Source organism: Anabas testudineus, chromosome 22 (assembly GCF_900324465.2).
Source record: "Anabas testudineus chromosome 22, fAnaTes1.2, whole genome shotgun sequence".
NCBI lineage: Eukaryota > Metazoa > Chordata > Actinopteri > Anabantiformes > Anabantidae > Anabas > Anabas testudineus.
The window spans coordinates 14,495,576-14,639,754 of record NC_046630.1 but is presented as its reverse complement, the minus strand read 5'-3'; the positions used below and the strand labels follow the sequence as shown (position 1 = coordinate 14,639,754).

At 40.0% G+C, this 144,179-nt stretch overlaps 6 protein-coding genes across 7 annotated transcripts; 4 read left to right on the top strand and 2 right to left on the bottom strand.

Moving 5' to 3' along the window:
* Positions 1-33,391: 33,391 nt before the first annotated feature.
* Positions 33,392-49,335, bottom strand: smad2 (SMAD family member 2). Of its 2 annotated transcripts, none has more exons than XM_026339890.2 (11): positions 49,160-49,335; positions 46,633-47,111; positions 43,248-43,337; positions 42,269-42,462; positions 41,288-41,422; positions 40,968-41,042; positions 40,807-40,860; positions 40,346-40,558; positions 39,817-39,954; positions 38,998-39,142; positions 33,392-37,503 (listed from the first exon to the last, which is right to left on the bottom strand). In XM_026339890.2, exons 2-11 carry the CDS (start codon positions 46,887-46,889, stop codon positions 37,380-37,382), a joined length of 1,425 nt encoding a protein of 474 aa, XP_026195675.1. In that variant the 5' UTR covers positions 46,890-47,111; positions 49,160-49,335; the 3' UTR covers positions 33,392-37,379. The 2 variants fall into 2 exon arrangements, with proteins under 2 accessions (XP_026195675.1, XP_026195676.1); XM_026339891.2 differs by having other exon boundaries at positions 40,980-41,042.
* Positions 49,336-50,868: 1,533 nt separating this feature from the next.
* LOC113148434 (N-acetyllactosaminide beta-1,3-N-acetylglucosaminyltransferase 2) lies at positions 50,869-52,212 on the top strand. The gene has a single exon (XM_026340145.1). It carries the CDS (start codon positions 50,869-50,871, stop codon positions 52,210-52,212), a length of 1,344 nt encoding a protein of 447 aa, XP_026195930.1.
* Positions 52,213-54,230: 2,018 nt separating this feature from the next.
* LOC113148486 (heat shock protein 30-like) lies at positions 54,231-54,956 on the top strand. Its single transcript, XM_026340189.1, has one exon. The coding sequence runs from the start codon at positions 54,303-54,305 to the stop codon at positions 54,954-54,956; it is 654 nt and encodes a 217-aa protein (XP_026195974.1). The 5' UTR covers positions 54,231-54,302.
* A 1,613-nt stretch (positions 54,957-56,569) lies between these two features.
* LOC113148417 (heat shock protein 30-like) lies at positions 56,570-57,398 on the top strand. Its single transcript, XM_026340118.1, has one exon. The coding sequence runs from the start codon at positions 56,642-56,644 to the stop codon at positions 57,293-57,295; it is 654 nt and encodes a 217-aa protein (XP_026195903.1). The 5' UTR covers positions 56,570-56,641; the 3' UTR covers positions 57,296-57,398.
* A 1,557-nt stretch (positions 57,399-58,955) lies between these two features.
* On the top strand, positions 58,956-59,655 carry LOC113148484 (heat shock protein 30-like). The gene has a single exon (XM_026340186.1). The coding sequence runs from the start codon at positions 59,008-59,010 to the stop codon at positions 59,653-59,655; it is 648 nt and encodes a 215-aa protein (XP_026195971.1). The 5' UTR covers positions 58,956-59,007.
* A 16,939-nt stretch (positions 59,656-76,594) lies between these two features.
* On the bottom strand, positions 76,595-122,587 carry LOC113148657 (ephrin type-A receptor 5). The gene is given in 21 exon segments (XM_033325851.1): positions 76,595-77,853; positions 78,339-78,503; positions 79,530-79,723; positions 82,148-82,297; positions 83,389-83,530; positions 83,625-83,692; positions 85,527-85,588; positions 86,012-86,197; positions 86,960-87,085; positions 87,744-87,811; positions 90,183-90,285; positions 90,476-90,545; positions 90,750-90,839; positions 91,607-91,731; positions 97,441-97,779; positions 97,954-98,109; positions 110,025-110,214; positions 110,216-110,460; positions 110,515-110,746; positions 118,109-118,173; positions 122,520-122,587. Coding segments are annotated over 19 exon segments (2,757 nt in total). The 5' UTR covers positions 110,681-110,746; positions 118,109-118,173; positions 122,520-122,587; the 3' UTR covers positions 76,595-77,741.
* Between the last annotated feature and the right edge of the window lie 21,592 nt (positions 122,588-144,179).

Here is a 144,179-nt window from a genome sequence, read left to right as displayed (position 1 = left end):
GTGTTGCTCCCTGTTCATCTAAATGGGGATTCATTGAAGAGCCATTTCAAAATTAAATGCTTTTGGTCAGGCAGATTGCTTTACGTCTCTGTCATGTTGCTGTGAATGGGATGGAGTCTTTGATGGATATGAGGACAGACAGGTGAGCTCCCCTACACACACACACACACACACACACACACACACACACACACACACACACACACACACACACACACACACACACACACACAAACACTTTATGCATTCTCACCCCTATTCCCTCCATCACTCTGTTCTCAAGCTCCACTTTACCTTGTGTGTTTTGTGCTGCCGTACTGTGTATGACCATATGACCATTTTTATGTTATATTATAGATTATATTAAGGTGCCTCCCATTCTATCCCATTGAAAGACTAAAGTGAAAGGCAGCAGATGGACACAGACTTTAGCAAAGCTTGCTGACACATGAAGAAACTTTGTTGCTTTCTTGTGTTTGACTTGTACACGAACTTATACAAAAACCAAATGCATCATGGGCTGTTCCTGAGTATTCCCATAACATAAATCTTATTACTTCTCCAACTACAGTACCACTTTGTTAATGATCCTACATAAGAAAAAGTGTGATGTCGAGGCAAACAAGCTATCAGTAACATTATCTACAATAGAATTTAATCAGTTTATTAGAGAAGAGTTAGAGATAAACTCATACTTTACACTCGTAAGTGATTTAAAAGTTTCATTTTTATGTGTTTCCTTAGTTTTTAATTGATATTTATGATCACTTTTAACCTCTTCTACTGTTTTTTAATTACTTTTTTTTATTATTATTCAAGTTTCCATTAAACTAAAGCTTTGCTGCTTCTTTAAGACAAAAGCTCAACACATGCACACACACACACACACACACACACACACATCATCACACAGCAGTCAGGAACTAACAGTGCTAATAAGAGTCCTACAGTACAGATGGTCCTCTCAAATATCCGGCACACATTTCCTTTTCCAAAACCAATTTGAGAGAGTTGGTTTAAGAACAATATGCAAAACCTGCTTGTGTCAGACATATATAAACACAATCAGTCCAGTCAGTCTGTGAATTTCCTGCTCAGTGACAGTCTGCATCTGCTTTCCTAGTTCACGTCATCAAAAAATCGTTCATTTCCTTCATGAAATATCGTTCTTAACTGTGGGGAAAATGTTTTCAAAGTTACTTTTAGGACTGATCTCTGGTGATGCATTAAGCATCAATAGTTTATCTAAACTACGGCACTTTTTTAGTAGAGTCCTCGTAAGATGTTCATACCTGTGTTATGTCCATGCTGTATGTTAGCCACACCTACAAAACTTTATTAAGCAGATATCTGTTTATTCTTTTTTTTTTTTAAATCATCTCAGTTCAATTTTTGTGCCAAAAATATGGATGATAAATGGTGAAGTCTGTTCAATGTTTCATAAGATTTGATTGATGAAGATCTCTCCACCACAGCTTCTCCTTCAGTTCAGAGTTGATCAAAGAAAGAAATGCTTTTTTTTTAAGTGAACTTTTATGGTAGATGAATTGCCAGAGCTATAGAGTTTGTGATAGGGTGATGCATCTGTGGGTGAGGGGAACCAACCAAAGTCGACAACATTGGAAGTTATATCAACAAGGCCAAGATCAAGGTTTGTAACCCTGACAGGGAAATATCCACTTTGAGAGTACACTCAGCAGCAAAACAAGCTCACTGCGATTCCAGCCACCCTCTCCCTTTGGCTTGACGTCCATATCCTGTATTTTTGTGTGTCTCTGTGTCTATGCATATTGTGTCCCCTTCACCACAGATGCGAAGACCTCTCACTCGATGAGCAGATGAAAGCCACTGAGAGGTAATAGAACCTCCGTTGAGACGAGCCAGCCAATCTGCAGCTCACCAAAATACATTTCACACAAGCTCGTACAAGCACACATACACACACACACACACCCAAAACATTTCCATCTCAAGTGCTGCAGTAGCTAGCTAGTGAGACAATTCGAATGACATTCAAATGAAGGCAGTGTTTGTCTGAGCCCCAGAGAGAGAAAAAAGCACTGAAAGGTTTTTTTTTTTTTTTTTTAGGAATATGCAAATAGTGCTCTGCATGGGAAATCTATCTTGAAATGAGCTTTCTATTTGGGGAGCTTAAATCAAGAATCACTTTGCTACACTGATGTGAATTAGGTTTTGCTCCTGTGGATGTTTACATGTATAACATGGCTGGATGGGTTTGGCGTATGGAATGCAAAGATGTATAAACAAAAAATAAAGAAAATAATACAAAAAAAGGAAACAAACAAACAAATCCAAAACAATTAAATGTCAAAAGAATAACGAAAATTACATCTTAAACAGAATTTAACTACTCACATCCAAGTTGTCCTGTCCTCATTTTGGAAAGTGACACTTTTTACTGCATTTGTACATTTATACACTCAAATAATGTAAACAATCACTCGGCAACAATTTGTTTAATGACAATTTTAAATCAAATTCCCATTATTAATCCAGTACAATAGGTATTTCATAACAATTCCTGACCCCTCACAAACTTACAGACCTGTCTCCCTTCTTCCATTTCTGGCCAAGACCCTTGAAAGAGCAGTCTTCAATGAACTGACTGACTTCCTATTAGGAACATTCTCCTTGATGTCAGCCAGTCTGGTTTCAAGAGTGGTCACTGCACACTCCACTCCACACACTCCTGAAGGTTATGGAATCTCTGCAGGCTGCAAAAGCTGGGGCTCAATCTTCTGTCTGAGTTCTACTTGATCTGTCTGCAGCCTTTGAAAGGCTCTGCCCCTGCTAAGGTACCTTCAAGGTAAGGTACCTTCAAGGTACCTTAGCAGGGCCAGGTTTAAATCTCACTGCTTCTCCACTGGCATGCTGCAGGGCTCTGTTCTGGGTCCTCTGTTCCATCTATACTACATCCCTAGGTTCCATCATCCAGGCGCATGGTTTTTCCTATCACTGCTATGCTGACGACACAAAGCTCTTCCTGTCATTTCCACAAGATGACTCCACTATCTCACTATGCACTATTTGATTTCTTGCACAAAGTCAAATAACTACTCTTATATATGTTGATTAACACGCAGCTAGAGCCAGGTAGACAAATATGCTAACCAAAGCATACACACTAGAAGCAGGGGAAACACCTAGATTAGCTAGAACAGGCAGACCTTTCAATGTACAGCACATATTGTCATTTGCAGTACATTTACTTGTACAGTACATAACCAAGAACTGGGAGTTACATGACTTTCTTCACATTGTGTTAAACTTCCCCATGTCCCTTGTGCAGATACCAACATCAGTTTCCTCATGCTTAAAACTAGCAATAAACCTTTTTCAAAACAAACTTATATCAGTTAGTCAACTAAAAACATCCAACTTCAAAATAAATCAAGAAAGAAATAAGCAGCAGCTACTTTAAATTCTCATAAAACTGCTGGTAAAAAAATTTGGGGCAACACTTAAAGCCCAGACTGTGTGCCAGAAGAACAACAAGACACATGGGGGAGATGTGAAGTCTTGCTCTAAACAAATCTGTGCAAACATCAAACTGAATTTAAAACATAGTTAAAATGTCATCTACTATATGGGATATTTTAAAAATCTTTGCTGCAAAGCTCATTCTGAATCAACATGATACTTAGCACAATAATTCTGTCACGCTGCTCTGTTGCCAGAGACAAATTACAATGATTTGTTCATAGTGGAGCCTCGCACAGTTGCCAGCATAGATGTTGCGTGACCATAAATGCCTGCGTGTTTGGGCATGTGCATGGATACAGAGTGGTGTAGCTATGCATTCATGAACTGCGCATGTGTGCATTTAAGTTTGGGTGTGCCTCGGTGTGTGTGTGTGTCTGCATTCTGTATGGGTCATAAAGCACACCTAAAAGGATGAGAAGGTCGATGTCAAGGGCCTACAGCCTTCTGTGTAAAACTTACAGCCCTCAGAAAGTAACAGAGAGAAACGAGAGGCAGAGAAAGCACCCGGCAGTAGATCACAAGCATATGCACTCACCTTAACACCGCTCTATCCCCTGAATCCCCCATCATAAAAGTTACATATGGCTGTTTTTAATTTTTCCCTGTATGAAAACACCCTGGCCGACAGTTAACTAACTAATAGGATAAAGGAACAGGGCAGAGATTATCCTGATCCGACATGTCCCGGAGATGAAACAGATGGAAGGAAAAATCCATCACTTTTAGAGTGCATTTGTGCTTGAAGCTTATTACTGTTTTAGGGTCACTGTAGCATACTGTTGGCTTAAGGAAATAAGACCTCAAGTCTTCTTAACAGAAGACATTTTGAGAAGTCACAGTAGGAAATGCACATGTGTAAATAAGAAAATAAATGATCGCTGAACTCTGTTCGCTTCAGTTTCAGGGTCCTAGCTTTTGCATACTGGCCAACTGTCACAGCTTACTGATCTGTATGTAACACCAAGCTTGTACTGCTCTAATGAGTCAAACTGTCTTCTGTGAAACAAAGAAGGTCTACTGCCTCATATGATCTGCATATGCAGACTAACAGCTAGTTATCTCCACCACTTCGCCCAATAGTCGATTATTCACGTGTGTCAGGATTGTGTCTCCCTTTGTGTTCTTTAATAGTACATAAATAGTTAGGACAAACAGGATTAAGAAGAGATTAAATCACAACCACATCTGTGCTTACTCATCTAATTCTCAATAATGTCATTAAAATCAACAGGGGAGGTAAAAAAAAAAAAAAAAGTATAATGTGAATTAAATACAGCAGCCCACAAATAGATATTGTACTTTTGTTGTTTCTCCACCATGCTCCAACATCTGCTATTGCCTGGGCTTATTACAGTCAAATAAGTCTCTCAATACTTAGTTGTGTGTTTTCAACCATAGCAAGAAAAGAAAGCAAGCAGGACTACCAGAGGACAAGGTGCATCACAGGAAAGAGGGCTGCAGAAGTAAGCACAAAGAGAAAGAATGGAAAGAAGACAGAAGAATGGAGATGAAAAACTGGAATACCAGCTTCCTATTTAAATGATGTTTAAAATTCATAGGCTTCCCACCTATAACATCCCTTTGCCCCCTCCATGCATTGCGCTATCCATCCATCCATTCAGCCCCCCCCCTCCCTTTTGATGTTGAAGCAATCTCGCAGCAGTCACAACCTTCTCTCCCTGCAAAATTAATTTGACAGGTTTGCATTAAGGCACCTGATCAATACCCACTTAGAGTTGTGAGGGCTAAAGCCAAGAAAAATAACGCACCAGGCTCCCCTCCTCTCCCTCTGTACCAGATGAGAAAAAATGAATCCTGAACACTTTTTTCATTCCCTCTCTCCATCGCTCGGCTGTCCTAAGCCCTGCTCTCTATCAGGCACACACACACACACATAAACACTCACATAGACACATGAAAGCACACAATTGAACACAGAGGCACATATATAGACACACACATGCCGCTCCAAGCATCTCTATCACCAGGCTGATCGGCAGCCGTTAAGGTGACAGAGGGCCTGGTAGGGGTGTGTGCGTGCACGCTCTGTGACTCTCGCTGGGCACTTAACCAGAGAACGATCAACTATACAACCTACAAATAGAGTCAAAAGTGTGTGTTTGTTTTAGGAGGCTAAAAAATAAAGTATAATTTGTGTCCAGTCAAAAAGAAATACACAGTCGGAGTTTGACACAACATCACATGTCGTGAATCGAAACAGGACGAGAGGCAAGGAGAAAAGAGTCTAAAAGAAATAAATAGAAAGTAGAAAAATATGGGAAGAAGGTTTGACAAACCAGATTCCTCTGAGATATTTAACATCAGTAGCTTCAGCATCAATATACTAAACCCACTGTTAAAGGGTGTACTGTGCATCGTTTCTCATCTTCAACAACACAATGAACACAAGGTTAATTCATTTCCGTGCATTCACATTTGGCAAGCAGTCTGCATAATCCTCCCTTATGACTACTGCGCAGCTCCAGTTCTACTGAGTTATATGTGCACCAGCTTAGTTGCAAAATTGTTACAGTAAGTTAGTTTGTTCCCAACAGCAACAAACCCCGACTCCAAAATCAATATCAATGCTCTCTTATGGCTCATGGTTATGTTGGCAGCACAGAATCATCATAGCTACTTTGATTTTATTTTCTCTTGGTCCCAATTATCATTAGCTGTCTGAAAATAGGCTAAGTTATACCAAGTTGCATGTAGAGGTTGTGATTGTTAATGATTGTGAAACTGAGACAGAAACCGCAACAAACAAGCCAGCTATTTGCAGGACAGGGGACGGGTGACCAGGAGTGTAGGTCACCCGTGTTTTAAAAGTGCTCAGGGCCTTACATGACAATGACATTTTAAAGTTAACAGTGTGAAGAACAACACACCTACTGTATGAGAACGCAAAATTCATGCGTTCTCAAAAAGTGCTAATAAATTAGTTACATTTCCCATTTTTCATAATGGATGGTGGTCTGTGTTGGAATTAGTAGCATTTGGCTTTTTCAGTGTTTTGACTTTTCAAGAAACAAAAGTCACTGTATTTTTTTCCTAAACAGGAACCAATAAGTGGAGGTCAAGGCAAAGTTAACACTTCTATACAACAGAAGAGCTACACTCCTGCACATATCCCTCTGTTCCTCCTGATCCATCCGTCACTGAGTCTTCCAGGGCTATCCCATCTCATCCAGGCAGAAATCAATACCCGGCCCCTGTGAGAGGCCCTCAATAAACACTAGAGTGAGAAACATGGGCAGACCTACAGAGCTAAAGCTCGCCCCTCACATCACAAGGTAAATGAAGTCGCTACTTTTCCTCTAACTTCATCCAACCAACAGCAAAGACCTCCATCCAATGTTTCAGCAGCCAAGGTCACCAGTGATGTCTCAATCCCAGCGATAGTTCACTCAGATGAACCTTCACACTCTGATAAGAGTTTGCAGGCTGACAGGAACAGGTATGGATGTGTGCACGTGCATAGTTACAAGGATTGGATCAATGCACAGATGTACAAATGCACCAAGAAGCAATGCATGCTCTTTGTCCTTGAGGTGTTATTCTTCTTCATCTTTGAAACAGAAGAACTGGTCAACAGAAAGATTTCCACAATTTTAATAATGAGTAAATTTTGCTAATTTATCCAGCAAAAATGCTTTAGATTTATTTATATAACTCGCTCAACAATGGGTTTATTTTCAAGTTTAACCAACTAAAATAAGAATAGTTCCAATGAATAGTGTGACATTCATTCTACACTATTTCAAAAAAGTCATTCCTTATAAGCTTTTTTGCACTATTGAGTTCAATTGTAGAAAACAACTGCAGTATCAGAGTTAAGTGGAGACTGAACAATGCACCACAGTCATTTAAACTATTTAGCCTTTTTCAAAAGGCAACTGCCACACCATCACACCTTTAATCTTGTGTTTTTGTGTATTCTTGTGTACTTGTGTGACAGCATTCATAAAAAAATACACATGAAGTGTTAAGCTCTGCCAACCGTTAAAAGCTGCTTCACTTAACATGCCCCCAACATGTACTTAGGTAGGTATCCATCACATCATGTCCGCTGTGTTTTGAGCCTAAAAAGAAATCATGCTAATTTTACAGAATTTCAATCACTCTATCATTATTTTACTATTGAACCTTTCATCTTTGGGGCACTGGGGGACTTAAATGCCTCCAAATAGCTTTGTCTTAAATCAGACTTTTATATTTCCCCATCCACTAACACAGGAGACACCAGGGGAAGAGAGAAGCAGACTAAGAAACTGCTTTGTTTTGATGCTGAACTTTAAAAAGATTCTGCTTGCCAAGGATATTACCCAATATCTTCTTACTTACTAGGCTCAGTGCTTTACTTGATTGCTCGTGCGAGTGTATGCGTGTTCCCTTCTTCCGTAGTTGATGGCTTGTTCTCGTGTAAATTATTGTATGTGTACCTGTGCATGCTTTCCTCATTTTTCTTCTATAGATGAGAGTGGGAGTTGGAAAAAGAAAAGACAGCGATGGGATTTTACTTGGAAGGGCCGAGGCCCGTGCATGCTGAGCTGCCGCGATGCAATTTCACCACCGTGTTGCCACTTTCAGGCCTATTCATCCCTCCCCGCTGTGCCCCATTAGGGAAGACAGGCAGGTGAACAAGTACACATGGAAAATAAGTTCCTCTAGGCGCTGCAGAAGCACCAGCCATCCCCCTGAATCTTCCTCCTCCACTCACACCCACACACACAGCACAGACCTCCTTAGCCAGATGTAGATTGGAACAGACATCAATAAATAATTTAGAGGTCTTGAGAGTTTTAAGTAGGAATCTATGCAGTGTGAAACCCTGTTTAATCGAGTAACTTCTGATGCCGTATCAATCAAAGTGGGTTAAAAGCTGCTAACGCCAGCAGAAAAGCAGGATTCGTTTTGTTTTACTCCATCACCTTGTCTCTCTCACTGCCTCACTCTTTACCACTTTCTTGTCTTGTTGATGGGACATTATGACATTTGCATTCATCAATTGACCCCGATCCACTGGGGTCAACGAAATAAGAGAGAAGTCAGAATAGGCTTGAAAAAAAAAATCTCTCTGGTGCAATGCATCTCGTGCTAATGCAACGAGAAAACAGGCTGATCAAGAGGCACTGTTTTTTAGGGAAAATGCAGCTGAAGAGGGGTTTCGAATAAGCCACTTGATTTAACCTGCCATACTCGTGAACAGAGCCAATTTCTTGTTAACGGAAGAAAATGTAATGAAATGTCACAAGACGATTTTACTGCTAATTCTCACAGGCGCAAGGATGCACTGATATGATCAAATACAAAAGAGGGGTGGATGCAAAATGAGCAGTATCTGACTTAGGCACAGATGGACTGATTTGACAAATTTCTCCCACAATTTTCAGCACTTCATGTTGCACCTCACATATTTGCTGTTCAATTCACAATTCGCATATTCAAATGTTTTACATTTTGATAGCAATAAATCCCCCGATAGATCAAACCCCACTCCTGAGTGAAAAAAAAGTGCGGCGTATATATTAAGTGCATATATCTTATCAGTTGTTTTACCACTGCTGAGCAATTTACCAGGCTATAGTTGTCAAATTATGATAATATTGGAGTCTCACATATGGAAGCACATGTGAACATGCACACACAGACACAGAATGTGTGTCTGAGATCCAGCGCACACACACACACGCACACACGGCTCAATTCTCTGGTGTCATCAGCAGATGTGTACATACCCTCGTCTCAATACAATACAGATGAGCTAATAGCCTCAGAGGCTCCCAGCCTGCCTCTGATCTCCATAATATCCCTATACACACACACACACACACACACACACACACATACAGAGAGTAGCGTACCTGCACAAATCCCATAATATCTCTATACCTGCCTGCCAGTGGGGAATCAGATAGACCTGGTTTACATTCAGCTACATTCAGAGGACAAATATAATCATTTTGAGACACATTCAGAGACACGCATGGTTGCGAATGGGTGGCACACAAAACACACACGCACGCGTACACACACACACAAACAAATCGTTGTAGTCATTATCAGAGCCCCTCAGATCCTCTCAAAGCCTCAGAATGTACTGGAACTACTTTTACTTTTTATTTACTGTCTAGGAAAAGCCTGGCCTGTGAGTGTGTGTGTGTGTGTGAGTGTGTGTGTGTGTGTGTGTGTGTGTGTTTTACATATATTACAGACATATTTGTAGATATGTTCAGTTACATGCCAGCTCGCATTAGGCACACTAACACACACACACATGCACACACAGGCAGACATTTGCCATAATTAATAGTTGCATAATATCTTGGTTATTTAAAGAGTTATTTTTAATCCAACCATCAACAAAGGCTTCAATTACTGTGCAACAAGGACAATTTATCAAGGTAAAAACACAACTGGGGCGCAGTAATGACACAAACATTAAATAAATCACTGCTGAATATCACTTGTAACCTAAACCTTGATGCTCAGAATACATGATTTAGAATAAATCACAGTTTATCAACATTTATTTCCACCAAAATGTAGCCGCTATCTCACTAGTCTTAAGAGAGCATTTGGAAATATTAGCATTTCTCGCACGTGGACTATTTCCTTCTGTCACCACAGATATTAAAGTAACAGTAAAGAAAATAGTAACAACAGCAACAACAATAGCAACCCTTATGGAGGATGAAAGTAAAAATGAGAAACCAAAGGAAGCAATAAATAAAGGGCACTATGAAAACAAATGTAACAGTAGACAGGTGTCAATCATGCCTTAACCAATCAATACACAGTTGTTTCACTTCCCTCTGGCTGCTGTGTTAGAGCCAACATCTGTCAATTAACACACACACACACACACACCAGCACATAACATATCCATACAAGTTCACGTGCACACATCCTGTGCACACACACTGCATCTAGCAGCCAAAGGGCAATAACGTCCTATGAAGCATTGTGGTTTGGATCAGCAGTATTGACAGCTTTCACATTAGACCTATTGAAATGCATTGTTGCTGCTGCAACATACACACACACACACACACGCATAGGCGCACATATTGCGGGTCCCTGGCATGCACCACCAATCAATCTATCGCCACAGTCACATTCTTTCCACCTGCTTAAACGGAGAAAAAGAGGAGGGCGGGCCTCGCAACTCTTCGGTGTCACCGATCTGACCCCCAGCCTTGACGCCTGACCTTCAGAGGTCGTGGTCAAGGGTTCAAGAGAGGGGAGAAGAGAAAGGATGAGGACGGGGAAGACAAGGGGGATCGATAGATATGTTCTGATGGTCACGCTTGCTTCAGGAGAATAAAAGCCATTATTGATCAATTAGATCTGACATTTTTTTGGTTACATATCTATGTGTATTTTTCCAATTTTGATCCTTTTAAACATTTATGGCGGTGTAGAATGTGACAGGTGCCTTTTTAAAAACACAGGTGACAAGTGTTTTTAAAGTAGCCTTTTGGTGGAATGGGCTCTCTCGTGGTCTTTTGCCGTCCTCAGTCTTTGTCGCCCATTGTTGCTGTTGTTCTTACTGTTTGCGTGACTAATTTTCAAACCATCGTCGGAGGTGTAGCGTGGATAAGCCAGATTCATTTGTCGGTCATGCTGTTCGCTCACTGTCACATAGCTGTACCCCCGTCTCCCCCAGACGCATTATGTTAACCATCCAAAGAATCATTAGCATAACAATGCCCCCGACACACACACCTCAGGACACTCATGAATAAATGAGCCTATGTAGCACTATAGACCAGAATAAACTATTACACGGCTAAATCAAGCTTCTGGGAAATTCATTTGAGTTACTTGAGGAAGGATTGGTTGTAATAATTACACAGGCAAGTACAAGTTTCATTGTTTTGAAGTTCCACATAGTAAGGTAAATTGTTTAGGCCTGGATTTCCAGAGCTTCTGCTCTCTCACACATACACTGATAAACAAGCCTTGCTGATTCCACTTAACAGCGTCCACACATATCAGCCAGATATACACACACACGCACGCACACACCCCGATGAGGGGTGTCGTACGCCTCAATAAAAACCTCTCTCCTCCTCTACTCTGTCTCTGCTTTATTCTATTGTATTACACCCAATTCCCACAGGACCGTGGGGTAGCATCCCTCTCCGTCACGTTCTCCGCCAGCAGCTCAGCATGTCTGTGTGTGTGTGTGTGTGCGTGTCATTGTGTTGTCAAAGTGGTAAACAGGGAGTTAAACAGATATATCCAAGCGTAAAATCCAAAAAGGCTCCCCAGTGGGCGCCGAAGGGGGTTGTTAGGAATCAAGCACATATCAATTGGGGAGCAAAAAGAGAGTGATACTGGTGAGAGAAAGAGGTGAAAGGAAATAGAGACAGTGCTCCTGCTACAGTGAATTCTGCTCTTCTGTCAACTATCAATTACAGCCCTTCTGTACTTTACCCCTCATTTTTTCTTTACCCCAACACCTCTTTTCCTTTCTCTACCTCCTTTTTTCTTTTGGGCTGTTGGCATTTTGTTACTCTTCACCCGACTCTCTTTCTTCCACTCCACAGATATTGTCTTTAAACTGCTTTCCCTAGAGTGATGTAAAGCAGAGTCTGCTGCATAAACTATTTGATGGCGAAACAGAGACGTTTTCTGTACTGGAGCCACAGCGTTTGTATCGTGTGGCCTAATAAGTTCGCATAGCACACACAAACACACAGAAATGGATTGAACTACATGTCGTGTGCATACCGAAGGAACAGGGTATGCAGGTATGAGACACGGACACACACATCTACAATCTCTGTGCAGTGTAATGCTCTACTTGATTATCTCATTGTCGTCTGTAAGTACAAGCCCAGATTGAATCAGCCTGCACTCCATTGTCTCTCTGCAGCTGGTGTGTTTGTGTGTGGGGCTGTTAATGAATGGCCAATCTAGTCTATCTAGAGAAAACCTTCTCATCAAAGCGCTCCCATAATTACTAGCTCTCTGTGAATACTATGCACTGCTTTATTACTCTACAATGCAGTGAGATCAACTAACACAAAGTGTTCTTCACACACACACATTAATTTTACATTTTAGTCATTTTACTGCAGCTCCTCTGAAAGCTGACTGATTTACAATGTGCGGCAATTCTCAATGCTTAGAGCAGGAACTTAACAAACAACAAGTGGTAATGAGGCACACACACCAGCAACGACCAAAACACATATAGTAAATAAAGACTTACTGTATAAACTTATAAAGGCACTGTCTACTGTAAACCATATGGAAATTGGGTTTCCATCTAATCCATCTGGAGCATACATTTGGGGTCTCTAACCAACTATCTTCAGACTGAAGAATCTACTTGGATGAGTAGTGAAACATTTCTACCGAACAAAAAGGAAGTCCAGTTGCCAAGGCTCAACTTCCACGTTTCCATCTAATGTGTGATAAATTGCTTAGCAATGACACCATTAGAAAATGCATATCTTTCTTATAGTTTTGGATGTTAAACAATTAAAGATGGACAGATAATTCTGCTGAATGTAGACTGATCAAACCTGAATAAAACTGCTGTAGATAAATAGCATGTTCTCATTTTAATATATGCAACACTTAAAAAAAAAAAAGAAACAGGAAAATACTGCTGTGAATAGACAGACTTATGAAATAAAACTCTCTATGATCTATGGCTGTTCTTGTAATTGAAACATTTAAAAGGTAAATGATATTATTGAGAGAAGCCATGTGACTACAGCTTCATATTGTTCGGCATTCTGTGTGTTCCCAGCATCCATGAATCCCGCCTCCCGCTGGGAGGTATCAGACCGAGGTACCAGCCTGAGGCATCTGGGAACTAAGAAAAAAAGACATTGGGTGGCAGGAATAAAGAGACAGAGAGTTTCGACACAGAAAAAGTCAAGAGAAAATGGGATGAATAAGATTCAGTAAGTCTATTGAAAGAATGGGATAGACTTAAAATAAGAGTTTAAAAGGAAAGTTCAGCCCCTGAGGTCTCCCCTCCCACAATCATCAAAGCTGCCATAAATCATGTTTGTTGAATTAACTGGCAAAATGTGTGTAGTTTTATGCAGACAGTATTGTGAAAACTAAACATTCATTCATTATTTGTACTGCATTTCAGTCAGTCAAACAGTGTGGGCCTTTTTGTTCTCTCAAAAAAAAAAGCAATCAGGCACTGAGTATATGGCGTAACTGTGACTAGGATTAGGTGAATTAAAAACCCTAGAGATTTTTCAAGCTTCTCTGCTCAACTTCAACTTTGATAGCCTCTAGGGAGATGCAGAGAAAGCTGCAAAAACTCAGTGTATTTATTTTTTTAATCTGACTTGTTTTGCTAGGACATACTGTGAGTGCATACCTGAGAGAAACCTAATCCATACAAAATAAAACTGCGGTGTGGTACTGCAAGAACAAGAGCAACAAAAGCCAAATCAATAGGAGTGAGAATTTGAAACTTGCTTATTTATTTATTGACATAGCATTATTTATGGAGCATTATTAAAAATAGTTACACATGTAAATTTGATTTCTTGGGTGAAAAGCCACATAATTGGGGGGAGTGGGGTGGGAACTCCACTAATAAAAAACAAAAACCTTGAGCATTACTAATATGCTATCCAAGATGAGTCTATTAGAGGCGGCTTAGTTGTACTGATATGGTTGGAACAGTATGGTGATTAGTACAAACCCAGTCGGCCGTAGAGGATGACAAATGGCATCTGTGACAGAGCATGATTACAAGCGTTTATATGGGTAGAGACAGTATCAGCACAGAGTATGATGGATGACGCCCAGAGCGCAGTCAGAGCTGCCTCATAATTAGACCTTGATGGCATTAGTTGCATTTCCTGGTGGGTATGTCACAACAAATGTGCCAGAGTTGTTAAAAAGGTATACCTTGACATTTTGAATTAGTGTTGGCTGTTTTTACTCTGCAGGCAACTGTCACAACGAAGACGAAGCTTTCAGAACCTTTACAGAACTTACACAAAGTCCTCTCAGCCTCACGCACTTGTACTGTATGTGCACTACTACACATGTCCTCAAGTTCTCATTGTGTCTGTGTAAGCTGAGGTAATTACTAAAAAAGGTTACACTGTGTGGAGGTAACGTAACAGACTGGAAGGTAATAGTGTGTACCTGAGGTGGCTCAGGTGATATGTTTGGGGTATGTGTTTCACCTGCCTGGCCACGCTTATAACGTAATGTAACGTAATGTCTTTTGGTTGTAATTCTTAAAGGCGGCACCTAATGTACTTAGTTTCATCATAAATACAAGAAACACACAAAATGGAATTAGATACTGCCTTAACCAACAGTAATAAAATAATTGTTCAACCATCACATGTAGAGATTGAAAACTTTATACAAACTGTATAAAATACATAGTTATCTAATAAGATTTATTCAAAAGTAGCAAAGAGGTAGACCTTAATAAGTTTTAGCCATATGCAATAACTTAACGGGTAAATAGTTACTAGTGAAGTACTAGTAGTAATCATAGCAGTAGTCACTGACAGTAGTAAGTTCTAGAAGTAGTTTGGTGGCAGCACTGCACACATTAATGATAGCAGTATAATTATGAGTGGTGGTTCTGGTTTTCATTCACTCACATAGGAGTACATACAATACAATGCTGGAACAGTTAAGTACCGTGTGCTTATCTAATTTTGTGACTCCTACTATTCAGACACATACACACACACGCACACACATACATACACAGACAGAGGCAGGAGCCTCTCTACCCTTATGAGTCTGGCTGTTGAATTAGTCAGTCATAGCACTCAGCCCTGGTCAGGCTAAGATCATGTTGCCAGTCTAGTCGTAACACAGTCAGGTCAGACAGGTCAAATACCTGTTCAGATAACACACTGTGACCTGTCACTGTTATTTTACCTCAACTTACTGTCAGAGGTAACACTCACCTATCATTACCTGCTGGATTTGAATATCTTATTGTGCTCACAGGAGTGTATCAGACAACACAGAAGGCAGTCAACACGGCCTTGTACCAAAAAGTAAAAGCTTGGTAACAGCTGCAAATGAGTTTTCATTGTTTTGTACAGGTACAATGAACAACTCCAATAGTTAAGATGTCTATAAGTCATGTTCATCATCATGGTGCTGGTGTGTCTAAATATTAAAGTCGAATTTTTGTTCTTATTTCAAATAAAGATAAACTGCACTGAAATCCGTGCAGGCAGATTATAGTTCACCACTACATCTAAATGATTGCACTGCTGTTCGCAATCAGTCTGATCATTTAATAAGTGACATCTGCTGAGGTCCTGACCGCCTGTTTAAAAAGGCTTTTTATCACAGAATGAATCAGACAAAGACACAGATCACTATGAAAATATATGATTTGATTATAAACATGATCTCACAATTTAATATTTAGCATTATAACCAGAGCTCAGAGTTGAAATCAGAGTTTAACTTCTAAAAAGCATTGGCAGATCAACTGGAACAATCTTTGAGTAATTGTTTTTTGAGAAAGAGGCTTAATGTTTCCTATCGTGCCAAAACAGCAAAAGGATGCAACGTGCGTCACTGATTATTTCAGTTCAAGTGAGTCACTCACAGTAATAAAGGTGGGAGCTATTTTATTCCTTTAAGGTCATTTATAGTTACAATTTACTAGTTTACTAATAACTGTACAGATTAATCAGACGTCAGAAAACAGCCTTAGAAACCAAGAACAGGAAGAGGAAATCAGTGAGGAGCGAAGAAAGCTGGCAAAGAGGCCGAATCAGCTGCCCCGGAGTTCCTACTTGCTGTGGTCAAGTGTAAGTCTGGGTGTGTAACCACTCAAACCCAGTGACAAGCGCACACTCACGTGGTAATTAATTTGGTGGCTTCTGATTGCCAGGGTTGCTTACTGGTTGTAGACTCCGGATCAGGGGTGTCACCTGCCAGATCGACTCTACGAGGTTCACATGCAAACACATGCGTAGACGCACACGTACCCACACACACACACACACACACACACACACAAACACACACAAAAAAACAGACTGAAAAACAGCCCCCTGCCAACACAGATCCTCTCTCGCTCTCTCTGTCACACACACATACACACACACACACACACATGCACAGAGGGTGAATGACAGGGCGTTATTGCAGGTATAAATTGAGGCTGTGGGGTGTGTATGTTGTTCATTAAAGCAGAGTGAATCTCTATTGGTTTTCATTAAGGGGTCTGGACCACACCGACTAGATGGTTAATCTAGACAGCTGCCCCCTCCCCGTCCATCCACACACCCTCCATCTCTATTTCTCTCTTACAAAAACACACACAGACCCACCTCGAACCTCTCCTCCCAACACACACACACACACACACACACACACACACACACACAGACAAAACCAGATTCTTATTTATTAAGCAGAGGTGACAGGTACTGAATAAGTTGTTTTCTGGCACTGTGTGTGTGTGTGTGTGTGTGTGTTTGTCTAGAAACATTTGTGTATTTCTGCACGTGCTGAATATGTTTTTTGTGCATGAAGGTCCATATTCTTTCATGTAGCGGTTTTTCTCCACTGTGTATCTTTGTGTGTCAAAGGACAATTGGTGTCTGTGGTTATGAGTTAAGTCTAATTTCCAGGAGGCCTGTCCTGGCTAAACAGAGCTGACACAGTGCTTCTCTGACCAGTTATCTGTCACTGGGAATTAGACATTAACACATACCCTGAGAAATGAGCTTGGGCACACTCACACACAAACTTTTTTTTTTTTTTCTCATGCATACATGCATACTCTGACATCACACTCGCACGTGATTGTTAAACTTCTCATTTCAACCCACTCTACGCTTCTTTGGAAGCTTCCAGCATGATTTCGGGATCCAGGTGCTGGGATTCGTTCCCATTCGCTTTCAAGAGTACAAGTGAACCTCAGTGCATTAACATGCACCTAAAATAAGTAACTTGTTTTTCTGCTTTCTCGAGTAAGCGAATTTCCAAGTGTCATGTAAATGAGAAACTTGATTTCTATAATCAGGGTATGGAATTATAGAAACCTGATTTCCTTAGATTGCTCATAATATAGCCACAGTATGAGCCTAAAATGTTCATCTTGATCACCCTAAACCTACAGTGTGTACAGTACGTTGGTACAGTGGTATGATGGATCCCACCAACAGAGCAAACAGTGCTAAATATTCTACTTCCGAGTGGAATACACAGTCACATAGATATAGTGGATAACTTAACATGGGTGAAGGGGAATGTGTGTAAACTTAAGTGTGTACAAGTGTCTAGTAACCCAGTTGGGTACCAGGAAATACAGCTTGTATTCATTTCTTTCCATCTCATTATTTCCTCTTTCCTTTCCTCTCGCACTCCCACAGGAGACCTTTTTAAAAAGGTATGTAAGAAAGATGGTTTATGGAGTGTTCAGAAGTATCTGGCAGTGCAAATGGGATTGTGGTAATACAGCGTCTGATCTCGCTATCTTATTATTCCGGTTCAGACATTCGGCCTCTTCAAGTGGTCTTGTTGCACTTTTAGCCAAACCTCAATCCAATCATCTCAATCTATTGTGTGCTCTCAGGGGCTATCCTGTCACTCTCTCCGAGGCTTTGAACATGTGCGGCACAATCCACGTAAGGCCCAGACAGTGAGAGAGAATATAAAATTACATCTAGACACATCAGCTGCTTGCTTTGGATCCTGCAGCTGTACCGTGAAACAACAGGAACCTGAAGAGTAGACTTTAAATAAGTATGGATGTTTGCTGCACAGTGATTGAGATTATAGAAATACCAAGTAAAGCTGGTCACTTTTTGTAGGCTACCTCTTGTTTTTTGGTCTTTAGAAAGCAATCCATTAATCAATTATTTTGTTGGAAGGTGTGTCTGAAGCTTTCACTTACAGATTTACATTGAATTAAAGGGGCCTTCTCTATAATTCTTCTCTATCTCTATTAATTTTTGGTGTTTTCATGTTTGGTAACATACTGTATGCATTAATAAGGTTTTATCATGCACCTTCAAATCATATTGATGTTTTGATATATCAAATCAGAGTCATGTTCTCTCACCACCATGTGAATTTAAAATTCTTGGCCGAAATGTACAATGTGATTCATCTCAAGTACGCTGCACTTTGTGAGACCTGCTGGTCTTTGAAATGCACACTCTTGAAAAAGGGCAGAGCAGCCTGTGCATTAATACATTTAACATGCATCTAAAAGATTTTTATGCAGTAGGCTACTCTGCTAGTGCTCAAGAGGTTTAAGGAGCTTCATATCATTAGGAATTCTCAATTCTCAGGATCCCTACATCCTGTACTTGTGGGTCTCATCGTTTTTTTTTTTTTTTCTTTAAGTATGACTGACTATGAAGGATATTCTTATTGCGCTCAGTTATAACATTTGATACAAGTAGCAGACAGGATACCATTCCTGTCAAGCACACGCGCAGTAAAATTTAAAAAATGCTTATAAATTCTAACACAACCTATGGGTTCATACGTGTATTCAGTCTACTCACGCATGATTAGTGTGTTTTACTTTAGAAACATGCAGGAGTTTGTTGAATAAATGGTATAGATAGAAACCCTTTAACTAAGACATGGCCTTAGTTATAGAGATATGTAAAACTATGACAGGGAATGACTTAGCCTAATTATTCATTTAATTATTCAGCCTTTAAGGTCACAATTAACAAGCATTCAAGTTCAAAATAGTCTTTAATGACTGGGGAGACATGGTATTGGGGTTGTGTGTGGCGGGTGGATGATTTTGTGGACATGTTTTAGAGCTCATTTTGGCCAATTATTGCTGAGCTCAAAGAGCTGTTCTAGGACCAAGACTTGGTTTTAGGTGTCAGATGCATTAGGCGTTTAGTGATGATGGTTTAGGTTAGAAAAAAAGGTGTCCTCGCATCTACAGCAAGACCAACGCGTGTGCATGCGTGTGTGTGTTTGTGTGTGTGTGTGTGTGTGTATGCACGTAGTGTATTCCCAGGGCCTGGACAGGCTATCAAGCATCTATCCATCCTTTGTAACGATCAATATTTATAAACCCCCGAGGACATGTGGTATCAAGCATATAAACAAGCAATGGAGTAGAGCAGACAGACCAGCAAGCAAACACACACACACACACACACACACACACACACACACACACACACACACACACACACACACACAAAGCACAGATAAAATAATAAAAAATATAAAAAAAATCGAGAAAAAAAACAGAACAGCTACAGATTCAGCAGCAACTTTATCAGAGAAATTCATAATCACATAAAGAATATTGTAATTAGTTCTTCTGAATCGCTCCCTCTGTGATTTGCTTGAAGCCCTGTGTGAAATCAGGTGAAACAATGACTATTGATTATCATCACAATTTTGCATTTTATTACTGGCTCGATGATGTGATAGTGGTTGTCAGATATAAAATAAACAATTTCGAGAGCAGTTTGCACATGATTACCTATGTTTTTTATGCCTGTGCATTATCTGTTACAACTCCTGTTTGCTTACTAACAATTTAACAGTTGAATAAGTTAAGTTGCCATTCTGGAGTTGCACTTTTTTTGTTTCTGTTTACTTCAGAAAAGTTGCTGTTACGGTCAGATGCAGCAAAGTGTGTGCACACGCATGCCACAACTGTCCTGGCATGTGTGCACGATTATATCACGTGCATGTGCAAATGATAAGACGCGCGCACAAACTCGCAGATGAGTGCGGAGCACCTTTTAATGTGTGTGTTCTGTCATCAGAGCAGGTGGAAACATGCCATGTAATTAACATGTCATAATCAATGTGGGGGAGTTTGACACCTTGTAATCACTGCGTGGAGATTAGCCCCCATAGCCCCGGGACACACGTGAGCGTGTACATACACAGATCCACATTTGGAGAACATCTTTGTCAACATGCTTTTGCGCCGCACACTAACAGCCAAGCAAATATACACACACACGCAGAGGCCAGAACATGACAGCCTGCTGCACCAACACGTATGCATGCACGTGCACCTGGCGGCTCGGGGTTGCATGCGCACCAGAAACACACATGTGCACACACAAAGGGCCTGTTTAATATCATTTACATAATGAGAGCAGCCACAGTAATAGCTTTTCCTTTCTCTTATTATCATAATTTCACCCTGGGCGCCAAATGACAGAAAAAAGGGAGACGGAGAAAGAGAGAGGGAGAGTGATAGAGAGAGAGAGAGAGAGAGAGAGAGAAACACAGCAGCGATGTGTCGTCCTTGTTACCCTGAAACAACTCTTCCTCAAAGTCACGGCCAGCTTCCCCTCTGTCGTCTTCTGTTTCTGCCCATGCCTCTGTACCCATCTGTGTTTGTCTTTCTGACTCTTCTGCCTTTCTTCCTACAGCTTTTGCTCTTGTCACGGACCAGTCGATCACACATATTAAACCTTGGATTGCCAGAAATTCTTTTTTTTTTCCAAATATAACATTCAATTTAGAAGAAAACTGATGTATTATTAAGTACATTTCACAGTGTGGGCTATGATCTCATGCAAAAAATCTATTATTATTTGTGGGTTAATAATAATTTCATCATATTATGCATCATCCACTGTTTGTGTGTTATGTTTGCTAAAACAAAAGTGTCTGTTGTTAGTGATTCCTAGCAATTAGTAGTCAATAGCTAATTTGGGCAACAGCGAAAGAAAAACAACATGATTACATCATTATAATCATATCATCACAGTAGAGAAACTCATTTCACACTGAAGTTATTAAGTCTTGTTGATCTTTGTTAATCTACCCAAGTTAACAATATCTGTGCACTTTACTGTGTGCAGGATAAAAGCTCCATCAATAAAAAGCCTGTAAGAGTCATTTATAAGGAGGGGAACATGGACTGAAGCTTTTCCCTGTGCATTCAGGTTCAGGCTCTTTCTGTCTTATGTAACTGCACACCGCAAAAACCACACATACCGCAATCTCAAAATAAAGGTACATTTTTGAAATCAATGTGTAAATGTCTAAAGCCCAGGAGGGAAGTGGGGTCGTATTCTAGTGAAATCTAAAGAGTAAAAGACATATCGAACTCCCATGTCTTTGTGTGTCTGCAGAATGTCATTGATTTCTGACAAAATAAGGTAAAAAGACCACGTTTCATCTATAAAAGAGGGATCGAGTGTTGAAACGGAGTAGTGGAAGAGAGCAGGAGGCAGAGGATGTATCTTGTGTTTGTTCCTCTTTCTATTTCTCCACTAATCACCATTTACTAAAATCTTCTTTTGCTTGTCCAGTCCCGGTTCTTGTTGTTGCTTTTGACTTTTTTCTTTCCTTTCTTAACTTATGCTTCTCCCATTGTCTTTGAACTCTGATTCTCTCCTTTCGTCCTACTTCTTGTTTCCTTTATTACACATTTTCTTGCCCCTTTTTCTAGTCCCCTGCTTTCAACGTTGCCTCACCTCCCTCTCCATCCTTCCCTTTGCCTTCTCTACTATGCCCAAGTTTTGTTTTTATTTTACTTAAAGAAATCTCTCTCTGCTTCTCTCTTCTCTCCTTCCTCAATCATACCTCTTCACCCCTTCTTTCCTTCCTCCCGTCCATCTCCTCCTCCTCCTCTTTCCCTCCTGTCCTCCTCCGTATCGACAGAGGAGGCATGCATTTTGCTAAAACATTGGCTGATGAATCATTGATGTTGCTGTTGAGGTTTCACTGGCGCAGGGGCAGCCGGATGTAAATAAGTGAGGACTAGGTATGGAGTATAGCTAACTGATATTCAGCCCTCCCTCTGAAACATTGATGAGATATGCTTGTGTGTGTGTGTGTGTGTGTGCAACTGTGAAGGCTATTTAAGAAGGCCAGATATGACAGTTGTTTACAACTCAGGCCAGACACTGAAGACCGAAGGAAGGGAGGGCTACAGAGAGAAAGAGTCAGCAAGAATGGACCAATTTTAGAAAAGAGGGAAGGGAGTTTTTAAAACAGTGGCTGTGACATTTAATAACAGTTTTAGCACATTCAAATTAAAAGTAACTATAGCTTCCACTTGAGTCCTTATTTTGGTAACTTTTTAACACTATGTTGGTCAAAGCATAAACATTTACTGTAGAAATTACTTAATATTAACCAATGCACTGGTGTCAAAACAGGGACTAAACCTCTGGCACATGCTGAATACCTGTGATTTTGATTTGTTGCAATAGAAATGTCCTGTATTGCCTGACCTTTCTAGACATTTGGCCCTCAGAAGTCCAGAAATTCCCAAACCGACAGGATGACGCACGTGTTCACTCTATCACAGCCAATCACTGCTCCACACCTTCACTTAAAGCACTTTTCAGGCCTCTTAGTGGCTCCCTCCCTGCACTGAGCGCCATTAATACAGTCATTTAGTCCACTAATACATCAGTGTGGTCAGCGCTGTTACATTATGCATCAGCCGGGGTCAGTGCACAATGAACTGTGCTGGTCTCAACTCTAACCACATGTTGTAAAGACATTATCTGTTTCCCACAGAAAACAACACCGACACAATGGGGAATGATTTAAGAAGACATATTGTATCCTTAGATGCACCAGTATATACTCTTAGTGTTCTCCCCCTTGATCCCACCTGTGCACTCTTGCTCAGACCATATACTCTACATTGGGATGACACAACAATAACTTCCTTTCTAGGCACTGCGAGAGTACAACAAATATAAAACCTTGATGGATTAAATATTCATAACACAAAGAGTGATGAACTGACCTTATTTATAGTTCGAGCTGCGCTGTCCAGTTGCTTTACACACATCTCTTTTTCCTTGTGGTGGTCTATGGGGAAAATTATTTTGCTGCCACATTTTAATATGATGGATCAGAGGTGTTAGAGGATCCCAGCATGCACTGAGAAATAGGAGGACAAACATCATGGACAGGTCACTATCACATAGACAAACACATTTTTAAAATTCTGCAGTTTGAGTTAAATCACTGCTGGTACTCATAGCATGTAATATACATATACATACTGTACACATAGGCACACACACTGTCATACACACACACACACAACATAAACTACCAAACTCTAACCACACAGTAAAATCCCATTATCTTTTAACCACAGAAAACAAAAGTGCCTTAAGGTTAAAAAAAAAAACTAACCCTCTGAAGCCCATTAGCTATTCACCGCAAAGTAGAGCACTTTAGGCTGGTGTTTTACACTTAACCACTGTTTCCGCAGCACATTACCTACTTACCGCAGTGTGTGTGTGTGTGTGTGTGTTTGTTTGTGTGTGTGTGAGTCTTTCTTGTACAGTATGTGCCTTTGTCTCATACCGGCCACGTGAATACGAAATTCAGTGTTTGGTACAGATCGTCCGTTACTGTTTCCTGGCTGCGTGTCTGTGTGCACACATGTAATGCGACACTTTAATGAAGGAAGAGAAAGACTAGCGGGTGGAAGAACGAGGGGAGAGAGATGACAGGGGAGAGGAATATTGAGTGACGTAAGTGGGGGGAAAAAGAAGTATAGAGAGCATGAAGACACACAGACACAGAAAACACGTGGACATCAATACTGTCAAATCACAAAGTCACATCAGACACATGAGACCATACGCAGACTATGTTACAGTGACTGGCAGAGGGATCACAAACCAGAGTAAGGCAGGGAGAGTGAAACACACACAAAAATAGAGTGTGCAAAGAAAAAATGAAGGGGAAAAATGGCGTTACAGTTTTGGTATTGATCTTTATTATATAGTTTTTAAACATGTACAAAAAACGCTGAATGTGAATACGTTTGGAAATTAAAAAGAAGAAAGAAAGAAAGAATGAAAAGACAAATGAATCGAGATGCTGTGAGGGAAACAAAGAGAGAGAAAAAGGAAAGAGCGAGATGTGACAGAGAGCGAGTTAACAGTGAAATTCAAAGAGAAACTACGACGAGGCGGCAGTAGTACATCTTGATCAACAGATGACTGATCATATCAGTGCTGGCCATCTTTCACCAGCCGCCGTTTGACGACACAACATGACCCCCTGTACACACACACAGCCACAGCCACACACACACACACAGACACACACACACACGCCCCCACACACGCACACATCCATTTCCCTCGACATACCCTGAGGCGGGAGCATCAATAACGTATGGCCTGGCCAAGGGGCCTCCGTTCACACACAAGCACACACGCACAAACACGCTTTCATTCACACAAATGCACACATGTAAGTCCACAAATACACCCCCATATGTGACACTCTCGCATGTTCCTGCATTCATTGAAACACACACAGACACACACACACAGACCCCACAACCCCACAATATGGCTTTGTGCCCTCAGGCCAGGGGTCGTACACCCACCCCCCGGACCCCCATGTCTTCCTGCAGTCTCACTACTCCTGCCGCCGTTTTTTTTTTTTTTTTTTTTGTATAGATTTCTCTCTGTATGACTGTTAAACATTGAACCTAACATTTTAATAACGCAATGTGTTAAGATTCAGCTAAATTTAATTAGATCAGGCATTTCCCAGCTAGACTAAAACTACTTTGAATGAGAGAGAGCAGTCCTGGCTCCTTCCACTGCAGCTACAGGGCCTGTTGAATACTGTACCAATGAATATCAGCTGACTGGATTTTCTTATTTTAAGCTTAAGCTACCAGAAAAAGTTCATCACAGAAAAAGTTCATCCAAATATGTAACACAAAGCAAATGTATTTTAGAAAAGCTGTCACGTGGCAGCTTACCAAACTTACTCAGTGTTGTGGGATACTTGAGGTTGTTGCTGATCTAGCTGCTGTTTCCTGTCAAGTAGCTGCCCATAAATTGCTTTACAGCAGGAAACAGTACTTCAAAATAAAGGTGTGATGTGAAATGTGGTGCTGGAAATTCACTATACTTCAAAATAAAATAATTATTTTGGGAGCCAGTAGACTGATGCTGAATTGTTAATTGATGATGACACTGCTCACAGCAACTGCTGTTGGTAAACCTTTACTTTTAAGAAGTCACATCTAGATCGAGGTTTCCTTTATAATTACTGAAGATCTCTACCTTTCTTTCTACTCTAAACTACCATAAAAGAGTTTCCACAGTTTTTAACCCATATTTAACTTCTCCTGCTCAATCCTTGCAATCATATAATAGAATTAGTTTATATTCTTACGATGATTAGCAAACTAAAAAGAAAAAAAAAAAACAGAAAAACGGAAAAAACAGAAAAATGGATCATAACAGTATAATTTATTTTAATTCCTTATGATGAACAAAGTAATTAGATAGAATAGGTGCAAGTATGAAAATAGATGAAAGTGGATTTGAAAAAATGATACAAGGACAAAGAAATTAAATGTGCAGAGCAGAGGAAAGAATGTCAGAAAGTGGGAGGATGGTGGCTTTTGGTGTCCAGTCTCGAGTCCAACAGCAGTGTAATAGGAGTGTTCTTTAACACCTGAGTCCACCACATTCAATTCAATTGGAAACACATACGATCATTTGTGGTCTTTCACTGTTCATTTGCTTTCTTTCATCTTTTAGTCATATTATAGTTGGGCTTTTGTCTGGTGCTCCTCTTTCTCTGCTTTACTTTGACGTTACCAAACAAACACACCTGGTGTCTAGTTCCTTGAGGCCACACATGTACTCTAACACAAAAAGCAGCACTAGATCCGTTCTTCACAGCACGCGTCCAATCATCTTTACAACTCTCTCTCCTGACCTCGGTGTATGCCTCTTTGTTCAGCGTTTCTCCGTGTCCACTTCAGGTACGTCGTAGTTACTAACTTTGTAGGTGGGTCTAGAGAATAAAACAACCAATCAAAGAGAAGAGGGCCGGTTCTAATTTTGCAAACAGATGGTGATGTAAACGCGTGTACTGCAGTAAATACAAATTACTTAATTAAGATTAAGAAGCTCCACATAAACTAAGGTGGCATTTTGTGGCAGCCGAGGGAAGCGGGAATGAGTGCACGAAAGTTAACCCAACGCCTCTAAACAGAAAGTGCATGTAACTACTCGTACTTGACATTTACTAAATTTATCACTGATACAGAAACTAATTAAACAGATCCGTGGGGTCCAGCCTCCTCTAGAAAACACCGGCATACCAATGACTATTTAATAATACAAACAATTTTGCTGCACACATAGTAGTCTCTGCTCCTTAACTAGACTCTTTAGTTCTTCCTGTTAATGTTAAATACGGGCAGAGAGGGTTTAAAGACTCATTAACACACACCGACTTACACTCACTCAACTTAAGGTTTTATTGCAGGGTGAACCATGCACACAGAAACACACCAAAATGTTGTTGTGGGTCACACACACACACACACACACACATGCAAACACACCCCAGCATAGAGGATAATTATTACCTTCATATGCAAACGCCTGCAGTGCCTGCCTGGCAACGTTTTTAAAGTGTGTACTTTTCTTATTTAATTAATTAAAACAATTGTCAATGAACTTTAAATTAGTCCAGCATAAAATAATCATTTCTGGGGTGTGTACTGTATCTATGTGTGTGTGTGTGTGTGTGTGTGTGTGTGTCTATGTGGGTGGGTGCATGCATGCTTGTGTGTGTTAATAATTAGCAGGCAGTAAAGCGGCTGTGTTAATTGCATTTAGGATCCTGCCTGGGGAGAGAGGGAGGGGAGGAACAGAGCAAGAGCAAAAGGGAGAGACAGTGAGGGCGCGAGAGACGGCGCAAGTGAGCACGAGAAAGAGAGAGAGGTGGAGTCCAATGGAGATCGACAGAGAGAGAGAGAGAGAGACAGAGAGAGAGAGAAGCTGTATCTTTTATCTCTTGTTCCTGAAATAGAGAATTCCCATGTATTCAGAGATATAAAATGGAGCGTGGAGCCCTCAGGAGCAGGAAAACACGCACATACATTCTCCCTCACACACTCTTTCGCTCACTCACACACACATATCTGCACAGCCCCTGGGAGAACGGAGCTAACCTTAATTAGCCTAACACTGTGGTGAAATTGATTGAAATGCAGAACATCAATTATTAAGCCTAACTGTTTTCATAACCCCGCACACACCCCTACATGTAGCACATGTTGGGGGAAGGAGGGGAGAGATAATAGGGGCTGGAGGTGTGTGTGATGATAAGAGAGGAGAAGTGTGAATTTACATTTGTGTCTGTGTGTACGTGTGCACACAACAGTATCTAATTTCTAAGAAAAGTAAGAAGATAAGGAATCTAAACACACACGTAATGTTTGGAAGTGTTTAGGGACAGGTCACACACACACACACAGACACACATACTGTTTCAGAGAGGGAGAAAGAAAAGAAGATTCAGGAGATGAGTGAAAGTGAGAAGATGATAAGACAGAACAAACATTAAACATGACAAAATGATTCATCTTCAACTACATGGAAAAAAAACAAGGAGTGAAAAAAAAATGGAGAAATGTAAAAGTAAGCTAGAAAAGTAAAGGCCAACTGCTGCAGCTGCTCTTTGACGAGGATCACGAGTTAAAAACATCAGCAGATGTGCCGACTTCCAACAGTCCTGATTAGAAACAGGATTTCCTTTATGATCTTCAACATACAGTACACATACTTTAGACTGTCCATACACTGGCTTCACTGGCAGAGTGGACTGATTTCCTCTGTTAGCTTATTGTAATTTTATTAATATTACGGTGCACTGTGCTTTCTGGCTCCCCGTCACGGCTATGACACATAAAAATGTTACCCCGACCCGACCATGTGATCAGACCAGAAGAACTAGTGTATTACTACTACTACTGCCGTTATTTAGTGACCTTTCCGACCCCAACCCAAGTGCAGGTCATGAGTGTGTGAATGTGATGTCATCAAACCACAAACACACTTCCTGCTGGTTCATCTTAACGGCACGTGGTTGGCTGAATTGTTTTTGGAGAGACAGCAGAACTCACAGGTGACCGAACTCCTCTCTCTGAATTGATCGATTGACTGATGTCAAACTAAAAGAGCTTTTTTTTTTTTTTTTAAGGACCAATAATGTGAGGACACTTCTGTCCATTAGCATCCCAGGTTTAAAGAGAGCTGGTTAGTAAAAAGCTTAACTGTGTTTTGATTCATCCATTAGGGACCGAAGCAGCTGAAGTGGACTAGTTGTGGTTTACTTAATGGCTTTAACAGCGACACCTCCAGGCGTAAGCCATTAAGTAGAGTCCATTGGGTAAGCAACTCATTTTACGAGGCGTCCCAGGAGCATGATTTACATGTGGGCCTGTTTTTCAGCTGTGCAGTTTTAAAGTTGTTCACTGAAGTTGAGCTCTAGTCAGCTGAGCTCTAGTACATCCTACTCTACCTGTGTGTCTGAATTATCATCTGTTCTTTTGATGGAAGCACCATAACATTTCAAAAACACTATGATTATGTTGTACAGTGAGTAGCAGAGTGTAGCAGAGTGTAGAGCGCAGTGCCACACGACGAAGATGCTAAAATTGAGTTTTATTCACTCAACATTTTAAAACACGGTAAAGAGGCAACCTTTACTGCGACACCCTCTCTTCATATGAACACAGCATGCCCCATCTCCATGATCTGATGACTCCCTGCCCTCCAGTCTATCTTTGTCCCAGTGCTGCATCGCCACAACCCACTGAGTCAGTGGAAAACTCATTTAGGCCTAATTACATGGGCCAGGCTTCTGCCACTCTCTTACTTTCTTTCACTGAAGAGGCACTTTCTTTCTTTCACCCCTTCTCTTTTCTACTTCGCTCTCTCACTGTCCTTTTCTCTTTGCTCTCTCGTTTCTTCTCTCCTCATGCTCCAGTTACAGGATCAAGGTAGCCCTGCACTAGGTACCAGTCAGCCAGAACACACACACACACATGCAGGACATCCAACACTCTAGTGTGGCCAAGAGGCCACAGATACACAAGTACAATGGCTTGTAGATGGTGCATTGTTATTTGCTCGGGGTCAGTCATAGGTGAGGGCCCAGTCTTAATTAGTTGACATAACTTATACATGATTACTCCTCTTTAGGTCCTCAAGGCTCGCAAACACACACACATACACACACAAAGTGCCTTTCCAAGACCTACAGCCAAGACGTGACGAAGGCCTGTCCACACACACATACATCGTCTTTCCCCCAGGCATGACCCACTTAACCAGCGGGACAGAGTGGACACTCATACACACACCAAGCACATGTCTAAGGTTTAGAATCAAGGGGTGAGGTAGGTGAGATGTAAGGAACACTGGGAGGAACCTTATCCCGGCACATCAGATGGCACAAAAACAACGTCAGAAACAAAAGTCATATTAAAGATAGATGACAGTCTGGGGTCAGTGCTCAGGTCGTATGTCAGGACCCAAGATGCACTGTCACCAGGGATGGAAGATGGCAGATGAGGAAATGTGAATTATTGTTTAAAATCTTCCGGACAGGTCGGATTTTTACCTCAAACATACAGTTGCTTCAAAAAGTGTTTTTGTTTAATATCTAATTTTCTGGCTGTAACATCAAACAACCAATTCATATTAGTCTACACTCAGTAATGCATAATGACAAAGTTACATTTATAAAAATCCAAACTGAAACCTCACATTTTCAAGTATTCAGACCTTTTGCTGTGGCATTTCAAATCGCTTAATTTGTTTCTTGAGATGTGTCCAATTCACACCGCAGGACTCAGGACAAAAGAAATCCACGGACCTCACCGTAGACCTCTGCAAGGAAATGAGGGTGTAGATGAGGGCAAGGCCATGGGAACCCATTTCTAAAAAAAAAGATTCTCCACTGTGCATTACACACGTTTGCCATGTTGCATCCCGTTCCAAATGGCAAAATATGCAGATTTGTTGAATTCCACAGAATAAATTCTTTATCAAGTCTCTGCTTAATTGAACTCTGAGTGACAAAGAAATAAAAGCTGATAACAAGCTAAAACATGATAACTCAGCGGCGCTGTTGTAAGCAAACACAGTAGATAAAGTGAGAAGTTGTGGAGCAAAATGAGTGAGGACAGATTTAATTATTGTCACAGACCAGTGATAAAACACGTGGTGAAAGGCCCACAACACTTGAATAAAGCAGAATGTTCACGCTCCATGATGGTTAATTACTGGAGCTTCTATTAGTGTCAGTGTTATGCTGTGACTGCTAATTGGTCCTTGAATCAACCAATTAAAATGACCGCTTGCATTATTAATGTGATTAGAAGAAGCTGGATTCATAACTGTTAAGTCTGTCTTTAGTCCCCCAAAACAGCTCGACTGTGTTTGAGTGTGCAGGGAGAGCGGCTCTGAGCCAGAAGTTGAAGGAAAGTGGTGACATTAGGCTGAAGGAAGCGCGCTCTAGTGTGCTTGTGACCTTAGAATAGGGGCAGCGGTTCACTTTTCAGCGCAGCAGTGACCCGAAGCACACAACCAAAACAATGCTGGAGTGGCCCACAGCCAGTCTCCGACTGTCCTTGAGTGGCCCAGGCAGGTAAACTCCGTAGAACATCTGGAAAGACGTGTACATGGCAGCTCACAAACACTTCCCACTCTCTCTGACAGAGCTCATTACAACCTGTCAGGGTTGTATAAATAATAAACCAGGTGCGTAAAGTATAGAGCTGTTAATTATTACCAACATTTCAAAAAGCTCTATTTTCACTTTGTCATTTTTTTAGTGTGGAAATTCTGAACAAAAATCACAATTCTATTAATTTTCGAATTAAATCTATAACATAATAGAGTGTGCTGACACTGAAGGGTCTGACCACTGTATGCTTGTCCACTCTAATTTGAAATTTCCCCACTGTGGGACGAATAAAGGTTAAGCTTATCTTAATTTACCAACAAGAATGATTCTCCTAGTTATTAGAAAGCATTTTGCACTTGCGGCCCCTGCATAGGATGGCACGGTTCCAGCACGTCTGAATGATATCCAGCCCAGAGAGCAGACGCCACCGTCACAGGAATGAATGAACTTGTGTCTGTAAACCACTGAGCAACATAAACATAAACTGAAGTCCGTTCTGCAACCACAACAGATAAAAACGACTGCCACCATTACCAGTCTATATTACACTTCCAGAAAGTTTAGGTACACTCAGGATATGGTATTAATTTGTTTGGGAAATGCTTACTGCTCTGTACTGTAATAGGGCTCCGGGGAAGGGATAAGATCCAAGGCCAAACCATAAGAACGGAGGGTGAGCATCAACAACAACTTAATGATGCTCTGGTAATGGAGGCAAGGCCGGTCACTTAGAGTACTCACTCCGGCAGGAAAAAATACACTTTGCACACATATGCACTAACACAGACTTGATCCTCACAACAAAAGGCATATTCACAAAACATGTAAACGGAGGAACATGTGCAGGCAGACAATCCGGTGACTGCAGAGGAAAAACTATTAGTACATTTCACTAAATTTGGCATTTACATGATAATGACATCAATTAATGTGCTTGTTCTTGATAAAGTAAATGAACAACAGCCATGCACACGTAGAGAAAGTTAGTTTCACTCTCAAACATTGTTCGCTCTACGTGCACCAAAGCTTTTAACTGCAAAGGTTTTTAATGCGTTTTAATGTCTATGGGATGTTTAGCTGCAAGCCCGTCATTTGGCTAAGTAGCCTGCTCCACTGCGCACAACAGGGAGGGGTTACAGGTTTCACTCACTGACAGTAAACAAATCTAAATAATTCAGAGACCGAAAAGTAACGTTTTATTTATTTGTTAGAGCCGTTTCAGGGTTGTGATCGAGCGCCCGTGTGCGTGCATGCTTTTTGTGTACATGTATGCATACAGGAAAACGTGAAGCATTAAAGAGGCTGAATTACATCAAGGTTTGTTAAATTGTCTAGTGAGATATAATAATAATAATTAACACTAGACAATTCAACATTGAAGATGAAAAGATTCGAGATTCATGTGCATAGTAGGGAAGACATGTTTCCCTGTACAATGAAATCCTTCCTTTGCTGTCTACAATAAATGCAAAAGATATATACAAATAAACAAGCATTTCAAGAGGGTCAGAAATAAAAAATAAAGATATACGTGCCATGTACTGTATGTGGGTGTTTGTGTATACGTTGTGAGACCACATTTCTAACTCAACGCATTCATAAAATTGTGTAGACTAGCTGAGTTTGGAGTATGAACGCTGCACAAACTATTTTGTTTTCAGCTTGATCGGAGCCACATATTCTCATTTTCATATATTAGTCTCTACCTCCCTCTGCTGGTTATCAACATATATTGCATTTAACATCACTATAGGCACAGCAGACAAGTGAATCTATATATACATATACATATATATATCTATATATTTATATAAATAAATGTGCTGCATGCTTTATATTAAACTATCACGGATCTTCAAATAGAATTACTGTGCATAATAATTCCTAAATTGTACATCTGTTAATGGCGTTCAATTGTTGTACAGAGCATCTCCGTTATCACTAAGTTTTATCATACACAACTGTATCTGAACCTCTAATGAGCTGTCTTCAATCGCCATGAATGAAGACCTAGAACTCTAGGATAAATTTGTAAATTTTAATAATTTTAATGTAGAGGAGCAAATTAGGGCTAGTAATTAAGGACCAGTGGATCAAACTGACAGTAAAGGGTATCAAGCTCATTGATTTTGTAAAAATGTGTTTTCTTCTGTAGCCATGTGAGTCTGTATTATTTATATTACTCTGATTTCATTGTATTGTCAGTTCATCCCGTTTCCATACAGTGTCAGTCTGTGCATAGGTACATTTATTTTATTTTTTTTACCTAAAACCTAGTGTTTATAGTGTTACTGTTTATATAATAGACTACATACCATGTCTAGTCTTAGGATACTCCTCAGAACAGAGACTGGAAACACTGGCTTGTTGTGCTTCAACAAAAATATCTTCCAATACTATGAAACAGTATATTTAGAAAAGCAGCAGACATAACCAGTTGAATTAAAACAGCTTTATTAGTGTACACTGTAAGAAGTCGTCTGTATATGTAGAATAGATGGAAAGCCTATAAAGATGATCATCATCAGTGTTTGAAGAAGACAGAAATGCTAATATGTTGTTGTCTAATGGAATAGCTGCTGTTGAAGGCAAGAAAAAGAAACATGGTAAAATAAGAGTACAACTATACAAGAACATCACTAGTGACGTGTAGAAACTTCACGTTCTCCAATAAACCACCGTCTTTAAAGAAAAAGAAGAAAAAAAACAAAACAAAACATATCAGAGAGAGGCTTGTTTGGGGATACACAGTTGTCATCACAATAAGAAAAAATAAAATACAAACCGTAATCTGTAAGTAGAAATGTAGACCCTCATAATGTGTATATGTAACCTACATTTGGTCTCATCTTTCATCTCCAAAACAGACTGAAGTGAACAAAGGTGGTTGGTTTTAGGGGAACGATGTTAAGTGGCACTCATGTAAAGTAGATATAAAGGCTTTAGCTGGACCCTGGCGGTATGCATTAAACAGGAAATCTAGCCATTAGAAAATAAACTGTATTTCGTTTTGGGAAAACATTTCTGAGCAATGTCACTGCATTGAACAAACAAATGTGTTAGCAATGGTACAACAACCTTAAAAAGGAAATGCTGGCTTTTCATTTTTGCATCACCTTAGCAAATTCCAGTCAACTTTTGAACAAGAGGAAACAAAAAAAAAAAAAACGACCAGCAAAGGACAAATGGACAGTTACATACGAAAATAGAGACAAACACCACTGCATTTGGCTGGTTTCACTGAGTTAGGTATAATTTTCCTAAACATAATGTGCCTGGGTTAAACCAACATAAGAACAGATTGTCCTGCAGGACCTTCATTTTCAACAAAGAAAAAGTGTCAATATATTTCGGTTTGGTTTTGCTAAAGTACATCACCCTGTAATCAAGGAAGTCATCTATCAAGCGTGTGTCTAAACCTTCATCTGGTGTTCTGCAACTGATTTGTCAATGTACAGTCCCATCACATACTGCAATAGTGAGCTGCACAAATCAGAAATGTGAATGTGTTTACATGCACCGATATCACTGTGCACAAAGTTAAGACCTCTGTCAGGTTTTTAAATCACATTTTGGAAAATAAGTCAAACAAGATGTCTGGAATGTCACAGTATTAGAGAAGGTGGTGACAGAACTAGTTTCATGTACATGCTGTATATTTACACACCCATTATTCTGTGGCAACATTCTACTTGTGTATTGAATGCAGTCATAAACGCAACACAGCAAAAAGGCCTTAACTGGGATATAATATCTAAACATTCAGTGTGCATGTAAACGCACCCATTGCAAATGTCCAGTGTACAAGAATACAATTATTAGAATCAAATGGCTGTAAAGATAAAAGAAGCAGCAGCTTTTAACACTGTGTACTGGGACGACCTATGTTGCTAAAGTAAGATAAAATCCAAAGTTAAACCTCTGAAATTTGCTGGATTTCCCAGCCACTCCTAATGTCCCCAGTAGTTATTTAAAACTAATGACCATGTCATACTGAAGGAAACGGTTTTCTTAATGTAATTTGTAGACTTTAAAATGATTAGTTTAAATATTTATTTAATATAAAGGATTAAGCCAATAAAATATTTTTAAGTTGTTACTTGAATATTGGAGCTACTATGTCTTTCATCAGCAATTAGGGTTTTGACACAGTGGAACTGCAGGGTACATATTCTATTCAGATACATGTCTTCAGACTTGGGTCACACCCTTAGAGCTGAAACATTAAGTAAATAAGGCAAGAAACTACCTTTTTTCAAAGGCTATAACATCTGATAGATTGCAAAATTGACCAGACACTAATCATTTTAGCAGCCAAATGAGGTTTTCAAGATATATATGATCATAATGATGACCTTACCTCTCAGTCTTTAACCACACAATTTAAACTGAAGAACTTTTTTCAGTGGTCAATTCAGTCAACATGTTGTACTATATCCTATGCTACATACTTCACAAATCGTCATCAAGCTGTGATAACTTCAGGGGACGAACATATTCTAAAATAAAATACTGAATTCTAATAAAAAGGAAGAAAACTTTGAAGTTTTTAAATATATTTGTGTATATAAAAATACATGGAAATACAAAAACGTAGCTAAAAGTATGTGTAAAGAAAATAACTGTGTTATAATTAGCCTGTCAAATACTTAAAGCTTAAATACTTTTAGTGGAAAAGATTTGGACTAAAATACCAATGTAGGGATCAGGTATCTTTTAAATCAGGGCAAACAACGCCATAAAAATTAAATGAATGCTGCCAACGCTTTGAATAAGCCAAATCAGACAATATAAGAACAAAAATCTTTATAGTGAAAACTCTAAAAAATATGGAAGATTTATTTTGTACTAATCTTGACTTGGGGTTTTTCAACATTCCTATCTGTACAATTTAAAGCATATCTTGCTGTATTTCACATCAAACACAACTTTGTTAATGGTGCATAATTTGGGGCAGTGCAAGTATAGTATAAAAGCAATTTCTTAAGTCCCACACTGCAGGACTTTTCCTATCAATAAAACATCACTAGCATAGCCATGACTTTTTTTTTTTTTTTTTTTTCCTGTTAAAACATTTTGGGTGTTTATGTTTTTGTCTGTTAGACAGCAGAGGGCAACACTGAATTTTAGACTCTTGGGGTTATACTGAGTCCTCCTTCCTGCCCAAGTCCGACACAGGACTACCTTCCATATACAAGATGACATAAATGTAAAAATAAAATTGAGAGAATGTAAGGAAGAGAGAGCAGGAGCATGCAAAGGAGACAGTTAACTGGAGAGAGACAGTGCATCTTCAAAACTCAAAACTAGATGGGGGAAACTGTTCACTGTAGATTCCTTATGCATTTATTACCGTGTAAAAGTGGTCTGTCAAGAGATTTAAGCTGTAGGATAATATGTCATAGCCCGCTGTTTTGTGGATTCCTTAGCTTAATCATTCCAGTTATGAGTGCTTGTTCACCACAGACCATTTTAAATCATAAACACCATAAAAAAAATAAAAGACATACTGCTTTGTTTCACCTCTAACCCACTGCACGCTGGACAGGACAATCAACATGTAGCACAAAAAAAAAATAAAAATCATGTTGTGTTTTCATGTCAAACGTGTTGGGTTAATATTGCCAGTTAGGTGATGTATGAACTGTTAAAGTATGTCTGTGTTACAGTGTGTAAGTGTGTACAGTGTGTGTGTGCGTGTGAGAAAGTGAAGACAGGGTATGTAATATGCGTCATAAGACCCTAAAACCATACATTCCAGCATAGTCAGGTCTGTGATTACGCAGGACTGACAGGTACAGAAGCACAAAAACTGGAGATAAAAATGGAAGTTTGGTCATCAAATCCAAGAGACACAAAGGAATTCACATCCAGGCACGAAACTCACTCTGGTTGGACATGAGCCTGGAGTGGCAGTACTACTGTTGGTCAACTTTCTGTAAACAGAAATCTTGAGGCTGAATCAAAGCTTGTGCTGTGGTACAGTAGGTAGGTAGTGAAGAGGTGAGATGGACCAGAGGTTGAGACACTGTCCTGTAACTGGAAAGTCACACATACAGTCTCAGAAACAGCTGCTGTTGTGTCATTAAGGAGGACAATAAAGTGCTGTCCCGCTTGCTGTTTCAGCAAAATACCAAAAAAAAAAAAGAAAAATGATAATGTCCAATTTGAGATAACTCTCTAGTTATTTTGATATTGCAGGATGATTTCAGTCATTATGGTACATGATTACTGGAATGTCAGCCTGAAGAGTCAAAGGTAACCATGTCCAGTGAAATCACTGTTAATATGCCGCTATTGTCAAAGTCTCATCATCCAGGTTCACTATGTCATCTTCTTGTTTTACAAATGTTGACGGTACATCAGTTTAAGACTGCATGGTTGTCTCCTTTAGCCATGCTGCATCCGCAGCAGCAGGAACCTGTTTAGGACATACTGGAGCAGCGAACTGAAGGTGAACCCATCTGGGTAAGCACCTTATCCAACCACTGGAGGGGGCCATTGAGATGCAGCTCTATCCAGCAGGGGGTGCTGGTTACTGTCTGCCGTCTGTTGGAGTAAAAATACAGCAAAAAGAGTAAAGATAAAAAAGTTCCCACTAGTTTTATTTGATGTGGCTAAAAGAAGTATAGCACGTAGTAAAATATGATAACTTATAATAACCAGCAGCATTTGTAGATGATGATGAGACGATATGCCTTATTTCATACTAGCATTAGTTATTTAATAGAAACAGTAGCTGAAAAAAGGATTTAACTGTATGGTAAATATGTGAGTAGTGGCAGAATACTACTCACTACTGCTACTACAAATAAATGGGAGCTCTCGTTGCCCAGGTCTGACCAGATGATCAAACACAGCTGACTACTCTTTGGTCCTGCCAAGCTTAGCCTGGGATCTACAGACATAGGAGACATTGACTGTTAACCAGACAGGCTACACTGTGGCTTAACCCCGACCAGTGAGGACAAGCCCAAAAAAAACCACAAACACTGCTGTCTAGCTCCTGGGAGGCTATAACAGAAAGCAGCACCAAGAGCAGAACAGATGTTTGTGGGATGGTTGGATGGACGACCACAGAGATGCAGACAAATGCCCTTTAATCTCTGACAATAAAAGGAGGAATACACAGGAGGAGTTTTTTTAAACATGCAGTGCAGATGAGAGCATGCACAAGCTCAAAAGTACCACCATTTAACCTATTGTCACTTGTTTACATACTGCAGTTTGGCGGTCCTTAGATTTTAATGTGAGAATATGAAGCAAGAAAAATAAGCCTATCATATAGTATTTGCTAAAAGAAATGTCAGGTTTCAGCATCTTACTGTATATTTTATCTTTGCACAGGAAGTGATGATTTAAAATCTGAGGATAAAATGGAAACAGTATTTTTAGCATCACAAATCATGTAATCTATACTTGAACCTGATGTCAAAGTATTCAGGTAAATTTGGATCTCGAGTATTTCACCAATTCCTCACAATTGACTGCCATTAAACTACTGACTAGCAAATGACCATAATTAGGTCAAAATGTGTGCACCCATTTCTCAAAGATGCAAGATCTATAGCTGCAGTTTTACTTAAGTCCAGCTCAAAGGCAAAGGCATGTGGCATCAACCTGTGACTCTGTGTCTAAGGCAGATGGCAGTCACTCTGCACCAAGAAGCTTTTGGAGAGCAGACCAGTATTTATAAAAACATTTCAAAACAAAGTCATTCTATTTCAATACAAACACTGCAGTTCGATTTTTTCCACAGAGGCAAACTGAATTTCAATCCTATTCACTGCAAACCAACTTAAGATTGCTAAGATTGAAGGAAGACCAATAATATTAGCTTTTGTCTGAACATCAACTTTTACATACCCCTGCTCTGCTCCCTCTAATCAGAAGCAGTGTCAGCAAAGTTGTGCTCTTAATCTCCCATTTTGCCACAAACAATGTTATCCTCTACCAACACCGTCTCAAGAACTCATTTTGTCAGCAAGCACTGCCTGAATCACGTGGTGCAAATGAAATTCTCAGTTTAAGAGCATAACACACCTGTACTCGGCTCCCCAGCCCTTGACGAAGCTCATTCTGATCGTGCACATCCTGGTTAGTTGGTAGACTGCCTCAAAGCCCTGATTGACTGACTGGGCCAGAAGTGCAGCAAACTCCTGGTTGTTAAAAATCTTCAGATTACAGCCTAAAAAAAGAATGAAAAGAAAATACATGTGAGGCACATACTGACAATCCTTCCTATATATAGTTCACTCAGAAATAGACCACTTTTTTCTCTTTTAGAAAACAATGTTTGAAAGTAAGAGAGAACATGACTTTCACTTAACTATGTCTTTGAACATAACCTAAACACTTCAGGTAGAGATTTTGTGTGGGTGTCTTGTATGTTGATTATTCTCCACATTACAGACAAGCCCAACCCCTGAATGTGGATAAGATCCTTGTGTTGCCTTTCACTGCAACTGTTCACAATGCTCATTTTGCCAGGAATCAAATGTTTAAAGTTACATGGGTACAAATGAGTCAGTGTGTGTGGGTGAGAGTCTGAGAAAAAGAAAAAAAAAAACTGTCACATTGTAGAGACCATTAGTGCTCTTTCTCAAGCTTCATTCCCTCAATATCAGGTTAAAGTGGGTTTCTCAATTCAGATGAGGCTATATTTATCATAAAGGTGAGCTATTATGTACCAACAATTATTTCTGTTTGCCAATACTAGTGCCATGCTGCATGGTAAAAGAGTCAGTAAGGAGCTCAATCCACTTAAAACATAAACAGATGTAATGCAAATCAGGGATTTTCTAAATGGTATAGAATCTGTCTCAGATGGAAAACTAAGAAATATTGAAAATGTGTTTAAACCTGGTGGTATCTTGCAGACTGTGGCAGGATGCCAGCCGTATCGCTGGTTGCAGTTGGGACTCTGGACAAAAATGGCACTATCGCTGAGGCACTCTGCAAACACCTCCCCTCCGATGTAATACAACCTCACACCGCGACCTGCAGATTAAAGACAGGAAAGTATATGAAGATGAGTGACAAAACAAATCAAAGAGGATGTAAAACATGGATATGGCTTTAGAGTAAGGTTTTAATTTGTATGAATGAAAATCATGTAAGAGTGTGCACTTAGCATTTTTATAAAGCTCTTATTGTGAAGATTCTCAGAAGATTGACATCTCAGAGCCCTGATGTACAATTTCCTTAATCTTTCCAAGCTCACTGCTTTGTATAGATACTGGTAATGTTTCTCGAGCACATCATTGTAAAGAGAAAAACTGACATGCTGAAAAACCTGCACTTGAAAATCCTTTAAACTTTTGTACTAAATGCTGACAAATTTTCTCATTTGTAAGTGAGTGTAGAAGTGTGTGTGTGTGTGCGCTTGTACCTATATGTCTCCTTGTCATTTCAACAGTTGCATTCCTGTTAACATTGCTCAGGAGCCCTAGACAAAACCGTTCAGAATTAGAGGGGTCGGTGAAGCCATCAACCGTCAGAGATGGCTGTGAGGCGTGAAACGTCTCTCCAACCCGCTGGTTTAACTCATAGTAGGCTATGGAGCACCAGAAAGCCGGTTCACTGTAAGTGACTGGCTGAAGGTCTGAAAAACAATCAAAAAGGAAACACTGTTATGTGTTGTTCTTTAAAAATTCCTTAACTGTCTTCCTTAACTCCAAATTTCTTAGATTTTCCAGAAGCTGGTTTCTGAGCAGAATTTTAGGATTCTGATGCATTTTTATTCACATACAAATTACCCTGGGTGCAATAAATCTAAATATTCCATCACCCATTTAAACTTTAAACTTTCTAATTAACTCACAATAATAATAGAAATACATGCAATCTTACCCAGGCCATGACTGACAGGTGACAGGGTGCTTGGTGATATTTCTGCTGGTGAACCTAGGAGGATAAAAAGTCTTAACATCTTTTTGTGAACTGTGCCATCTATAAAATCCATCCTGTGAAAGGCACAGCAGTATTCAGATTACGACACTAAACTAGTCTACCTGATTCCATACTTTGATTCATCTGTTGGTCACTAGTTTCTCCATCTTCACTGATGTATCCAGGAGGAGGAGTATCTGTAAACAAAGATGAAATAATACATGTAAACACACTGTTGCACATACATATTTGTTTGCTCTAAGTTAATATAAAGGTTATGTGTGTATGATTACAGGCAGAAGAGAAAATAACTACCTGGCTGGTAACCTCACCTTCAATTAACAACTTTCAAATAAAAAGTAATCTTGGTAGCATATATGGCACCTAATGGAAGAAGTTAATGAAAAAATTAAGACTTCTTCTTCTTGTCCCGCATACAAACCTGGTATATAGTTATTAGGAGGGTCTATGCCAGCAGGGAAGTTGGTGTTTTCCGGTATGGAGTTTGTGAAGTCGTCTAGAGGAGGAAGCTCTGTCAGAATCTCTGTATGGCGTGGTACCAACACTGGAGGCAGAACTGGTAAAAGAAAGCAGTGTCACCAACAGTGGCAAATATGATGAGCTCTAAAAGTTAAAGATGGATAATTAAATTCTGTTTTTTAAATAATTTTCTCAGTAGTTGTGCCTATGCAAATCTATTCTCCTTTTTTACAAACATGGAAACACAAAAATAGACAGTAGGGTTGACTGATATAGTCTAATTTACACTATATCACAATACCTCAAGGAAATTTACAATAATGATATTTATCACAACAGAGTTGATATGGCCGCTGCTTTCTGACTTTTTTCTGTTTTGTTCATGTGATCAAGTGGCAGTGCAGTAGATGAAAAGAAAAAAGAGTGGAGAGAGACACAGCTGATACACAGTACAAACTAAGTAAAAGAAACCCATGATAGAAAGTGGATTATTTAGATTTCTACATGGAACTCTTGTGTTGTCATTTTCAACTGAACTTTAGGTAGACTTTGATTTGAAAACAAGGCCGCAACACTCATATATCACATAATGATCTCTCCCTGACATCCTGTTCCCACTCTCAGTTAGTGGGCTAGTGTTCTGCACGCTAGAGAATGTAAATGTGTTACTGTCTTGCTATATCACTGATATTGCAAAATGACACATGAAAATGTATATCTGTATTATCATGAATGGTGTGATATAGCACACCCGTAACAGACACACAGGTTACCACAGAATAAACTGCCAAAACTGCAAGTGGAAATGACACTTAACAATTTCAGTTGGCATGATAACTATCATTACAAACTTATTAGAGGGCACCTTCAAGATCACAGCTAACAGTACAGTAAAATCAATTTAACAAACACACACACAGACACTATTCTCAAGGACCATCACCTGGTGTTTCCACTCGCTGGTAATGGTAAGGATTGACACACACTTCATCCTTCTTAAGGTTAAAGGCATACTGGCAGGTGTCAATAGCTCTCAGCTCATGGTGACTGTGAAGGTCAGGCCATCTCCATAGGCGGCAATAAATGACGTGGGGCAAACCCTTGCGATGGGATACCTGAAGTCGCCCATCAAGTGACCTGAGAATGTTGAGAGAGTGGATGGTGAACAGTTTAGTAACTGTGGTAAATGTTTAAGTTTTGACAGAAGACTGGTGGAATTCTCAAAAATGTTTTGTCTTGTTTAGTTTCTGATTTAGGAAGAAAGGAAGAAACAAGAAAAAACACTAACTCACCAACCAGGATTCACTTTGTTTAATGAGACTTATCTGCATAGCAAGAAAGACCCAACACACTTTCTCTGAAACTAGAACTTTATTAGTCTATGTTATAAATGACTAATCTATTTTACAAAAAAAATCCTTATCCATGTGCTTTAATGAGTAATTAATACTACCAATTCATCTAAGAGAGCAGGAAGCAAACATTACTGATAATATGATAGTAGTAGTTATGCTTGGTAAAATCTAAGTACTGAATTAATTTATAATAATAATAATAATAATAATAATAATAATAATAATAATACTTTCTAACCACTTACGGCCACCGTACAAACAATTTATTACATACACATTTTCAAATTTGGCCCAATTATTTCCTTATTGCCTGTATCATATTAAGCAATATTACACTGATGCCAGTAATAAGTTCTTATTATGATTGATGATTTCATAACACACTTTTGATTATGTAAATAAAGAGTAATACCAAACCAAGGCAGTGTAAAGTGATAATGTAGAATACAGGAAGATGAATATTAAAGCTACATTATTGCTTTTACAACTTAACTTTTGCAGCAGATAAAAGATCTGTTGCACAACTGTTGACTCATTTTGTATTTGTGTGCATGTGGGTGTAATCACCTGCTGTGGTCAGGGTATCCGTACATGCCTGTAGAGTCCCACTGCTCTATCGTGTGGCCTGAGCCTAGACCCCATAGATCTGAGCAATTGCTACAGACACAAACACGCACACACGAAATACATGCATACACATGTACACACACGAACACAGCCACAAGACAAGTGCAAAAAGGATAAAAATAAAAGCAAATAGATGGTAAATGTGAGATGTTTCATTCCAAATTAGTAGGATGAAATCACAGTTAATTACAGTTGGTCCCTCATTGATATGAAGGCAAAAAACACAGGTGGGTGATGTGATGAGGTGTAACCTGCTGACGCATGGGGGCAAGATGGAAATAAATTGTGGTGGTCTATGAAAACATTTCAATGGAAGGTGACACCATCATCTTTGACTTCCACTTTCCAGCTCACATGATCTTTTTTGAAGATAAGAAAAACAATCTATGTCTAGCTACTTTACTTATTTTGGGGCTTTAAGGCCAATCAGTCTCCAACAATTTCAGATCACACATAACAGAAACATACAGCATGACGTATTTCTGTGTATTTCCATGTGCATGACTACAAGCATGATGTCAAGCAACAACTTACACAGGATATAATAGCAAAACAATGATATGTAAATGAGGAAATAAAGCACTTCAATAGACTGCACAAACAAGACATGACAACACAAAAACCAGATACAACACAAATGTACAAATACAATTTGTGCATATGACATCCCCACTGTTGCCAACTTTTCTGTATAGATCTTATGATTCTTCTCTGTCACACAAACAAGGAAGAGAGGAAAGGGCTGTCTAATCAGAGCGAAGTAATTGCCAGACCTGCCTGTACAAGACCTGCTATCTCAGCACTTATCAGCCTGCTACTCAGTTCTACAACCTACAAGTATCGCCAGACACAACTAATGCCTTGCCTTCTTCCTTTCTCACTTAAAGGTCACCAAGTGTCTTTTTAATTACTAAGTCACAGAAAGATACTTAAAAATCAAGAATTATAAATGAGTTATCAGTTAAACTGGATTATTTGTAAACATTATAGGGCCATTTTCACCCAGAGGTGATGAATATTGTTTTTAAAGCACAAAACCTTTATCTTTCTCTGAAGCCATCCAGCTATCCATGTGGGCTATCTCTAGACACAGTTGAGCTCTTGCACTCTTCCTCTGTCACATTTTCTACCAACACTCAGACATCTACAAAGCCCTGCACCTGCTATCTCTTGACATCCTCCACCACCCGAGAACTACAACAACGAGAGTAATTTATCTTGGACTCGACCCTACATCTGTGTTCAAAGGACAGAAAGCAAAGCCTCAAAAAGGCCTGGAATGCTACCAGCCAAAATATACAGTGTTTTCTCAAATAATACATCCATACCTACAACTTCATGGCAGCATATACTCATTTTAGCCAAGCTACCGGTAGATCTGTGAAGAATAACTATCTAACTCTATTCCTTCATTTTCCAATTATCAGTGTATTTAGTGTTATCATTTCACTGGTTCAGCACAAGTTTAAAAAGTCATGCAAGTCAAGTAGGTGATAGAACTCACTATGGAGCTGAAAGAAAATAAGTTGTATAGTTGTACGGTAATAAAAATTATACATCCTATATTGTGAACAACTGCAATATTTAGGTGAGTGTCTGAAATGAAACCACTATCACCCTGAAGTGAAGAAGCAGAGAGAGGCCTGGCATCTGACATGTGATCCTACCTCTGCACTTTTATGTATTGTACCTTTCCCCTCCATACTCTCACTGGTTCAAAGCTTTACATCTTTATGCTGTATAGCGTGTCAATGTACGGTGCACACAGGGTGCATTAAGACAACAAAGCGATTACATGTGTTTGAACTCAGCTAGTACAGAGTGCACTGGCTTTACACCCATTTACCACGGTGATGATAATGTAGTGGTCAGGAACAGCATACTTCAACAAGGAGAACAATCCAGATTAGCTGGCTTGTGGTTGACACGTGTAAAGTAAGGCATAGAGACAATAGAGACAAAAATCTCCCAGCAGGGACTAATTAAATTATTAATACTTTATAATTAATAGACTAAAAAAAAGAGAAAAAACTGAGATGGGAAGCTCATAAAAACTTCTCAGAGCAACTTGCTTATCGTCCTTTCCTGCTCATCCTCAGTGAACTGATTGACATTAATCACATGCTTCTCATGGAGCTCCTGTGACTTTGCCATCCATCATGATAAGGTTTCACCTGGTCTGGTGACTTGGCTCATGTAGCTCATCATGATACACAGCAGAAATCTATACTGAAAAGCCACATGACCTGTGACCTTACAAACCAACTATACAGTATTAGCAGGTTTGGATGTACCAATATTCTTTGAGAAAGAATAATACTGCAGAAACAAATTTTGACCTGTAAAAAAGATAAAGTCTTCAGGGACTGTATGAACAGTATTCTGGATGAACATTTTCTTCTCACTGGCTTTGCTTATTGCTCAATTATCACCTTTCTGACAAATCTAAATACTAAGAAATGATAAACTAACAAAGCTAGAATTCCTTACAGAGCTACTATATTCGATTGCATTATATCGTACATAAAGTAACCACTACAACTATAATGCTGTGCTATTGTTCTTGGGCAGCAACCATAACAGTAGAAGTAGAATCAGAACTGATTCGGCCACCAAGTACTTAATTAAGCAGAGTGCCCAAAAGTGCGCACCAGTCCAAACACTCAATAAATTAGTCAACCATTCTGTTGTCAAGAGTTTCACAAATGTGTGCCATCAGTTAGACACAACAACATTTGGCAAACTTTCTTCTGCATCTTTCTTGAAGCATTGAAGAACAATTTTTAAAAATATCATGGTATCTTAAACCTAATTTACACTAAGATATAGATAATGATGTTGCAAAGTACTGGTACATCTCTACTTTTTAACTAATAACATACAAAATAGGTTATTTGATTTTAAGTTTTGATCTAATCTAAGTGAACAGAACAGAGAACACAGTGGCACTGCACACAGTGTAAATACATACATTTTATGCATATAGTCAGCCCAACTGAAGTGTGGCTGGCATCATGTTTTGGATTTCTGTTGCCTACAATCAGGTTTCACTTCTGCTGCCTTGCTAACCTATGGTATAACTGAATGGGGAAGTGCACCCATTATTGCTCAACAGAGACCTTTCTTTCTGCAAGCCTGTGGGTCCCTGTCAGCCTCTTTCTTACTTTCATGTGTGTTGACACAACTCACAGTGCTGATCGGTATTGGTATTGTGGTACACCAGTGCATGCGGACTGCGGATGTGTCAACTCAAAGTGTGTTAGTGTTGAAACACTAAGTAAATCTATATGTTTGTGAACTGTGTGTATACTTGTCCTCATCTCACCTGGGTATGGTGACACACTTTGTGTTGCTGTTCTGAGTGCTGATCGCTTTCTCTAGCTCATCAAGTTGTCCTGTCTTCTTCAGTTTCTTCACCAGGCTCTTCACAGCTTTTTCACACCACTTCTCCTCCTGTCCTCCTCCATTCTGCTCCCCTACTCCTCCTATACCACCCCCTGCACCTCCACTACTTGCAGGAGTCTTTTTCCATCCCAGGAGGCGTTTCACTACTGGAGGAGTGAAGGGAAGGATGGAGGACATGGTGGCTTGTTTATGTGCTTTTGTGTGAAACAATGGGTAAGGGGGAAGGAGGACTACAGAGATGACTGTCTGAATTCCTACTAGAGATTTGACAATATAGCTATGTATTTTTGAGTAATATCTAATCAGAGCCAAGACATAGGTCTTGAGGAATCTTGGCAAACATCAGATGGAAAAAAAAACCAAAACATAGGGAGGAGACAGGAGCACATTTGAAGAAATCTAAGCAACAGAAGAGGGGAGGGAGGGAGAGAAATGCTCATTAACAATTGTTAACACAAAAAGTAAGACAGTTAAGAAAATGCAAGGTGTGATAAACAACTCAGTGCATAACATTTCTGAAATGGCGACAATTATGCCCACACACAGAATTATAAACTGTTTTTTTTTTTTTTGCCCAGAGCCATGACTATCACATCTATCTGCTGCTAACTCTCCCACCATGTTCAGTACTGTATGTATCAGCTATACTTACAGTCATAACACTACACACCCCCCAGTGTACTTATTACTTATTACTTAGAACTACACCTAAAAACTGGTGTAGTCAGCATGAACTGAATATATTTTACACCTACATTTGTTTCTTTGTTGAACAACTGCTCATAAGTATAAGTATAATCTATTCTTGGTGTTTTCATAAGTTCTTACACACAGACATATTTGTCATCTTGCAAAATCACTTTAACTTTACATTCTTTATCTAAGAGTTAGGGTCTCGTGATATAATGGTCATCTTACTGGTTATGAACAATAATCATTTTCACAATATCTTAACAAGATTTGCGCAAATGTAAAAACTACTAGGTCACTTTTGATGCACTATATGTCCAGTAGTAGTCAACCTGACAAGACGTTGTTCACACATCTGCTACCCTGCAGAAATTGCCTATACACTTTTACAGTATTTCCTAACTTATAATTTTGCTAAATTGGACTAATCCTATGGCAGACCTACCCTTTTATTGAAACTGGTGCTTGCCTTTATTAGAGAAGCTGAGCAGTGTCATATTCTGAGAAATTATTGATCCCCACTGACCCCTAATACAAATTTTAGACATTTGACATATCTGTACTACAAATTTCAGTTTCTCCACAATAACTAAACATAATTTCTGGGCAATGTAATGAGCTCTGACTTGCAAATGTAACCTTAAGCTCTGTTATAGCTCTCATATTATGGCCAAGATCCATTTTCCCATCTAATGAGGAAACACACATCCTCAGACAAAGCTAACTCATAAGGGACCTACAGAGAATACCCTAACTGAATTATTAAATCAAATTTCAAAACGTATCGGTTTCCTTGGACCCAGTCCTCCCAAAACACAAATGTCTTCGTTGTGTGTGGACTAGTAAGAAGAGATTACTAATCAATGAGACTTAAATACAGATAGAGCAGCTGGGTGATGCAGGTTTCTCAACTCAGCTTTGTCCTGGGAGGAAGGGATAACTGTTGTTAGCATGTTACTCTGAAAGTCCAAGCTCCTTCTAAGAATTAATTTCACAGGCTTAACCCTTGGACTGCTTACTATTAGTGCAAGAGTATGAATGGATTTCAGAGAGAGACAAACCATTCCTGAAAATAATTAACTATAGTCTTAGTGCCTATAGTTAGGACTGTCTAAACATCCGAGCATGGCATCTACCAGACCAATCGCACACTACTCATAGCTTTTAGAGAAAAGGCTTAGAGGCTAGCATACTAGCAGAGAAGAAACTCTCAATGTAACGAACAAAAAGCACAAAACGTGCTGGTACGACCACAATGTATACGTCTACTCGAAATGCTTAGCACAGCTATCAGGGCCTTGCGGGCAAAACAAAGCCACCTTATTTTGTCTGCAACGCGTTGTATTTTTTATTTCTTGAGAAACTGAGTGTTTGGGTTATTTCTGCTCCAGAAGCCGTGCACACATTTATGCTAACAAACACAGCGCTTGAAGAATAAGCTAACGCTCCAACCGCCGGTTTAGACGTAGACTTTAACGAAGCGACTTGGTTCCTCTACTGTACATGCTTTGCTAAAATCTGCATATAACAGTTACAGTGAAAATATTCTGATTTCTTTTGTCTCGAAATGACTGACAGCCTCTCCCCCCCCACCAACACCTCACCTCCTCCCCTCGCCTCCTAAAACAAATAAATAAAAAAGAGTAGCTAGCAAGCTTGCTACTTTGTGTGACAGACAAATAAACAGGTCCGCTGCATGTTTTGTCGCCAGCATATCAAATCAGTTTCATTGTTTAAAAAAAAAAAAACACACTTACCCAACGACGAGATGGAGCGACGCTAATGGGTAACTCAAGTACCTGCCATAAAACGCTGCTTGTACATTTTAAATGCACCCACAGAGACTTTAAAGTGTATTTTCCACCTTCGAGCCGCCGGGATGATGGCCCCTCATTCAAAACTCAACCAAACGTGTATCGCTTCATGCAAAAATATAAACGGCAACGCGACGCCATCATGTCCCGCCTCTTCTGACTTCCTATTGGCTGAACCCTGGAGTTTAGCTGATAAACTGTCACCAGACGAGTGTTCTATTGGCTTGACGTCGTGTCCGTCATCCGTTGTTCTGTTCGCAGGCATGTCGCTGATGTTTATCACTGTGGGTGCCTTGATTGTCCTACAATAGGTGGTCAATGACATTAAATAGAATAGCATAGACTGAAGATAAATATAACCTCATAGATAAAACACTAGGTGAGAACACAGCACTCTGTAAAGATGCAATTTCCAATAAAGCGAGAGAATTAAAAAGTAAACTAAACCCTTGATGACACGCGCATAAGCTCTAATAATATAACGCAGTTTAATTTTCTACAAAGAACTTCTACACAGGATCTCCTAATGGGCTAAACTCTACTGCAGTTAGTCTAAACTCTGTCAGTGAAGCTTAAACTTAAGCTTTATGTTTTCCATCTAAATGAGCAGAATCTCGGTCAACGACCAATTGGCCACATCAAATATGCAAATATGCAGAGTTGCACCTTTTAGCACCCGCATGCAAATGTTTCTCTGGCTGGGGAATAATCATTGACTAATGAAGCTACTTCACATGCTTAAATCAGTATGTGTCAGCAGGAGGTAGTAGTCTACGAGTATTTCCCTATTATACAACGTGGTGCCAACGGAGCCAAAAGAGACGCATGCTCCGTGCGCACTCAGCCTCACCTGGGACCTGTTGCTCAGCTGCAGATGTCAACGCGCTCCGAGGACGCCTGGTGTGGATTTAAAGGATGCTTCTTTCTGTCCTTCATCATTATGAGCATAAATAATATGCTACGATCTGCTATTTTATAACAGCCTATAACCAAGCCGGATGACAAAACGAAAACAAAAGGTGGACACTAGAAGCCATTGTGTCTGTTGTCTCGGTCGGCTCCACTCGAAGTTCACTCACTTGTAAGTAATCGCATGCTTTGTCTTTCAGTCGTTGTGTGCACTAGGGTTTACCAGTTGATGGAAGGAATATAAGTAGACCCTGGAGGAGATTGTTACAACTTTATGCTCTATTGGCTATTGGAGACTTTATTATGCAGCTGAAAATTCATATGTTGCATCCAGTACATCAGGTTCAGTGAGCTAAACAAAAGAAAAACAGATGTAGGAGGTGTGAAGCTCTAATTAAAAAAAATAATAATAGTAATAATAAGTTTACCCAACTGTTAAGAACTAAGGAAAAAGGGGGTTTATCCACTACTCTGTATATTACATGTTCCACACAGTCCGTAGGGGCTGTGTGCCTAGTGGCAGATATGCACAGGATGATGCTGTGTGTGTAGACAGAACAGATAATAACCCTCACTGGACCATCACCAAGGAGAGAAAAACCTCCAGAGGACTGACTGTAGTGTTTGCTGTACTATTCTCTTAGGTGGATCAATGCCATGTTAAATTTCAAAAAAAAAAAAAAACAAACAAACAGTGTGTTTCTATGTTTCTGTGTACAGGTGTGATTTGTACAGCACAGGCAATGGGCAAATTCTGCAAATGCAACGGGAGACTGCTCTGCATGTGCCTGCTGCCCTGCATGATGACTGGCCACCTTCTGATTTATATCATGGTGTCCATATTCGTCACCATTTCATACTCTCCTCCAAAAATAAACCTCCACTATATTGCCCCGGGGATTTCTCCTAACTCTTCGGCTCTGGCCTCTCACCCACTTGGCCCTTTCTGGAACCTTCGTCTGGAGGACAGTGCGCTGTGGAACCAGTTGCAGCATATCTGGGACCGTCAGCACAATCCACTACTGCGTGGAAACGCAACTGGGGCGTTGAGGAAGCCGAAAGCTAAGATTTCAGCAGAAATCGAGGATGAATGCGTTTCTGACTGTATGTCACAAAAGTGTTTGATCCCTCATATGCAGGATTTAAACAGCCTGCCAGAACACATGAAGGCATTTATCATGTCAATGCACTGCAGGGAGTATCCCCTCCTTATCAACCAGCCTGGTATGTGTAGGAGGAACAACAGCAGCTTTGATCTGGAAACTCCCATGCTCATCATGGCCATCAAATCTCAAGTAGGGAACTTCGAAAACCGCCAGGCCATCCGTGAAACGTGGGGACGCAGCGGTCTGGTGAAGGGGGAAACAAATAAGAAAGGTGGATTAGTGCGCACAGTGTTTCTACTTGGGAGACAGGATTCAAGTACAGGTCCTCATCCAGACCTGAAAAACCTCCTGGATCTTGAGAATCAGAAATATCAGGATATGCTGATGTGGGATTTCAGGGACACTTTCTTTAACCTGACCCTAAAGGACTTGTTGTTCTGGAACTGGTTACAGAAATACTGCCCCACTGCCATTTTCGTGTTCAAAGGCGATGACGACGTCTTCGTTCGAACAGGTGCCCTGCTGGATTACCTGAATAAGCAGTGGGAGGAGCACAACCTGTGGAAAGCCTATACAAATGAAACCGAGATACATTTGTTTGTGGGCGATGTAATCAATAACGCCATGCCAAACCGAGAGCCATCTACTAAATACTACATACCAGAACGTTTCTACAAAGGCGCGTACCCACCGTATGCTGGTGGAGGAGGGGTGGTGTATTCGAGCTCACTTGCATTACGATTGAAAGAGGTGTCTGCTAAGGTGCGCCTTTTCCCAATAGACGACGTGTATCTGGGAATGTGCATGCACAAACTTGGCCTCTCTCCGAGCCACCACCCAGGTTTTTTAACATTCGATCTCCCGGAGACAGACAAGAGCAACCCCTGCGCTTACAAATCTGTTCTGCTCGTTCACAGACGTAGTCCCAAGGAGATGCTGGCACTATGGAAGCAGCTCCAGAATCTGTCCAGTCAATGCTGAGGCTCATTTGCCTGCCAAATAAGATTCATTGAGTGCGTGATGAATGCCGCCGCGGCACTCATTTGGAGACCATACGCTGCATCTGTCATGTCAAACCGGAGGAACCCCGAGGTCACGTGTAATGTAGTGTACCTTTCTTCCAAAGACTTACGTAACACTGCGAAGAAGACTGATCTACCTCAAAGGGTACTTTCATTTAGAGACCTACAGATTAAGAGCACACACTTGACCCTTTTTGAGTCATGTATTACACTATTTTTATTTTACTACATTGTAAATAAACCCTACATATATTTTAGATATTTTTATATGTTCGCTGATGAACATTTATTTCTGTTTTCTGTTGTGAATGTTTTTTTGTTTGTTTGTTTGTTTGCTTTGCATTTTTTGCAACTTAGCAATTCCGGCCGAGACTTAAAATCCAAATGGCTCGCATCCACTTTGCCCAACAAATGCCTCTGACCTTGATGACACTGAAAGTTTTCATGTGCACTAATGTATAGCAATGTTTGATTTTGTAAATGTAATGGTTTACCCGGAGAAAGTGTATTTGTTAGAAAAAAAACAACAACTATTTTATCTATTTTGGAACAATAAAAGTGAATTTACTTGTTTGCTGCTTAAGTGTTGCTGATACAAAATGTGGATTTAGATATTTCCAATGGCTTTTCACTCACACCTAGTAGTATGATTCAATCTTATCTGCTACAGAGTTCAAGTTGTACAAATAAAAATGAATACAATTGTTTTTTATTAAAGCAAATATATACTAAAAGCAGATATATCTGACATTTGGACACGTTGCCTGGTCAGCCATGCAGGTAGTTGTAATGTAATGAAATGAAATGAAACCCCCAGAAAGGTTTGGGTATGGTGAGAGGAAGGGTGCACTGGTTTGCATGTGGGTGTTTAAACAAATATAGAAAATGTGCTTTTCCATCATTGCAATATGTTTCTGTGTTATTAGCTTTTATACAAAATGCAAAATAGCATGTGCAGTATTTGGATGGCAAATTTAATGAGGGAAAACAGTAGTTGTATGAACACAAGCAAAGCAAAACGTATATATAAATTATACATAAGACATATTTTTTAAAAGGTCTCCATTCAGCTCCCATCCAAACAGATTTACAATAATACAGAGGAAATAGCCATGTTCACTTGCTCTCTGCTGGAAAATGAAGAGAAGGCGGAGAAGAGCAACAAGACCCCAAGAGATGGATCTCCACCAGGGATGGTGAAAATAACCACACCTTCAAAAACAGAGGATGACACTGCAGTGTTGTATCCACACTAGGCCGTTCAGTACATTATGAATTAAACAATGATCATTATATAAGGCTAACTGTGCTTAGGAAACTCTCTCTCTCGCTCTCTCTGTGTATGTGTGCGTGTGGCTTCATTGCATTAGTCTGTCTTGTCTGGTCTCCATCGATTTTTGCACTAATATGCAGACAGTGGTTTCAGAGTAATGTGTTTTCTGAAATGGATAAGTATATCAAAAGAAAGCATAAAGAAAATGACAGAGCTGCTGAACACCATTAAGGAGAGATGGACAAGAAAAGGTTTACAATTTCTTTATGTAATCTACTTAATTTGCCTTTAACTACATAAAATAAAGTTATTTAAATATAACCAGTAGGACGAGTAGTTGGTTTTTGAAACTCTGCAAATGGAAGAAGGTTTCTGACTACAGTGGTGGTAGATTGGGTATCATCAGTCTCTTGTTAGTGTTTGTACTGACAAAGGATAAAACAGATGTTTAGTCACTTTGACATTTTTCTCCACTAATGAGTTTCTAACCAGTAAAAACATGTGAACAGTTTTCTGTGAGCAGCTCAATGTGAGATTTGATCAGAAGAAACTTCCTGAAAGAACCAGAAATATCTGGTAGCACCACCTGCTGGAGACTTGTGGTAACGACAGGAAAGCTCCTGAACTCTCTGGAGCTCCTCCACGTAGAGTAGAAAAGCTGGGACAGTCCCACTGCTGAGACAGAAAGCAGCACAAGCAGCAGCGAAGAGAACAGACACGGTGACAGTGTTTCATCTCCAACAAGAGGACTCAACACGCTGAAACACTCTGTGAAGATGCTTTGCTCTGGTTCACTTCAGCCCACCCTCAGTCCCTTCATGGACTTCTACTGTCCCGCACGCAGCCTGTGGCCAGAGGTCCGACCTCTGCTCCACCAGCAGCATCTACTGCAGAGAAACCTACAGGAGCTGCGCAGCAGTCTGGAGCTGATGGACAGAGTTCAACACAAGATCCTGGAGGAGACGGAGCCTTTCCAAAGCAGCGTGGCCCTGCAGCCGGTCTCCTTCCAGCTGGAGAAAGACGGAGAGCACTTTGGCCTGACCCTGGACACTCGAGGTTTCTCTCCAGAGGAGCTGTGTGTCAGGCAGGTGGGCAGGAAGCTGAGGGTCAGCGGGAGGACGGAGAAGAAGCAGGAGGACGGGAAAGGCTCCTACTCTTACCGACTGCAGGAGCTGAGACAGGAGTTTGATCTGCCTGAAGGACTGAACCCTGAAGCCGTCACCTGCTCCATGGATCCAGACGGGAAGCTCCACATCCAGGCAGCCAAAGTCCCGAGTGTGGAGGAGGCTGAGAGAGAGCTGACTATCAGGAGGAGCTCAGAGGAGAAAACCCAGCAGAGTGTGTGTTCACACACACAAGGCAGCAGCACAGAGACACACAACAGCACACAGGACAAACCTGAACACATGGACTCATCTCCCTGCTGCTGATGTAAAACACATTTTGTTTTAATCAAACGTCACTTTGTGGCTTCACATCCTTTTGTATTTTTGTAGCTCTTAATAACCTGTAAATGACTGAATTTGTACAAATGTAAACAACAAGATATTTGTACATTAGTTCTTCACTATAAATCAATAAACTATCAATAAATACATTAAATGTTGTTAAGTTTACCTCTCCAACGTCTGAGATGATTCAAATGTAAAAAACATCTGAAATGGAATCATGAGTTTGTCAAGTTGGAGACTGAATAAGAGAGATAATATAAAATTAAAAGTAATATTACATATTCATAATAATAATGCAGAGCTGCTAAGTGCTGCAGGTGCGAGCTGCTCATTGGTTGACTGCATCACGGTGACTTCTCTTCACTCATTCATATAATTATAACAGATGTTCACGAATCAGGTGAAGTGTGTGTTTGAATCAGGTGGAGTGTGTGTTTGAATCAGGTGGAGTGTGTGTTTGAATCAGGTGGAGTGTGTGTTTGAATCAGGTGGAGTGTGTGGTGGACTCAGGTGTTTCACACCCACTGACAGGATCAGACCAGCGTGACATCACTGAGGTCCAGTATGATGAAATGGTTGCTCCTGATCTCTGAGGTCTATGTTGAGTGAGGTTCACACCATGATACCAAACAGCACAGTGACCACTTTTCACCCTTTAAACAGGCAGAACGACCGACTACAAGTGTGAAGACACCTGTGACACTTTAATTTAAATACACCTGTGGTCAAGTTATTTTCTGGGTACCACCATTTTTGTTCAGACCAGTTTCATTAGTTTGTTATTTTAAATGCTTCTGTTAAACCACAAATCAAAAGCAATGTCTGAATTTTTACGAGTCCATTTAAAATACATTTTATTTATTATAACTTCTGTCAGGTTTCAGTTTCATTGTGAACATTGTGGGTTTTTCCTTCTTTAATGGAAAAGTAGCAACAATTTCCTCCACGTCTGTAAATATCTGTAAAATGATTGTTATTAAAATATCCAGCAATAAGTTAGCATATCTTCTTAATAGTAGGAAAAGATTAGTGAACAAACAAATCAAAGAGATATGTTAATTCCACATGTGACCAATGCAGAACAGAAACACATCAAGTATTTCAGTGGATCATTGTCCGTTTAAATGATGGAAGCAAACACCAACATGTATTAGAGAGCTTTGATACTGTGTAATTAAAACAAACCTCTGAATTAACGACACAGTTTATTGTTGTTCTCTCATGTCCAAAAACTAGATGGATATAGGTCTATTTAAAAAAACAAAACATTAAAAATAAATTAAGAAGTTAATTTATGACAGTTAATATTTGTACTGACAAATGATAAAACAGATGTTCAGTCACTTTGACATTTTTCTCCACTAATGAGTTTCTAACCAGTAAAAACATGTGAACAGTTTTCTGTGAGCAGCTCAATGTGAGATTTGATCAGAAGAAACTTTCTGAAAGAACCAGAAATATCTGGTAGCACCACCTGCTGGAGACTTGTGGTAACGACAGGAAAGCTCCTGAACTCTCTGGAGCTCCTCCACGTAGAGTAGAAAAGCTGGGACAGTCTCACTGCTGAGACAGAAAGCAGCACAAGCAGCAGCGAAGAGAACAGACACGGTGACAGTGTTTCATCTCCAACAAGAGGACTCAACACGCTGAAACACTCTGTGAAGATGCTTTGCTCTGGTTCACTTCAGCCCACCCTCAGTCCCTTCATGGACTTCTACTGTCCCGCACGCAGCCTGTGGCCAGAGGTCCGACCTCTGCTCCACCAGCAGCATCTACTGCAGAGAAACCTACAGGAGCTTCGCAGCAGTCTGGAGCTGATGGACAGAGTTCAACACAAGATCCTGGAGGAGACGGAGCCTTTCCAAAGCAGCGTGGCCCTGCAGCCGGTCTCCTTCCAGCTGGAGAAAGACAGAGAGCACTTTGGTCTGACCCTGGACACTCGAGGTTTCTCTCCAGAGGAGCTGTGTGTCAGGCAGGTGGGCAGGAAGCTGAGGGTCAGCGGGAAGACGGAGAAGAAGCAGGAGGACGGGAAAGGCTCCTACTCTTACCGACTGCAGGAGCTGAGACAGGAGTTTGATCTGCCTGAAGGACTGAACCCTGAAGCCGTCACCTGCTCCATGGATCCAGACGGGAAGCTCCACATCCAGGCAGCCAAAGTCTCGAGTGTGGAGGAGGCTGAGAGAGAGCTGACTATCAGGAGGAGCTCAGAGGAGCAAACCCAGCAGAGTGTGTGTTCACACACACAAGGCAGCAGCACAGAGACACACAACAGCACACAGGACAAACCTGAACACATGGACTCATCTCACTGCTGCTGATGTCAAACACATTTTGTTTTAATCAAACGTCACTTTGTGGCTTCACGTCCTTTTGTATTTTTGTAGCTCTTAATAACCTGTAAATGACTGAATTTGTACAAATGTAAACATCATACAAAGATATTTGTACATTAGTTCTTCACTATAAATCAATAAACTATCAATAAATACATTAAATGTTGTTAAGTTTACCTCTCCAACGTCTGAGATGATTCAAATGTAAAAAACATCTGAAATGGAATCATGAGTTTGTCAAGTTGGAGACTGAATAAGAGAGATAATATAAAATTAAAAGTAATATTACATATTCATAATAATAATGCAGAGCTGCTAAGTGCTGCAGGTGCGAGCTGCTCATTGGTTGACTGCATCACGGTGACTTCTCTTCACTCATTCATATAATTATAACAGATGTTCACGAATCAGGTGAAGTGTGTGTTTGAATCAGGTGGAGTGTGTGTTTGAATCAGGTGGAGTGTGTGTTTGAATCAGGTGGAGTGTGTTTGAATCAGGTGGAGTGTGTGTTGGACTCAGGTGGAGTGTGTGGTGGACTCAGGTGTTTCACACCCACTGACAGGATCAGACCAGCGTGACATCACTGAGGTCCAGTATGATGAAATGGTTGCTCCTGATCTCTGAGGTCTATGTTGAGTGAGGTTCACACCATGATACCAAACAGCACAGTGACCACTTTTCACCCTTTAAACAGGCAGAACGACCGACTACAAGTGTGAAGACACCTGTGACACTTTAATTTAAATACACCTGTGGTCAAGTTATTTTCTAGGTACCACCATTTTTGTTCAGACCAGTTTCATTAGTTTGTTTTTTTAAATGCTTCAGTTAAACCACAAATCAAAAGCTATGTCTGAATTTTTACGAGTCCATTTAAAACACATTTTATTTATTATAACTTCTGTCAGGTTCCAGTTTCATTGTGAACATTGTGGGTTTTTCCTTCTTTAATGAAAAAGTAGAAACAATTTCCTCCACGTCTGTAAATATCTGTAAAATGATTGTTATTAAAATATCCAGCAATAAGTTAGCATATCTTCTTAATAGTAGGAAAAGATTAGTGAACAAACAAATCAAAGAGATATGTTAATTCCACATGTGACCAATGCAGAACAGAAACACATCAAGTATTTCAGTGGATCATTGTCCGTTTAAATGATGGAAGCAAACACCAACATGTATTAGAGAGCTTTGATACTGTGTAATTAAAACAAACCTCTGAATTAACGACACAGTTTATTGTTGTTCTCTCATGTCCAAAAACTAGATGGATATAGGTCTATTTAAAAAAACAAAACATTAAAAATAAATTAAGAAGAAGTTAATTTATGACAGTTAATATTTGTACTGACAAAGGATAAAACAGATGTTCAGTCACTTTGACATTTTTCTCCACTAATGAGTTTCTAACCAGTAAAAACATGTGAACAGTTTTCTGTGAGCAGCTCAATGTGAGATTTGATCAGAAGAAACTTCCTGAAAGAACCAGAAATATCTGGTAGCACCACCTGCTGGAGACTTGTGGTAACGACAGGAAAGCTCCTGAACTCTCTGGAGCTCCTCCACGTAGAGTAGAAAAGCTGGGACAGTCCCACTGCTGAGACAGAAAGCAGCACAAGCAGCACGAAGAGAACAGACACGGTGACAGTGTTTCATCTCCAACAAGAGGACTCAACACGCTGAAACACTCTGTGAAGATGCTTTGCTCTGGTTCACTTCAGCCCACCCTCAGTCCCTTCATGGACTTCTACTGTCCCGCACGCAGCCTGTGGCCAGAGGTCCGACCTCTGCTCCACCAGCAGCATCTACTGCAGAGAAACCTACAGGAGCTGCGCAGCAGTCTGGAGCTGATGGACAGAGTTCAACACAAGATCCTGGAGGAGACGGAGCCTTTCCAAAGCAGCGTGGCCCTGCAGCCGGTCTCCTTCCAGCTGGAGAAAGACGGAGAGCACTTTGGTCTGACCCTGGACACTCGAGGTTTCTCTCCAGAGGAGCTGTGTGTCAGGCAGGTGGGCAGGAAGCTGAGGGTCAGCGGGAAGACGGAGAAGAAGCAGGAGGACGGGAAAGGCTCCTACTCTTACCGACTGCAGGAGCTGAGACAGGAGTTTGATCTGCCTGAAGGACTGAACCCTGAAGCCGTCACCTGCTCCATGGATCCAGACGGGAAGCTCCACATCCAGGCAGCCAAAGTCCCGAGTGTGGAGGAGGCTGAGAGAGAGCTGACTATCAGGAGGAGCTCAGAGGAGCAAACCCAGCAGAGTGTGTGTTCACACACACAAGGCAGCAGCACAGAGACACACAACAGCACACAGGACAAACCTGAACACGTGGACTCATCTCACTGATGTTGTACCAAAAAAGAAAACACAAAATTTAGATTCTGAAAGAATAAACCTGTACTAAAACATATTTTTTAAATTATACATATAAGTGTGTCATAAGAAAATCTATTCTGTTTCATACACTATTAATTATTTAAGTAAAACACCTGACAATTCTTGGTAAAAGCCTTTAAATTTCTTTTAGTATTTATGAAGGATCAGTTAAATAGATGTGAGCAGTGCATACATTTAATAAGTTGTGGATTTCAGGGTAATAAATAAATATCAAAAAGATCAATATGCACTGACATTGTCGGATTTTTACACTGAAATGTAAAAAAATGAATGCTAAAACACCTCGAGAAATTGAAATATGATTCATTTTAAATTGATCATTCATGCCATCCCACATGTTAAAACATCCTAAATAAAGTTGATGTCCAGTAAACCAATAATGTGTGCTTATATTTGGCTCTTAGTGATGAACATAGAACTAAACGTGGCAAACAAAAACAGCTTTTGCAAGTAAAAAGCTTCAGTGGATTTGAGTTTTTAGAGTGCCCTGGCACTGGTGTCCCAGCAAGAGCCTGTTCAGAAGGTTCAGGATCTGAACATGAAGTTATTTCTCCATGTCATTTCTTCATCTCTCCACTAGATGGAAGCATTTCACTCTACAAGCGTTGCCCATGTTTTTTCACTACATCTCAAGAACTTTCCCGTGTTGTCAGCAGTTTGCCACTAGTTGTCATCCCAGTTTAACAAAAACCAAATTAATACACTAACATGCAAAAAACACACAAACAAACAACCCACCCCACAACAAAACACAAACAAAAATAAACAGAAAAACTCGTAATTTATTTATATATTCAAGTTAACTTGCAGCCAATATACAGAAAAAATAGAAACACACACACCTGGCACCTCAGTTCGTCTCAGTAAATTCTTTGGTGACCCTGTAGTATTTTGTGGAAATAATGTTCTACGGATTGCGTGAATTAGTTTTGTTTGATAGCAGTTTACCCACATGCAGGACAGCAAAGAAACATATGGATGACGGTGCAGAGAAATAGGCCAACAACAACAACAACAACAACACTGAAGCCAAAATTTAACCCACAGTCTTCTTTTCAACGTAAACCATGTCTCACTCAAAAAAAACAAGGACGGATGATGAAACCTGGCCCGGCAAGCACAGAGCTTTGCTCCTCGGGGATATTGTGTCAAAGCCGGCGTCAATATTTTTGACACATAAAGAGAATATATGAGTTTTTTGAGGGGGGGGAAATATATATATTTATATACTGGCATTCACCTTTGGATGAACTCCCAAAAGTGGAGGCAGGATGGAAGTGAAGAGGAGGAGAACGAAAGGTAACGAAAATAGAGGAAGGATGAGGAGGAGGGGAGGAGGGGGGGAGGGGAAAGCAAGGCTTAGCTCTGTGTAAATCACCTGCACTGTTCTCCTAATGCTGATTGCATGCACGGCAAACGCACCTACACATTGAAGCATCAAACACACGCACGCACACACACTCGCACAAAGAGGATCTCTGGCACAAAATCGGCACTTCCTTGTTCCTGTCTTGGGTTGTCCCTCATGGAGATAGTTTTTAATGCACCATAATCCCCACTCTTTCCCCTGAACACATAAAAGAGACATCCTTCTGTCTGTGTAAGTGGTTCTGACGGCCACCGGCTCATCACAAACACACACACACACACACACACGCACGCACACACACGCTCATCAACATGCAGTTATTCTTTTGGCGCTTGATCGCAGGCTGTTAATTGGCTGCCAAGCAGAAAGTGTGTATGTGTGTGTGTGTGTGTGTGTGCTCGTGTTTGTGTCTGCACTGCAGAGCCGGGCTCGCTTAGACATTCCCGTCACGTCTCTGAGCCTCGATTAAGACGTTGCTCTAGTTTTGAACAGACAGACATGTGGGGAGGAGGGGAAAAGAGCTGGAGAGAGGGAGAGAGAGAGTGGGAGAGGATGCAGCAGGGGGGGAGAAGAGATGAGAGAACACCAGAGAGAGGAAAGAAGAGAGAGAACGAGAGGTGATGAGGCGGGGACTTGGCAAAGGGGAAAAAGTGAAGGGCAAGAGAGGGAGAGAGATGTAGTGAAATGCTGCAGTGGTTCAGTGTGTAGGACCTGGAACTGATAACTCTCCTGTACTGCCGCCCTTATCTCTGTTGCAAAACAGGATGAAGTATTTCAAGCAACTAGAGTTCCAGTAGTGGAAGTGCTGGTCATTTCCTGCGTGGACATTGTTAGATGACTCGTAAAAGCGCCCTGGTGAATTCATCAAATGCACCACAGCATTGTTCCTGGTTGTATGAAAACCCGTTCTGAATTTATGGCGGCTCTGATCGCCACTGTTAACTGGCTTCTTCTGTGAGGCAATTACTGTGTGACCTAAGGGCAGAGGTGGGCGCTCGTGCTGGAGTCGCAATCAAGTTCCACATAAATAGACTTTGGACTGGACTCGCAGTACAGTCATTTACTTTAAAACCCAGACGGACTCATAAATAAGGGCTCTTTCTTAAGCTGTTAAGGCATTGGACAGTTTCATAGGAGGAAAGTTTGGGTCTTTACAACCTGATACTTCAACACATCACAACACTCATCTGACATCTGACATGTCATTGCACTGCTGTGATGTACAATGTGTATGTATGAAATACAGCCAACAAGCTGTGTTCGACAGCAGGTGTTCTAACCTTTGGATACAGACACTGAAGAACAATTGAATTCAACAGAACGACTGCCTTTTGTTAAGAATGTTAAAAAAAGAAAAGACGGAGGGTCGACCATATCCAAGGCAACACACACAGCAACAAGGTCGATGTCTGTTAACAACAACTATTTTATTCTACTTGATCAGCAGTACACCCATGCCACAAAATGCCAGTGACTAACGGGAATCATAACATTTCCAGCCATCTGCCACGTGAAAATGATTTCTTCTCAGAAACAAAGTCGAACTTTTCGAAGTCATGCCCGTGTCCTGAACCTGTGTGTTTTCTGCATTAATGAACTCTGAGAACGTCATTAAAAATACACTTCTGAAATGAGAATTCACAACTTTACAGGAAGAGGAAGTGAAAAGATGACAAAAAATAAAAAATAAATCAGACATATGAAGAAAACTGTGAGGATTGGTAAGAATAACCAACACACACACACACACACATACACACACACAATTGTAGAGAGAGAGAGGGAGGGTGATAATGTGAAGGTTATATATTCAAAAGTTTTTGGTTTATGCCCTAATGAAGCCATGAGAGACTCAATGTTTCTGGGTCGCACGCACTGAGTCACACTTTACACAAACTTGCTCTCAATACTGTACACAAACATACACAGATCGCTGGTTATGTAATCGAGAGAGAGAGAGAGAGAGAGAGAGAGAGATGACATGCATGCCAGCCCAGTCAGACACCAGCAGACACACAGTGCTTGCAGCTCGGTTGTCTTCTGACAGACTCACACGTTACTTAATGACTCTACTTTTCCTACCAAACCTAATTCACCTGATTTTTTTTGCTCTTTTTAACTTTCAGCTCTCAGACTAAAGGTCAGAGGGTTAATTCAATTGCAAACACATTTGTCTTTTTCTCTGGTTTAGTGACCTTGAGCCTCACTTATTCTCTGTGGTAGTGAGTGTCTCTGTACTTTTGTGTACTCGCTCTCTCTCTCTCTCTCTCTCTCTCTCTCTCTCTCTCTCTGTCTCTGTGTCTGCGTGTGTTTGTATGAAGGACTGTGGTCTAAATGATCTCCAAGTGCCATCATGTTTGTTTCATTGAGGATAATTAAATAGGTAATAGAAACCAGCCTGCCCTCTTCACTATTGATTTATTTGCAGCACACGTGCACGCACGCACACACACACACACACACACACACACACACACACTGCACTCTAAAGCTCATGGTCTCAAAGAAGAGACGTCTAATACCATCACATCAACTATCAGCAACCTTTCATGTTTTAATGGATCTGTTTAATGTAATCCATACCCCCCCACTACACACACACACACACACACACACAAGCACTCCACCGCCCATCCAACACCCACCTCCTACACATTCTTAACAGTAGCAGTAGCACGGTGGATCCTCCTCTCAAAAGTGTTTGTTTGATGGAAATCAAACAAATAATCCTGCAATCGACTCATCCTCCATCACAAGGACTCTCTAGTGAGATGGAGAATAGTGAGGCTGTTGCAGAATCGTTCAGAACTGCCGGTTATGGGCTTTGAGCATGTGTGTGTGGCTATAATGAGAGGCGTGTACCTTTCTATATCATGTCATATATCATTTATAACTGGAAACAGTTTTTGAAATATAGACAGAAGCCTAATATCAGCAAACATTAGTCCGTTTAACTCTACAATCGTGTTAGCACAGCAGAAATTGATGTGTGACCCTAAACGTTTGAAAAGTACTGTAGCTCAAAGACACATTGCCATTCATGACTTGACTCAAAGTGTGTGAGAAAAAGTAAAGTTTCATTTGTTGATAAACAAATTAACTAAATGTTAACTGTGGTGAATTTGTTCCAGTGATGAACAGCAGTCCCACATTTTTTTTTCCTTCATATTACCATTATCATTTGTTTGAACTGGGTTGATTTTTATAGCGCACAAGTGATTTGCAATTTGATTTGTGCATTAGCTGGGCACTAATTGAAATAATAATAATAATAATCCATTAAATATAAATACTTACTTACCCGCAGTTTAACAAGAATCACTAACGACATAACAAATATGATTACATTGTTCATTCGTGCAATTTGGAAGCTGCATTTGTAACAGTGACGAAATCAATCGCGGGCTGTGTTTGTCTTTTAAATTTCCATCGTGCAATTTAAGACGAGTGTCAAAAGCAGCAACATGGTTCTCTGTTCCATGTGCGCCTTTGTTCTCTACATGTGTGCGTCTTTGTTCTCCTTAATGTGCTTTGTTTGTCCGTGTATCTGTATGACAATGATTAGCTGTGATGGATGATAGTGACCCAATAATTGTGACAAGGACACAACATTAACACTGAAGCGGGGACAATGGCAGTGCAGCTGTGTGGCCACTGCATTATTCAGGCAGGATGGATAGAGGAAAAAAGGGGAAGGGGAGAAAAAGGGGAGTGGGAACAATTGGGGACAGGAAGGAAGGATGAGATGCGGGGAGGGGAAATAGGGTTGGGAATGGGGCAACGTATGGAGTGATTTCTGGATAGTAAATGGAAGTGGTGGAAGGAGAGAGGTGAGGTGAGATGGATGCACAGACACATTGGTGACTACAATGGAGAAAGCATAGCTACGGAGATTTGGAAATCGCTAACAAAAGAAAGGAGAAAAAATGTCCCAACTCTTTATTTCTCGTCGACCTTTGGGAAAGACCAAATTGGTGGTAGGTGGGTTGGAATAAAGTTTTGTAACGGCACTGGGTTGTGTTTCACAGCATGGCGTCACTTATCCTTGGAACCTATGCTTCTCTTCCTCGTGGACGTGGAAAACACAAACTGTCTCTTGTAATGAATGGCGAATGTCCGGACATTCAATATCTGCAGAAGACTGTCCTATTCTTGTCAAATATCATGAGGCCACAGAGTACATGAGGTGTGATTTTGAAAGGGTCTAGTGACTGAAAGCAGAAAATGGGTTTAAAAAACACAGTTGTATTTTGATATCTGTAGAAATCCTGTTCTGCATGCAAAGTGAAATGATGTGTCACTAGAAGCACTTTTACCAATTACATTAAACTTACTTATATATTAGGAACTGTCATATTTATTTTGTAGAATATAAAGTAGTTTTTCTAAAGTTTTCCAAATTTGCTAATATTTGTATATTTCTGTTCTAATTTAGTTTCATTGTCAGACTCCCAGTCTGTAAAAGAACTGTTTAGTATGATAAGATACAACCTTCCTCTAGCTGTATTCATTCAGCATTTGGCTGAAACTACTACTTTAGTGGAAGCACTGTGTTGTCACATAAAGCTTCTCATTTCCCACAGTACTGATCTGTAATCATAGCTGTCATTTAACAAGCAATAAGACATCCTGGTGCCCAAGGACTATTTTATTGATCCTTGACCTCCATCTCCATCTTCATTTGGAATTGAATGGAAAAGATCTTTAGCTGTTTACTTGACATCGTAGAGAGAATTCGAAATAGCCTGTCCTAATTTCAATAATTAATCAAGTGAAGTCAACTTTGGTTGTGACATGTAACCTATTGTTGGCATGATAGATAAGTTATTGTCTATACAGGCACAGATTTGAAGACTCTTGGACAAGGAGGTCAGGACGTTCGATATCCCACTTCCTGTTTTGGTCCTATCATGATCTATTTTAAGTTTTGCTCTATGTTAAAATTTGTTCCGTCTTGCCTTTGGTGTCAGCAAGCTGATAAAATATGCATGGTTTGGACTTTTCACCTTTCCGATTTCTATTCCTTGTATAAATCAAAGGAAAATGGAGCCTTTTATGGTTGGAGCTCATCCATGTTTGATGTGCAGCCAGGAGGAAGACCTAGATAATAGAAGCTATCAAAGACATACAGCGCTCTGAGTGTGTGTGTGTGTGTGTGTGTGTGTGTGTTTGGGGGTGGGGGGTGTATGTGTGTTCATGTGTGTGTCTGTGTCCTCTTTCAGATACTGTTTTATTCCCAGGCATTAATGGACTTGAATGTGTTACGACACACACTTTCACAAGGGCTGACACTGAGCTAAATGGGCTCACACACACACTCGCGCACACACACTCACATACACAGTACGTATGTGTATTTAAAAACTGCATAACATACAAACTGCAGTTAAGTTAAACAACACTGGATGGAATCAGACACTGCACCAAATGAGGTCAGTCACCGATTTCACAATGACATTTGCAACATGTGGTCAGAAATGTACTTAACTACACCTTCACTCATCATCATTCATTCATTATTCACTCGCACAGATTCATCAGTTTAAGCATCCATTGGTTTGTCCTCCAGAGAAGTGCACAAAATAAGAAAGGAGAAAATATCAGCAAAGGAAAAAGCACAGAGTGATCGCAGAGCAGCGAAGTGATTCATCATTATCCATGGACGATATCTGATTGTCTCCAGGGATTGTCCTTATAAAAATGTCCCTCACATCTCTATCTGGGCATTTTGTCATTGGCTTTTGGCAGCTTGCTCTCGCTGTGGGACAAAATCAATAGTCATTTCAGAAACATGACTTAATAATGACTTATTTTAGTGAGTGCTACTGGTAACTCAAGTCAGACTAAACAATCCTAGAAGGTGTGTGTTCACATGCAACTATTTCATAACTAGTTTTACCATAACACACCTTAATCTCCAACAGAACCGTTTATGCTTTATTTTGCATTGTAGCCCCAAAATATGTTTCTGAGTTGATTTGAATTCTTCAGAAAACATAAAACACTAAATCCACCCAATATGACCATGGCCATGTTATAGGAATGCAATGCCCAGTTGATTACTGTGTTTACATCAGATGATTTTTTTTTTTTATTTGACTGGGCTTTACAGAATTTGTGATTTCCAAAAGATTGAAATTTCGTTTGTGCTGAAAAAAATGCATCGGGAAAAAAAGAACACTTGAAAGTCAAAGTATCTGCACGGATGCCACACAACATATTGTGTTTGCGATCTGACTGAACTGACCTTTAACTACAGAAAATGAAACATGAAGCCGAGTGAAACACTTAGGATGGCCTCCTTCCTTCACACATTCCTTTTTGCTCTGCTACATGACTGCCACATTCGTCTGTGGCAAACAACGTGCATTGGCCAATGAATGCATCCCACATTTCAAATTTAGTGTATATGTGTAAAAGTCTAAAGATTTAACTTACAGCCACTTCATAACACATCATGTATATTAGCACACACACACATGCACACACACACACACACACACACACACACACACACACACACACACACACACACCTTTTATTCAAATGCAATATCCAGGTGATGCATTGCAGTCATTAGTTTGTCCATGCAGAGCACAGCGAATATTAAGACAAATGGGATATTTGTCACAGACACAGAGGCATCTTCTCAGCCGATAATTCCGCTTTATGGCGTTTGAGAGAAAACCACAAATTTTCACATCATGTACTATAAAATGTGGCTGTCCTGGTATTTGTAATATCAATTGGATACTGTATTTTGGGGTAGGAAACTGCTGGTGTACACATTTGTGCTAGACTGAAGAGAAATTTGATAAATATAAGTTCAATAGCATAATCATATAACCACTGTGCTATCTACAGATTTCATGTCAAATCATTTTAATAATTACTAGGTCGCTGCGTAAACACTGCAGTGAGAGACATGAGTAGTAAAGACAGTTATGCAGCAAAAAAGAAAAGCACAAACACTTGTGCACAGTGCGCACACAGATTTATCCAAGCATTGCAGGGGCTGATTATAGAGAATGTATGGCAAACAGACGCTGTGGAGAAAAAAATCCCTTCCAGCTCTCAGTAGGTAATGTCAAAATAATTATCGGAGGGGACAGCTCAGTGGACAGGCAGCACCTCTTCATTAGGAAACAAGGTTGAGGGGGTACCGTGGCAACCTCCAGATGTGGTAGTGTGCGCCATTCAGAGATTCACATGAAACTCTTCCAGTCCTTTTCACATTTATCCCTAGTTTTGCTGCTCTTTTTAGCACTTCTCATACATAATTTTTTCATGCACTTGTATTTTACCCGATTCTTATGCAACTCTGACTTTTGGAGCCTTCACTGCAGCTGGATTGTGGCTTGTTGCTGTTGAAACACATGTTATTTGCACACTTAGTCTCTGCATATGCAATATTTTTTCAATATATACCATTTTATAGTAAGTGACTTTCATACAGACCAAATAAATCCAACAACAAAAAAATAATAATAAATAAGCTTTATTAAGGATTGTTGTCTATAGCTACAGTATGTTTTTTTCCCAGCTCTGACATACAGTGTTAGCAATAATTAGGACATATCTTTCTTTGCATCATGGCACATGCATTCCCATTGTTATTGCAGGTGATTTCATCATTTAACACGGGAATGGGTTTTGCGAGCATTCAAGGGAATCGTGATGGAACTTGTGTCAGATAAAGATGCCTGATTATGTCTATATGGAGAAAATATGGAACAAAAAGTGTGCACCTACATAAATCAGCTCGGTGTGTGTTTCTGAGAGTGACAGACCTCATTAGACCAGAGAAATAGCTATTGTATGTGTGCAGTGTGTGTGAGGCCTTGTAGCTGTTATTAATATATTACCTCCCTGTGTCTCAATTTAACTGCACATTCAGCTCACCTTGACTGACCTTCCACACACACATGCATGGATACACAAAGCTCAACACACACACACACACACACGCCCCACACAGAGTCACTGCACCAAAGGGACTTCACATTAGGGACATTCCTGCTCTTATGATTGACTGTTTCGCATAAAGGACCTTGGAAAAACATCTGGGCAAGTGACAAATACACCCTTCTGGCTGTCTGAAGGAGACAGATGCTGTAGGCACGAGAGAGCAAACGAGAGAGAGAGAGAGCAGTGTGTGTTGAGTTATCTACGGCGCTACACAAAGACCTGCCAGACTGCTACTGCTGGCAAGGTTTGTGGTGTGTGTGTGTGTGTGTGTGTGTGTATGTGTGTGTCTGTGTGTAAATGCATGTCCTTCCCAGCCACTTGACATCATACAGCCCTCTCATGGCAGCCTTCTTGGATCACTAGCAGAATGGATAAGGTTATTTAGCAACAGCTTATTTCGTCTGGGTCAGACTTCCAGTAACGGTTTAATGGGTGTTGCAGGTGGCCGCTACATGGAGAGGGAGCCGCTTTATCAATCCATACACACCTTGGGTTCGCATTTGCATGAACAGGGATTTAAAAAAATACATTTTGCAACTAGGAAGCAGGGAAATAGACATAAGCAAAACATGATTCCAGGAGAATATGAGAAATTGGTGTTTTGTAATTGAATTTTGTAAGTGGAACATTGAATTTAGATCGTTGACATGCTAATTTCCTAAAATGTCTTTTTCAATGCTTTTAGATAGTAGCAAGTTGACTGTTCACATACACTCACTGTATTTTCTCATTTTACTGATTATTTGCTTCAGTGAGCATACTATGTAAACGCTGTCTTAACAATGCTGGGATTTCAAGTTTACGAGAAATAACTATGTCCCAATATTTAGAGTTTTTTAGGGTTATTTAGACGGGAAAAGAACACATTTTACACATATTGTGTTGAGATTTTGATTAAAGTTATCTGCTCTAATTGGCCATTTCACAGCCAACCCTCTCTACTGAAAATTTATGAAAATCCCATGCAAGTATATTAAGCACTTGCAAGCTATTATTATTACAACTCTGAAGGTGAAACAAACAATGAAAGTGCGTGGTGAAGTCCATGAAGCTTGCAATTTGCCTGCAAGTTTCAGCATTTTAAAAAGGCTAGGTCAAATTTGAACAACTGCTATTTAGATAATCTGCACCAGTACCAGCACCACTTTCTTTCTTATTTAGACAAATAAACTGCACAAAATTAAATGTAGATGCATATACAGTATAGGCAGGGAATCACAGACACCCTACACACAACAAAACAAACAACAAAAAAAGACACAGACATGCACACAATCCCACCCAAACTGACAGCTGAAGGTTCTCCTGAAAGTCATTCATAATGATTAAAGAGGCACTTTTGCAATGATTTTCAAATGACCCTCGGGACGGCTCGACCACTGACATCCATTCAAGAGAAAATTACTTTATTGTGCCCTGGGATACCTGACGGTTTAATAGACAGCGACACAGTAAAGAGCAGCAGACTGGGACAAAGACGTAATGTCAAACAGAAAACCAGATGGAAAAACTACAAACTGAACGTCATGCACATACAGTATGGTGATGTACCGACATGTAACAATCAGGCAGATGACGCCAGCTGAAACAAAGGGAGACAAGCAAACAGGAAGGTATATGAAGACATGGATGTGTACAGAGAGACATCAGGGGTAGCCCAAAGCCAGAAACCTGTCTGTCTATCTAAGAACAATCCCAGTCAGCACCAGTGGGAATATGGCCCCAGTGCAATAGCAACACACACACACATCCTGCAGCACCTCTGTGCAAGCCGCTGATGCAGAGGTTTTGGTAATAGCCACACTGATGGTGTGATGGCTAATTTCACCTTCACACACTTTATGAGTATGTGAGCGTTATAATCACCTTGAGCCATGGAGGCTGTGGATTCCCCCAGAGATCAGCTATGACTGATTTGACATCATAATACACACACACACCCATTTGGCGCTGATATTTACATATAAACTACTGTGGCAAACGTAAGAACCGGGTGTCACCTTCATGCACAATTCAAGGTTATTGCAAAAGCATGAAAAGATGTGTAACTTAGGGATTATCTTAAATGTACTGCAAAGGAGATTAAGCAAATCATCTTCTATTGTAATAACTGTCACAGGGATTCAGCAATGAATTCCTCTGTTCTGTCCGTTCCCCATATTCTATGCATGATTTTGTAAATAAAATCAGATATCCTAGGTCTGTATGCAATGATAATGCATTTGTCAGCAAGGCTTTCACATTATTTGCTCTTTTGTATGAATGGGATCACACAATAACATGAGCTGCTGACATCAGCAGCTAATTCCACTGCATCTGCCAGACACACCATTGCCAGGGCTTGCATCATCAGGTTTTAAAACATCAAGCATTTTTACAGAACCTCTCAGTTCATTATCACTATAACCCAGCAATGAACTGTATTCTACTAGGTTCTATTGCCAGCAGCAATGCATCACCGACAACAAGTCTTGCCAAATAGTGCAGTACAATGTGGAACAGTGTTATCTGGTGTGACTGTCTTTACTTGGGCACTATTTGATATTCTTGCGAGGTCAAAAGCTGTCTCGACATTCATTTATCTACCTGTCTCCATCTTTTCTTCCATCCCTCATTCAAGTCTCCATCTAGACAAAGAGAAAAAGCTGCTAACTAGCTCCTTCATTACCCTTACAATTGGCATGTCAATCAATAAACCGTGCCTAATTGCATTGCTGGAAACATCTTTTAGCAGTTACATTGCATGACTAAAATAGCTCACTACGTAGAAACCAACAAGGGATATAAACACAGACAAACACAGATCACAAATCCTAACAACGTGTTTTATTAGAACATTCACAGCCTGTAGTCTGGTCTGTTTACTGCTGGAGTTGAATAACAGTAATGTTACAGGAACAAGCTACACCAGCTGCAAAATGCTTGGTTCTTACTTGCTAAAATAATAATAATAATAATAATAATAATAATAATAACAACAACAATAATAATAATAATAATAATAATAATAATAATAATAATAATAATAATAATAATATTAATAAAAAACGTAGTGGTGCTCATTTTTATGACATTTCTGACACACAAAATGAAGGTAACAGGCGATCAGCACCAAACAAAGCACAGAGACCATGTTTGGTCACGCATCCCGACAGTTAGTAAATAATGAAAATTAGGCCAAGAGTTCATTTTTTAAAATTGTTTTTATTGCAAAAATATAGAATTTCATAACACACTACAAAAACATCAACACAAACATAATACATGACAGTCTCAAAGACAAACCAATAGCACATCGATAGCTAAGTTTATTTTACTGTGCTTTCAATGAATCACAAAACAGTTATTTAGTTTTTTAAAACCTTAATGTGTGAGTTACTGATAACATGAATATTGTCTTGAACCTGGGGAAAACCCAACAACCACACACCTGCTTCTGTATGTTGACACTGTGTGAAAACTGCACATTTTCCCCTAAGACCGAATGTGTGATGACCCCATGAATGTACCTGTTTTCCACTTCCTGAGAAGTAAACTGGACAGTAATGAAGTGGGTCAGGATGTGAGTAATAGAATCATTCCCACCGCAAGTTGACAAATATGATGGCCAGAAATATGAAATAAGTTAAAGCTTATTCCAAACATCCTGGCAATCGAGAAAACTAAGTATTTAACATGATTAAACAGCCAAAAATACTGTTGTCTGAGGACATCATTAGGATTTTCACAACCAGAACCATAGCCCTAGATATAACCCTGCCCACTTCTCTGCTTAATATTAAGGTGTACATAACAGGTCCAGAAAGATGAATCTGTTTCTTATAATCACTCAGTCAGTGCAGCCTTTTATTGTCCCATGCATTTAAATATGCAAATTATTATTTTTTTTGCTATTAATATCATGTGTCAGGTATTGCTTCAGTACATTTTGCAGTCAAACAGCCAATTCCAACAAATCCCAATGTGTACAAATACAAGAACTTGTTGCGGAAATGTATGTGTAAATTGATGTGTAAATAAATCTGATTACCCTTCGCTCCATTTCAAGCTAGAAAGTTGTTGGTTCAGATGTGACACCAAATGTGTTATGCTATTTAATTTTTACACTACAAAGTTGGCTCCTGCATAAACACTTCACTGAAAGGTTGATGAGAGAGTTCCAGCTAACAGTTGCTGTAGAATAACAACACATTAATAATTCTTTGCTGGTTTGCTGTGCTTTTGTTTTTTTGTTTTGTTTTTGTTTTTGTTTTTTTTCCTGCAAAATGAGAATTGCTTAATAAGAGATGGCGAGGATAAAATCATGCCATGGCAAAAGTGCTGAGAATTAATTTAAATTAATTAAGATACTTCTGCAGAAGCATCTATCAACTAAACTGTTATTGTTGTTTGCAATGACAACAAATTAATACAATACAATTAGGGGAACTTAACACTTTTGTACTTAGCAGTAATAATGCTCAAATGCCACAAACAGAGCTAAAAAAGAAAAAGAAAAAAGGCTTGCCAAAGTTTGTTGACATCAAGGTTTAGTGCCATTATATCATCTGCTCGCAGTCATTAAAGATTTCTGTCAAACCCTGTGCTTATGTTCTTAAGGTGTATTATTGTGCCATACATAAAAAAAAAAAAACGATGCTCTACACTTGGGCTGGGCGATATGAAAAAAATATATACATCATGATAATTTTAAATCATGATTTTCTTAAATTAATAATTTTTGAGCCTTGGGCTGTCTCCCCCTCACTCTTATCTCACTCCTGCTCTTGATGCACTGCTGTGCACGCCTGCAGGAGCCAAAACATTAACACCTGCATCAACCTAAGTTGACTTGGCTTTTCATGTCACAACATGGATGGACTGGGTTCTATCGGAGTTATACGGATCAGTCTAAAAGTTATATCGATGAAAAGTTATTTTGCGATACTTATGACTATCCTTTTATCGCCCAGCCCTACTCTACACCATCAATTGTATTAACTGTCAGATTTTACTCCATGCGAAGCATTGAGAATATGAAGTGATATCATCAGTATTAGTAAACACAGTAAACACATTATAGTAATTACTGTATTAATAACTATTATGTAGTTAATTGTTAAGAAAAACTTTGACAGTAAAAGGTCAGTCACCTATACACGTTTTAGTCAAACAATAGGGCGATGGATTTCTCATAAAGTGCAAATTAAATTAGTTCCAACATACACATTGTCTGACATTCTTCTTATTGCCTATAGATACTGTTGGCAAAAAAGTAAATACGCTGTAAAAATTGGGGCACGAGGGCATAGCATTTTGATGGGGGAGGAAATAATGGTGCTAAAATATGAGAGGCACTTATAAGGGTGTGCTGTTCACCAATTGTTCATGCCACTGGCATAGTTATAAATTATAGTTGAAAATTAAGCTAACATGGGTTGTTGAAAAAGCCGATAACATTTGGATGGGACCAAAACGTTACATGACTGGGGAAACTTTACTTGCTTCACATGCTGAGTGGTAGCCAGCACTAGTACATGCCTTATATTGTCTATTATAAAAAGTGCATCATCTTGTTGATGCACTCCCCCTCTAAATTAAACATCTGCACAGTCACAATAGTCTACATATTTACATTTTACTGCTAAAACACTGGATGCATTTCTAAAGACAAATAAAATAGAACAGCTTAAATAAAAGGGGGCACTGTGGTTTAAAAAGGGGAATAAAACCACAGACCTAATGGTGCAAAATTGCCACTTTTCTCCAGCACTAAAACTGCAATATACTATATTAATGTACTGTATCAGCTAGAGCTAAATCTCCAAAGATAAATGCAGACTAAAGGGACTTTGCAGATGTTTAGCTGCCAAGCAAACGTTCACTCTGATAGAACATTTTGACTTTAAAAACAAATACTCATTCGGAATATAACATGTGACCATTCCTCACTTGTCTTTTCTGATAAAGTTCATTTATGATCTTGATCTTGACATTAAGGAGTGCCAATAGTAAAGTGGCTTTCTACAGTGCCACCGATGACACCTTTTTAAGTCAACTCCTCCTGCTCTTGCACTAGAGTATGTGTTTAAAGACAAACATGATCTCTACAAAGTGAAATAACCATTTAAAACCTTACATTCTTCTCGTGTGCTTCTCTTTGCTTTTCATACAGTCAGGTGATGCCACCTCTTATAAAACTAGCTTTACAATCTCATCTCATCTCTACTTTTATGTCACAGCACTAGAAGTATTCTCTGTATAACCAAGAAAAATATTAGCATGTCATCTGCAAAGAGGATATATATTGTCAGAACACAGTTCCTGCTTTAGTTGAACACAGTAGCAATGTATAGCATACCATAATAAAGAGAAATAAATTGAGGGCTGGATCACTGACACCAGCTTATACCTTTAAATCATACCATACAGCATATGCTCACATGTCAATCCCTGTGCATACCTCTCTTCTGCTGAGAGACAGAGTATTTATTGCTGTCTCACTGAGGGCAATTCGAAATATTTAAAGGTTTTGCACCAAAACTCAAAATTAAACACAATCACCAGCAACATAACATGAATATCTGATCACTCTGCATACCTATCTGGACCGTCTTAGCTGGAGACAGATGTGCTGGTAGCCCCCACCTGACCAGGGCCATTAGCAGGAAAGCTGATTTAGAATGTTTTTTTTCCCACTATTTACTAATGTGTACTACTCTGAGATGCTTGATCAATATCAACTTGTCCAGGTGATGCCAGACAGAAAAACAATGCTCCCTGCTTTAAATATATAATACATTATATACATGAAAGACATGTAGGCAGAGCTGCTCAGTAGTCCGAGAGAGTAAATGATGAAACACAAACAGTCTCTTATTTTTTTTAAGCAAGTATAAATAAATAATAAATGATTATCAAGTTGATCTATATTACCTCCTTCTTCTCATCAGTCAGAGTGAGGTTTATTGTAGCGTGGCAGACATGGTGGAGAGAGACTCAGAGGCATGGTGAACTGAACAGATTGCTGAGGGTTTTCTGCGGTACCTGAAGGTTGTTGGTTTTATGTGAAGGCTCCATGAAGATCAGAGTGCACTACTGAGTGAAGGCTGCAATGGACTTCTAGTAGAGGTTCCATTCAAAACTGAGTGAAGGTTCCATTAGAATACTGGTAAACACTCCCACTAGAACCCATATGATTCTTTCCATGAGAATCTAAGTAGCAGTTCCATTACATGAATGAGTTCCCCGCCAGGCTTGACTGAACTTTATCCACGGATTTCCATTAATGTTCCTCTGAACCCTGCTAGAAATGTCTTTGCACAAAAACTAACATTACCATTAGAGCCTGTGTCACTGGTCAATATGAGTGTCTAAAGTTGCTGTTAGAACCTGGATGAAGTTTCAGTGTGAATAAAAGTTAACCAGAAAACTGTTGGTGGATGTAGTTGGTGTCTGAGCAGAGGTTCCAGTTGTCTTAGTAGACACTGCTCTCAGTCAAGCTGTGTGACTGATGTCACTATAGCCAGCAGAAAGGTTCCCCCCGAATCAGAGTGAAAGCTCCATTGTGTTAAGTTTCCAGTATATGAGGCAATTTTCTGAATGAGTTCTGTAAGAACCAGACAAGATCTTACTGAAGTACAGTTCTTTCAGAGCAAAAACAAGATGAATGTCTGATACAATCTGCAGCTTCATTCAGTAGCTGGATTTTAAGGATGAGAATGGCACCGTTGCCACAATCTTTGCTTATTTGACAGAACTGACATATCAAACCATTCCAGTTTGATGCTGTAACTGAGCATTGTGTGCTGTGTAGTGAGATACATTCAGCTAGACAAACAGATGTAGAGAGAGCATCCTAGTGCCTTATACATTGTATCACTTCATAATCTACGTTATAGGCTCATTAAGACCCAATTTGAGATTTCAGCCACATTAAAACAACGACCATGGCATTATGTAATCTAGTCTTGCATTGATTTGGAAGATTAGCAGTATAAGATGCTGAATATGAGTTGGCAAAGCAAAGATTGGATCTACTAATTTTGCTCCATTACTATTGGGTTTATCCTGCCTGAGAATTGTCTTCAATTTGTTGTCTCCTGATGACGGAACTGTACTTCCACACAAAAATTGACATAGAAAAAGCCATTATTATTCAGATCACCTGAGACAGGCCGGGAAAAAGAAGTATTAGCCTGCTGCATGAAACTCCAACATTAGTGTTATAGCCAAAAAAAGTGCTGTTTACTCTGAGCCATATCTGCAGTCAGTGTTTCATGTCTGATTTGAGAGAAGCCAAACAGTGCACGGAGACATCAGAATCCCCAAGAATCACACAAATTGAATAATTAAAATGAAATCTTCTTCACTGGAGCTGAATGTATTCAAGTTCAGTTCAGATAGTCGTCTCACAATCTTCTTCCTTTGATGTAATAGTAGCACTTCAGTTTGGTTGTAGCGCTGCGATGTCACATATCCCCAGTGACACCACAAGCAAACTCCACACGCAAAAACCACGAAAAAAAAAAAAGAAAACGTCGATCCTCCAGTTTAGATCCATAAATACTGGGTTTCCTTGTCCGTTAAAAGTGCTAAGCCGCTCTAGGTCCAACAGCAAATTGAGTCTTTTCATCACATACTAGGTCCATATATTGTGTGTGTGTGAATATATGCGTGTGTGTGTTTCTGTGTGTGCACGTGTGCCTGTACATATGCGTCAGATTTTTACAGTAGAGCTGGTGCTGTTCATATGAACTCTCATCTCCTGAATGCTAGTGATGATTTTTTTCTGATGTCCCGCCAGGTTCACCCCTACTCTCCGCAAATCTCTGAAAAACAGCACACAAAGGACAGGCTCGTATTGGTCAAGCAGCCAGAGAACACAAATCAATGCGTGGTGCAAGTGATATTGTACAATATTATAGCAGTAGTAGTAGTAGTAGTAGTAGTAGTATTGTAAGGTGGTTTAGTTTAACTCTCTAGAGCCTCTGTAACAGAACTTGGTGTGTTCAGTTGGACAGACGGATCTAAAGACAGCATCCTAGTGCCTAAGACCTTGTATTGTTTTATACTTGTCTTTTATAGGATGTATAGGATATTAAGACCCAATTTTAAATTCCAGATATTCTCCAGTCGACCAGTATTTGTTTTTGCACTGCTGTAAGCTTCACGCACGCTTGCCTTGGATGGCTGCGGAAATCTAAATTATAAAATAAACAAATATTTCACAATCTGAAGAAATAAAACCAAAGCTATCTGCATGGCTAGATGTCCTGACAGTTTTAGTTGCTTTTATACACTCGAGTAGCCTTACTCTGATGTCATCTGAGCCACTGTTTCCAGTGAAGAGTAACCTCCTTCCATGAACAGTTCAGTGTAACGGCCCATCTTGATGGAGTCAAGCCACTCTCCCACCGTCTGGCTCCGAGTGCTGCAGTCTCCATCTATGCTTGCATGCTCCACTAACAGATTGGAAACCCTAGTACACAGATGTAGAAAAAGTAAAAGAAACAGTCAAATTACAGAATTAGATACAGCAAAAAAGGCATTCTTAGTAGATTAAAGTAAGTTATTGCCTCTGGGTCTGTTTCACATCATTATCATAAATGTAAAGGAACAAGATTCCCTACATTTTGATGCCTACTGCTGAGCTACAGCGAGGCCGCATAATGCTAGTTATGCACCATCACACAAAGCTGAAAAGGCTGCCCACTCGAAACTCTTTGTCATGCAGCTCACTCTTCACACTAACAAATAGCGCTCTCCATGCTATCAAACTGAAACGTTCATGCAAGCTAACAATATTCTCCACGCTACAGCTAGAATTGGAGTGTCATGTGGAACAAGGACTGGCCCTGTTGGTGTTCCTTTAATCTGACTAACTGTCATATATTTCTGCATGGGCTGTTAGATATGGAATTGATTTATTAAGTGTATTCCCATGTGTGTGTTGGTGTGTTGGTGTGTGTGTGTGTGTGTGTGTGTAGGTGGAAATGAGAGAACAAAAGATCTCACATCATTTCATTATCTCTGCTAAGAAAGGGAAAGAGGGTGTCTAAATGTCTGGTTGAGAGCACTTACAGCCATTTCATGCCATTATACACTAATGCAATGCATTCATAGTTGGGAAACACTAATTGAATGTTCAAATGTTCCAATAATCAAAGGACATCCCACTGAACACGATTATACATCATTTTAAGAAAATCAAGCTCTCTGCTTTTCTTTGCTGACATGCAGCAGTCAGAGACCATGTCCATCCTGATTTAATTATGTGGCTTCAATAGAGACCGATGTATTACATTTCATATGGCCAATGATGAATCCATTAGCTGCCAGCGCTGGGTTTAATTCACTTAAAGTATAATAGGGTCAATTAAAAGACAATGCATTTGGAAGACTGTGGAAAATGTGTGTAAAAAGTGGATTTTTCCTCAAAATAAAAACTGCTGATTCTACATAAATATTGTATTAGGACAGCCACATATCCAGTGTGAGGGCCTACCTGTGTGAGGAGTTGACCAGTTTTTTTAAAGAGCTTGGGTTGCGAATGAATTTGTCTAATAGACAGACAATCTCATCAAACTTGGGGCGGTTGCTGCGTTCTCGCTGCCAGCAGTCCATCATTAGGTGGTACAGAGCCTCTGGGCAGTCCATTGGACCTGGCAACCTGTAGCTCTCCTCTACGGCTTTTATTACCTGTAGTAGTAATGAAACACAGAAAACACAACCCAGAGAAATATAAAGTGATGTCAATTATCAGTGGTTAAAACCATCATCACCATCATATGCTGTATGTGCACTCCGCAAACTAGTTGAAAATGGGTGAAGTCGCCCTTTAATGTGTAAAGCAAATAATCTGTGTATTTAAATAGGGCCAATATAAAATACTGTGTGTGATTTGACAAATGATGGGTAAAGAAACAGAGATGGCGTGTCTGATTGGTTTCCAGGTTATGGCGAGGACACATACCCAAGACACCTGAACATGTAATAACTTTTCCACAGCAGGACCACAACACACTTCAGCACACCGGTGTTACAATTTCAGTTCTCCCAAGCAATATCCTATATCCTCATACTTATATAATGTTCCTGATTCTCTATCTGACCCTACACGCAAAAATAAATCCTCTAAAAAAGGATCAACACAGTAACATGTGATATTGTTTATCACATATGTTGCATAGTTAATCATGTCTGCAAGTAAAGCGAATAACAGAAATGTTTTGTTGGGGGGAAATTGAGTTGGATGAATAATAAATAAAGCTTGCTTCTCTCTGTTGGAGCCTACAGTAGAAAGCAGACTGGAGTTTTCAGCCTAGTTCTGCCAGCGTGAGACACTGCAGGGATTTGATTTGTTGAGTTCATGACAGTCTTTCCTTGTGTCAAACTCACATAAAAAGACACATGTGACAGCACTCCAATACACATGCATGCATAAAAGCACACATGCCAAATTGCAAGAAAGAAGCGCAGCATCAAAATCATCGCTGCACGCTGAGAGGGAGAAGCACCGCACACAGCTGACTGGGCAGGGAGGAACGATCAGGGGAAGAACAAGAGAGGCCGAGGTGGGAGAAAGACTGAGAACACGGACAAGAGGTGAAGAATCCAGACAGAGGTTGCATTGTTTTTGAGAGACAAGAAAAGAGAATGAGAGGAAGTGCGAGGGAAAGGAAGAGAAATGGGACACAGGAGGAGAAAGCTTAGAGAAATAGTGTGAGAGCCTGCACTTTCGCGCTGAGCAGATCAGAGAAAATCCAGCATAACACTTTCAATTAAACATCAAACGCCTTCTCCTCTCCTCTCATCCTCCTCTCCTCTCCTCTCCGCTCTTCTCCAGACTTCTCTGAGACAGACAGCCTAATAACCAAAAGGAGGAGGGAGGGCTCTGAAGCAGGGGGATGAAGAGGTCACTGGAGGGCTGCACATGCATATGTTGCCTGCGAGTGCGTGTCTGTGGGTGGGAAGTGAGCGTGTGTGTGTGTGTGTGTGTGTGGTGTTGGAATTGAATACTACGTTTGCGCCGGACACCACGTGATGTGATTACACATCTCTCCATTAAAACCACGTCCAAGCTGCGCTGTAATGTAGGTGCTACCCTCCGCTTCATTGATTCATTACTTCCTCTTTGATGAACAGACACATGAGGGTCATTGGGGTATTTGCAGAGTAAAGATCACACACTACAAACTGACAAATAACTCCACAGCCACTGATTTCCAAGTCCAAGTGCATCACAACAGGCAGATTAATATTAAGCACTGCTCGGAGATACTGTAGCGCCATCAGTTTTCTGACGCACACCTTTTGAAATTCTCCTAACCATGGGCGTTTCAGGGCTATCGGGTTATGTTAATTTGAGTGTGACCTGTTGTTATATGCTATATCAGCACGGAGAAAGCAGCAGATTATACAGATTTGTTTTGAATTATTGGTAGAATTAAATCTGTCAGATCTGAGGTTTAAAGTTCATTCTGGGTCTGTCACCTGTGATTGGTTAAAGGTGTCGATATGTTGTTTTGAGAAGAAAATAGCATCTTTGAATGCACCCACCTTAATGTAGATATAGTTTAATCATTTGAATACCAAGCTCACTGGTAGTCTAATCATTAGTAAGCATGTCACCTCACCACGACATCTCTGATTCAAGTCTATCTGAGGACCTTTGCTGCATATTACACCCTCTTTCTCCCCATGTTTGCTGCCTGCCTCTCTACTGTCAAGCTAAATAAATAAAAGCTAAACTGCCAAAAAATGTATCTGAAGGAAAGTATAACAAGCTCACTGTGAAAGAAATGTGTGGGTTTGTAAACAAAGATGGAAATCTCATGGGAGAAGCAAACTAACCAGAACTAATCAGTTTTACCCTACAAGTTCAGGTTATGGGAAATTCCAGGAAGATCCAGGTCACGGTTCAGTTAAGTTCCTCTAACCTCGGCCCAACAGTTGCCAAAGAGAAATAATCAAGGTTCACAGCATCTGCTACATGCAAATGAACCTTGTGGTTGTGGTTGATTTTTCACATTAATTCTCCCATGATTCCACTCTGTGGTCAAATCGGAACTGCTACAATAAACACATCGCACGCACAGCAATAAATTGTCGCATCCAACTCACATCTTGATTGGACATCTCCCAGTACGGCCTCTCGCCGTACGACATCACTTCCCACATGACAATCCCGTAACTCCACACGTCGCTGGCTGAGGTGAACTTCCTGTATGCGATCGCCTCCGGAGCGGTCCAGCGAATAGGAATCTTCCCACCCTGAGAGAAAATGCAGGAACATTTACCACATGATGAAAAATGCCACAGTGGATTCACAGGAACTTAGGCCTTAAAAAATGTCTCCAGAGGCTGAAATACCTTCCATCTGTTGTGCTGTTTTTATACGTCTATAATCAAAACCATCACTTGTACATGGCCTTGCAGTGTATATGGATATACAGCTTTTTACACAAACCAAGCACAGAGACACTCCTGCCACATGTGGTCCTACCCACAATTGCACTAATGAATAGCAATTTAGGAGCACATTCATGTTACAAAGTTTTACTTTCTTTTACAAATTCCCTGTCCTAACTGTCGGGGGGCCCGAGATTCCTCTATGTCTTTTTCCTCGGTTTCATTATCGCGCTTTCATTGCAAAGATAGAAGTTCACAGGATGACTGCTGAGATCCAGAGGAAAATGTGTTTTCAGCTGATGAGTAGTGAAATTAGCTTGATGCAGTATTGATGAACATAGCAGCGGGACATCTCGGGGTCTGATTATGTGAAGGGTGTGAATTATGGTTTTCTCACTGCTCTGTCAGGGAAGGAGAGCCAGACAGCAATACAGAGTGTGAGTGAGAGGAGATGTAGCTTGGCAGTGAGAGGTGACTGACAGAATATTTGGCACTAAGGCAGCAAGACTCAGTGCTAATTGACTGTTGCGGATACTGAGCCGAGTACTAATTGGCCCTCCTCCTGCAGGAAGCAGCCCGTCTCGTGGCTGATGGGAAGCCACTCAGCCTGGGATACATAGCTCAATTTAAAACCTGCTGTTGCAGTCTCTCTCTCTCCCTCCTGTGTGAATATGCTTACAAGAATGTATGTGTGTATTTGGTTCGAGCAAGACTTACTCCGCTTAATCCGAACCTTGTTATTTCATTCGGCAGAGTATTGGCCACAAATCATGAGGCATCGACGTTTGTGAAGTAAAGCTGCCAAAGATGCCAGCTGAAGTTTAATGTGAGGAATTGCTGCTTTTCTCTGTTTATAAATAAATGCATCACTTTGGGCTCTGAGAGAATGGGATGATAATCAAATCATTCAACATGATGTTGAAAATGATCTAGCACCGCATGCTCCGTCTTACCCGAGTGGTATATGCAGCCTCCGGGTCATCTTCCAGGACTCGGGACAAACCAAAATCAGAGACTTTACACACCAGGTTGCTGTTGACCAGGATGTTACGAGCTGCTAGATCACGGTGGACATAGCCCATGTCAGACAGGTACCTGAATTTATCACCACAAAGAGAACGATTGAACTCAAACAACGGTGAGTTTGTCACAATACAGAATACTGCGGGTTTGTTGGGACTATCGGTACCTCATGCCAGATGCAATGCCGCGCAGCATCCCAACCAGTTGGATTACAGTGAACTGAGCATCATTCTTCTAAAGGAAACAAGGGACAAACAAAAATAAAGACATTCACATTGATATTTGTTTCTGTTGTAATTAATCTATAATTAAGCTGCTTTATTGAGATGATGTCTGAAAGCTTCATCTGTAAGTTAAGGCAAAAGAAACTATTTGTCAACAATATAACCTGGTTTCTAATCACCATTGCATGCTGGTCAGGAGCCAAAAAGCTGAAAAGGCTGGAAAACTTCATTCAAGTCACAGCACTGACCAAACCAGTCCACAGCGTACAATTATTATTATTTTTCTTAATCCGAAGACAATGTTAAGCATCAGTTGCTTCCAATCCAAGTGTAAAACTATCAAACTTTCCAACCCCTTTATCCTTTCTCCACATGTCCACAGGAAGACATGCACCATATCTGACCACTCTTTCTCCCCTCGTGGTTTCAACCACAGCATCCGACCTTCCATCGCTACTGTTTCCATCCATCCACAGCAGATCCTCCCGCTTACATTTGAAATGAGATATCGAGCCAAAGATGTGAGTTATGTGTATGAGCCTTATGGTACATGCATTGACACTTCAATCCAGCGCCCGGGCCGGCCTCTGGTTTTCCTATGGCTGTGTCATTTATACTGTCCTCCGTGCACCAGTCATCCATGTAATTACTTCACAGGGTTTTCTGTGCAGGTGCTCCAGCTCCTCTGCCTCCCCTTTGCCATCCAGGATTACACCTCAATGCACACAGGGCAGTCATGTCAGCAGCCCTATAGCATATCCCCTCCTTCCTCTCTTTTGTCCTTTGTCTCACAGATTCCCCCATCCAATACCCTCTGCATGAGAACATCACAGTCAGGTAAAAGCTTAAGCACCAACGTATTCTCCTCACCTTTCTGTAATGTCTTGCCTGAAATATGCCTTCACCAGGATGCCATTATAGTGCTGAATAATATGACCTTATTTCTTTCAATCCCCCATTAGCCATCTGCTGCAGGAGTTTACCCCTTTTTTTTCATGCAGGATTTCGACTTGTCTGCCAACTGAACATCATGCCATTGTAAACCAGTGAATACACTGAACTGCTCTGGAGAGGGATCATTTAATTCAGAGATCTGCCATCCTGCTTCTTTTATAGGCCACATTCTCCACTCAGCTAAGTCGAAATTGTCTAGACTGGGCAGACATGAGTCCAGCCTTGAGTGCTCAGAAGTCTTTCATATTTTCTGCCAAAGTGATTCATGTGATTAATTGGGCTTCAGACCATTTCAAAATTTGTAAGTTGTATTTGCAATTTTGCAATCACAGCTCTGGTCTTTTGATAATCCAGCATTACTTGTTTCTCATCAAAATATTTCATCATATGTATTGAGGAACACCACCCTGAATATAAGACTAAGTAACTTTGCTTTCCCCTTGAAACATATCAGTCAACACTTGCCTTTTTTTTTCCCCCATCACTTTGTTCTGTTGCTAATTTCTTCTATAGGGAAGTTACTGAATTGGAATAATAATAGCATTGACAAACACACACCATAGTTCTAAAAAAAACCAAAACACAAGAGAAACACAGTTTTCTTTCCAGAAGATTAAATTGTTTTCCACCCTCTTGGTAATTGTCCTCAAAATCTAGCATATCGGTAAGTAGTGGCTCTTCACAACTGTCTGTTTGCCACTTACTTTGGTCCACTGAGGTAATTCAGCACAACACTGATCATGTCTCTAAGAGCAAATTCAATTTTTTTCAGTACAGCCATATACTGCTCAAACATTTTATTTCCAATCGCTTTACTCCATACTTTCCCCTTCATCGCTAATATCTCCTCCCTTCATGTCTTTTGAATCCTTTTCCTCCTACTGTCCTACCTTAAGGAATGTGTCGAGGGATCCGTTCTCCATGTATTCAGTGATGATCATCACCGGCTTGCCTGAGATGCAAAATATAAGAATGCACTTTACTACAAAAACTAAGCAAATTGAGTCCCAAGTTACACATTTTGTAATACTTGTCAAACACTGAATCAATTATTCACACTATGCCAATAAACTAATACAATGTGATTTATACACAATACACAGTCCAAGTCTTCTGCTAAATTGGCCATTTGGGATTTTTTAAAAATATGAATTCAATTTTTTATTTTGTTTTGCTACTCAATCTCAAGCATCAGTGGTATATACAGGTCAGAAAAAAAGAATATTAAAGTGCATCTAAATCCAATTGATGAAGCATAGTCTGAGTCTGGTGGATGCTGTATAAATTATGATAGTACAACACAAGATTCCTAAACATCTCAAGCAAAAAGCAAAACTCAGTGCGCTAATTAGAAACGGACATGATTATGACTCACTCTTGGTAACCACGCCCTCCAGACGGATGATGTTGGGATGGTTGAACTGGCCCATTATTGATGCCTCCCACAGGAAGTCACGTCTCTGCTGCTCTGTGTAGCCTGCTTTCAAGGTCTTAATGGCAACTTGTATCTCTCGTTTCCCTGGCAGCCTCAGTGGTCCACTGCACACCTCGCCAAACTCCCCTAAGATCAAGAGAAACAGATTGAGTGTGGCCTCAAGATCTCATTTTTTATTGTGATACTACTAGAGAGATGTTGTTCTATTAATTAATAGACATATCTTTCTTTTTTAATAGACTATTTTCTATTTTTTTCAACATTTTTGTTTTACTGGCTCAATACTGCATTTTATTTCTGTATTAAAAACTGGGAACGCATGGTCAACTCCATATTCAGCGTTCATTATCACAATAGATAAGCACCTAGAGACCAAACAAGGGATCTTACTGAATGGCTTATTTCATTACTGCACAGTCAGGGAGCTTTTGAAGCTAACAATTGCTGTAAATCAGCATGTTTGTTGGCAGAACACAAACAACATTTATAGCTGTGTTAACTGTCGTTTTTCAGCACAGTGTTTGGATTAATTGATTGGTGTGTAACTGTGTCTGTACGTTCATGTGCAGTTATGAATGTGACAGGTGGAAGAAAATATGAGTCACTGTGGAGTGTTTAGAAAATGGTTTACTTCACTACAACATCTTATACAGTAATTACACTAGAGTCATTACTGTAAATTGACCATGTTTTGAGAAAATATTGGTGAATATTAAGCTATTATGGGACATTTGAGGATTTTATAAGCATGCTTGACTGAACTGGTTCACAGCAGTGGTGCAGACTAAACAACAATGAATTCTGTGACTCCGAACTGATGCTCAGAATAAGAATGACTGTATCTGTTAGACTCTCACTCTAAGGCATGCACACCTCGAGTAGACTCACCAGCTCCAATGATCCTCTCTATGGAGATGAATGACACATCAATCTCCTGTGCAAATTCATGCACTGCCTGATTGGGATCTTCATATGTGAGAGGGTCAATGTAGGTTCGCACCCCTGGGAACTTAACTGCACAGACACAAGCAAGATACCATTACCATTTAGATGCCATTTAACATATTAGCATGTAGACAGACCTGCATTCACAGTACAAAAATGCCAAATATTTTTTTTCTAAGCTGTCTCTAAGATTTTTTTTCCATAAATAGGACAAAGAACAGAAAGTTCTAATTCCTTTTTTGTGCACAATAAATAATTACCATTGATTTCACATTATCTTCATTCATGCTATGACTATGAGGCGACGTTGTTGGCTCTGCATGCAAACAGATGGAAGGCAACATACAGTGCCAAAGATTTAGACTAATATATTGAGCTGTCACGGCCTATAAATCATCAGAGCTTTGTGTGTCCTCTTGCAACATGGCTACCACGGGGCCCGGTCCTTATCTTTGTCATTCAAAGAATAGCCCTCACTTCAGAACGTTGTCGGCTGTGCTGGTAGCACACACACTCGCATTGATCCACAGTATGAGAATGAACAAAACTCATACAGACATGACCGCTGTTTGAACCCTCTACTGTACACGCAGTCGAAACTTTGCTTTGCCCACAAACACACACACACACACACACACACACACACACACACACACACACACACACACACACACACACACACACACACACACACACAGCAGTTACATTTAGGCATGTCTTAACTTACTGTGACCATTGTGGAAGTGCATCTTCTCCTCTTCAGGATCCTGCTTTGCTTTGCTGTAGCCACACCGCCTATGAGAGAGAGATCACTATAAAGATACTACAAAATAGCTTAGACACATACTCAATATATAAATCATTCATCAAGTCATTAGAAAAAGAAAAAAAAAAGAGCTGCCAGTGTCAAAACCTCTAATAATTTCTATTTCTTGTGGATGCCTGTGTGTGTTTGTGCTGAAAGAGATGCTACAGTTTATGTCAATATTTGGACAGACATCATCAGAGATAATCACAGATAACCCAGATTAAACAGGATCATTTTTAAACATGATCCTATAAGCAAACACACACACACACGCGCAGTGGCTTCAAAAATTCAGACCCCTTATTTTCGCACTTTATTATATTACTGATTTAGAAGAGCTGTAACTGCTGCGAAAGGGGTTTCGAAAAAATACTGAACTAATGGCCTGAATACTGTGTGTGTTTGATTTTTGCAGATATTTATAAAATCGTGCTTTCTTTCTGTGAAAAATGCTGATTTTTTTTAATTGAGGTTAAATCTACAACACGGTAAAGAATGAAAAAAGGAAGAATATGTGAGACACATAGGAATCTGTAAAAGTACGATATCAGAATATGTTTAGGCTCTACGTAGACAGCACAATCATCCAGCATGAACACATCAGCAGCACATACACGCAAGGGTCATGTCCAAGTCTTTCCCATCACAGCTTTCTACCGTAAGGTTTGGCTAGAGGGGTTTGGTACGAGCAGCTTGATTGTCTGGGGGAGGGGAGTCGGTATATGTGCATCTTGTACATGTGCGTCTGCCCGAGGGCGTTTAGTTTGCAAATCTGTTGAGTCAAGGGATTTGAGCACGCTCAGTGTCCAGCCAGCCCTCCAACTTCCTGTGTGTGTGTGTGTGTGTGTGTGTGTGTGTGTGTGTGTTAGCACATCCATACATGCATTGATGCATCTGCGTGTGTATACATGTGAGTGGGCGTGTGTGTGTATGTGTGTATGTTTGTAGTCTGGAGGGTCGTGCAAGGTGGGGGTGGGGATACAGTGGATGGAGGGGGCTGGGATGCGTGTGTCCCAAATTCACCACTGGAAAATCTGGCATTGCTCCATTTCTCCTCCCCCACATGAAACCAGAGCGACCCTGGATGCTCGTCCATTTTCGGCTAAACCAAAATCACCAACCAGCGTGTCTATTCACGTTATTATTATTTAAATGGTCTACAAAGTCTACTTTTTTGTGATTACATTATCTAATAATAATGAACTAAATCATTATTATGATGACTAAAATAGTTAAAGGAACGGAAGACGAGTGAGTTTAGTGAATGAAGGAGAAACAAAATGCATATCTGTGATGAATGAGCAAATCTGTGGAAAGATGGATGCAAGACATTACATCATATATTAACAGACTATTATCAGACTATTAATGGAAATGTTTGTTTGGAGAGTTGGGTGGACAGACCATCAGAGAGCGAGGTCACTGTGAATTCATACTCTTAATGATGGTTCAGTAAAAGGAGGGACAAGTATATAACTTATACTGTAATTAACATATCAAATGTTAAAGAAGACAACGAAGTTCAAGAGTTCAAGGAATAATATAAGTGGATCAATGCTTTGCATGTCTTTGAATAGTCTCCCTACTGTATATTTGCATCTTCGTATGGTTGTGCATGTGTGAAAATGATATCAGGAAATAGTTAGTGCTCATTATAACAAATAGTTAAATGAAGGTCATAAAAGCTCAGAAGCATGCAAACACAACATTAATGTAGTGGATAATGTATGGAGCCCAGACTGCTGAATGGGTGCACGTGTAAAAGATCAGACTTGTGGAGAATCCATGGACCTGCATGCAATCAAACCCTAAAGCTATCAACTAAAAAGCAACGCGTGATCATGAGCCATTACAAAAGCCTAGCCTCAAGCCATGTGCAGAATCTAATCCTACCACGCTGCTCAGCAGCACAGAAATATCTGGGTCAGAAATGAGATTTGACATTTCTAATTTCTGTTAGTCAGCAATAGGTCAGAGGAGGATAAGGCTTCGTCCTCTGACCAAGCTGCACATGCACATGCAGTTATGCACGGACTGAAAATAAAATCTCAGGTTCGAATTCTGAGCAGACAGTTAGAACTTTAAAGGTAGAACACGTTTTAATGAACACGGATATTATCTATTATTATTATTATTATTATTATTATTATTATTATTATTATTATTATTATTATTTCTGTGAGTGAGGACAGTATTTAATAAACTGATATCCATGCCATCATATATATCTTTGTCATGGATGTATGATAAAGATGTAGTATTTGTCCTTATACATATATGCAGACACCTGCATACAATCTGATACACACGATCCTGACTACGTTTGTCTCTTCAGACAGGTGTATATTTATGTCCTACCGTCCGCTGAGCAGGAATCCAGCAACTACTGCCAGTAGGACCAAAGCCAACGTGATGGCCACCGCTACAATTGAAGCTTGGGCACGCTCACTGGTAGCAGTTACTGCCAAAGCAAGGGGATAAACAAAGAGTAAGATACACACACAGAGTTTACGGCACACACACACACACACACACACACACACACACACACACACACACAAATACACCTGGCATCTGTTGTTGATGCAGACTCCAAAATCATGCACAAACTGATCTTCAATGCACTGTCTTTGTCTCTCAGGTGTACTCACAGTAAGGGCTGGTCTGGAATTCAAATCGTCGGCTGAATGCGCCGTAACCTGCTGAGGTCCTGGCTCGCACCTGTAATGTAACATATCCATATAAATGACATCACATTCAGTTCTCAAATATACTGTATTTATATCTTAACACACAACTTCTTAGTACTGACTTGTTTAACCCTTTTTAACTCACAGATTTTCCCACATACAAAATTAACACAGTTTTTGTTTTCTCATTTATAAACGCCCTTTTTGATTTTTTTTTAACCCCCCTGAGTTTGACCTGGAAGATGTAGGCTGAAGATGGCTTCAGGCCCTCCACCACCATCTCAGTCTCCTTGGATTTTATTATAGTGTAACTGGAGTCCTGCTCCTGTAGTGGGAGAGAATAATTTACAGTAGTTCATTCACACGCTTTACAACAGATTTTTTTATAGCCTTGATTACATTAGATTTGTTGCTGCAGCCGTCGTCCCATCGCATTTTAATTTGTACGCACATGTCTGCACCTGCATCTTTTTCTTTTTTTTTTTGCTATTCTTCAGCACAGTTCTATGCCTGAGCTACCTGTGAGTGAGCTTGAATGTGCCTAAGTGCGTGTCTGTGCGGATCAGTTTCACCAACTGCAACCACATCAGGTTTAAACACAGCTAAATGCCCCTTCTCCATTAGCCAGACGCCATTAGCTAACCACTGACCACAAACCCTGCTCAACTCTCCTGTATACCTTTATTCTGACCTTCTGAGGAAAAAAAAAAAAGACATCAGATGATAAAAGAGAGAAAAGAAGAAGGGCACAGGAACAGTCATCTGGATACAGGGATCACATTGCACTCTAAGACCCAGACAAACACAGCTCAAGAGAGCTCAAATTGAGGTGAAGGTTTTCTCAGTGGACCTGATTTAAAAATGTGTATTCTTATATTGATATAAAAGTCTTAAACAGTCAAATATGTAGAGACAGACTGGAATAAGGCAACACAAGTAGTAATCTCACAAAACAATAAACCAACGTATTATTAAAGATAGTAATAAGCAGAATCGTCCTTTGTTGCCATTTAGTGTCCCAAAGAGCAACTATAAGTATTACATTTACTAACTTCTAAACTTTACGGTGCTGCATTAAAACCAAAACTTTACCTTTTCGAAATACTTGATTTCATATTCCAGGATGATGCCGTTGGGACGATCAGGCTCTGCCCAAGAGACGGCGATGCTGCTCTTCCCCGTATGACCTTTCCTCACCACACTCACTGGAGAAGGTGCTGCACGCACACACACACACACACACACACACACACACACACACACACACACACACACACACACACATAAGAAGTATGAAGACAACGCACAACTTTAAACGCAAACATCAATTTATCTCGAATGATCAAGACCCAGCATGGAGAAAAAAGCAAAAACAGACAAAGACAAAAATGCTTTTAAAGATGCTGGCTTGTAATATTAGAATATACACTGTCACTGTGTTTTTGTCTTTGCTGCTACATGATTTCCATAGTGCTTGGCAAAGAAAAAGAGCATGATTTACAATATTTCCATTATATTTCCCCAGAGTTTCTTGTTTGGAGTTTGTTAGTTACCAAAGTACCTGTGAGGTTGTTTGGCTCAGTCCACTGAGCTTTAACTGAACCAGCGAGTTTCTTTTTGGTTTTCAGAGCAGAACCGACTCTAAAAAAAGAAAATGTCTGCAATCTGGCAATGAGCTGCACCTGTGCCTAATTAAACCATCCCTTTATATCTTGCTATTTAGTACACGCTGGCACGGGAACCCATGAAGTCAACTGTGGCTCTTCACATCTGGCTTAGAGCTTAGCGTACCCGATTTGGCAGCCTGCAAACGATACAACACACACTGTAAAACTGCACTAATGTAGTGACAAAACCACCAACATAAAACAAAACACTACTTACAATTCCATATACTGTCAGCTATATCACAAGTTCTATTCAGGGCCTTTTTGACTTTTAGCACTTTTGCAAAGTTTCCATTTTCTCCTTTTTATTCTTTGTCATTTTTGTTGGTAAGCTCTTAAGTCAAGTGAGCCGAGCTGCGTGGGTTTGCTTCAATCATGGAACGGTCCCGTTGTAACCTGAACTGTTGGACCATCTCTCATCGGGACAGTTGGAGAGTCTCTGACACATAAAGAGCTTTTAACCAGGCAAAATGCTCCCTCAGGCAACATCCTGATAGTGTGTGTGTGTGTGTGTCTGTCTGTCTATGTCTTCACTGCAAATGCTAAACACCGTTTAGGTTTCAATTGCCTCAGCAGAACTCCATAGGGAATAAATCATCACTACAAACAGAGTAACTGTATCCTGAGTGGATGGTCGCACAGAAGTGTTATCTGCAACATCTTAAAAGCCTGAAACCAGAGACAGAATCACATGCACAGACTTTCTCTCTCTCTCTCACACTCACACACACACACACACACACACACACACACACTCTGCTTAAATGGTATAAAGGATTAACGGGTAACAATACACCAAAACCTAAGTTTAAATCCTCCGACAATGGGTGCAGTTTGCCTTGCTATATTTAATCAAAAGTTGTGAATAGAGTATGTTGTGTGGGTTTACAGATTTTACAGTAAAGCCTTTCAGCAATACACTTTGACTGTTCACATATTAAACATATAAAAAGACTCATTCTGAGTGAGAAACCCACATGTATTCACTGCAGGGTGATTTAATCTTCGAATAACTTCTACCTATTCCTCCTCAGCCTCAACTTTTTCACCAAACGCCACAGATGCACGACGCCCACTGTATGACACCCACGGTAGCATTTTAGTCAACAGAAGCACCTTTCAACACGATGTGGCGCCTTTCAGTGTCACCGCTCAGCCACTGGGGCTAAAACAAACACAAGTCTTTTAAAATATGACAGAGCTGAAAAACACACCGCCGCTGAGAGGGAACGGGAGGTGACGGAGAAGAAGGAAGGGGTACTGAGGGAGGTGATGGAGATTGGAGACGAGGGTTGACAAAGAAGTGAAAAAAGTGAGAGATGAAATATGAGAGAAAGCCACTAGGGGGAAGGGGGGGGGGCATGATGAAAGAGTGTAGACGGGGCCCCAGCAACACTTTCATTTTAGCAACAGAGAAGACAGTGGAGTCACACTTCCTGGTTTAAACACGTTCCCCGCGTGTTGGATCTGCTGAGCACCTACAGTATGGTGACAGAAAGAACAAATTAGCATAAACTCCTGATGGTTTCTTTTTTTTTTTTTTTTTCATAATTTACATCTGTCAGGCCATTTGCTGTTTCTTTCATCAAGCTGTAGCTGCGAGACGTCTTTGTCCACGAGTAGAGGAGCCAGAGAAGGTTGTCAAAGCTATTCAGCGGACGAGTGCAGCCCTCCAGTGTAACAACTCTGACCTTAGATAAGAGCAACGTTATCAGTGTGCTGAACATAAGCTTCTCAGACCGCTATCTGTCTGAACCATCACCAAAATCAATACAGGTCTTCAACTATCTGGTTTATTATCCCGTAACGACCCTCAGAGAATGACAGAAAGAGAGGCTGAGAGACACGATGAAAGAGGACATGAGAAATTGGCTTTATTAAGGTGGTAAAGCAGGAGAGCTGCTCTAATCTCTTTTGTTTGCAAAATTAACCTCCCGCCTACCAGCTCCATTTCACCCAACTCAACTATTTGGGATCAAAACATTTATTCCAACATAAAGATTGAATTCAATCAAAATCAAGAGACAATCAAGATTCTGACTGCTCTTCTCTTCTTCCTTTTCCCTTTCTATTACGCTTCTGGCCACCGAGTGTGTGCTGCTGCTCAAGTTGGTGAGCGAGGAAAAACTCCTGCACAGTCTTTGATTTGTTCCTTTCGCTCCGTCTTTGTAATTTTAGATTTTTGTTAGTTTAAACTCACTTTCGGAGCCACTTTGATTGCTTTCCAACCAGTGAGTTGTACATCTTTCTCACAAATTTAATGAATCCCAGTGCAGCTGAAATGTTAAGGATCGTTTTGATAGTTATCCAAGACCGTGAAACCTCAACAGACTTGGATCAGGTTTACTAGCAGCCATACTTAAAATGTAGCGTAAGATGCCTCCTAACCCAAAATGAAGATACGCATTTTGCCCCATGGTCAGATTTTTTCCTACCTACTCCCTGTTCCCATATCCTGCTCTAAACCAAGTCCCTCATCTGTCTTCTTTAATCCTCTCCTATTCCAAGTTCAGTTCATTTCACATTCACAGCAAACACTCCAGCAACCCAACTACGTTGCACAGTATATATGCCTAGAACAAAAGCAAAACACATGGACATAACAGTTAAGCCCTTCACAATATTATTAAAATCTAAACTGCAGATACTTTAACATGTATACGGGAATGGTTCCATAGTATATGTGGTGATTATTTTTCTTCTTTAAAATTTTAATTTGTTCTCCTTAATAGTGTTTTCAACCTAGCTACCTTATCTAAATGTGTTTTGGTGTGAAAAGCAACATCAAAGCTTAGGAAAATACATGACTTGCCTGTTTAAAATCCCTTCACCTGCAGCAGACCTCGGACTGTTTTTCAATGCGTACAAGCAGTTCGTGTTCACCATCTCTTTCTCCATCTTTCCTTCTTACCTCTTTGTCTTGCCTGTTTCCCTTTCTTTTACTGCTCCTTGCAGTCTAACATATTGTTTCCCTGTCATGACGAGTGCATCATTTCTCTTTACCTCTGCCCTGTTGTTCTGTCCTTCTTTCCTCCATCCTTCATCCGTTTCTCCTCTCCTCCTCCTGAGTACCAACACTTTATTATTCAGCAGGGCTTCACAGGGGCACTGTGAAATCACCTATTTCACGGATCCCTTATCGAGTGTGACACTTCCCACACATCAAACGGCAGATGCTCTGAGTCTTCCTGTCGCCCCCGTCTCTATGTACTTTAGTCTCAGTATGTCGTTATTGCCATTTTACCCTCACAAGTCGAAGCACGGTCAAAATATAAAGTCACACACAAGTACAACACACGTTTACAATGCTGTTACAGTCCTCAAAGGATGATTATAGTACTACTATGGTACAAAGCAGACCACCGCTCATTACAGTTATTGTTTGAGGATGATTATCCTAATAACTATGGCAAATCACTTGAAACAAAAACCTCCAGTGGTTCCATTCCTTGGCAGAGGCAGGAAGAATAAACCCAATGCAAGTGCTAGTGTAGTACTCCAAGTAGGAGTTTTACTTTGTTCTCTACTCAAGTGAAGTACTTGAGTAGACTAGTGTAGTATAAAATTGAATTGTTTTTTTTTTATCATCAATTATTACACATTTTATTATCTTAATATTATATTACTTTTATTATTTTAAGCACATCCTGAGGTGTGTTTGTATTTTTCTACAGTACTAATTTGTGTGAACTCATCTCACCCTGTTTTACCCTTTGCCTTTGTACCTTTCATTATTTTTTTTTTTAACTGCTCCAAAGAAAGTGCTGATTTTTCAAGGTGAAATAACACCCTACCACTACCATGTGCCTGTACCACCTCCATTTCAAATCTGTCTGTGACTCTGCCAGCCTTGTGTAATCTAACGTAATTCCTAATCTCCGCTTGGTCCAGTGACTGGCTGACTTTAATCCAGCTACACCTCCGATAAACTGAATGTGAGTTGTGTAGGCTGGTGTAATCTACTCAGTCGGCCGACATCCACAGTGGCAACACAGTTAGAGGACCATTAGTACACTCGACTGTCAGACAACCATCTGCCTCTCTGTCTGTCTCTACCCTACTACTACTACTATTACTACTATTACTATGACTACTACTAGTACTACTGCTGTTGCTACCACCACTATTCTTACTAGTACTTGAATGCCAGTGACTGGCAACTGTTTAACACAATGGAACCAACATGCTTTCTCAAAACAGTTTTTTCTCTATCCTTTCCTCCAGATGGAAGCTTTGGGAAGGAGAGCATTAATCTCATATTTTTTGTTCATTACACCGTGTGCTACCCATTTCATTAGAAGCAAATTAAATAAACTACATAAGCACATACCACCCATAAACATACAAATGGGTTCCCAAAGCAGACATCAATTCTAATCTCCAATTAAAGGGAAGCCAACAAAGCATCCAATATTTACAGCTGTGGGGAGTACTGGGGCTCTTTCATTGTCCAATATTAGAGTGGTCTTTTATGTTTGATAACTGTGCTGCTCGCTTTAGTGTTGTTGGTTTAGTGCCTTGCTCAAGCACACTTTGTAATTCCTCACACAGCTTTTGTGAGCCAGTCTGGCATCGGTAATAACAAAATATTTTTAGTAGCTACAAGTGCACACACACAATTCTACCAGCTAAAGTCTCCTTTTCCACTCATAGTTCATAAATACTAGTGCTTCCTAGGCTAAAATCGTAAGGTAAACTTGAGCCTGTATCATCAATGTTGATAGGCATGCAGAATAACATCTGCTAGCACACCAAATACCGTTACACCAACTGCAGATGAAGAGCTTTCATTATGCGGCCGATTCCTGCAAATCTTGTTGATGAAATGTACTGCCTAATTGAGACCAAGCTGCTTTTTAAATGACATATCTGGAACCAAAAGCGAAAACACAAAAGCCTTTCCACTGAGCAATTGTTCCCTCATTCACTGCAGGGATGGAGCACAAGTGTAAATTAATACGGCAACAGATTTGTTGGACAAATACTGTGATAATTTGATCATCTGGTGTCTTTGTTATTAAACCCAGATATTCGCGCCCGGAATGCAACGCGCAGGTTGTGTCTGTGGCAGTTTGAATAAGGAGTGAAGAAAATAGAGTCATGACAAAATGGTGATTATTTCAGCAAGGAAATTGAGAATAAGTCTGAATGTTACAAGGAAAAAAAAAACAGCTGGGGTACAGTCTGGAGCACTAATGGGAAAGCTGTGATTGGCAAAAACAATGCATTTATGATTGTGACAGATCTGGCTCAACATACCTGCCTGATTGGTCGTCACGTTAAGTGTCACATACTGCTTCGCGTGGTCTTTGGCCAGCTCTGACACGCCGTTGACAGCCTCCAGCAGGAAGCTGTAGTTAGTGTGTGACTGCAGGTCAGCCACCATCACCGAGGTGTTGGACAGGCCGACACGACGCGGTAGAAAACGCACGTTGGGGCCGCATTCTTCCAAACCCCTTCCGTCTGGCAACACCCGTCTGCACAGGATGTTGTAACGCACATCCTTCCTGCCACCTGTATCCAAGGGAACAGACCACTCCAGGAAGACGCTTGTTTCATTGACATTGGAGATGGCGTTACGTGGCGCAGAAGGAGGGCCTGAGAGAGATGAAAAGGGGTCAGAAGGAGAAAAGCACATACACTACATCTAGCATCTTAATGGAAATGAAAGCAGCCAAGGTGACTGTACTATAGTTAGTGTCCTGACTTTTAAAACATGACATCCAAGAGACAAACTTTTGCTGCTACCAGTGTATTAAAGAATATTCTCACGTGTGCAAGCCATATTAGGAGGGTCGGAGTCAATCTTGTGGTATCCATCTTCACAGCTGCAAGCAGTAGCTCCTGTCTGCCGGGCCACACTGTGAGGTGGACATTTACTGCAGGCCAGAGACTCCAGCAGCGAGCGGTAAAACCCCACTTTGCAGACTGAAAGATGAGAGGGGTGGGGCGAGATGATAAGAGTAAATATATAAAAAGGAAAGGAAATGGGTTCATGGGGAGAAAGGTATAAAAAATAAGTTGGGAAGAGGAAAAAAGCAGGACAGCACAGTTAGTTCCGTTAAAAGTAAGTAAAAAAATAAAAAAGAGGTCAGCGTTACAGCAGTGTAAAATTTTCCCTGGGTGGTTGTTTTGAAATTCCATCAAAGATCTGCCCTAGTGCCGGCGTTGAAATTAAAAGAAGCAATTGTCACTTAGTCCTTGTTTTGTTCTTTTGAAGCTTGATAGCTTCTTTTAACTCTCTAGGGATTTTTCTTCTATCAAACCGCTGCAACTGTGTTCTCTCCAAAATGTTTTAGTATCTCATCTGAAAAAGCTCCCTTCCTTTTGTGGGGTTTCCCTTCCCTTTTATAGCCAGTCTTCAATTCAGTGATTTGTAACCAGCACCTGATGCACCGTTCACACTTGCATCTGCTGCACAATATTGTACTCACCCAGCCCCATATGTGCAACATACACAAACAAATGTGACACGCACAGAAACAGACATAATCTCTTTTCCTCCCACGTGAGCACACGGACCGCTGATCTAAGTGGGGCAGGTAGACAGAAGGGTGACACAATCAGAATGTTAACGTGCAAGAATGCATCAACAACTGTCTCCATGGCTTCACCGCCAAGCCAACCAATCACTGACTTGTCACGGCATCATTTCCTTTCCTGACTTTGCTGATGTACATGCACCAATATCAACAGACACATGAGGTAGAGGATGAAAAACAAGGGGGATATTGGAATTCTGATTAACATTAAATACATGTTTGGATGAAGTTTTTATTAATTATTCCCACACCTGTCGTATAGCTAGTGACAGAGAGAGCAGTGCAGGACAAAAAAAAAGAACATAGTTCATCTGCGTTTGTTGTTTTCACTGGTTTCTTAAGGTGTCTGCTGTGAAGCCCCATTCAATCTACAACGTAACTTAAGGTGAGACAACAGGGAGGTAAAGGAAGGAAATATAAGGAATGGAGGGATGGAAGTAAATAAGAAAGAATACGTTTATGGACGGGAAGGATGGTGAGAAAAAATTAGACAAAGAGCAATGGAAGGGGAGATTTGTGTCTGTACTAGGTGTAAGAGTGTGTGTGTGTGTGTGTGTGTGTTTTGTGCGTGTAAAGCAGAGGTGAGAGATCCAGGGCAGAGGGAGAATTTTTCAGCCCTAATGTTCCATGACAACAGACCAAGGTTCCGTCAAGGTGAATCAGAGCAACCGTTGTCTAATGTCCAAAACACACACACACACACACACACACAGGAAGCCTTTCATAAAATGTGTACCCGGTACCTTATGAATTCCCTAAATTATAAGTTAAGGCTCAAGACTTTTGCTTTTGAGGGATTCATGAAGCTGGTTTAGGTTTTACTGAGCAGACAGTGATGCTGATCACTTTACTCATTGTTGTTTTTAGGGTTTATTTTATTCACATGTGAAACAAACAGATTAATAGAGAATTGATATGGTTCTGTCGCCTTGTAAGGGGAAATTTTAACTAAATGAATGTTTGTATTTTGTTTAATTTTACTCAGTTTCATCATCTGTTTCCTTATATGTCGATGCAGCATTCGGGGCAGTAGGACACCTCTGATCCTTTGTCTAGTTCAGCCCACTGCCACACACTCACATTTATGGATGCATATAGATTTATTGCCATAGTCTGGTGTCTGACTCTCCTTGACTTGGTCCTCCAAAGCCCCATAGCCAAATCAATAAAAATAAGGTGACAGCTCATTTCACATCTACAGACACACAGGCAGAAGTAAAGTGGAGACGAGTAGAGACAAAGTAACAAATAAATAAACAGCACTGAGTACATTCATAATTTAAAATACTACTACATTAGATATGCAGATACCAGGCCAGTATGCTTATTTTTATTTATTTATCTAGCTTTTTTTATTTTTGGTGCTAAGCTCTCACCGCCTGGCGTGTCTGTGCTGCACTCTCCAAAGATCACCAGTCAATCAAACAGCATGGCGTGGGCACAGTGTGGATTTCCTGTTGATCAAGTTTTGAGTTTGTGTAAATGTCTTTTCTTTTGTATTCACCTGCTGGCCACAGTCACTTCCAGCTGTCACTGCTGGGGACAGTTTTTATTTATTTTTTTATTCCCCACACACTGGGAAATATCTCAGTTGATGCCCACTATGTGACAAGACATTGAGTGCAACAGTAAATCTATAAACTTTACTTCGCCATGTAAAATAACACTGCGTTTGTTTCCTGAAAATGTTACAGTGAGAAATAGACGGACACAGGGGCATTTACATATACAGATAGACATTTGCTGTTAATGTGGCGATGATTTGTTTTGATTAAATTCAAATAATGCATGGAAATGCATTTCCCCTGGAAGTTGCAAATGATTATGAGAATGATATAAACATTTGCAATTAAAATGTGCAAATTGATGTTAAAGAAAAATCCATTGCATGCTACATCAACAAAGTCAATTCCAGTTGACTAATAACCACCAACAGTGTAGATGTTAAGGTATTTACTCTCATTAATTTGAGCTCATTTACATTTAGGATAAATAGATTATCCATGCTTTGCAGGGAAAGCAAACACAGAACATGTTTGGAAATTAACTACAGACATGTATTGTTAGACATGACGGCGTGAGTGCAAATGAATACTTAGTTAAAACGTTGTTGCCTATTTGGCCGCTTTTGCTTAATTATCTGCCTAAGGATTTACCACATGCAGGGGAAAAGGGGGCATGAAGGTCAGGGTCATTCAGTTGAAGGCTGAAAGTGGAATAAAGTGATTAAAATGCAGCAGAGAGTAAATAAGAGCATATACTGTATGTTCAGTTTCCAAATTTAAGTGCAAAGAAAAGTTGAAGGGCAGCTTGAAGTCTATGCCAACTCATACATACATGGGACGTAGTGGTTACATCTAAACCTTACACACCATCTGGTTATATTCTCTTATAGTATAGTTAGTACAAGATCAGAGGCACAGAAGTACAATTAACAGTATTTTTCAAATCACTACCTTAATGATACCAATGAATTTAAAAATCTTTAAGACAACCGATTCATTAAGTGACAGTTTTCATCATTTAGCTCATCAACTTCCTCATTTGTCTTGTTACATGTCCTACCTGGACATGCAGTATAACCAAGGACAGACAGGCGATTAGTTCTGTGGTGCTTTCCAGTGGCCTTTAAGTGACACACCCACTCCCAATACATCTTTACACCCGGTGACACATGGATTCACAAACCAACACACACACTACCTGTGGTGAGATTAGTTATGGTCATGGCTGGCTGACTAAAATGGCTCATTCCTCATTGTGAATGCAACTTGAATAGACTGTGTTGGTGGCATTAGCATGTGTGTGTGTGTGTGTGAGTGTTTGCACATGTGTGTTGCCCTTGGGCAAGCTGTCTGTTTGATACCACGCAGCTCTTAATGCATAGCACAAAGGGTAATATGTAATTAATATGCAATACACACTAATGTGCCTGCATGCATGAGTGTATGTGTGTGTGTGTCTCTGTGCGTGTGTGAGAGGTTAATACGTAATTAATATGCATCACACACTGGCATCCCAGGCAATTAAGGATCCAGTGGTGTCCTGCTTCTTAACAAGCGTCCTCTTTAATTGGAAACATTTAACTGTAAACATGTTGATTTATATGACTGGCTGTCGTTTGGCGGGATTAGAGAGAGTAAGCGATTAAAGAAGGGCAAACGGCATGAAGGAAAGGGGGATATAAAACAGAATAGAAGTTAAAGAACACACACTGTGTATCCACTCAACACTGGATTTAAATTTATTTCTCCAGGCAAAGACACGGTATGGATCCAAATTACGACGAATGTACAAGAAAACATTCATAAAACTCACAGGATTAAGGGTCAATTATCACAAATGAATGATGAATTCACTGGGACATAAAAGAAAAAGATTATGCTTTCAAACTACAGAAGCATTCTCAACAAACGGTCCTCAAAGTAAAAAAACATGCATGCATACATGAATGCATTGTTGGGCCGAAACATGCTCACATCACGTTGTGGTATCTGTAACTCCACGAATTCTTGCTGACAACTGGCTAATTAAAAAGAACCCCAACATGCACTTCCTTTTCCACCTCCTTCCAAAATGCAAACATAATAGTATAACAAGTATATTTATAAAGATCATCAACATAAAGCAAGTAGAACTCAAAACTGTAAAGTTTTAACAGCAACTTTCTCTTTCCACAGCGGCCTTCCTGAGAGCTGCTGTAGACTGGTCTCCAACGCCCACTATAGTGTACGAAAGTAACAATGCGGACTAGATTTTGGCTCATAAAGATACCGATCGATGCAGATGGCCTCACAATAGAGCGTACATATGGTCCCCCACACCTTATTTTATTATATAGTGTATTGTTGGCTTTACTTGAGTAACTACACACAAAGCAGACTTACTGTAGACATAATCTACCAGTGAATGTCCAGGAATGATTTATTAAAAGGCCAAATAGGATTATTTTCATCTTTCCTGTATGCCTTTCAATGCTACACAGGTTCAGTAGGACTGACATAAAAGTAAACTTTGACAGATAAACCACAAAAAATACCCAGCAATGTTAAATTTAAATACAATTCCTGTGTTGTCAACCGATATTACTGAGAACTAATAAACCAGCCAAAGAAACACAGTAAATATCCTCTTCCTGTATTTGTCCCCCAGTGAGCTACTGGCCTTAGGAACATAAACACAGTATGTGCGTGTGTATCTATGAAGGGTTTCATACCTTCTTGTATTATTGTTTTATTACTATTTGTGCAGGCCTATGCATGCGTATGTGCCGATGCACGCTGATATTTGTGTATGACTGTGTGTGAACACAAACAGAGCCAGATGATCATACCATAATAATATACATTCAGGTCAATGGGGTTTTTTCCTGTCTTTTGAATGACTGAGGAGGGCATTGTTCGGCACCCATTTATTCTCACAATCAGGCCACAAGCAGAAACCAAGAGGTCAAGAGGTTTACTCTGCCATTCCAAAATAAACCAATTTATTGGACCAGTGAAAGTCTGGTGATGAAGATTAAATATGAGCAGTATATCGCAAAAATAAATCTAAGTAAGAGTTATCCTGAACACAGGCATTGTAAAATAATCCAGTCTGAACAACGTCTTCATGACAGTATATCACATTATATATACACTACATCCCTATTTAAGCATTTAGCTCCCTCTGGTTTACTTGAAAAAAATTGGTCTTCAGCAATGGACCAACAGCAGCACACAAATTCCAAGCACCCACTAATTAGGTTTACCAGGGTCATGATATCAGTGGTATTTCTATAATCATGAGAAATGTGGGCTCAGTAAACAGTGGATACATGTGAAATTGAATGACTGTGCATGAAATTGGTTGTTAATCTAATAACGTTCCTTTTGACCCATTTAAAAAACAAACATGCTGTTTGTGTATGTGTGTGAGCTGTGACTGTACAAATAGCTTTTGAAATGACTAAGTTGTATGCCTATATTATCTCTATTATACTATATTATATTATCTTTATTAGGTACTCTCACTCAAAATCCTGCACAATTTGTTTTAATGCATTTTTTTCAGTCAGTCAGAAGTTATATGATAACTAATATGATCCCAATGACTGTACAGTGTATGTCCAAAATGTCACAATTAAGGTTGTAAATGTAGAAATTCAAACCTCTTTCCTACAGTATGGCTTAGAAGATGCCAGTCAGGTTTATGGCATGTTGAATGCATATACCATATGAGCAGTTTTGCTAATCTGAAGTTTCTGGGATTAGACAGAGCACTGAAATAAAGAAAAAAAAAATCTGCTCCATCACACTCTAATCTAAATATATTTCAGCTTCACCAGAGAAAGTGCAAGAAAAACATAACAGCAATATACAAGATGGTTCAACTGTATCCACTGACCTACAAGTGTCCTAAACTACCAGTCTAACCAGTCCTGCAAACCAGCACTGACTGAGCAACTGGAGATGACTAGGCTTTCGTGTAGAGAAGGTAGGTCTGCTGAATGAAGCACTTTATGAATATTTCACCAACTGTGCGAGTGTGTGTCGCTGTGTGTGTTTGTGTGTGTGTGTGCACGCTTGTACTTAAGAGTAAAAGCGAGGATGCACTTCTGGGAAAGTCAGTTTACCCAACAAGCACTCAGGAAGCACTTTAGTTGTCATGACAGCATCACTACGTTGAGATGATGGTATGATGGAGAGGGGTTTGGGAGAATGTTGGAGGGGGAGAGAGAGAGAGAGAGAGAGAGGGAGGGGGAGAGAGAGAGAGAGAGAGATGGAGGGGGAGAGTACAGAATGAGAGGTATGTAGTGAAAGACGCCTGTAGCAGTTCCCAGTTGAATAAAATCTAAAAAGATGAATGGCAGCTCTTTCCGTGATAAATTCAGTTGATTCATATTTCAGGAGATGATGGAGTCAGAAAAGCTTCCTGGCACTTGCAGATTTCTGCATTATCATTCACCAAACTGTTACATTGCTTCAGAAATTCAGGGATGACGAGGATGAACGTCTATATTTATAAGGGTAACTGAACACAGTTTAGATCAAATGGTAAAAATTTAAAAGGCACATTGAAATGGATACAGGGAAGCACATATCTGACTTGAGATGCTACTGGATCTTTTAGGTTGAGAGAGTTTGGAGGAAAATTAAAAGTCCACTAATTTACCTAACACTTAAATTTGTTATATGTAAATATTTTATTACATTAGTGATGTAACAACAGCAAAAAAAAAAATAAATAAATAAATCATACATATACAATGTCTATCAGCTGGTTGTTTAGTGCCTAATCCTAACCCAGATGTCCTGCTTAATCCCAACTAAATTTCTATTTAACATACTATTCATCTGAACAGGTTGAGACAAGGAAGGGAGGACTGGAATTGGACGTCTTGTCGGGTTAATCATATTCATCATTTTGAAATGCCAGATGCTGCCACGACTATTCCCGTGTTTCTGTGTAATTCAATTGACTGTAATATCCTTGTCACCACACCATCAACCACAAGCTCCACAACGAAAGTGTGAGCCGCTTGTTGGTTATCCCATAGTTCCCTAGAGGGAGAAAGCAGAAAGCTTCTACACATTACTACACCAGCGAGACAGTTTCTGATGGCAGCACCACCACTGCGACCAGATCAAGTTTGACATATGCCGCAGCGACGACTGACAGGCGGGCAAACATGGAGGAACATCAGGGAAACCCTGGCACTGAAACAAAGTATTGTCAAGGGAAATCCAGCTCTGGCACGCTTACTGAATGAAACAATTTTATTATTCTTGCAGTGAGCGGCACATCACTGTGCTTCTTTTAATTGGTGATACCAACAGTTGTCCTCATTTCCATTTGTATTCCTCTTCTGCTGCCATCCTTTTCCCTCTTCTCCTTCACTGCCCATCTTCTACAGTGTCTCTATTTTTTTTTTCTTCGCATTAATTCAGTGCTGCCTGGATCCAAACATCACAAAACTGTCAATCGCAGGCTTCCTTTCAGTCCCTATTTCATCTTCCGACATGGCATTCAGCTCTTATCCTATCATTCCTACATTCCTTTCATCCCGTATTCTATTATTTTAGCTCTGAATCCAGCCTTATCCCATCACTTATTCCATTAGCTCTTCTTCTACCATTATAACATTTATTTTGCCAGCCAAGTTCCCAGACAATGATAATAGTTTTATCCCTAAATCTCATGAAACAATAAAACAATCAAACACATCCAGGTTTGAAAATAACAGACAATATGCAGTGTGCAAATACAGAATGCTAAAAGAAAATTGCAAATCAATATAATTATATAAATGACCATTCGTGTTTAGCTCATCCGTCAACTCAACATTCAGCACGAAGATTATTTCAGTGCTCCTGTCAGCCATTATTCCCATATTCCTTCCAATAGTCATTCAACCTGTGGATTGAGGTTGAACTACAATCTCCCCCTTCTTTCCTCATCTATCTCTTCACCCATCTGCTCACTTCTGTCCCCATTTATCCTTTCTCTATGCTATCACCCCTGAAACAACACTCATCCATCTCTCTGTCTCTTTGCCCTCACACCCTGTGGTGTGAAATCTTCAATTTATCTTGTGCCCCCTTGTTTTGCCATCACTTCTCCTCTCAGTACGTCTCCAATCCTTCCGTCTACCCCTTCCATCCATACTTGTAGCCCTGGATGTGTGTGTGTGCGCAAGAGACAAGGAGGGGGAGGTTAAAAGTGACAGTGTTGGATTGTTGATGGAGAAAGATGGACAGATCTTTAAAAGGAGGGGAGGAGAGAGAAGTGGATTGAAAGACACTGGCGGGAGTGTAAAAGACAGAAGAATGCTAATGTAGGTGGCAGCAATAAAGAGGAAAGAGAAAGAGGGAGGCATAGAGTGACAATGAGTGATAGGCAGTGATAGAGATAAAATGAGCAAGAGAATGGAAAAAGGAAGGAGATGCAAGATGGGGAAGTGGAGAAACCGAGGTAGTGACAAAGACAGAAAGCAAAGAGAGACGTAGCGATGTAAGAATGAGATAGAGCAGAAAGGGAGAAAGAAAAGATAAAGAGGAGGAGAAAGAGCTGTCCACAATGAGTTCTGTCCTATATTCACAAAGGCTGTGTTAAATCATGCTCTATTAGGCAGTGCAAACAACCAACGCACAATTTCTCTCATATACTGTACACACGCTGTATCATGCTCTCACCGCTTAAAGGATTAACTGCCAAAGCTGAACAGGCTATCAAATGAATTTAAATAAATAATAAATACATTTTTGGTTATAAACACTACTTTCAAAGCACTCCATGACATTCACAGAGAGGCAAAAAATAGACGTGCACGGAAGACATTTAGCCGGCTACACCCAGTGCCGGTTCTACGATCCAGCTCAGCAGATGTTCTTTCAACATCTCAAACCCAGAACTCCACACTTCACACTCCAACGTGAGTGGCGCACACGAGGAAGTGTTTGCTAAAGCAGCGAACACATATGGTTAGAAAGCTGTGTGAGAGAGGAAACCCTGCCATGTTTCTCTCTGTAGACAGTTTCAAAGGCCGTCAGTTTAACGGTCTCATCTACATATGAAACTGTAAGAAGAAGGAAAAAAAAAAATCCTCCTGTACCTTCATTAATTGCGAGGAGTGTGCGTTCTACTCCTGTTTGTTTCCTTCATTTGGCAGTACATGTGGAGCATGATTTAAAAAAAAAAAAAAAAAAGAAAGATCTATTTTACTGGGAGCACAAGAGATATTTTTATTCTAAATGTTTAACTAATGGCAAAAAAATTTGCATATCACACATCATTATCATCCTGTACTGCAAAACACTCTGAAACTCATTAAGACGAAAATTAAACCGTCTGCAATGCTGAAACTTTGTTCTGCTGCGACAGGGCAGAAAAACAGGCCGTGAGGTGTATGTGTGGGAGGTGTGAGCTTCTTGAAATATATGGTGCCAAGGTCAGATTGTATTACAGTGTCGTCCCCAAAAATACACCCCAACACTCTTTTATGAATAGCGTTACAAAGAAAACTGTGCTTTTTGGCTGCATCTTTTTAGCTCAGTGTACACTACTAAACATTCTGTCCTCCACTGACTTGGAAATTAAGAAATGGAAAAGCTGTTTTCCCTTCTTTTGGTCTCACTTGTAATATGACACGTTTGCATGCACTTGTTATGCAGACGATCAAGGGAACACACAAAAATCTTGTCTTTCAACTGTGCATTTTAGTTTGCTTAAGTCACTACTTGTGTGTGTTGTTACGTAGCACAAATACGCCCAAGTCAGAATAAGCTCTCAAGTATTTCTGCTGAACACCAGAATGAATTTGAAGCCTTGTCAGCAATAGATCTGTAACAGTCTGGGTGACTGAGCAGTCTGTGGCAGTATGACTGCAGGCAGGCCAGTGGCCTACTGACAGCTATTTCCTAATGATCTCCCTACAGAGACTCCATGCTTAACAAAGTGAAGGTAAAGCTGTAGAGATGGTTTGTTCCAAAGCTATAATTTATTATTTCATTACAATGAACTGATAACAAGCTGCTGGTTCTACAAGTTGAGCATTATTGTTTGACCTTCTGCAGACACTGCCTGATGAATTTAATTTAAAATCTAATATGTGAAATGCCTCCCTGAAACTCCCACTGAGTGTGAACCGCTAAGCCTGTCTCTGACACTAGTGTTCAAAGAACTAGGATTACTAGGAAATGACCTTATCTTTGAAAAGCAAAATGATTTTTGTACATTAAAATCTGAATAAAAATCTGAATTATTATTATTATTATTATCATTATTATTGTTATTATTATTATTAGTATTATAAATATAGTGTTTACATTGTTAATGTAGTAAATAACTATTGCAGCTGCAAACAGTTCTAAGTGAATATCTAGGTATATAGACATTTATTGTGAGCAAAAAGTTGTCATGTCATCCAATGACACATTGCGTTTGCTAATTCAAGTGGATCAATCTAAAAGGCCATCTAATCCTTTGAAAGTTGTTGTGCTTATTTTAAAAAAAATAAAGCTATAAAGATGGCATTTTTTAGACTAATATGCTCTCTGCATCATCAGCAACTGCATGTTCAATTAAAGAGTCAAGATGGGTCCAGCCAAGATCCTGAAGAAGCACTTGACACAATCTGTCACGGTGGAGTCAATGTCATGGTCTGGGTCTGTTTTGGTGGTGGTAAGGAGGGAGATTTATACAAGATAAAAGGCATTTTGAATGTAGGCTATTACTATGTTTTACAAAGCCATGCTTGTGAATAGATTTTAGCTTGTTTTAAAACAAGACAATAACCAAAAGCCCAGCTCCAAACTATATAACAATAACTATTTAGGGAGGAAGCAGTCAGCTGGTGTTTATAATGGCCAGTACAATCATCGGATCTCAACCCTGTTGAGCTGTTATGGGTGCATCTTAACTGGATGGTAGAAGTTCCTATCAAATCACTCCATTTTGTGTGGGGTGAAATCTCTTCAGATTACCACAAATTGACAACTAAAATGCTGATGGCTGTAAAAGACTTTCACGGCTGTAAGAGAAGGATTCTTAATAATTTGGGTTTGTTGGTCACATACTGCAGAGGGACAAGAAACTGTTTCATAGACTGGAATAGGGTTATCTATAGCAAACACAAGGTTAATCAAATCTTTACACCTGACCAGTACATTGAGTGTGTAGACGAAACACTCAAAAACTACCAAATAATTACACATTTCAAATTTCTGCGCCGCACAGTTTCAATAACTATCCTCTAGATTTTTTTTCTGAAATTTCACCATGCTGCTCACTGCTGCTCTCAGTTGCACAAGTTGAGTGCTAGTCTGAAAATTGAGTAATTTAAAGACAGCGCAGGGGAAGATTGGAGAGGAGTGAAGGGGAGAAAAATACAGAGGCCCAGCGTGGTCGTGGAAATAGCAGTTAAGGTCGGTGGTAGGAATGTGTGGAGTCGAGTCGGAGCAGAACAGAGGCTGTATGAGAGCAGCAAAGTGCTGTGGGGCTTCGGGGAATACCCTGCACTAAGCTTGGGAAAAACATGCACACAGACACTCACACAACGTAAGAAACACTCTTAGTGGAAGAATAAACAGATCCATGCAATCACTCGAGCACCCACTACTAAAAACAAACATGCATGGATATAAAAATAAACGTAATGAATATTGCAACCCAGAAGAAACACGCACACAGGGCTCACACCAAAACTGTGAGCACGGAATCTAATAAAAAAAAAGGACAAATCATCTAAATTTCTACACTGTCATCGTTGCCTTATTTCGACTGCAATTTAAACATTTGATTTATTTACATTTTCCCTCTCACCTTGACAGGATCCATTGATTTCCTCGAAGCCTGACTGACACACACACTTCCCAATAGGCACCAGCCATTCTCCCTCTGTGCTGCAATGCATCCTGGGAGGCTCATATAAAGGAATGGAGTTATTGACGCAGCGGCCCACTACCTCCACCAGTTGCGAGGCCTCTGAGCCTGGGATGGTATCGGGGAAATTCAGCCAGACTTTTCACTAGAAATGGGCAGCGCTTGTAGAAAACACGCACTGAGACTAAGGCGATGCAAGCCCCCAAATCCTGAAAAGCCAGGTAGAAGCCTTTGTGGGTCAAAGGACCTAAATCGCGGACTTCAGTATTGAGCTTCATCACACGGTCCCCCAGGTCCAGCTCGGTAAAGCTCTCGTCAGCTGCTATGGTGTCAATTTTGATGTATCTGCTCTCCTTCATCACCCTGTCTTCCTCCTCTGTCATCCCCGTTCCATCTCTCATTTCGCCATCGTCCATTTCCTCTTCATCACCATTAGTTTCATAGTAATACATGTTAAATGTCTCCTTGCAGGTCCCAACCCCTCCAGGCAGGCTGTTGCAGTCTCTCAGAGTGAACTTGAGTTCAATAAAGACCCGCTGGGCACCCTCAGTCAGGATCCAGTTGGTGTGGAGCCAGTTATTCTGATTCTGTTCCATAACCCTGCAAACTTGGTAGGTGTGAATGGGGGCGTAGTCCTCATCTACTTCACCGATCTCCTCCCACTGTTATAGAGAAAGGAAAGAGGTTAATGAAAGATGAAGTCAAAAAAGGGGAAGAATGTATTATCTTTTACTTAACTAAAACGGGGCACAAGCATTTAAATACTTCAGAATAGATATGGGTCCTGAATTCAAAATTATTGGTGCTTTCTGAAGTGGTGACAAATGAGTGGATGGTGTTTTCTTAACTATTGTCTTCAATTAATATTACAAATGTCTTCAGTCTCATAATGCTTCATTTTTATAATTGATTCAGCATGTTTAAATAGAGAAAAGCCCTTGTGCCATTTGCTATCTTTGTGTGCACCACCCTGAAGCCGGACAAGAACAAGAAAAGAAGAGAGCTGTCTAAAGCGATAAGGAAGAAAATAATTGCCAAGCACAGTAAAGGTAAAGGCTACAGGACCATCTCCAAGCACAGTTTGCTAAAATGCAAGTTGACAAGCTGCCGTGCTTTTGGGGATATAGCCTTTGGACACATTTAACAATCTTCTTGGTAAATAAATAAATAAATAAATAAATAAGGCTCCATCTAAGTCGCAGGTCAAGGCTCCTTCAACGTGGAAAATTACTTGAAACATACTGTACATCTTGAATCACCTAAAATGGATGAGAAGAAAATAGGCAAGCACCCATCCAGGATGGAAAAGGCACCCAAAAGAGTGAGCCAAATTACCAGACGAGACATGAACAGGTCTCATTAAAAGCTACAAAAACGGCTTGATCGTGGTGACAGTCTCTAAAAGATTTACCACAAAACATTAGGTCCAAAGCAAGATGTCTATTCTATTAGATATGTGACAACAGTAGATTCAAATAACAGATTAAAATGATCCCAGCAATTATTTGTTCATTAGTGGAATGGCACAACACTTTAGCCATGCCTTCACACCATATATGACATTATTGTATTATTTATCAAAATGTAAGCAGCATCGTATTCTTTGTCAAGGTGAGACTCATTTCAAATATTTGAAGGGTCAAGAGATTATTGTTGCAAAATACTGGCTAGGTTTGAATATTTGAGACCTGAAAAGATATGTAAATTAAATTATTTGAGAAGTGTAGACAATGGAACTACAAATAACTCAGATGAATGTGCCAAGCGGACAATATCAACAGTCACAAACATTGGTTAACTATTTGCTTTTTATAGGCTTATCTGATTACATGGAAAATCCAAATCTGAAAGATAATGTTCTGTAAAACATACACTGTAAATCTAGTTGAGTTCAAAGTGCAACAAAACACTTAGAAATGTAATGAAGCTAAAATATGGAAAAGTGGATTTTACAGCAGTTACAATTCACCAGTGCTGGCTGACATTTGAGAATCTGAGGATGCTCGTAGGCCACAAAGCAACGAAGAAAAGGAATAGTTTTTGGTATCAGAGCCAAAGCTCAGGGATCATCTGTGCTGCTATTAAAAAATTCAAGTGATACTCAGATGTATAGAGGCTTGAGAGCCCTGAAATGTAGTGAGAATTAGCTACAGCGATGCCTTTTTCAAAGGCTTAAGTAAGGAAATTGTAACGAGGGTGTGTGCGCGAGTGTCTAGGTATAGATAGCAGAATAATCCTCATCCCTTCCACCTCATTTCCTCCTACTGCAACAGACAAAACTTTGCGATAATGTTAAATGGTCTATATGAATTCACCATGAATGAGGGGTGGAGTTCTTTTCGGTGAAAAATAGGATTAACATGCCCTTATAGGTGTGTTCATCTGTGCATACAGTAAAGCCATACTTCTGTGCGCATGTGCATTCATTCCTGTCTGTGTGTGTGTGTATGTGTTTGCATATATGTAAATGATTCTGTGTGTAAGCACGTGTGAGCTTCTGCATTCATGCCCGTCTGGGCGTCAGGCAGTAGTATTAATTCCCTTTGCAGGTCTCCCGGGACGTGGCTATTATCTGCATCACTAGCACTCTCCCATGGCTAATACAGGCGCTTCATCATGTCGCCATAATATGACCAGAGGGACCAGACTATGATCTGGTTTTATAGCTTAATAGCCCACATTAATCAATCCTTGCTGTAGCTGTTGTGTACAGTCTTCTTTGTCTATCCTCCCTCTTCTCTCCGTCATGTTCTCCAGCTGTCTTTTTTTTTTTTTTCAGTCCTCCATGTTTAGTCTCTCTCTTTTCTTCTTTGCTTATTATCATTCCATTTCCAAACCATTTGTCAATTAATGTAAGTGTTGGCAAGTGTTATCAGACAAAGTGTGTGTTGTTAATTACAATTTCCTCAAAATATGTGTATGTTGGTCCTCTAGTCCTATCTCTGTGAGGACCTATTAGAATGTTCAACTAACAATGAGGACATATCTGTAAAATGAGGATATGCTCTTTAAAGGTTAAGGGCATGGTTATTTAGGTGCTTTATTTCAAGCAGGATCCTCAAAAGTAGATGCTGGATGCAACGTTTGTGTGCTTCTGTGTGTCCCCATAATTACCAGACTCTAGCAAAGTCAGTCCCAGTGCAGACATTAAGCCTCTTACTGGTTAGATCACACCGATCCACCAGACTGTTCTGAGATTTACATAGCTTAAGATGACCTTCTTTAGGTTTGCTTGGGATCAGGATCTGTGTATAAGACATGGTTTCCATTGTTCCTGCACAAAGTCATCTGCAGTGCATGTTGCATGGTTTAAGGTACTACCATGGACTGAATAGTTGACCTCTTAAAACCCAATTACTCTTTGCACATTCATTTGATGGCAGATCTATTTCTGTGTATCTCAGAGTTTAAAAGTGAGATATTGTAATCTTCAGCGCAACCATTTCCCCTTAGATGTAATTTACACAACCTCTTTTCAAAGGGTCATTTCAACCTAAGTGTAAGAGAATTTGCCACAATTTGACCATTTGTCTCAACCTGCTTTTCAGATATATCCAGATTTCTATCTGCTTGGCTTGATTTGACACCAATGTGACTGATTTGATGCTTTAATGGGAAAGATAAAAAAAAAAAAAAAGATCCCAGTGGTTGTAAATGGTCCCAATAATCAAATGTTTTTAATTTCAATCCTCTCAGTCCCTACTTTGTTTCTTCTTGTCTGTTTTCAACTCAATTCTCTCCACTGAACTTTCCCTACAGCATCCTTGTAGCTCCTCATTAGTGTGTTTGTTTTGTTCACTGTGATGTGTGTGGGTGTGCGTGTGTGTCTGCATGTCACATCCGTCAGCAGACCGCCTGTGGCTACGTCAAGTGCCCTCCTGGTTCTTAGTCCATAAAGCTGTCTGAAACTTATTATTACTGTCCATTACTGCTGACCATCATGACACTGTAATAGGACGATCTTTCTCACTCTTTATCCATACAAGAACCCATGCTCCTTTTCCCACGGGAATACTTTGACACATTTAACTGTATTGATAACCTATTTTCGCCTCCATCTTAGTCTCTAGCATCCTTCTTCTCACGCTTCATCCCTCTGCCGTTTCATTTCATTTGTGTCTATCATCATTTTCCGTCTGTGTGCCCTCTATTCTTGCTTTAATTATCCAATTTTAAGTCTAACCCAGAAAAACTGTTCGATCACTTCCCCTCCTTTCCACTGATTGCAGATTCTAACTTCTTGTCCCCGATTTGTGCCGCTCTCCCGTTTCAATCTTGTCCTTCCTGTCACATTTCTTTATGATGATCTCGACCATTCCCTTATCTGTCTTGCCTCCTCTGTCTGGTTAAACCCTTGTCTTTCCTCCTTCATGGTTCTGTAGTGTGACGAGGGAAAAAGAGGCTTTCAGTTGTAGAGCCGAAGAGCTGCAGCACAAAAAATCTCAAAGCAAACACTCCATGAACTGTTCACACAACCACTCTCCCTCTTTATTAGGGACAGATATTTTACAGCCCTGACACACCAAGTCAACTGTCAACTGTCAGTGAGCGATCGCTGGGCGCCTGTTCCCCACCCTGCCTACCACTGAACTTCAGCAGTGTGTTCAGCAAGCCCTTTAACTAGCTTCACATCACATCAGTCCCAAGTTTTGTTTCACCTTATTTTTGAGTTTATCCTAGTCTTCATAATAATTGCCTGTTTCTGGAACTTTTAAAACACAAGGATGTTTTGCTTTCTACAAGTTCGCCCTTATCCTAAACATAGAATCCTTTTTCAGATTTAAAGTAGGGCTACAAGACGGATGATCTCACACCAATATCAGGCAAGTATCTTAAAAGGTAGAGTCATTGCTAAAGAATAGTTTAATTAGAACCTCTCTGATACACTTTGATTACACATTCACAATACATTGTTCCAGCTTATCCTCAAATTTATTTGTATTTTTTCCCCTACAAAGCTTTCTTGTCTGTGTAGACAACAGGAACAATCTCAGCAATGACTAGACATGGACACTGAAAGGACAATGGACAATGAAAGACCTCTACAGTGCCAGTTGCAACTTTCTGGCAGACACATACTCTTAGTTTGTATTCGGACCATGTACAGTATTGAGCCCAGTTGAACTGATAAGAGTATAGCGTCAATCAGACTAATTGTTATAGTTTGGTTACTTCGTCTTTGTGCTCTGCTGAGTCTTTGGGTTTTCTACACTGACTTTTTTCCCTTTCAAGCTGTCAGCTATCCCTCTGATACACTCTTCTTTAAGAGTGTAAACAGAAGAACTGCAGTGACACAAGGTTTTCAGCCTTTATCACCACCTTGTCTGGTTGGCACTTCCTGCGTTTTTACAGGCCAGCGACTACTGCATAATAACTTAATGTTCAGATAAGGACAGAGTAAAAACATTCTTAGATTTATCAGACTAATGGGTAAATGGTATCCATCATAAATGGCACTAGAGACAGACAGATTTAAGACCAAAATAATCCATATTGTGAGATCCATTCCTTTAATGGCACTTTTATTCCATACTTTCCATGTTTTATTCCTGTTCCTTCACGATACTTGAAGATGCAACAGATAAAAGCATCCACCAAATAGCAGCTCACCCAACCAAGACATCCTCCAATACAATAAGGACAGGATCTAATGAAAGTACAGTATTAGACAACAAGGGGTTGACAGCAAAATAGTCTCAAGAGGGAAGGCACCAACAGTCTGTTAGTTTCTTGTGTTTGTTTCTTGTCCTCCTTGATCTGCTTTTACACCAGCTGTAAGGTTAAGATAAGGATGCTAAGAACCCTTATATCAGTAGTCCGTAATGGAGCTTCAGTGCAAGTAACTTTTTTGAGGTGGTAGCCGTTTTGTTCCTAATACACAGGTTTTTGGTATCTGCATAATTATATCCAACATCCTGCCTAGATGGTATTAAAATCTGTGTACAACAACTTGTCCCTGTTCTACTTGCTCAATCCAAAATCCTGATGTATCTCACACATTGCCACAAAAGCTCCCTTTGCTCCTTTCTCCAATGTAGCGTTATAGACTCCCTAATATTCCCTCTTTCTTTCTACAGTCAGCAGTGCTTTTTGCTCCTGTACTTCAAAACAGGAGGAGAAAGAGTATTCTCGAGGTCACAGGAAGCCTGGTTTCTTTCTATGTCTCCCTCTTTGTCCATCTCAGGCTGTCACTGACTGTCTGCAACTCTCAATGTCTCTATAATTCTCTCCATTTCTGTCTCACATCACACTGTACATCTGTCTGCCAGACTAACCTGCTATGGGGTGTCAAGAAAAAAAACTTTACTTTGGTCCCTGCTAGCTTCATTCAAGTCAGACTTCTAAATCTGAAGTGCAATTCTTAGTGCCTTAATTTCAGTTTTTAATTCTACTTCATACAGGGAAGAAGAAGAAGCCAAAACGTTATAAATACTAAAGTTAATTCTGACATAGAAAGCCCTTATTTTACATACCTAAAGTACAGTATATCCATATTCTTCACCTTAATTGCCTGTTTCTGGCAAAACACAAGGATGCTTTGCTTTTCATAGGAGTGTGGAGAAGATGGTGAGATAAAAAAAAAAAGACAAGCAGATGACAAAAATAACAAGAAAGTGGCAATGAGAAGTCAAGAGAACGAGAGAGATGAGAGCGGAGCCAAAAAAAAAAGTGAAAAATGACGGGAGGGGTGATGATGGGGATGATGGCAGGAGGAGAAAACAAGGGATGAAACAAACCGTCTGGAAAAACTTCTGTGCCTCAACATCTTATTAAGCCACGGAAGAGTGTGAATGGTGAATGCACGAATGTATGTGAAGAGAACGTGTGAGAATATGCCAGAAACTGGGCGCCATCATATAAATAGAAAAATATGATAAGACCTGCCAACACGGATAATATCTGTTAAAATGCCAAACAGGCAATCACTTCAATCGTTTACTTTGATGTGTTTGTCATGTGGAGGGAAAAAAAGATAACAACCAAACATGGCATTTTAATCACCTGAAATTATAGCTTAGTAAAAACACAACAGCTAATAAGAGAGAAAGTCATTATGAGATCCTTACATTTCCTTATCACATTTTTAATTGTCTCTCCCTCTGTCTACCTCGAATGCAGTTATTTATACAGTTGCATTGTCAAAACCACACACAATAATTGCATCTTCATTAATATGATTGCGCATATGGCTGCTTTTGTCAGCACTATCTCCCCCCATCTACATACAGCCACAGAGCGGGGCGTGATTTGATTACCCAGAGCTGAGAAAGTGCTATGGTCAGCAGTATTGGTCCGGTGTGTATAGCTGCATATTTGCCAACAGGAGTTGTGACTATATGAGAGAATTTTTTACGTGATGCAAATGGATGCACCTGTTTCAACCAGGCATTAGTATCAACACGCATGAGATTGTGGAATTAACTCTGCTCTTATGAGTGGAGGTAGTCTTGAAATTCTTGAAACATTATTATATTTTTTAACCACAATTCCTCTGTCTTGATACATACTGTAGAATACCATGAAATAAAAATTTTTCCAACTAATAATTCTTTCTCCAATTAGACATCACCCTGGGAATACTTGGAAACGGAAATTCAATTCCTGGATTGAGAATATTATATTCCATTGTGACTTTCAATATCTTATTCATGAATTCAATTTAGCCTGATAATGATCTGAGAGTTCCTGGAAATGAAATGACCTTTAAATTTGATAAAAACTATAAAACACCTGCACTTCAGTGTAATATCATGAAGTTAAAGGTGTCTTATAGTCATATTTGAGAAAGTGTGTTTGGTACCTGAACCACCTAAACCATGCCCATTCCTTTAGAGGTTCGAGATACAGTATGGTCGATTAATGTTTGATGCTTTGGGTAATTAGTTTTCATTAAATTTCCTAAAAAGATTAGTTCCAAAAGCCATGGAAACTTTCTCTTAATTCCCCTGGGTCACAAGAAAAACGCATGAATCCTAAAGGAAAACCATTTTTACAAAATGAATAAATCAAAAGCTTATACTCACCCCATTCTTAGGGTAGGCCACCCATCCAAGATCTCCAATTACTGAGCGAGAATCCAGCAGGTTCACTGTTAAAGAGAATAAACATCCTTGAGAATAATGTACTTCTGACAGAACAAGGAATTATTTAAAAAAAAAAAAAAGCTTTATTGTGTTGCTTTCATGACCCTTTTCTGGTGGAGCTTTATTTATTCACAAAAAAACAATTTATGTATTTGGCAATCAAAGAGAAAAAGTCCCAACATGAGTCACTAGACTTGGCCTGGGCCACGTGGTCCGCACTGTGACTCTGCACCAGAATCTGTTCTCAGTTTACACTGTTTAGTAAAATGTTTTGCCCATTTTGTTAACAAATAAAAAAAAATGCAGGTTATCCCTATAAATATCAGTCAAAATATGAATTGTGTGTAGTTCAGTTGTCAGATTGGTTCACTGAAATGTTCCTTTCTCAGTCTCTCAGTTGAAAGCTGTCAAATGCAGCTTGACCACTACACTCCTCAAAGCATGTTTGTCTTTTCTTGTGCAACACTGGTGACTGTGTAGTCTTGTGGGTTCTGTCATATCTTACCAAAGTATGTGTCAAACTGCTTCGTTAAACAAGAAAAAAATGTTCTTTTCAAAAGGAGCAACCACAAACTCATGCAGGGATTTTTGGATTCCTTCATTTTCAGATGTCAAAGACATGAAAAGGTCTTTAAGTTGCAACATTTTCATTTGGTGGTTCTGTGTTTTACAGCAGCTTGTCGGTCTGGATTTGATAAGATAATATGACAATCCCAAACTATTAACTAGAAGTCTGGGCTGAAGGCTGATCAGCTCATAGCCTGTTCACATTACTGTTGATTATGACGTAAAAACAATTAGTCCAAAGTACGTTATCGTATCAGTGACACTAAAACAGCATTTTCACAGTAAACCATATCAGTGAACATATGGCGTATCTCCTTTCAGGCTGCCCTTCAACAGCTTCAAAACTTCTGATGTTTGCCATGACATAAACTGTCAAACACGGCACAGCACAATGTTTTGTCAGGCCAGAGTCCAGGTCTTTTTATCTCATCTATGATAATGCTTGGTTCATTCTGCATCTGGCACAGTGTGTACACAAACAATAAAAGAGAAATCCCAACTGTTGCACAGTGCAGTGCTATTTAACAAAGATGTAATGGGGGCAAATTGTGTTAAGGTGTGTTAAGGTAAGTCCATTAGGTCTTTGATAAACAATCTGATATAATTGTTTATTAATTATTTAGATTTACGTGTGTCCCATGAGGCCTAGGCATACGCTGGCTAAAGATCACTGAGTGAAAGTAAGTGAGTAAGATTACAAAGGTTTTAGCTTGTGCAGTAGTGTTTGGCATTTTTTCTTGGAATACAGAAAGAAATCCCAAAGAATGCACTTCATTTCTACAATGAACAATGAAAGAGTGGCTTAATGGCATAATGCACAAACTAGCTGACACTAATGGAACAGACGCCAGCCAAAGTATGACATAGTAACTTCAGGTCTCTATATGTAAAAAAAAGAAATATATATATATATATATATATATATATATATATATATATATATATATATATATATATATATATATATATATATCAATTTTGTATCAGTAACCAAGACACACTCGCACTGCCAGCCCTCCCAGCACCTAGACCCACACACTCTACTCTAGTCTTACTGTGTCCATTGCTCTGCCGAGAGTAATAAAAGATGTCCTTAGGAGAAGATTAGACAACTAATTAGGCCGCCATAAAGAAGAGATAAGTGTTGCTGAACTAGATCATAAGGGATATGTTACCTCTTTCACTCTCTCTGAGGATCAACCCACCTAACAAGTCGGAGCTTGTCTGTGACAGTGATTTACAGGACGTATTACTAAAAGTCATCACCACTGAATGAATGTCTTCTAGTGACATTATTTCAAGGATTCTCAAAGAATTCAAATATGTTGAAGAGTGAAGTGAGTTTTTAGCACTGGCGATGTGCAAAAAAATCCTCTTTAAAATAACAACTGAATGCTTGATCTGAGAGGGACGAGACTGACAGTGCATTTATTTTCAACTGCACACTTCTGGGACTCTTGCAGGTGATGGGTTTAAGTACATGTTAGCTAGAATGGCTCTAGGCTTAATGGCCTGCCTTCTCTCTCTCTCTCTCTCTCTCTCATACAGATGCACAGGCAAAGTAGATAAAAACAGACTTCTTTCAAGCCATTTACTATAATTTCACACAAATTCATGGTCCTCATTTGATCAGTAGCATTACAAACAAAAAGCAAAGGGATGGGTTTGAACATCCCTAATGTGCAGGGTCACCCTAGATCATCCTCATTAGTAGTCAGACATTATTATTAACTGAACACAATACCAGCCTCTAAAACATCTGGATCGGAGGCTTCTGGATCTTAGAAATGTTAATATGATTTAAGAGGTACCTGCATCATGTTTGCTTTTATTTTTTTCCTTTAATCACCATTAGGTTGCAAAGTTGACTCACAGCTGTGGATGAAAGGGGACCTGCTGCTTTATAAAGGCAGTCGAATGAGGTGAATTTCAGTGTAACGTGAGGACACATCATGCTGCAGAAACGCAGCCGAACGGGACAGCTGTGTCATATTAAGACAAAATTTGAGAAAATCCCCAGCCATTCAACAAAAACGTCCAAAGTGAGCAGAAAATGGTTTAATCTTACTTTTCCTATTACGTTAAATTAGCTCAGTGAGAGAACAGTGGCCATTTTAATTATGGGCATCGCTCTCCTCTCCAATTATGCATGCAATTCATCCACTGCAATGCAAATATGTGCCAAATTAATGTCAAATTTGGGTGGAATAGCAGCCTCTGGCAAATGTTGCACAACGGGTTCAACATTTTCATTTAAGGTATTTTGTTAAGTAGTTCCCAATTATTCTAATCAAACTGTTGAGAAAGTAGAACCGTTTCTTTTTAGATTAAAGTAAATATAAATGAAGACAACCAAACAAAAATCCAGTGTCTGAATCAAATGTCTGTGTGCTTTTATTGCAGCAGTCAGAACACAGACTTACTTACAGTATGATCCATGGTCTGACATTAATTCACAATTCTCACAGCCTGAAGCTTCACTTTAACAGAACTGTGCTTTAACAAAATGGGAATTTAAGTATTTTAATGGTGAGCCGATGCTATGAACCTCTCAAGTAATAGATACAGATGCATTTTAGGTGCCAGAGTCCTTTTAGTGGTGAAACATTAAACACTCCATTGTGGAACCTGAAATGTACTTTATCCCAAATACAAGTTCATATGTTGAACACGAAACCCCTAGTGTGACTATTTAACACAGAGGACACTGATAGAAAGTAGAAACCTTCAAGTTTTTTTTATTATGTTGTTCAAAAGATGCTTTGCGAACCCCCTCCAGGACCCCTCAGTCTCCCACGGCCACACACTGAGAACCACTTTTGTGAATCTAATTTTTGATCAAATAAATCTGCCAAGTTAAGAATAAGCCGCTTGATGAATGTTCTCTTTTTCCCGGATAATGCTGTGCGAGAGCCCTAAACAATGGCATTCATCTAAAATGGTGCTCAGTGTGTGGACAATAGCGTGGGAACAATGTCTGATACAATTTGCCTTTTATTTTAAAGACACCTTGCAAATGTCCACATTGGATATTCTGTAGTGATAAGACATGCAGGTGTGCATTAGTTCAGTTTAGATGGACATAGATTTGTTTCCATGCACAACCAGCTGCAAGAGTATATGGAAATAACTGCGCCAAAGTAGGAGTTGTGCCAAGAGACACTGTTAATGTGTGACAACATAAGTCAGAGGTTAATCTGAATCTTCCACGTCTTTAAAGATACAAAGCCATATACTCATTCTCACCTCAAATGAGAATGATCTAATTCCCCAACTGGAATTAATTTTTCCAACAAACCTATGAGCTCAATTAAAACTTACTGCACAAGCAAATCCAATAAGTGAGCATTCCTAGCCGCTTACTACTGTTGTGTGCCTTAAAGTGCACATTTAGGTCAGTGTCAGCAGATAGTGAGCACCTCACAGGCTGCACAGTCAAATGTTTAAGATGAATCCAGTGATTTTCGCAGCGCACTGCGCGTCTGTCGGCGCAGTGAAGTCCTCAAAGGACTGCTTATCTGGAAAAGACGCACGGTCTGTTCAAAGCTCCCTTTTTTATTTCGATGTTTTCGGAACATTACGTGACCTGGCGTGGGCTACACCTGTTATAATTACTATTTGCTCAAATTCATTTATACGTGACCTCCTTTTTCTGTCAATCGGCGTCGAAACCGTAAAGCCAGACAGCACCAAAGCTGCACACAGGCTGCGACGGACCTTTGACGGGTAAATCCCATCACACAGTGGTGTCATTAACCCGAAAGTCGTTCTGTGTCCGCTTTACCTTCATTTGCGGGGATGCACCGCGCTCCAAGCAACGCCAGACTCCAAACCCACGTCCATGCCACCAGCCGAATGCCACAACTCCAGCAGCCAGACTGCATGGCGCATCCAAAAAACTCAACCGGTAACAGGAGGAAGATGTTTTGGTTTTGTTGTTTTTTTTTTTTTATCCTAAACAGCAGCAGCTTCGGTCAGAAACAAGCCGGACACCTTAATGAAACCATCTGTGTCATCATGCGTCCGCTCACAGAGACTCGAACTCATGTTATGCGACGGGTGGAGAGGAAGGTCCTGAGCCGTGTGCGCTCCGGGTTCAGGGGAGGCGGGGAGCGCGCCAGGAGGGAGGGGGGGGGGCGGAGTGAGGCGAAAAGTCTCTCCAATCCCAGACTCTCCACAGGTGCACCCCGCTGCTACTGGACTCGTTTCTCCATAAGATAACAGATTACTCCTCACACGTTACCGCTTTACAAATCAAACGGCACTACTTCATGGCGCCGATTAAGCTGCTCCCTCTCGCGTTTCATCCCCGCCATGAGTAAGAATACAGAAGTGTGTGTCAGATGAGTGGAGAGGAATTTAAAAGGCTTGTTACCCTATGCCATCATTAAAAACAAATGATGAAATTGGCTTTTTGTAAGAATATTTTAACATTTGACCAATGAGAGTGCAACAAACTTCACTGATTTTGGGATCAGTGATTAGGAAAAAAGATGAAACTGCTATTTTTCTTTTTCCTTCTCTGTGTTCTCGTCTCTGTTTGTCTTTCTCTCATGTATCCTGTAAGTTTTTTGATCTGTATTTTCTATTTTTTTCTTTAATCACTGAGCGATTCTGTGTGATATTCCTGTTGCTTTTCCCTGCTGACACCTCCCACACGCCTTTTCTGTGCACACAGACACGCTCACACATACACGTATGTATACTTGCATGCCTAAATTTATTTTGTCGTTCAACACTCGGTGAGGAAACACACTTTCAGTGACCACATGTAAACAGCCAGCAAACTGGAGCGCCAGTGATGTGATGAAACCTTCCCTGTTCAACCTAACCCACATTTGACTGTACCCACATCCAAAATGTTAGCTCTGTTACAGTAAATGACAACCATTGTTTGCCAAGCGCAGCTATAAGTGTAGGTGTAATACCATGGTGTGGTGGTGGTGGTGGTGGTGGTGGTGGTGTATTGCAGACATGTAGGGGTCTGATCAGCACTGACAGCGGGTGTGGAGGTGGTTCTGGGATGCCAGAAGCTGTTGCTGTCTCCCGGAGGTGTCGTCGGCTTAATTCTATAAAATATCTGAAAAGGAGGAAAGTGCAAAAACAAAAATATATATATATAAAATAAAACAAATCCACCCCACGGACCTCAAACTATCGTCGCCCCCACCAGCTATTTGTGATGTGTCTTCTTGTGTTGTTGCTTGTGGGAGTAGCTTTCTTTTTGTTTGGTTAAAGGGTGGAAGAGGTGAGGTCCAAGCTCCATGTATGTATGTCACACCACCTATAAATGTCCTCTGTGATGTATTATCTGCTGAGTATTCCTACAATATCTAGCATGATAACATTCATCGGTTAAAGTTAGGGAAACGTTGCGTTCACCATAAATAAATTACATCTGAAGCCAAATGTTTTTGCAGTGCGACCTGCCGATAATGCAAGATGTCAAACCGACTGTGCCTCTCCATACAAATTATGGAATTAGAGGTGGAACCTTACTTTTTCAGGATGCAGCGCCATGTTAAAACATTTTCCGAAACCAATGGTTTCGTGCAATCAGTTGTGATGGTACCTCGGGGGCTGAACAGTCAGCTGTGATTTTGTGTCTGCCCACTCATGACAGTAGGGGAGGGAATGGGAAAGCAAGGTCATGTAAGGTCAGTGGAGCACTCAGACATGCACGCGTGTGCCTCTCTCTCTCTCTCTCTCTCTCTCTCTCACGCGCACACACACACACACACTCACACACACACACAAACATTTGTAGCAGGGACTACCATTTTGGCACAGTAAAACACCTTTGTCCATAGCAGAAGTAGGATTTCAAAAGTGGCTCAGGCCTCCAGCTGAGAGGATCTCGCTTTACACTCACATCCACACACACACACACACACACACACACACACAAACACACACACACACAGCCCAGGACTGGCTGTAGTACCTAAGAATGAATTTGCATACTGCAGATTCTTCTTTAACCTAATTCATTAATCAGTAAGATGCAAAGATAATGTGGTACAGCTACAGCTTACAGCTTAATTATCATTAACAAGAGTGTTCTTGTAGAGCATTTGGTTTGAAAAAAAAAAAGAAAACAAACAAAAAAAAAAACCTTTTAAATAAATATACGTTTCCACTTTTCCAGTGTCTGCATGAACCAACTCTGATTTCTTTCTGCAAACGCACGTATATTCATGAGAGCTCCATCTGCTCGTTTCCTTTTTAATCTGCTCGGATCAATTCACAATTCCGCTGTGAAGAAAATGTATTGGTGATGATTCACGTTAGCTGGTTCCATGAATAACTAGAAAACAGCTTTTTCGAAGTGCCTGCTAATGTTAGCATTTCTATAACCACAGCTTTAATCAAAGATGTATTTATCAAATGAATTATTTGATGATGCGCACGAACTTTCTTTGCTGGGAGACACGACAAAATCAGGAGATTTGACACTGACATGATGTTGCTTAAGTTGTTTGTTAACTTCTGATCCCTACTGATCAGCCAAAATCCCTTTGGGGATAAGTGGGCCTTGACATACAATATTCAGTAGATGAGGAACCCCCACACACACCACCCACCTCGCAGACACACACACACACACGCTGCACCCGCATTCCCAAAATAATCAGCTTTGAGGCTTGACCAGCTGGCCTGGAACGCTGGAATTTTCCTGAATGCCGTGGCAGGAACATGATTGGCGTGTAAAATGTAATACTTTTAGCAAATCAGACCTCATTCTACTAAATAATTTCCTCATTTTGATGGCTAAGACTTTTTTTTAAGCCACAAAAACAGCTGCCGGTGGTGTTTAAAACAAATTGTACATGTTAATTCCCTGGTTTCTGGTTTAAATCAGCTTGAAACAAATGACTTCACAGTTTTGGGCCTGCATTCATTAGGCAATGTTTAGGTGGCACAGCATTAATCTGATCCAAGGTGTTCTGAGGAGAATAGTGGAAACTTTACATGAACGTTTTGGCATTTCACTGTAGGAAAAGCTTGCATATGATTCCTAACATGAATGATGCCGGCCGTCCATTTATACTGTATATCCAAATTCCTGGGCCCCGCTATTATGCATGCTGGCTCCCTGGCGCGGCATTCTGAAAAAAGTGCCATCATTAACATTGTTCATTACACGTCGCGAGCAGAAATACCTGCCGTGATGAGGCTCTAATCGCAGCGTTCACAGAGTCACATCGTGTCCACAGATCACGTCCGGACTGCTGCAGCAAGAATGAGCTGCTTTGATTGGTGTTAAACAGCAACCTAAGAGCAAGTGCGTCTTCATTCTATAATCCTGCTATAATTAAAACAACCTGCATCCACTTTGATAGTTGACTAACTACTTGACAAGTTATCAACACTCAAATAAAGTTCTGCATTTCAGATTCCTTGGCCTGAATTTGACCCCGAAACATGGAGCTCTTGTTTTGGGCTTATAAAGAAGGAAAGCACACAAAACACACACACACACACACACACACACACGCACACACACACAACCCCCTGGGCATCGTTAAGCCCTGCTTAGCAGCTCAGTGAGGCTGGCAGGCAGTGCTGCTGATATTCTCTCTCTACTTTGGCTGCTCCCCTCTGCATGCTGCTCCAAATCCTACTGCTCTCTTTTCACACATTTTATCTCCCAACTCAGGACATACAGAATATATACTTTATCTGAAATAGAGCGCGTGTAGGGGGCTGAGGGACAACTTGTTATAAGAACAATTCATAGGGAAATAAAGCTGTCTCGGGATCCAAGATGAGCTGTTGTGTAAATACTGAAAAACAAAGTGCTGTGATTCAGATTCATATAAAATGTAACAATACACCATGAAGTCAGCTACAGTGTACTGATAGCTCCAGTATATGCATCTATAAATAATAAAAGGGTATTGTAAAACAGGTTATATTGTACTAAAATCACAGTACATTAAGTAAATGATTGTTAGTAGGACTCCTCCAGAGCAATCATCAGAGACTTTTCATTGTTCCATAAAGGATGTGTGGGCAGAAAATGATGCTAAATGTTATTTTTGCCATTTTAAAAGTATAAACAACAGAGAAAAAAAACATCTCCTCAGCCGCAATGAATATCAACAATAGACTTTATATTCAGTCTTAACAAGTGGGATCAAGATGCTTCTGACCCTTCATTGTTGAATATTTAACAAGCAGAAATCCCTCAGTGCTTTTTCTTTTTTTTTTTTTTTTGACATCTCTGGTTGTGTAAACAATGCCTCAGCTCACCCTCAGGTTCATGCAACTCCATTCACAGGAGACAGCGTCTGTGGTTTGATTACACAGAAGTCATTTTGGAAGAGAGATGAGGGTGCTCCAGAATTCAGATCATCCTGAGATTCAGAGCTGCCATTTTGGAGTTATATAACTGAAACCCCTCCCTTTCCCTCCCCAACACTTTGGCATCACTTTATATCGATTGCTTCCATTTCCCAAAGGCATGCCCTGCGCCTCGATCCTTTTTTATCTGTTTTATCCTTTTTTGTCTTCTCCAATCAACCCCCTGCTCTCCCTTTCCTCTCCTCCCCCCACATCAATCCCTGCACATTTGTGTCACTTCATATTTTCTCTCCTTCGGTTTTTACCCAGTAAGACATATAGTACATCTATCCTCTTTCTCCTCTCTGCTAGAACTCTTTGTTCCTGCAATCCTGCTTTTGAGTAAAATATGATCATGATTGGTAGGAGTGACGGCTAAAACTACAAAAAAATCAAAGTTAAATGGAAAAATGAAATCACTCAGAGAACAGTGCTCACTGTTTGAACCTTGTGACAACACACATGCACACACACACATGCCCACTACCTCTCTCTTTCTATTAACATGCAACTTCCGCATCATGCTATACACCCTGGGGCTTCAGGGCAATTCAATCAATTGTTTGTCTAGTACAGTGGTGTTAGACAAAAAATGTTGCCATGTCTCTTTTGCAGTTTCTGTTCAAGTGCTACATACAGGGTAAATATTATAGAGTATATATCCCATAGATCCTAAGTATGCAGTTTGTCCTCAGGTACATGTTTCAAAGTTAAGTGTTAAGCAGAAAACTCTGGAGACACAAACATTACAGTATCAATAGCACTGATCTAACAACTGAACTGAGTGACCCAGTGATGAACCTGCAAGATGTACCCAGCAAATATCTTTATTACACCCAGAAGGCACAGTGGCCATGTTTTGATAGTATGGTTGATAATCCAAGCCACAAGCTACACCATGATATCTTTTTTCACACATTGAGCTGTCATGAAACCCAGCCAGGAGTGGTCTCAGGATAATGCATGGTAACTTAGTGAAGTTTCTGTATGCTGACAGTGTCACTACAGTTAAGTGTGGCCACTTGTGTCACTTTTACAGTGTGTCAGTGAGAAATTGTGGGGAAAAAAAAATCTCCAAATAAACTTCAATAATAAAAAAAAAAAGATTGTTAGCAATTTTACACCTTACATCCCAGCTTGGTTATGACAAAATAATGGAAGGTAATGGGGAGTAATAGGCTAATAAAGTAACATGATGCTACTTAACAAAACATTAATCAGGTAAACGCACGTTTATAACAATGGATAGTGGTAGGAATTATTATCACATGTAATAAGCTAAATCAATGTCTTTTCTCCTGCCATCATCAGTCATACAGTATGTGCTTGTTTGTTTGTACATATGCTGTCCATATTTACCTCCTCCTTCCACTTCAGTCGACTGATTTATATCCTGCCCACACATGCACACGCTGTATAATTTGAAAGTAGCATGAAAATAAATGGGTCTTAACAGAGCAATTGCAGACTAGACGGTATGTGTGTGCGTCTGTATTCCTTGGGGAATAAACATACATTATCATACTTGCCTTTGCAGTTCTGTGTAAAGTGTGTTTATGTACATTTGTAATGCAGGTCAGTTTCTTTTTATGAATGGATGAATTAATAAAACACATAGATGTAGTTTGGTGAATAGTGGCATAGTCTAGAAAGTGTTCTACTGTCAAACTGGAGATAAGAGTTTGCATATACATGTACAACGCTACAAAAAATCATGCTGTTGTTAGTAAATGTAAATTCACTCATTTGTGTTTAATGCTATAACCAGTTTAAGATAAAAAAACGACACTTAGAAAACATTTCTGTAGAGCATTCATTTAAATTTGTTTTGTATCATCCAGGTGCAATCATGCTTCCGCATTTTAGCTGTATATAAAAAGAACGTCTCTAAGGCAGTGTTGCAATACTGATTGTGCAAAGTGTCGCACATTCAAATCCACCACACATTGCTTAATCTTAAATTTGTCACCCTAATTACTTCAAAAGTGTGCCGAGTCATCTTGCATCATAAGCCAAAGGAATCCTCACTAGTCCTCTGTAATCATTTGACAGACACATCAAATCACTGAGCATGTTTGACTCTATAATACAGTGTACCACTAATGCTTGTGCCATTAAAATGTGCTGTTTACTACTTTAGTCTGGTTCATTACATTCATTTGTCAGGCATAAATCTCATTGAAAGAGAGAAGATACACCAGATCAAGTCCCTGGGCAGGTACACACACTAATGTAACTAATGCAATTTGTACATTTATTGCATTAGTTCATCAGTTGCTTCACAAGTGAAAGACACAAGTAACAAATACAAAATAAATAAGTAAATAAAAACATAATTTCAACTAGAAACATTTTTTAAACTAAGCTCTCTTACATTTAGATACTGGTACCTACATATTGTACTATGTATGGTTCCATATTGTAGAAGTGAGTAGTCGTATCTGACTGATCAAACTGATCCTAATGCAATCCTCGCAAAAATTGGATGAGGAAAATCTTCCCATCCAGAACAGATGTGCGTACCAAACACTTCTTCTGCCACTACCTGGCACAAAGAAAATAAGAGAGTATTAAGCCGTTTAAACCAGAAATTACAACTCACCGGAGTACAGATTATTATTTCTCACCATTTATTGTCAAAAGTGAAGTCCTAAAGGTTTTACCTTCGCCAACTTTATGCAATTCCACCTATTTCTTTTGGTGGTAATTGTCCACGAATTAAGCTTTACCTATGCCTCTTATAGAAATATGATTCATGAATTTCAAAAAAAGTAATAAATAATTAACCTATGAAATTTTTCTCAAAAGGCGGATTTGCCAAACAAGGTGGGTGTGCAGTTCACGTCATGCTGAGAGTCTCCTGAGTACACCAGATTACAATTAGCCACAGTCTCGGATTTTACTGTGGTCTTCTATCCTGAATTGTCTGTTGGTTGCACAAGGGGCCATTATTTTTTCTATCCCTTGCAAAATGGATTGATCATGCCATTGTACTTCAAAAATGTACCGTGTCCTTACAGCCAGGTCAGAGGTTATCTTTCCCAGCAGATTCACATTTTCACAACCATTTTCATTCTTCTTTCATGTATAATAAGAGTGAGATTTTTTGCCTGGCAGCTTTATTATTCCAAACAGTGCCAATAAGAAGGGTAAGGACAACCAGTAGTAGGTTCTAAGTCTTGTGATAACAGGAAATCTATTCTTGAACTAAAACATTATAATATATGCAAACCAGTCATCATTGTCTGATTTTTTGAGCATCACGTCAAAAGCATTTGCTTTATCTTTGCAGCTGTGGAGGAAGCGGCGATACTATCCCAGTTTAAAGGAGGACATATATACTGCGTTGGTGTTGCTGCGTGATGCCCACAGACACAGAAAGTTTTGTGACTGATGCTGCCTGGCAGGAGAGAGCTGGCACAGCTGGTAGACACTGCAGAGACTCCCTAATAACAGCTTGTATATGGGCTCACTGTTCACAGTGTACCATTGAAAAATTGAACCTGTTGTGCTCAATAGGTCATTCATTACTTTGACATTAATGTTGTTGAGCGTTCAGCTGCTGCACAATGAGCCACAGAAACTGTTACTAGTCAAAAAAGGAAATTTTATTGTGAACAGAAATCGCTGTAGAATTGACAGGGCACGAGTTCAATGACTAACAATGTCAAAAGGTGCGTCCGGTTGTCCAGGAGTCTCTTCTTCGTGGAAACTGCTTTGAGTAGCAGATTTATTGCCCAAACCAAGGATGCCTGAAGGTTGACATGGTATTCATTTTTCTGTTTCAGATGTTGTCTATTTGCCATATGTTATAACACATTACATTGGCCCATATTCTATGCTAAATGTGGCTACTGTGGATGCAAAACAAATTTTTACTTAAAAGGCTGATGTTATGACGCCATCTTATCTCATCAGGCATCATCATTTACCTGCCAAGGGAGCAGCAGCACAGCTGGCGACACTGCAGTGGTGCTGGGAGAACAGCTTGCACCCAGACATATAGGCCAACAATGAAAAGAGACATAAAAAAGACCTTATGGCTTTATGTACCTTTCATGCGCATGTGGCTGAAGTCACTCATTTCAATTGGGGGATTGTGTATTATGAAAGAAAAATTCAACAAAATATATCTCATTAAACTACATCTACTTTTTACAAAGGTAGGTAAGAGCTTCCCCCCCTTGTATTTGTATCTGCAATAGTTTGGTGCAGTGCAGTTTGTAAAAAATAGACCTCAGCACTATTATTAACAGTATTAGACATGCTCAGGGACTGGGATGATGCATAAAATAATAAAGTTTCTAAGCAAGAGCATATATTCTTTTCTTTGCCTTTTCCAAACCCTAACTTTTTTGAGGAATCTGTGCTTGGTATCTGGCTAAAGCTGCACAATTACTTACAATTTACACTCAAATATTTACCTATTAAATAAGAAAAAAAGAGCAGCAAGTAGGACACTTGCTCATTTATTTTCATTGTACATGTATATGTTGTGTGTTGCACAAGATAAGTTGTTGAGACATTGACCCAAGACAATCTGAGCAATATGGAGGCTTATACAGTATGAACCAGTGTAAAAGTCAATTTTGCAGGAAGAGCAAAGAAGAGGGTTAAATGCTCCATCAACAATTCACATAGCAGCTCGGACCATCTGATGTCTTGATATGACAGAAGATGTATGTGATCTATACTAAAACAAAACATGACACCATAAAACCAGTCAATAATGCACAAATCAATCTCATGTGTTGTTACTGTAGCAAAAAGAAAGGCTGTTAATCAGTCTCAGGAACTACAATATCTAATATTGTAATGACAGTAAGTCATAAGAATTGTGAAAATCCATACTGGATATGTCAATATGGTAGAAAACGGTCGACCCAAATGCAAGGCACATCGACACTGTCAGTGTTATTCTATTTGGTATTCAAATAGAATATGTTAGAATCATGTTAATGGCATTTAGCTCGACCCCATCTCTAATTAAATGTGTTATCTTTTTAGGTTTTAGTTTTGCTCCATCCAAAATCCAGACAGATTTAATTGGCATATTGAATTATAACATATGTGAGTGCAGGCTTTAACTGTAACAAAATGAATCACAATGTGTACACACTCAATGTCTCTACTCCCTCTGTTTTCCTCTTCCCCATGCAGCTTACACAAACAGCAAATATGAGGATGGGGAAATTAAAACTTCAAAAGAGTAAATGCAGGCAAAGATAAAAAAAAAAGAGAGAGAGAGAAAACCCCATGTGTGGTATAATACCCCCTTGTGGTTGCCACATGTAGTTGGTTGAGTCACTGTGACAGCTTTGTTAGGTGTTCCTGCACATGTATATGTTTATGTGTTTCACATCTATTTTAGTATAGTACTCACTGTCTGTTGCATATGTGGACCGACTTCAGTGTTTATGTCTTTGTGTGTATTTGGATATATTTACAGCAGCATAATAGTATGTGTGTGTGTTTCTGGGTATGACACCCTGTTTATCCTGGTGATGCAGCTCTCCATTTGGGGGCACTGAGACTTTTTTAACCGGCAGATCACAGACAGGTCCTGTTCCTAACAATACACATCCTCATCTCCATAATCTCTCCCTTCCTAGAGAGAAAGAGACAAGGCAGAAAAAGAGAAAAGGCAGAATGAGAGGGATAGGAAAATGTGGAGAGAGGATGGCAGAATCAAAAGGAGAAAGACTATTCATGAAAAGGGAGGGAAGATGGAAAGGAGGGAGATAAAGTAGAAAAAAGCAAGCATATTAGATCAGATTGTCTACAAGAAACAAACCAGGAAAATGAAAATTAAGGCAAAATGACAACTTAGTTGCAGGATAAAAAAATATAAGTGATAACAGGAGTCAGGTAAGTCATGCTGACTGATTATTGAATAATGCAGAAAAGGGGAAAAATGATTTCAGTTTTGTGAGAGGAATAAGAGATAAAAGTGTGGTGAGACAGATGGAGAGAGGAAGAAAATAGTCAGTCGATTTGGTGACAGCTTTATTAAGGGTGCTGGGAGTGTGCACTCATCGCTCTGCCGATGGTAATGTGCACACAAACACGCACACTGCCAGGCAGGGAATACTGGTGCACAGGAAGTGTGACCCCAATATAAACAAAGAGCCGACACACAGACACACAGACACACAGACACACACGCATAAGCATCCACAAACACACCCTCAGGGCACTTGGCACGGCCCGTGCTTCAAACTGCAAAAAGCCCGATACAGGAAACAACTAATTATGATTAGTGTTCTTAGATACACACATAGATTAACACGCACCAAGTGGCACATGCATCGCGCAAGTGCACATGCTTCCAAAAGGCACACACTGAGACTGAGAGAGGTATTTCTGATGACTGAGTCATCATTTGAAATGCTACATGAAATTCTCTCTAAGGGGGTTTCAACCTACTTCTACAGAGGGATCAGGGAACAAACAACTGGAAATAGAGAGAAATAAACTAAGCGGCTAATGCAGCAAGAAGACACCCTAACCTGTCAGATGAGTTGCTGTAGGCAAAGTCAGAGTGATGTGATTATTCAATATATGTATATATATTTTTTAAAGATAACTTATCTTCAATCAATGCCATGATTTGCGTTCAGAGCTACAAATACCATGCTTGTTTTTCCAAAAATAAAAAAGCGCTACCAAAACACCTACACTGTATTTTGACAGATTGATTGCTCAAAATGAGGTGGTGAAAGTGGGGGGGAAAAAAACCTAAATAAAGTCATCTGTCTCTCATACAGCTTAAATTGTTAACACAAAGCGATTTGGTTAAGATTAGGCATAGAAAGAAGTGGGTTAGGTTTAGGCACTAAACATGGTGATGTTTGCCTGAAAGTTACTGCTATAAAAACATCAGAGATCCGCCCGTCATGTTCGGGACATTACTGGTAACATTAAAATCACTAGAACGTTGGCTCATGCTGGACTCAAACGTCCTCCCGTGAGAAAGTCCTGTGCCACCCCATCTACCCCGACCCCCTCCTGGCAAACACTAGAGGTATAAATAGTTGGTCATCATTTAATATTCACTGCAGCCATTAGCTGATGTCGACCTGTAAAATGTATGTGTTGATCGACTTTTGCTGCTCCTCCAGAACACTTCGAGCTTCAAATACATTTTTAACTGCATTTTTCAGAGACTTAAAAAAAAGATAAATTTTTATAAATAAGTATTTATGTGGCATTTCATTTCTGAGTGAGCATGGAAAGAGGAGGTACAGGCAGTACTCACATGCATGACTAGCATATACTGCTTTATGGTTGTCTGTGTGGAAACAATACTCTTGTGATCCACGCTACTGATATAAGGTTGTGATTATAAAGGGAGGTGGGGGGAGGGTCTGTTGTAAACTGGGTGAAATTAGATAACATTTTGACTGAGGAAAGGGAATTGCAAAAAAAAAAAAAAAAAGGTAATTGCATTTGCCTTTTAACAGTAGTGGCATATGAATGTTATTTTTAGGAGCAGAAACATCAGCACCCACGGAAAGCAGCTTTCTTACCACAATATGAGTTAACATCCACAGTGATGCTGTCTAAATGTGAATGCACAAATGCAACAAAACCTCTATTATAATTTCATTGATCAAGGTTTCTGAAAACCCCCACCCCACCTTACCAAGTGTTACCACAGTAAAGCTGGTTTCTTACTGTGTGTTAAGTGTAAGACCCGCCCTGCTGGGGAAAGACTTTGCAGCAGGAGGTGGATCACAGCCAACTCTATTTTACCACCCATGTAATTACTATAACCCGCAGTTCCAGTTCATTTGCTATTGATCATAGATGGTGTAATAGAAAACATATTTCTGCCCTGAGGAATGTCTGGAGAACTTAGCTGGACCACTGTACCTATTAGATGGATTTGTACCACTACTAAAATGATTTATATGTGATTTATATATATTTATGTATGTGTATATGTAAAACAATGAGGATTTCCATTAGATTTTGTATTGTTTTTCTCCTCCCAACCATCTTGACAGAATAAAAACATTACCAAAGTGTGAGTTTAAAGCCCAAGTTAAAAGACCTCGCCAAACCCTTCCATTAAGTGTCACTATTGATTGTTAAAGGGGCAGTGTCTCCTGCTATTGATTTGAAATGGGTGTGCTGGTAGCCAGAGCATCCTCTAAAGTTTCAGCTGAGTGCAAATCTAAAGGTTTTAGGTAAGGGGTGGAAGAAAAAGAGCTTCTAAAATGACATCAGAGGAATAAAGTGCAGGTTGAGGAGAGAGAGGTTTTACTTGTCACCTTGGGTGCCCTCTATCTCACTATGTCCTTTCTAACAATTCATGACCCATAATGACCCCAACACCCCTCAGCATTCTTTACTGATGAAAGACCATAGTGCTGTTTGTTGTAATTGTATTTTGATGTTGTGAGTTTATTTTTTTTTACCAGCACACACCCATAAATACATCAAAAGATATCACCTCATCCTTCTGGTGGATGTCATTATTAATTTTAAGAAAAAACCCTCAGTTTCATAACACAGTACATGATTGCTACTACTGTACTTTGATATGTACTGCATTAAAATCTAGTTACTACTTTTTTTTTCCATTTTAATGTATGCATCAAAGATTATTCCATTGCCCAGTAGGCTTATTGATCACAGTAATACTCGCTTGCAATGCTGTAATAGCATTAGCATTCAGAGAAGCCATCAGACAGTCTGAGAACTGCTTACTTTGAGGGCTATTACATGTAACTCACACTGTAATATGAGCGACAAACAGACCACTCTTTCTCTAAGTGCTTTAGTGTGCATGGGACACATAAATATAAAAATACTGTTACAGTAAAAAAGTTCAAATAAAAAAAGTTGCATCTGGATTGAAGGTTTAAAGGCAGATATTGCTATAAAACTGTGCTAATATAATCATGCAAAATGAAAGGCTCAGCATAGAATCCATAATATAGACATGCACAAACATACACATTTATGCAAAATGAGGAAGAGATGGGAAGAGAAGAAAACTGAAATCCGATCAATCAGGAAGCTTTTGCAAACCACACTGCGCTCTTGAGGTTTTCAATACCGTGGACTCTTACTAAGCAAATCTTGGTGATATGAGAAACATGACGATGATGTAATTTATCTACGTGAGGTAAAATAAACCATGATGTAATTGCTTTACAAAAATATTGGTGTCTGTGTTGTCATAGAAACAAAGACAAGTAAGAGACAAATCCCTCTGTTTGAAGACACATTTTGCTTATATGTGGTGCTGTTTGATGGACATCGTTTCGACTGCCGACTCCCAGTTTTACAGAATGATGTCAGATGTCATGTAGAAAACAACACCAAGGAACTATAGAGTGGTTTGTTAGATATGTTACATGGTATACAGCTCATGAGCTAGTTGTGTTTGTGGTAGTAATTGATTGATGGTTTTAGTCTCTTTTTCGGGGTTGTTGAATATACTATTATAGAATCTCAACATGTTGCTCTTACAGTGTGAACTGCAAATGAATGAATTCAGACATCTTCAGTGTGAGGTTTTGGTTACTTCTACTTCATTTGGCCACCACTGTAGCACAAATTAAATATGTGGTATGGATTTTGGACACAACTTTCTCAGCAACAGCATGGCGGCTGCCATCTTCTTTTGAACCGGTGCCCTCTACCAGGAGGAGCACCATATATTTAAACAGACATTCAAGCGTGTCAGTGTTAGTGATGTGTCTTCTTTTCGAAAGCTTTTTTTAAGCACTGTGTTTTCCACTATACTGGCATGGATATATGGAAGCAGGTGCCAAGATGCTTAGCCTTGTTCCAACTCTATTTGTGGTCACCTTGTCCCGCCCTACACTCAAACCGCATCCAAGGGTGGCTGCAGTGTGTGTTTGTGTTTGTTTGTGTATGAACGTGTGCTTGTGTAGCAGCGTAGTGTGTCATTGTCACAATTCAGCATTCTATTTTTCCTCCTCTCAGCTCCCATAGGAATATACTGTCTCCCATACGCTGTACAACCACCCAGCCCCTTCCCCTCTATCCCCCCCGGCACACACATGCACACTCGCAATTGCTCCATCTCAGTCAAAAAGTGATTGGAATTCAGACCATGCACTATACTTCGGGGTCGTGACTTTCTGCTATGCACATGGCCCAGAGCTACAGCAGGGGAGAAAGTGTACACACTCTCTGGCGTCTCTCTCTCATTCTGTCTGTTTATTCCTCTCTGAATTTCACACCCACATACAGACCTACTGATTGAAATGACCAAAATCAAGTGATCCAAACTTTTGTCTCCATGCCTCCTCTTCAGCGAGGCAATGACACCTGTCTCTATTCTTCGTCCGTCTGTCTTTGAGTGCCTTTCTCTTTCGTTCAGATTTCAACAGCCATGACAAAGTACTGCTAACTTCTGCTTCTAACAAACATTTAAAAAAATGCTTCGCAAGCTGCGTTAAGCAGGAAGCTGAAATGGGATTGTTTTGAGGTGAATTTCCCCTGATAATAAATAGAATTTTATTTGTTCCACATACAGTATCCTAGTTAAAATTATGCAGGGGAAATCATCTATCCCCAGCAGGCAGCACAGTTAATTTTGAGCAAATGTATTCCCCTCTGCTTTGGTAAAACAAAGGACCAATGATAAACTTAATTCTTTACTGCAGACTCCTCCCCCCCACCTCCTGATAGAGATGTCTGCCACATTGGCTAGACAGAAACCAACTCTCTGTTTTAAAGCTCTACCTCTCTTTTACCCCATCTTTCTTTCTCTCTCCCTGAGCACTTCTCTGTCTCTCTTCTCCATCACCTTCCTCATGCCTTTTCTTCTTTTTGCTTCTCTGTGGTGAAGTTCAACAGACTCTGCAGCATGTTCCCCCTCATTCAACTGCATCTCTGTAAACCTAAATCCCCTTGCCTCTCTCCTCTTCTCCTCTCTCCCCTCCTCATCCTGACACTCTCTCTGTCTTCATCCTTTTCGTCACCCTCTTTCTCACTCAGCTCTCTCATCCGTCCTCCTCTTCCCCTCCCCCCCCTCTGCCTGTATCTCACTCTGTCCTAGTTTCCACAGCCTGCGTTATGAATTATGTGCAACTAGCTTGCCTCATGAAAGAATAATCTTGGCCAATGAATAATAGATGTCGAGGAGAATAGAAGTGTAGGTTACAAACTGTGTTTACCCTCACTGCCTCATCTACTGCCTTATTAATTCCATCATAGTTAAACAACTGACTGACTGACTCGTTTCATCAAGTGACACACTAGTTAAAAACATGCAGTTCAAATCAAATCATAGATGGGAATTTCAAGAATACTGGGTCACTGTGTGTTAGTGCTGTATTAAGAAAAGAATGACTGGTTTTAATGAAGTTTCTCACATTTTAAAACTGTTGGTGAACAATCCAGTCATCCAGGAAAGATGAGTCACAGCAACTGAACGACTCTGACAGGGTGACTTACCACCACTTGTGTTGTAGAGAGACTAAGAGAGATTGCTAAATACTGTGCCTTTCCACCATCCTAGCTCTGCTGATTGGACACACTGACCCCCACACCCAGAATTCAGGAGAGCTTGCTTCCATTATTAAGAAATCAGCATCCTAAACACAGATGCCCTAGCAGCTGTTAAGAGCAGATTGGAAGGTGACAGTATTCCCAGCACTACTGTTGAAGCTGCTTCAACCCAGACCACACTTCTGTGTCCTGTGTTTAAACAACACTTGCTTCATTTACAGAGGTGACTTTTTTTTTTAGACATGGCTGTCTCCTGCATCCCCTGTACATGGAACATGTGGAGAAGAAAGCTTGCAGCTCCTTTGTGGATGAATAAGGTCCACAAAGTCCAGGCTTTCCAGATATAAACACAGTAAACACAAACATGTTCACCAGGAAAGACACCAAGAGCAGTTTTATGTTTTCAAACTAGTATGTATTGACAAAACCTAGAAACATTAGTTAGTTAAAAACAAAGTTAGTTAAATTAATGATTTTTTTGAGTTCACTTAACTTATTCAATTAAGTTGATAAAGATTATCATAGTAGTAGACTTCCCAGCATGCATTTGTTGAGTTAATGCTCTTAAAATATTGTTCTTTTTAGTTCTTTGGAGAAGACAGTCATGGTGGAAACTCCTGGTGTCTTTAGTAGATCATGGTCTTTTATTTTAACATCAGTATAAACTATGTGAAGCATAATAAAGGTTGGAGTTGAATTCAGTCCCTAGCCCGGCACACCTATTATTTTTTAAAACCCCCTGGTTCTAAAGTAGCTTAATGTGAGGGCTTTGTACTTCAAATTCAAACAGAGTTATTTCTTCCCAAAATCCACTTCAGATAAGTGACAACTCTCACTGTGACACTGTGAGCATCACATCGCAGATCTTAAATTAAAAACAAACATACACAGCCTCAAACATGAGCAACAGATGCTCCTGTCTACAAACCATGTCTTGCAAACTTGACTGGTTTTTCCATCCATATTCTGTATTCTGTCCTCGGCTGGTGGAAAACGTCATTCATTACCCACAAGGCTGGAGGTTTGCTTCCTGGCTTCTCATGACCACATGTCGAAATGTCCTTGAGCAAAATAACAAACCTCAAATTTCCCCTTATTGACCAGCACCTTGCATGGCTACTTCCTATGATCAGTGTGTAAATGGTTCAATAAGTGGCAAATTGTTTAACACTTTGGATACAAGTATTGAATAAATTAAGGCCATTTGCATACTGAATGTCATTAAGTGACTTGCTCTTCTTGATTACCCACTTGTACTTGAGTCATCCATGTTTTAAGGATTCATTCCTGTAACCAAAGGCATTGCAAACTATTGTTCTTTGTCCTTCTTTTTGAAACCTGAAATGAATGTTAATGTTGGACATTTCTGTACAATGGAATTACGCATGCTAACATTTCTTTTTTATGGGCAGTGCCAACAATTTAAATCTCTCCTCAATATTTATAATATCTGCAAATGGTAGATACAGTAAACAAAAGGAAAGATTGTGATCCTGGCAAAAAAAAAAATCTTTGGTTCCAGTATTGTTGGAAATGTAAATCACTTGGTTGGGGCAAAGGCAAAATTGGGAGTTCTCCAATTGTAACCTTAGACTATAGACTGCTTGTCGCTTCTAACATTATTGTCGCTCACATAGGTCGCTTAACAGGTTACTGTTGGTTTAAATAACCTGCTGGTACAAACATTCACATGTACAGAGCTTTTACTGGTGGCAAGAGAAGAATCTGCTCTTCTAATATCTCTTTTTATAAAGAATTCTTCTTAATTTGATAGTAACCACTTGGCTACCAATGCACTATTGGTGCACTACTGATGCACAGTATAACATAATATAACATATAATACCACATTTCTCACAGGTATACTCTGAACTCCAACGCCATTGAGGTAATTATTTGTTAGATTTTCACGCAGCTCTCTCCAGAGCCAGAAAATGGTTTATGCAACGCTTTTAACATGCAGCAGTTTTCCAGTACTCCCCAACACATGTTTACATACTTTGATGTGTTAAATTGTTCCCCTTCATTTGACAACACTATTACGCATTACGTTGAAATCGTCAGAGCGAGGCAGTTTTGTCTTTTCTTTATCTTTAGATTGCATTTGCAGTATGATTTCATGCAAGTATCATTCTACATAATGCACATGGTGCTCAGTGTTACCCTATATGTAGTGCATCACCTGTTATTAAGGTAAAAAGGCATCATGTGAGACATCATATTTAATGTGTTTATTTCTAAGTCATATAGGTCATGACATCATGAATTTCTGATGAAGAGTGTATTCAGCTACCTCCGTATACCATATTACAGATTCTCATATTCCTCCACACAAACAGGATGAGATTGTTATCCAAAAAAAAAAAAAATGTTTAAATGATGATGTGTGTATCCCGTGTACACTCTGAGAAAGGCTGGCAAGCAAGCAAGCAAGGAGAAAGACTGCCAGGGGTAGAGAGAGTTGTGTGGTAATTATAGATCAAGAGAATGGTAATTCTACTGAGTCTCTTTCCCTATAGGGTGGGGCGGTGGGAGAGGAAGAAAAAACGGGATGGGTAGGGGGGGGACTCAGGGGGAGAGAGAGAGAGGCAGCGAGAGAGACCGTGGAGGGAGAAACAAAAAGGAAAGGAGGAACAAAATTTCAGGAGGAAAAACAAAAGTGTGGAAGAGAGAGCACTGGAACAGATTTCAAGCAGCAGAGAGAGAAAGTGAGAGAAATGGGGAGCAGACAGGAGAGCTTGAAAATTTAAATATTCATTCAGTGATGTCTTAATTTAATACTGCTTTTTAGTCATTAGCACATGGATCAAGATTAGCATTTACAGTGTTTCATCTGGTGTTTTTTTTTTTTTTTAAACAATATTAACTTGGTTTCTACCAGTGTTTTAGGGTGTCACAACCATCTGTGGTGTAATATACTGTAGCTTCTTGTGCCTTGTATCAAACAGTAGAGGGGCAAGTGTACAATGAAGCAAAATGATGAAACCAAGGCTGTTACAGATTCTGCAAGCGCTTCTCTGTGGACTGTGACAGGGGGCTGCACTGTGCAAACACTTTTGAAGCTTTTGCAAAAGTGCAGTAGACTGCAAAAGCACAAGCTGTCCAGGATACCACTAATGTTCAAAGTTAGAAGATGATGAAGGGCTTTAATTCAGCGCATTCACCTGACGTTACAGAGAGTAAACCCTACACCATAATGCTCCAAGTCATGTCTCACAAATAAGGTCCTTTCTTAGTGAACAGTTCTCTAATAGGTGCCTTTTGTCAACCTGCCGACAGCCTAGTGTTAATAGTTAGAAGAAGAACACTAAACTAGGAAACACTTGCTCTGCATTAGATCAGTTTCAATCAACTAAACCTACTTGTCAGGCTTGTGCAGTCAAAACTGTGTTTTAAAGCAGACAAAGTAGAAGTAAGCCAAATTCAAACTGTTAACGTCAGAAAGTTACATAAAAGAACATGTTGCATCCTTTATTGTCACAGAACGAGCGCTGATAATGCAGTTTTATGAAAGAGACTTAGACAGGTCCATGTGGCTATTCACTCGATTCATCTTATTAATACAATCACTGCATGTGTTTAGGCCTTCTATAGTGGCACCTTGCATTAATAAACTACAGAACGCACCCTCAGTCTGCTTCTCACGTCTGGTATAGTCTGCTTTAAAAGCAGAAGAGGTATATCTAACCCAAATCAGGTCTACTTAATTACACTAAATAGCATTTATATAATTTAAAGATGTCGAAGTCGAATATGGTAACTTGCACTTTTTTACACAATTTATAATTGGGCCATGGGAGCCAGACACAGGGTTCTGATATCATAAATATACACTGCGGCATTAAGTGTGTGCTGATTTTCAGTACCAGGATGTTTAGACACCATGCCGGCGTCGGCTGACTGGCTGGGCTCAGTTTCCCATCCCTCCCAAGAAGTCCTGCGGTATAAATATTATTTTGGGTCTTATTGTGGCATTTGACTTGTCATTTCATTTTGTATAAGAAGGTGAAGCAAGAAGAGAGGGAACAAAGAAAGGAATTTCCAGGGCAACTCTGTCCATCATGGCAGAGTTACATGAGACAAACAAAGGCATATCAGAATGGGAGACAGAAAACATGTAAAAAGAGACAGGGACAGGCTCAGGTAGAAGAATGGAAGACAAGGGAATGGACAGTAAACAAAATGAGAAAGAGGCAGGGAGAGAAAGAGAAAGAAGAAGGTAAGAAAGTTAAAAAAGAAAGAGAGAGAGAGAGAGAGAGATGGTCTTGTCAGTGTTGTTGTCTCTGAGGTGACATATCTCAATATTGACACAGCTACAGACTCCTAGGTTTGAGTCGGAAGGAAACAAGAACAGTCTGCATCTACACTTAAAAGCTCCAACACCTCATAGATGTTTCTATTCCCCGAAGGGGTGACATCAGGATAAAGACTGAAGTCCTGCTTAACTTCAAACTGAATATCAAAAGTTTGCCTCATGTGGTTTGAATACGAATATCAGATCAGATATCTGTTCTTTCCATCTGCTTACAAACAACCATGGTTGTATGATGTCTTCTAAAGTTTACAGTTTCTTTTCTAAAATCTGACTTCAACACCTCAGTGTTAAAGAATAAATAAAATAAAATTAAAAAAAACTTTTAACCACTGCAGCATTCAGGCTATTAAGAGCAATTCAATATACTGAAATATTTTATGTATGCCAGTCCTCTAGGTTAAAAGGAAGACATCACAGTGAATAAAAGTGAATAAAGAAGCTGTTATTGTTAAACTATTTTGTACAGAAGTCTTGCATCTATCAGATACATGTTCACTTCCTCCACCTCCTCCCTTCTATGTCCTTCCTTCTCCACACTGACTGGTCAATGCATCATCTTTAATCCGATGGCTTCATTAAATGATAAAGAAAGGCTTTAATGAGCACCTATGTCCACCGACAGAAGGGGCCCTACAGGAATAAGTGAAGGAGGCGAGAAACAGATATGAAACAGGACCGAAACATATGAAGCGAGAGAGAGCTGAAGGCAGAGGAAGAGAGACATAAAACATTGCTTCTGTTATTAGAAGAGATTTGAGACAGTAAACAGATGTGTTGCGGTATACAAATAATATTTCACCCATTACAAATACATATCCACAGTTCATTTAAATAAGTGACATGTTAATAAGTTGGAGGACCTAAAATATTTCCTCCTACATTTGAATTATGACAGGCTGCCCCTGTACTCAGTGACTCTGGCTTCGTTTGAGTCTGAGCATCTAGCTCATAAAGGTCTGCAAACGTCAATCCACGCTTGATGTCCCCCCAGCCAGACCATGAAATACCTCAGTAGTCTGGATCTAAAGTGATAAGACACTCATTAATATAAATCCCATCCTCATTGTCAATACTAATTAGCAAAGTTTGACAAAACTGTTACAGGGCACAGCGCTTCAAACTTCAAAATAAGGCTTTGTCACAGTTCCTGTCTCAGCTCTTTTCACCAAAGTCCTCAGTTTAAAGCTGACAATTTATGCTAACAAACACATCTTGACAAACAAGTGTGGTGGACATACAATGAAAATTGACCCATTATCTAATAACAGATGCAATGTTCTTCCTCTG

Coding starts and splice junctions, on each gene's coding strand:
- smad2 (XM_026339890.2), bottom strand. CDS start 46,889: ATGTCCTCCATCCTTCCCTTCACTCCTCCAGTAGTGAAACGCCTCCTG. Junction 42,463..43,247: donor GGATACCCTGACCACAGCAG/GTGATTACACCC, acceptor CAACATTCTCAG/GTCACTTGATGGGCGACTTC. Junction 39,955..40,345: donor AATGACAAGGAGACATATAG/GTACAAGCGCAC, acceptor TTTAATCTGCAG/GTCGCGGTGTGAGGTTGTAT.
- LOC113148434 (XM_026340145.1), top strand. CDS start 50,869: ATGGGCAAATTCTGCAAATGCAACGGGAGACTGCTCTGCATGTGCCTG.
- LOC113148484 (XM_026340186.1), top strand. CDS start 59,008: ATGCTTTGCTCTGGTTCACTTCAGCCCACCCTCAGTCCCTTCATGGAC.
- LOC113148486 (XM_026340189.1), top strand. CDS start 54,303: ATGCTTTGCTCTGGTTCACTTCAGCCCACCCTCAGTCCCTTCATGGAC.
- LOC113148417 (XM_026340118.1), top strand. CDS start 56,642: ATGCTTTGCTCTGGTTCACTTCAGCCCACCCTCAGTCCCTTCATGGAC.